Source organism: Mesocricetus auratus, unplaced genomic scaffold (genome assembly GCF_017639785.1).
Source record: "Mesocricetus auratus isolate SY011 unplaced genomic scaffold, BCM_Maur_2.0 Super-Scaffold_100003, whole genome shotgun sequence".
In the NCBI taxonomy this organism is placed as follows: Eukaryota; Metazoa; Chordata; class Mammalia; order Rodentia; family Cricetidae; genus Mesocricetus; species Mesocricetus auratus.
This window is the reverse complement of record NW_024429188.1, coordinates 107,165,699-107,309,877: the sequence shown is the minus strand read 5'-3', so window position 1 is coordinate 107,309,877 and position 144,179 is coordinate 107,165,699. Positions and strand designations below refer to the sequence as shown.

The 144,179-nt window shown below is 38.6% G+C and overlaps 1 protein-coding gene and 1 long non-coding RNA gene across 2 annotated transcripts; one reads left to right on the top strand and one right to left on the bottom strand.

Moving 5' to 3' along the window:
* The first annotated feature begins 70,800 nt into the window (after window positions 1–70,800).
* Cdr1 (cerebellar degeneration related protein 1) lies at window positions 70,801–72,473 on the top strand. Its single transcript, XM_040743784.1, is given in 6 exon segments — window positions 70,801–70,899; window positions 70,901–71,711; window positions 71,714–71,799; window positions 71,801–72,070; window positions 72,137–72,207; window positions 72,209–72,473. Coding segments are annotated over 6 exon segments (1,602 nt in total).
* A 9,115-nt stretch (window positions 72,474–81,588) lies between these two features.
* LOC110339355 lies at window positions 81,589–139,586 on the bottom strand. Its single transcript, XR_002381475.2, has 7 exons — window positions 139,500–139,586; window positions 137,745–137,780; window positions 137,310–137,414; window positions 136,816–136,951; window positions 136,691–136,732; window positions 110,563–110,649; window positions 81,589–81,891 (listed from the first exon to the last, which is right to left on the bottom strand). It is a non-coding gene; the product is annotated as an uncharacterized LOC110339355 (long non-coding RNA).
* Between the last annotated feature and the right edge of the window lie 4,593 nt (window positions 139,587–144,179).

Here is a 144,179-nt window from a genome sequence, read left to right as displayed (position 1 = left end):
CTATCTGCATACTCCAAAGGACATGTATATATGTATGTATGTACACATCACTGTACATATGCCATATCAAGTATTCTTGAGTCTGCCATTTTCTTATGTCAAGCTTGCTTCACATGTCAATCCCAGCTCCCTCTCCCTCCCTTCCTCCCCAGCCCCCCATAAGCTCCCCCAGTCCCCCACCCAAACCCCACTCCATTCACTAGAAAGGGTGAGACCCTCCATGAGGGATCTCCAGAGTCTGCCATTTCGTCCAGGGCAGGGCCCAGGTCCTTCCCCATGTGTCCAGGCTGAGAGAGCATCCCTCACTGTGGGAGGGGCACCCAAAGTCCATTTGTATGCCAGGGAGAGCACACCACATGTGTTGGTTGTGGTGGCACAAGCCAGTAGGATTTGCTGAAGGAGGCAGAGGCAGGAGGATCACAAGTCTGTCATTTTTATTGAATTGATTGTTAAATATTTAGGATTTCCACTCAAATTACGCGGTAACATGAAACTCCACAGTCTTTTTTTATTTTAATTCATGTGTAAAGGTATTTTGCCTGCATGGACATCTGTATACCATGTGTGTGAATTCCCACGGAGGTCACATAGGATTCTCTGCAACTGGAGCTACACACACTTGCAAGCTGCTGTTTTGGTACCAGAAACTGAAACAGCATCTCTGCAAGAGCATTTTCTCCCGCCCCTCCCCTTAGTCTCCAAGTTTAGTGTGACTGTATGACTTACTTTGAACAATTAAAATATGAATTTATAGGGTAAAATGCAAATCACTGTACTGTTTTCCATTGGTGAAGAAATAAATAAAACATGGACTAAGATGAAGAATTTTATCAGCTGGGAACACTGAAGGACTCAGAGAAGCTTCTAGATAATCTGTGCTGTACCTATAAATAGCACTAAGTCACTGAACTTTAGAAGGTTTTGTTAGTGTATAACAACCTAGTTTATCTAAATGATACATTCTTCAGGGTTTAAACTTTGAATAAATATTATTCCATTTGTTATTCAGCAATTCTGTGCTAGACAGTTTAGAGATTTTTACAATGCTTATCAATATACATGTAATTCATTTCATAAATGAATATGCCTAATTTATTTATCTATTTTCTCATTGATTGAACACTTAGGATACATTACAGCTTTTTGCTATTATGAATATGGTGAAATGAACATTCTGTTACAGGTCTTCTATACCAGTGCACAAAAATTTTCCTAGGGAATACACTCAGGGAGGAACAGTGAATGAGATGCTTAGCTTTTTCAAAGGAAGTAGTATATCAGGAGGAGACTTTGATCATTGTGAACTATACTTTCCACCAGAAAGATTTTCAGAACTCTTTGCCCCTCAGGAGTGTTAATCTTCCTTTTCTCAGAACACTAAGACATGATATTTAGAGAAATGTATTTTAAAATTGATCTGACCTTGAGGAGACCAAAATTATCCTTAAAAAACACCTTAGATAGCAATGGTTACAAAATAATGTCAACTACCTCCTTAAATTATCACCCAGAGGGTCTTAGAGATAGCTCAGTGCTTAAGAGCACTTGTTACTCTTGCAGAGGACCTGGGTTCAATTCCCAACACACACCTAGTGGTTCAGAACCACCCATAACCCCAGTTCCAAGGGATTCAGTGCTCTCTTCTGAACTCCAAGGGAACAAGACAAGTATGTGGTGTTTATACGTATACCCATGAAAGCAAAATACCTGTTGTGATATATATTCTTGACTATATCTAGAATGAACTATAATCCGTAAATGGAAGGCACACTTGTGATCCAGACCTTAAGGCAAGAAGATCAAGGCTGGAAGGCACATCTTAAATATGAGCCATACTTCCTGCTGGAAGCACAGTGAAAGAAGGAAGGGGGTGTGTTCATTCTTCACCTGTGTTTTTCTTGCCTTGTCTTTATATGCATTCCTTCATTGGCATTGGGGCCTACTTCTTTGGGATTCCAGCATACACAGATAAACTGAAACACCCAGCCTCGTGGGACCGAGAAACAGGATTCTTGTCTTTTTATTCACAGCCATTGTTGAACTGTCATTATGTGTGTGGGGGTGTGTGTGTGGGTGTTTGTGTGTGGAGAGAGAAAGAGACAGAGAGGGACAGAGAGGGACAGAGAGAGACAGAGACAGAGAGAGAAGGGGGGAGAGAGATTCATTCTGTAAGTTCTCTGACTCTAGAGAACCCTGACTAATATATTTATACATATAACAACACATAACATTTGATAAAAATATAAAATAACGTGTGTTTCTTCCCCTCAAAATTCTCCCAGGAAAAAGAACAAATTGAAATGAATAAAGTAATTTAATCTGGAATACTTTCATGAACAATTTCCTTCTGTATTATATGATGATAAGGCTGCATGATCAGGCACTAACTCCCTGATTCAAGTATAGGAACAATTGGTGAATAAATATGAAGCTGCCAACCATAGGTCATAAGAAGAGTGCATGAAAATTATTTTTCTGCATTATATTATTTTCTCCACATTTTCAGTTTAAATTGCTAATACCAAACAATCATCACATAAATGAGAAGTAGAATAATGAGGATGAGTCCCCTCCCTCAAAGGACCTGAGAAACAGAAGGACATTTTGGAAATATTCACTAGAAAAGGAAAATCCATGCTGGGTGTGGTAGCATAAGCCTTTAATGCCAGCCCTTAGAAGGCAAAGGCAGGTCGATTTCTAGAAGTTCAAAGCCAGCCTTGTCTACACAGTGAATTCCAGAACAGTGAAGGCTATACAATGAGACCCTGTCTCAAATGAAAAGAAGGGAGGAACACATCGGTGGTGGCATTTGAGAGGCAGAGGCAGAGGCAGAGGCAGAGGCAGAGGCAGAGGCAGAGGCAGAGGCAGAGGCAGAGGCAGAGGCAGAGGCAGAGGCAGAGGCAGGCAGATCTCTATGAGTTTGAGGCCACCATGATCTACAGCGCAAGTTCCAGGACATCCAGGGCTATACAGAGGAGCCCTGTCTTGAAAAACTAAAAAGAAAAAGAAGGAAGGGAGGAAGAGAGGAAGGAAGGAAGGAAGGAAGGAAGGAGGTAAGGAAGGAAGGAAAATACCCCAGGATATGTCACATACATTTATTTTTAATCTACCATATGAATATGTTGTCATACAAATAACAATTAACTAAAATTAAAATATAAGGATATAGGTAAAGCCCAAACCTTTATAATACCCAAGTTACTAAAATATTGGAGCAGGAAAAACTGGAATAAAAATGAAAGAGGAAGATGCAGATTAAAAATTACTGTAATAGCCTGGTAAGATATTTTTTCTGGATATTGAAAGAATCTGGAAACCATATGGTAAAGCATTGACTTTTCTCTAAGCACTGTGATTACAGGTGTATGCAACATTTACCCTTTATAAAATACATAATGTCTTTCTTTAACATTTTTTCCTGTAATTATGTGCATCAATTTTATTTTATTTATTTTATTTAATTTTTCCTCCCTTTTGAAATTTAAATTAGAAACAATCATGTTTTACATGTCGATTCCAGTTCCCTCTCCCTCCCCTGGCCCCCACCAGCCCCCTATGCCATCCCCTTTCTGCTCTACAGGGAGGGTGAGGCTTTCCATGAGGGATCTTCAAAGTCTGTCATATCCTTTGGAGCAGGACCTAGGCCCACCCCTATGTGTCTAGGCTGAGAGAGTATCCCTCTATGTGGAAAGGGCTCCAATATTCCAATTGTACACTAAGGATAAATACTGATCCACTATCAGGGGCCAAATAGACTGCCCAGGCCTCCTAACTGTCGCCCATGTTTATGGAGTCTGGGTCAGACCTATGTTGGTTTCTCAGTTATCAATCTGGGGTCCATGAGCTCCCCTTGTTCAGGTCAGCTGATTCTGTATGTTTCTCCAGCCTGGTCTTGACCACTTTGCTCATCATTCCTCCCTCTCTGCAACTGGATTCCAGAAGTACAGATTAGTGCTTAGCTATGGGTATCTGCTTCTGCTTCCATCAGCTACTGGATGAAGGCTCTAGAATGGCATATAAGGTAGTCATCAATCTCACTATAGGGGAAGGGTATTTAAGGTAGCCTCTCAGTTATTGCTTAGATTGTTAGTTGGGGTATATCTCTGGACATTTCCTTAGTGCCAGATCTCTCTTTAAATCTATAATGGCTCCCTCTATTATGGTATCTCTTTTGTTGCTCTCTTGTATTCTTCCCCCGACTCAATCGTCCTTCTCCCTCATGTCCTCCTTTTACCTCCTCTTCTCCCCTTCTCTATCTCATAACTCCTCCCCCATGCTCCCAATTTGCTCAGGAGATCTTGTCCCTTTCCCCTTCTCTGGGGGACAATGTATGTCTCTCTTAGGAGCCTCCTGCTCCCTGGTTCTCTGGCTGTGGGGTTTGTAGGCTGGTAATCCTTTGCTCTAAGTCTAAAATCTATATATGAGTGAGTACATACCATGTTTATCTTTCTGTGACTGGGTTACCTCACTCAGGATGGTTTCTTCTACTTCCATCCATTTGGCTGTGAATTTCAAGATTCCATTGGTTTTTATTTTCACTGAGTACTACTCCATTGTATAAATGTACAACATTTTCTCCATCCACTCTTCAGTTGAGGGGCATCTAGGTTATGTGCAGGTTCTGATTCTTACAAATAATGCTGCTATGAACATAGTTGAACAGATACCCCCATTTTATGAATGTGTATCCTTTGGGTATATGCCTAAGAGTAGAATTGCTGGATCTTTTGGTAGACTGATTCCCATTTTCCTGAGGAACTGTCATACTGATTTCCAAAGTGACTGTATGAGTTTGCACTCCCACCAGCAGTGGAGGAGTGTTCCCCTTTCTCCACATCCTCTCCAGCATAAACTGTCATTGGTGTTTGTGATTTTAGTCATTCTGACAGGAGCAAGATAGTATCTCAGAGTTGTTTTGATTTTCTTTTCCCTGATGGCTAAAGATGTTGAGCACTTTCTTATGTGTCTTTCAGCCATTTTACATTCCGCTATTGAGAATTCTCTATTTAATTCTGTACTCCCATTTTTATTCCTAGATTTGGCCTTTCCATGATGTCCCATATTTCCTGGATATTTTTTGTTAGGGATTTGTTTTGTTTTTTATGAGACAGGGTTTCTCTGTATTGTTTTCGAGGCTGTCAGTCTAGCCCAGCCTCGAACTCACAGAGATCTGCCTGCCTCTGCGTCCCGAGTGCTGGGATTAAAGGCGTGCACCACCACCGCCTGGCCTTGTTAGGGATTTGTTAAATTTAAGGCCGGGCGTTTTCTTTGGTCGATGATTCTATTTCTCTTAGTGTATCTTCAGTGCCTGAGAGTCTCTCTTCCACCTCTTATATTCTGTTGTTTAAGCTTGCATCTGTAATTTCTGATCGTTTACCCAGCTTTTATATTTCCAGCATTCCTTCAGAGTGTGTATTTTTTATTTTGTCTATTTCAGCTTTCTAACCTTGCACTGTTTGAATTGTTGCCTTCACTGGTTAGGTTATTTTTTCTTGGCTTTCCTTGTTTTTTTAAGAGATTTGTTTATTTCTTGCAATTTTTGGTTTGTCTTCTCCTCCATTGCTTGAATTTTTTGTTTGTTTTTCTTCCATTTCTTTATGGGATTTTCTCATTTCCTCTTTGAGGGCCTCTATCATTTTCATGAGGTTTTTTTAAGGTCATTCTCTTTTGCTTCATCTGTGTTGGGATGTTCACGTCTTGCTGGTGTGGAGTCCCTAGTCTCTGGTGGCACCATTTTGATCATTCTGTTGTTCAATGTGTTCTTATACTGTCGTCTTCTCATCCCTTCTTCCAGTGGGTCTTGGTGGGGTCTCTCCCTCTCCTGGTGAGTACGGGACCAAGGGTCTCTTTTGGTATGTGCAAACAGGTCCAATACTCCGATGGTTCTCCTCTTCCCATGGGTGGAGGTGGGACTAGCACCATGACATATGCAGACTCTGGATGTCCTGGTCCACTGGGATGGGTTCCACTGCATATAATTCCAGGCCTCTGGAGGCTCTGAACAGGGCACTGGAGGACTGTCTTTCTTAAATATTAAATATCTTTTTCAAGACACAATGCAATTATTTACAATGAAATTTGTTATATGTCCATGCCCAAGCCATCTCTATACTTTTCTGCCTAGTTTAAGATGACGCACATCTCCCTCTGCCTTTGCTGAATCCATCTGACTCTTACCTACCTTGCCATCTCTACATGGAAGACTTGGCTTAAGACACAAAGACTGTGCATTGACTTGTGAGTTCCCCTGACCCTCGCCTACCACAGCACCACATCCACACTCTCAGGGAGCAGGACATGCACCAGCTGGGGTGGGGCAACTTTAACTGGAAAAGAGGGAATGGAAATCCAGTGGGTGAGGGAGGAAGAAGGGATAAATAACACTAAACATATCTGGAAAGTCCATAAGGAATATGTTAGTCTATGTTTACTTAAAATTACATATATCTAAATGCAAGTCTATACATTTACATATAGTTGAAATGAATTTACACAACCTGGGATGACAATGCTCCTCCACAAACCATAGATTTTCTAACAAAAACACCATTGCTGGGCATAGGAAATTTCCTTTTGAGCTATTGGTCAAGAGAGTACAAAATAATATAGATCATTTCCATTTTACCCTTGGTTGCCTCAAAAACCAGAGTAAAGACCACATACTTTGAACACAGGACTAATAGGAATCCAGTTGAAACTGACCTGGGAAACTCCTTCCTCAGGACTAGCTCTCATAGTACTAGAAGGGGCTATGAAAACTGCCAAAAGAGGAAAGCAATTAATAATGTTACCTGGGCATATACTTACAAACCTCAACAGTGCACAGAATAACAAGATAACCTAAATGGTGAAATAGTGGCCCTTATATCCTGGGGATAGCCAACAGTCATCTAAATGGACCTAAAGACTGCTCAATATGCCAGAATTCACGCCTGGTACTGTAAGCTGGAGACTTCATCGACCCTAGAAGAGAAACTATTACTATCACTTTCCTAAGCCAATATAATTTCTAACTGTATTCGAAACACAGGTAAGAGTAGCTTTCCCCCTTCATCAAGGAAGTTTCTTTTTGCAACAGATGGAGACCATTATAGACATTTTAAACTCATCAAAATACAGAGAAGAACTGACCATGGGGTAGGTGCTCGGCACTGGTTGATACATCTATGGCATAACGCTTGCCTAGGGAACGTTGCAGAAGATGGGCAGACTGATTGTAAGAGCAAGAAGACCAGGGCTGCTGTTAGAGTGTGTTTTCTAGACATGACAGGGGAGCCGACCCATAAAATCTTAACAATATGGTTGCCTAAATATGGTTGCCATGCTACCATGGATAGAGGAAGTCTCACAGGGTTCTATCCCTTGATGATAACAGGTATTTAACAACTGCTGTGGTAGGAGGAACCTGCCTTTTCTAGAGATGCACCAGGTGATAGGTTTTTCCCATTCTATGTGGTCAGCCCTAAAAACATACACATAATGAGCAGCACTAAAAGGACAAAGCTGGTTCAATGATATGTAAAACGATAATTGAAGTATTCAAGGCCATGGATTTGAGAGAGACTAGGGTGAAGGCAAGGGTGTAAAGATTTCATTAGACCCAAGATAAATGATAAAATGGGTGTTTATTGGGGGAACACTCATGTAGCAAAATACAAAGAACTGTGGAGCGCTTCTCTGCCCTTCCTACCAGACCGGCTGACCCAAGAGACAAAACCTGTGCAAATGAAACCGTGCCTTATGCCTTATGCTTCCAGAGGGGTGTGGCCACCTTTACAGGCAAGACTGCTACACCAGGGATAGGGCATGAGTTAGAGGAAGAGTTAGAGGGAAGAGGTAAACAATGTAACTATAGTTCTCTTACATAAAATCCTCAATAAAACAAACACTTATAAAAGAAAAGTTTGTTAATGATGGGAGTGAAGACATTATTTCATTTACCTCCACATTAGTAGCAGTCCTAGCTCCTGGTTTCACTGTTTCTCCTTATGTTCATCCCTTCAGACTGAGGCCACTGTGACCAGGAATGGCAGAGAAGCTTCTCTTCTCACATTCACATGCTCTGTTTTCCTCCCTCCCTCCCTCCCTCCCTCCCTCCCTCCCTCCCTCCCTCCCTCCCTCCCTCCCTCCCTCCCTCCCTCCCTCCTTCCCTTCCTTCCCTCCCTCCCTCCGTTTCTCTCTCCTTTCTTTCTTCCGTTATTCCTTTCTTGGACTTTCTGAATCCGAGAATAAGCAAAGAAAGTTTAGGAAAAAGAACAACCTGCCAAAGAAGTTAGGGAAACTCACATCACAGGATAAGAGTGCCTATCCAACCTCTAAGTTCCTACTACTTACCCAGTGTGTGTGTGTGTGTGTGTGTGTGTGTGCACGCACACACACACACACACACACACACACACACACACACACACACACCCCTTTACCTCATCTAAAGGATTCTACATTCCCAACATTTTGGTTTTTAAAATTATTTTATTTTTTGTCTATGTATCCTGTGTATGCCTGGTGCCTTTAGAGGTTAGAATAGGGGCATCAGATCTCCTGGAACTGGAGTTTCAGATGGTTGTTACACATCATGTAGGTACTGGGACTTGAACTTATGTCCTCTGCAAGAACAGCAAGTGCTCTTAACCACTCAGCTATCTCTCCAGTTCCTTGGTTTTGATTTTATTTTTTTTGTTTTGAGACACTGTCACCCAAGCTGGCCCAAGTATAGGCAAAGCCAAGCTACCTTCAAACTCAACAGTCCTCCTGCCTTGGTCTAATGAATGCCAGAAACACAGATGTCAGCCACCACACCCACATCCCACTGTGTCTTTCACAGACAAGTGCCTACAGGTTGAAGATGGAGAAGTTTCCAAAGATGCAAACTATACTGCCCAAGGTTCCATGGCCAGAATTTTAAAAGTTGATTCCAGACCCATGTAAGACTTCTATGTATGGTTAGAAAACCTAGCTCTGTAATAGAACAGAATAGAAACAGGTTCAAATCCTACCATGCCACCCACCAAGACTTTGGTGAGAAGTAAATGAAAAAATCTTAAAACATTGTGCTGAAAGTAGATGAGACAATACAAGTAAATGCTTTAGTGTACACACTGTCTCCATATTATGCCCAAAACAAATACAAGCTATCTTACTTTATTAAGACCACGGTAACATAATTTCATTGCTTCTGTAGACCAGCTTCGTCTAGACTCTCTTCTGAAATAAGCTCACATTTTGAAGTTTTCTGGTCACTCTAACCATATGAAATACCATTCATTAACCTTAAGTGCCCCGTGCCAGGCCTGTCACTTTCCAGTTGACACATGGGATACTTGCTCCTCTTTTAGCCACGACTCATCTACTGCAGTTCTATTCCTTCATCTGTAGCCTCTTGAGTACACCGAGACACCCTATGATTTTTAAAGTCAAGTAAATAATTGCTCAGTTTCCTCTCAAGCTTTGAGGAAATGTCAAAATCATTATAGGAAATGATGAGAACTGTGCTAGGGCCTTGCTAGTGGTCCACCGCATCCCCATCACCCTCACTCCTAATCACACCTTGCTAGTGGTCCACCGCATCCCCATCACCCTCACTCCTAATCACACCTTGCTAGTGGTCCACCGCATCCCCATCACCCTCACTCCTAATCACACCTTGCTAGTGGTCCACCGCATCCCCATCACCCTCACTCCTAATCACACCTTGCTAGTGGTCCACCGCATCCCCATCACCCTCACTCCTAATCACACCTTGCTAGTGGTCCACCGCATCCCCATCACCCTCACTCCTAATCACACCTTGCTAGTGGTCCACCGCATCCCCATCACCCTCACTCCTAATCAGACCTTGGGTGATTTAAGGAGCATATTCTCAGCACAATTCAGATTTTCATCATAACATCTAGAGCACATTGTTTTGCCCCACTTATTTACTTTTATTTGGAGTTAATTTAGATCATTCAGTCAGTACTAATTAGGGCCACAGGAATATGGAAAGGAAAAATACCTATAATTAAGAAAAAACTGTTTCATATAACCTTACCAATTTCCCCAAAATACTACGCAGACTAACTAAAAATGTTACATTTCAGGATTAAAAAGCATCCAACCATCTCACCTTTGATTAAGATTCTAGCTCCTGAGCTAGGAGTGTAGGCCAATGATAGAATGCATGCTTGGTTTGTGCAACACTATGGGTTCAATTCCCAGCATGCAAAACAAGAAAAACTGGTTTCCAGTTCCCAGTGACATATGTAAAAACTGAATGACAGAAAGAAAGAAATAAACAAGCCAAAAGGGACTCTGGACAATTCAGGTTCTGACAAATTGAAAATCGGCTGTATTGAAATAATTCCTAAGCCATGCACCAGTCTGGGCATGTGCCATGTACTAACTACCCGTGCTGTTATAATAAAAGAGAAAATACAGTTTTCAAAATCGCAGGTGCAGGCAGCTGTAGAGAATCAATAATGCCACTTCAAGAGGAATTATATGGTTTTTTAATGTCAGATTACTTCTGTAATGAGAATTGGATGAGCATCCCAGAATGTACACATCTATGGTAGTGCCCAATTTAAAAAAAAATATGCTGTAGTGAAAAGAGCCTTGAGAGGAAGGAATCTGAAGACTCTTGTGATAAATATAACTCCATTGGTCAAGTCACCTTCAGAAAGTCACTGTGCCTTTCAAAATGTCAGTCCTCTGGCATGTCAAAATGGACAGAACACAAATGCAAGCATCCCTTTTGAAAACTATGAAAAACAACACAAAAGTGAGTGATAATGTAAACTAATGAACTTTAAGAAGATGAAGAAAAAAATGTTCTCAGTTTATCTGTGTCCCTAAGGTAGGGAGATAAGACTGTGGGTGGTTGCAGACTTAAAATTTCAAAGAAAACAATCCCAGAAGTCTTTATAGAGGAGACACTCCTGAAACCTCCGATTTCAGTAGGCTGAACTGTTATGAAAACAATTCTTTTCCAACTATGCCAGAGTTAAGCACACACAGCGGTCCCACTAGACTTTAATGTGCTCTCATTTCCATTCCGATTCATTCCTACCCCACCTCAGAATCACTGCACTATGGTTCCTACTTAATAAGGGAGGTGTTTCTTTCTTGGGCACGGCAAAAATACATCAAATCATGTTTCTTTCTTGGGTACGGCAAAAATACATCAAATCACCTAATCAGAGCCCAGCTCCGGTGTCTGTCTCCATCACACATTCACCCTTACCCAACAACTATGCTTGGCTCCGCTTTTCCTCTAAGCTTGGACATGTGCAGTTTGTAGCAGTAAAAGCAGCATTATTTCATTGACAAAAATACTAACATAGAAACAAATGAGTACTTGTGGTAGAACTTTTCTGAGAAATTATTTATGATATATTAAGTTAATGAAACCAAATGACCTTTATTTTTTTCAAATAGCCTTCAATTCTGCAACATCTCTTTGCAGGTTGATGATAATAAAGAATGTTAGCAGCACTGCAATAATACCAATGATCCCACATTCCCCAACTAAATCATTACACACAGAGTGGTTCCCTTCCCAGTGCAACACCAAAGGCTATTGCTTTGCTTCTAAGGGCTATGCCAGAGACATTTCACTAAAGAGATTACGCATGCATCTCTTGGATACTACAGGGACATTCTCACAATGCATCATTCCTAGGCTTCAGCAGACCAGTCTCCAGCTCTTCTACCACCCACCGAAATTTGATGAGGTTTGGGATAAAGACCATGAGATAGGGCCTTAATTTCAGAAATCTGCAGAACCCTTGGAACCTCCTAAGAGCAAAGTTGTTGGGGATAAATTTAATTTTAGAAAAGCATTTTAAACTATATTAAACTACAGTAAAAAATGCTCACTCAAATGTGTCATGCTTAAGTACAACAGAAGCCAGAACACTGTTTTTCTATTTTTCCCCTATGGAGAACAGAACAGATTTGGGAGCAAACCTTAAAATAAAGCTGCTCATGCAGATCTGGCATGCTTTAAGTTTCTTGGAAATGTACCCTTGATTAGAGAAATTACAATCTTTACTCTTTTGATTTCAGATCTGTGTGGATCCATTCATATGGTATTGTGCAAGTGAAAAGAGAATCATAGAACACATAACTGAATGCACCAAATACAAGGCAAGGCACAGGTGCGTTACTCCATCTTCCTCTCAATTCTGCATGGAGTCAGTTGTGCAAGTGGGAGCACCAACATAACAGAGCATATTGTAGCGGGCTCAGGAGTTAACAGATGATGTTAGAGATTCAAACTTAAACGCGTGCTCTCCTAATCTTTTTGAAAGCTTCAGTGCCAGTGGTTAATAATCTGCAGATTAGTGGTTGTCTATTTAATAAGGTTACTATTTACAACAACTTCACTCTTTAGAAGCCATTTGGATTTTCTCAGCACTAGGAATTCAAACTAAAATAATATACTGGGGGGGTGTGAATAGATGACTCAGAAGTTAAGAGCCTTGACTGCTCTTCCAGGGGACCTGAGTTTAAGTCTCAGGATCCACAAGGTAGCACACAAGGGACTCTAACTCCAGTTCCGGAGTATCTGATGCTCTCTTCTGACGTCAGCGGACCTGCGTGCACATGGTACACAGACATGTACGCAATCAAAGCACTCATACACATGAAATAAAAATTAATCTTAAAAATACTTTAAAAATTGTATAAAATGGTTTAAAAAACTGGAAGTTATCCAACAGCTTGGCATACAACAGAAGCCAAGCAACTTTCACTTATATCCAGAGAATCGCTATGGAGTTTCTATGTCCACCAAACTACTTTCATTGGTCTCACTGTTTGGCATTGTACTAGATCCTTGGACACTGCAAATATAGTATTTATAACATTTTTACATGGAATACTTCATGGATTTTCATGTTATCTTTGATCGGGTGCAATATTATCTTCTATCAGTCCAATTTTAATATATTTGCTGTCAAAGCAAGCACTATTTATTGTATTGTATTTTTCTGTATAAACTTTGTTTAAAAACAAAGGATTCTGTTATAGGAAGAACAGGAGCAAGGGAGGGAGGAGACACAGAAGGAGGAGAAAAGAGGAGGAAGGACATAGAAAACGAGTGAAGTAGGGGAAGCACATAGATTTTACAATCTGAGCAAATTGTCAGAGTGTAAGAGTATAACAGTGACAAAACAGGCAACAGAAACAAAGGGTGTTACCTCTTTTGATTGTATTATGAACAGGCTGCAGGTCCTTCAGCACCACAACACTTTTTCTTCAAAGCCTTGAGTATCTACTCCATAACACTCATGCTTTTAGCAAAGGTCTACTATACAATCATCTCGGAGCTGAGTTGAAAGAAAATGATATGGGGGTACAGAGAGAGGAGGAGAGGAGAGGAGGAGGAGGAGGAGAAGGAGGAGGAGGAGAGAGAGAGAGACAGAGACAGAGAGAAACAGAGACAGAGACAGAGAGACATAGAGACAGAGAGACAGATTGACTGACTATAATAACCAGGTTAAATTACTCTGTTACTAATCCCACCTCTCCCTCAAGACTATTGTGAGAGTAAAGGCTAAAGTAAGGTGAAAATTACCAACTACACATGCTCCCAAGTTGAGTCATTGTGTCCCCAATATGTCTTATCTCCTCATTATGATTGGAAGCTAGAGACTGTCCAAGTTTCATTTCTGTTGCTGTGATAAGATATTCTGACAAAAAGCAACTTAGGAAAGAAAGGGCTTACCTTAACTGACAGTTCTGGCTTACAATCCATCATGGCATGGAGGTCACAGTGGCAGGGACTTGAAGTAGCTAGTCACATCACAACCACATTGAGGGGTAGAGAGAAAAAAGCACACATACACCTTATCTAGTCCTCTCACATGCCATGAGGCCTTCAGGCTCCTTCTCAACCTCTACATTTCTACATAAATGTTCCCTCCTAATTAAGGATTTCCCCTGCCTGCAATATAAGCATTTTCTTTGACTCTGTAAAATCTCTCTCTTGGGCTACAACTTCTAAGTCGCATTTAATTTCTTTTCCTTCTTTCTTTGACCTTTACCTAGGTTGCCTTGGGTTTGCTGTGCACGTGTCTGACTGAGTCATTAGCCAGAAACGCTGTGGCTGGGATTACCCCAGGCTGGGAAGTCTGAATTTCTTTAGCTTTGAACCAGAAATTTAGCCACATTTCATGCACCATTCCACCTGCTTCTCCAGATTAAAACCTAGAGAAAGGAATGCCAGTTTATGTCACCATTTCTTCTAAGTGTCAGCCTTACACATTCTCTGCACACTGCATAGTGATCATTCTTGTCAGTTATTAGCTGTGATAAAATATGGGATCCTTTGGGAACCACTGAGCCATACTAGACAGGGAACTCCTGGTATAACTGCTCATGTAGCTCTTCTCCCAGAATCCTGGAAGGGTTCATCAGATGAGCCCTTAAGAGAAGCTAAGGAGCTCTGGCTGTCTGTATTATGCTTCTGTTTCATCTTCTGTTGCTACATCCAGATTCATTCTCATTGGCTTTGTTGTTCCTTAATGTTGTCAGGCATTTTCTCTTGTGGTTTCGCTGCACACAGCAGATAACCTGATGTTCAGATGTCCCACTCTCTTACTGCTTAAAATGTTGCCTCAGATGTCACCTTTGTGTTTATGGATGCATGTTTGTGTATGTTAATATATGTGTCCCTGTGCATGTAGAGGCCACAGGACAGCCTTGGGCATGACTTTGTCAGTTCTCAGGCATTGATTTTTGTTGTTGTTTCTTTCCTTTTTTTTTTTGAGATAGTGCCTTTCAGTGAACTGGAACTTGCCACCTTTGCTAACATGGCTTGTCAGAATGCCCCAGGGATCTCCCTGTCTCCATTTCCACAACATTGAAAATATAAATGTGCCCCACCATCACCACACCCCGCTTTTTCATTGTTGTTGTTTAGAGAAAGCTTCATTATGTTGCTCTGGCTGTCCGGTAGCCTAGGCTGACCTTGAACTCGTCGAAGACTGCCCACCTTCCAAATGTGGGATTAAAGGCATGTGCCAGCTCCCCACCTTTTTTTATACACAGAAAATTATCCCAGATTCTTGTCATACAAGAAAAATACTTGACTGAGTGAGCGAGCTATCTTTACCATGCCAAAATGGTGCCTTTTATTTCTAATTTTTCATATCAACTTCTATATCTGTGATCCCCTTCCCCTAGTTTACTCTTACTCCATTTGTACTACTTATCACCTTCTTACTTTCTATATATGACTTATTTAGTCTGCTTATTGCTCATTATCTTTCTTCCCTCATTGGGGTATATAGTCCATGGAGGCAGAAAGCTGTGTTTTTAATTTTTTTCCTGCATCCCTATCATCCACATTATCATCTGCAAGTGAGTAAGCAGACAAAGAAACAAAAAAGATATTGTTGCTCATTCCCTACATAAGAAGACATCATATTGTTCAAGGAAATAGTCATTGTATCATTTCAGGAACACTCCGACAATTCCAACTGTTCTTACTTTATAGATGAATTTGCCTTTTAGAAAATATCCAAAATTTTGTTCTTGTGGGACTCCTAACAGTGGGAGTAGGGGCTGTCTCTGACTGTTTTGAGTGCTTTGAGAACCCTATTCCTCATAGTGGGTTGCCTTGTCCTGTCTCAATACGAGGGATGTGCCTAGTCTTATTGAAAGGTGATATGCCATATTTGGTTGCTATGTCCAGGAAACCTGGCCTTTTCTCAAAGGAAACAGAGGAGGAATGGATCTGGGTGAGAGAGGAGGTGAAGGGGAGGGACTAAGAAGAGAGGAAGGAGGAAAAACTTCAGTCAAGATGTAATGTATGAGAGAGGAATAAATAAAAACAGAAAGAAGAAAGTACCCAGGGTCTTCCAGAAGCAAAACGTAGGCCAAAGGTAAGTTGTATATTATAATTTTAGATTTTAAGGAGAAAATATAAAACAACATCTAATTCTTTGGCTCATCAGCACATGAAGAAGCAGCACTACGGAGTTCCACAAACACTGAGATGCATCTGCTCGGTGGTTTGAAAGGTGCATGGTTTTCTAATGGAAGCACTTTCAAGTGAAAGGCTCTGCTTTTAAAAGCACCTTCATTTTATATTCATCCCCTGCAACCCCGCTGAAGAGAAGTCTCCACTGAATTCAGATAAGCTAGGAAAATTCTGCTCTTGATTCTTAGCAGATGTGTGCCGTATAGATTTCCCCTCAGTATGCCATGGGAATGTAGAAAGCTATTGACTCTTGGGGTTGCCGGAAAAAGAAACTGGCTCTCAAGAATTTTGGTCTCACTGACACTGGTGGTTAATGGGAGGTTTGCCACACAGCTCAGTAACAGGAAACAAAGCTTACTTGGTTTCAAGGAATTGTTGGATTTGTCTGTTTGGGAATGTAGTCTAAATACTGTTGTTCTTTATTAAGCTACATTATGATAAAAAGGAAAAGAAGTTACATTATGATAATGTCAATAAAGAACATTTTAGGCATAGAGAAGTATGGATTGATTTTTTGTCTACACTGTCTCTTGGTGATGATTTGCAATATAATTGCATTTCGTATTTCTTTATTGGTCACTCTTATCAAATGGAATAGTAACGTATTGATTTGACACTGTAGGTGCCCAATAAGCAGTTGAGTGTGTTACAGAAAGATCTATACTCATGTAATTAATGGTTTACTTTACTTTCTGCCATGCTGGTACTTACTCATATTTTTTGAGTCCTAGTGGTAGAATAAATAGTCAAAAATGCTTATCCGTCTGTCTTTACTGGAGTATATTAATAAACAGGAAAACAAGTAATAATATAACTAATTGCAATTAGTTTTCCTCATTATATAGAGTCATTACATCAGAAAAGCTTCAAGTTCTACCTCAAACAATCGTGAATAGCTATGTGGAGCACTGTGCTGAGATGTTTGTAGCCACATCTAGGTCAAAGGGGAAGCATGTTATAATTGATTAGCATGTAATAAGAAACTAGACTATGTGCCAACCTTGGCTAGGAAATGGCCATTGAGAAGGGAGAACTGTGTTTCTTTAGCCTGAGTGTTCTTTTTAATGCAATTTGAATAACTACACTCTTTGCCCAAAGCAGTACATGATTCCCAACACAGGGACAGAAGCTGGGAACAAAAAGAAGCCTGGAACTGGAGGTTATAGTCACTGTAGATGGAACTCTTTTTCTACTTGGAATCTAAATTTTTTATATATGAGAAACAAAAGAACCATAACCCACCCATAACCAAGGCAAAATAGCTTGAGGTGTTAATGAAACGCATTATTAATAATAAAACTTACATTAGTATACATAAGCACATTATTTATAAGACTTTATACAAACAACATTTTGTTTTGTTATTTATCAGTCCTATTGGTATGCGGCAATGCATAAGTGGCAATTTTCCATCCTCAGAGGTCTGAGCTCTTAATTGTCCTCCGTGTTCAATGTGCTTCGGTATCCAGCTGTGAGCAACCATAGCCTACTTTATATCTTATTTTGTCTCCTTTCTCAGTGAGTCCTAGGTGTCAAACTTCACTTCCAGTCACTGAAGACTTCAGGGAGTTGCATGAGCAGAGTTGGTTCCTCCTACCGTTATAGCATAAACAAACTCAGAAAATTCCTTATGGCCAGCTGACTACAGGGACAAATTTTAAAATAATGTAAAAATTTAATAAGATCTGCAGCAAAGTGGCAGGATACAAGATTAACTAAAAGAAAAATCAGTAGCCCTACTATATACAGAAGATAGATGGGCTGAAAAAGAAATCAGAAAAACATCACCCTTTATAATAGTCACAAGCAACATAAAATACCTTGAGGTAATGTTAACCAAACACATGAAAGACCTGTATAGCAAGAACTTTGAGTTCTTAAAGAAGGAAATTAAAGGCGATACCAGAATATGGAAAGATCTCCCATGATCTTTGATAGGTAGGGTCAACATAGTAAAAATGCCAATCTACAGATTCAATGCAATCCCCATCAAAATCCCAGCACAATTCTTCACAGACCTTGAAAGAACAATGCTCAACTTTATATGAAAAAACAAAAGACCCAGGAGAGCCACAACAGCCCTGTAAAATAAAGGAACTTCTAGAGGTATCACCATCCCTGACTTGAAGCTCTATTATAGAGCTATATTCCTAAAAACAGCTTGGTATTGGAACAAAAATATACAGGTAGACCAATGGAATCGAATTGAAAACTGATATGGACCCACACACCTACAAACATCTGATTTTTAACAAAGAAGCTAAAATTATACAATGGAAACAAAGAAAGCATTTTCAACAAATGGTGCTGGCATAACTGGATGTGGACATGTAGAGGATGGCAGATAGATCCATGTCTATCGCCAAGCACAAAACTTAAGTTCAAATGGATCAAAGACCTCAACATAAATCCAGCCACACTGAACCTCTTAGAAGAGAAAGTGGGTGGTAATCTCGAACAAATTGGAACAGGAGACCACTTCCTGAACATAAGACCAGTAGCACAGACACTGAGATCGACAATAAATAAATGGGACCTCCTGAAACTGAGAAGCTTCTGTAAGGCAAAGGAAACAGTCAACAAGACAAAAAGGCAGCCCACAGATTTGGAAAAGATATTCACTAACCCCACATCTGACAGAGGGCTGTTCTCCAAAATATAAAAAGAACTGAAGAAGATAGTCACCAAAACACCAAATAATACAGTTAAAAGTGGGGTACAGAACTAAATAGAGAATTCTCAATAAAGGAATGTAAAATGGCTGAAAGACACATAAGAAAGTGCTCAACATCTTTAACCATCAGGGAAATGAAAATCAAAACAATTCTGAGATACTATCTTGCTCCTGTCAGAATGGCAAAAATCAAAAACACCAAGGACAGTTTATGCTGGAGAGGATGTGGAGAGAGGGGAACACTCCTCCCCTGCTGGTGGGACTGCAAACTCATACAGCCACTTTGGAAATCAGTTATGACAGTTTCTCAGGAAAACGGGAATCAGTCTACCACAAGATCCAGAAATTCCACTCTTAGGCATACACCCAAAAGAGGCAAATTCATACAATGAGGGTATCTGTTCCACTATGTTCATAGCAGCATTATTTGTAATAGCCAGAAACTGAAAGCAACCTGATGCCTCTCAACTAAAGAATGGATGGAGAAAATGTTGTACATTTATACAATGGAATACTACTCAGCAGAAAAGAAAACAATGGAATCTTGAAAATTTCAGGCAAATGGATGGAAGTAGAAGAAATCATCCTGAGGTAACCCAGTCACAGAAAGGCAAACATGGTATGTACTCACTCATATATAGATTTTAGACATAGAGCAAAGGATTACCAGCCTGCAATTCACACCCCCAGAGAAGCTAGGAAACAAGGAAGACCCTAATAGAGACATGCATGGTTCCCTGGAGAAGGGGAAAGGGACAAGATCTCCTGACCAAATTGGGAGCATGGGAGGAGGGGAGAGGGAAGGAGGAGAAAGAGAAGGGGGAAGAGGAGGGGAGAGGAGGACATGAGAGAGCAGGAAGATCGAGTCAGGGGAAGAATAGAGGAGAGCAAGATAAAAGATACCATAATAGAGGGAGTCATTATAGGTTTAAAGAGAGATCTGACACTAGGGAAATGTCCAGAGATCCACAAGGTTGACCCCAACTAACAATCTAAGCAATAGTCAAGAAGTTCCCTTAAATGCCCTTCTCAGATAATGAAATTGATGACTGCCTTATATGCCATCCTAGAGCCTTCATCCAGTAGCTGATGGAAGCAGAAGCAAACACCCACAGCTAAACACTGAGCTGAACTCTGGAATCCAGGTGCAGATAGGGAGGAGTGATGAGCAAAGGGGTCAAGACCAGACTGAAGAAATCCAGAGAGACAGCTGATCCGAACAAGGGGGAGCTCATGGACCCCAGGCTGATAGCTGGGAAACCATAGGATTGTTCCAGATCCCCAGAACAAGGATGTCAGTTTGGAGGTCTGGTGAATCTATGGAACCTCTGGTAGTGAATCAGTTTTTATCCCTAGTATATGAATGGACTTTGGGAGCCCACTCCTCATAGAGGAATACTCTTTCAGCCTAGAAACATGGGGGAGGGCATAGTCGCTGCTCCAAAGGATATGACCGACTTTGAAGATCACACATGGAAGGCCTAACCCTCCCTAGGGAGCAGAAAGGGATGAGATAGGGGGTCGCTGGGGGGCAGGGGAGGATTTGAGGGAGAAGGACCTGGAATTGACATGTAAAACAAGCTTGTTTCTAATTTAAATTTAAAAAAGGAAAAAAAGAATTTCATAAAACCTTTCTTGACCATACTCACACCCCCCTTTTCCCTCTTCTTATACCCCCACCAATTTGTGTCCTTTTTATTTAGAAGAAGCTATCTCACAGCAGATGTCTCCTATCTCTTACAATCTTCCTGCCCCACTTTTCTTGATCTTCCCTGAGCCTCAGGTGTGAAATTTTGAAGCCTAGCTATGGATCATGATACAATACATAAGTGTCTGCTACTGTATCCTAAATTCATTTGGATCCTCCCCTTCCCTGGTACCATTCTGATGTTAAATGCATGTTACTTTGCTTCTCCTGAACTTCAGCTTCTGGGCTGTTGTTCTCAAAGGTTACTTGATTCATTTTCTTCTACCTCTGCTTCTGCTTCTCATCCTTTCTCATTTTATTCATTGCATATCATCACAATCCTATTGTCCTGGCCTGTCCTAGTCAACTAATATCAAATGTAAAAGATTCCTTAGCCCGTGTTGGTTCCCCAAAACTATATGTACCAGGACTGATTAAATGAATATTGCAATAATTTCATGGTTTCCCTTTCACTCTTTGCTCACCACTTATCACTTTAGATGAAGTTTCAGGTTATCACATACTGAATACCCATAGTGATCTGTTGTCAGTGAGCAGTTTACCTTCAAAAGTAACTATGGAAGCTCAAAATAACTTACATATTAAATCTCTGAATGTATCCTTGTCCTTCTTTTGAAATAGAAAAGTAAACGTTTTTGATATTATGGATATATATTCTAATTAATCAGTCAGAATTGTATCATATTGTATAGGAATAGCAGTACTTTTTACATAGAAAAAGGAGGGGTGGTGGTTTATAAATAATAATTATATTCTCATTTTCAGTAATTAGAAAAATGGTTTGAATGGAACAGATGAATGGTTTTCCACGGCTGAATAAAAATCAAAATAATTAGCATAGTATAATAAAAGTTTGCTTTAGAGACAAGCTATTTTTAGGACTCTATCCTTGCAAATGTCCTAAGGGTTTCTAGACAAAATAAAAAATAAATAAATAAAAGATGAAAGAAAGCTGCCACAAACAGCTCCAAGTGCTTTTTCTGAATAACAATGAAAGATGCTTGGACTTGGAAAAACAAAGTAAAAAATATATCAAAATGTCACTCAAGCAATTGTCTACACACACACACACACACACACACACACACACGTACTTAGCAAGTGCCATAAACTGCCAAGGCCATGTCTTGAAGATCAGGGACTCCCAAAGTTAGGAACATCATTAGGAAGTCCTGGCTAATTGAAAATGATAGAGATTTCTTTACAAGAACATGAGAAGAAAAAGTAAAATCTCTTGTCACAGTAAGGATAGAGTTCTTTAATTTTCCATCTCCTGAAGGCAAAAGTCAATTGACTAGAAATCGAACACCTAAGTTTAAAGATGTATTATTTACCTATTGCTTCTAACTAGCTTAGTATCATTAAACAGAGTAACAAGGCACAAAATTCAGACTAAATTAGTCACATAAACAGTATTCTCTAGATATTGACTTAAATAAATGCATATCACTCTCCAAATAAGAGCACAACCATAAATCAAGTGGATTTTTAAAAATATTAGTAACCAATAAAAAATCAGGATGATTAATGTGAAAACAGCAACTCTAATGCTGGAATTATTTTGAACTAATTGTGTAGTCAAAATTTCTTTTATGAAAGGCACCCATGGCAAAGAGATTCGTAAATAAAAATTACAATACTACTGTTGTGGGAAGTTCTGGATTATGTAGACACAGCTGAAATGGATGATCAGGAAGTTCATCACCAAATATCTCTACATGTGTTCCTTCTTTGCATTTGCATTTTCCTTTTAACCCATTTTTCTTCTCTTCCTTTTTTCTTTGACACTACAGGGTATATAGTGCCTTGCACCCATTTTGCAGACCAGACTAACCTCAAATTTATAGACATCTTTCTGCTTCTGCTTTCCAAGTGCTGGGATTAAAGGTGTGTGTCACCATGCGCAACTCCTCTATGTATTTTCAATTGAGTATAAACAAACTGGATTCACCCTCTTTCCTATTCCTTTCCAAATCCAAAGGTGTGTGCCCCCATTGCTGCTGCCATAATATCCCTGGATATGTGGCCTTCATTGGAATATGGTTGGCTTACCAGTGGCTACAGTCTTAGAGAAACTGATTCAACCTCTCCCAACAGTAACAATTATCAAAAGCTCCTCAGTTAAAGTTTAAAATTCAAATTTGAACTACTAACCATGCATTTAATTAGGTAGATCTAATAAGCCCCAAAGCCAGAAAAGAGTAGAAATTAATCTATAAGCACCAAATAAATATACATTAATAATGATATTTTGTTGTAAGGGTACATTTTGTTATAGTGATCCTTTGTGTATGTATTTATAGTATAAGGTATTTGGAACACACAGTAAAAATGAGAGATTTTCCTGTATTTGGAAATGTTTAATTATCAGTAAACTACTAAAAGTAATAAGTATATTTTGTTGTTTATATGTAAGTTTTAACTACACATCAAAATGTGACTTATGACTACTATAACTTTGATTAATTAGATTTATATGCATTGTTATAGGTCTTAAATATTTTTATTTGTTAATTTTGCAAGATTGGCCCATCAAGCATTTGAAGTATTTGTGAGAATGAAATTTATTCCATAGCTAAATGTGTCCAACATAAAACTACCAGGAAATACATTACATTAATCAAAGAAGTGAAAGAGTTTTATAAATCAAATAATAGAATTTTAAGTTGAATGTAAAGATTTAAAGTAAAATTGGAAGCACTAGAAAGATGTCTCTGTGTGTAATGTGCTTGCTACACAAACACAATGACCTGAGATTAGATCACCAATACCCAGTCAAAAATCAGACACATCAACACATGTCTGTAACCCTGGTGATGGAGTAGGGCATTAGAGACGGGCAGGTTCATGGCAAATGGCAGGTGGATAGCAGACCAGTCAGTCTAGCTGAAATAGTAAGTCCCAGGTTCAGTGACAAATACTGTTTCAGAAGAATTTGTAAGGTTGAGAGCAAGAGAGGAAGATACTCACCCAGTCTCTGACCCCTGCATAGGCACAGGAAAAGATACCCACATACTTAAGTGTATATACCACACACATACATATGCGCATGCGCGCACACACACACACACACAGAGTACATTATCATGTCATGTTGGGTTTTAATTTGCGAATATTAATATGATTGTAGAGCTGAAGCTGTAGCTCAGTTGGTAGAATACTTGCCTAGCATGCTTGAAGCCCTGAGTTCCACTCTATACAGCATAAACTGTTGTGGTAATGCACACCTCTAATCTCATCACTCAAGAGGTGGCGCCAAGAGACTCAGAAGTTCAAACTCATCAGTTACACAGTAGGTTTGAGGCCAGTCTGGAATACATTAGACTCTGCCTGAAAAATAAATAAATAAAGGGCTTAAGACTTCTTCTTTATGCATAAGACATCACTCTGTATACATGCATGGAACACAGAAATCAAGGTAAAACTAAGCTAAAAGTTTGCTCCCTGATTATCAGCTTTCCTATTACTGGAAGATACTGAACAATATACTCAGGGGGAAATGCCATTAAGGTCTTATTCAGCTGTGATCCACGTGAGCTATAGTACCAATCTTTCAGGCAAGATGTATTCACTGTTGCAATAGTGGCATACCTGTTTGCTGAGTAACCAACTACTTTCTGATTGAATTTAAGGTCTGTTCCATGAGAAGAAATATATGCCTGGAATTGTAAACCCATTCAGAGACCTATGGCTGGGGAAGTCACAAGCCCAAGTAGGGAACTTACTACTGATGTTTCGGTAAAACTGCTTCTTAAATATTTAGTTTTCTACCCATAAACTAGTACTGGTTTCAGCCCTGGTCAAAGAAGCTTCTTTATGCTCCTGGCAGCAACCCATTCAGAGTCTCATAAGCTGCCAAAGTTCTGACAGTAAATGACTGTTGTGTGCTCAACTTTAACTGGGATGTCTATATCAGCCCCCGCCATGGTAGAGCATAGCGTGTAAGGAGGGGTAGAAAGACTATAAGAGTCAGTGTATGAGGAAAGTGCTGTGAAGGTCAGGACTTAACATAGTCATCTTAATCATGAGCACACAGCCATTGTGGTTACCTGCACAAGGCCTGCACACATACACAAAAATACAAGAAAGTAATAGTGACTAGTTGGGAGGAAGGGGGTCAGCCGGAGTGGAACAAACACAAGAAGGATAATGTGGTGAAATAGTCCCAACATGTATGTGTGAAATTATCAAAATTAAAGGTGGTTGCAAACAACTCCACACAGCTATATTCTGATGCCACTCACTTTCATTCTCCACGGCCCTTCTTTCAGGCCTCATTAGATTGTTCCTACCACCCAGGTATTTGAAGCAAGTTGCTGTTTTTGCTTTGAGACTACACGTGCTCCTCTCTGTCCCACATAACTATTAAATTATTTTCTTCTTTTCAAAGCTACCTCTTTAGGACTTCATAATTTTGTCAAAACTCTCAGTATATAGTCCCACAAAATAGGAACAAGAAGCTAGTGGTTAATGCTATTATTATTGCTACTATTGTTCATGGGCAGGGGAATCTTCAAATCGTGTTCTGCTTCCATTTTGATCAATAAGTATTTGGTCATTTTTTCTTGCATTTTGTAAGAAGCAGTCAGAGAAGCCAAACTGCACTTTCACTACTTTTCTAGAAAACAGCTTTAGCTAGTTATCCAATTTTCACTTTTTCTTTGAAGCTGATTTTAATTCGATTTGCTTGTACTGAATTCTTTTCCTCCTCGTTCTTCCTCCCTACCTCCCTCTGTCCTCCTCCTCATCCTGCTCCACAGAATCATGGGAAACCAGTGACTACAACACTTAAAAACAATGTTCTCTCTTCCTGAGACCATTAGCTGTGGAAAGCTTCTCAGGAATCGCTAGGGACTCACGAGCCTCTGTCTACCTTGTGTTGAAGGGCCCAACCTTGTGCTGATAACCACTGCTACTGTGAGTTCATGAGTGCAATAGTTGCGTTCTATTCAGAAGATAGTATTTAATAGCACTACTCCTCACCCTCTGGCTCTTTTCTTCTTCCTGTGCCTTCTTTTGTTTTCTTCCTGCACCTGTGTATTTTTTAAGAACGTCAAGGCTTTTCTACAGATCATTTATTTTCATTCTGAGCTCTCAACACAATTGCTTTTCATAATTCATGGAAATGTCAGATTTCCCTATCCAACTCCTCTAAATTCTTCTAGCTTCTACCCATTTTAAAGCTCTAAAGCTACCTTCATCTCATCAAATATGCATGCAGCAGTCTAATACATTCCTTATTGGTCATACCAAATCATACTTCTTTATATAGACTTCTCCAGATTCCTATAGTCACATCTTTCATTTAATACCTTCCCAGCTTTCCTATGCCCAACTGTCTCTACTACTCCGCTCTCGATGCAGTTCTTCATAAATTACCTGCTACTCTCTCCTGATCGGTGTGTCTAGAACAGGTATCTGTGTAGCAATTCAGACTCCACTATGGAATTAGAAGCTCTGTAGATGAGTGCTGAAAACTCTGCATGTTTACATCTTTATAGCTGATTATTTGGTTTAATAGCATCCCAGAACATTTCCCTAGACTGAAACACCTCATTCTTCTGTGAATTGTTTCCCTGTCTCCATTCGTGTTGCTTCGGCTGCAATAAACACTCAATAAAAGTGTTAAATTTGAATTTAATGTGGCCACAGGGGGATTGTAGAACAGAAGACATAGCTGCAAATCCCAGGGATTTTATAACACTTTCTACAACTTACTTTTCTGTTGGTTTTATTATAAAGGCAAGGACATGTACTCAGTGGCATTAAATATATCAAAATCTGTCATTCTTTCTTCTCTCACACTTATGATACACTACTGAGATTTTGAACACACACATTATAAAATGCATAGCTTCCATTGACATCTACTACACTAGAAAAAGTCTCTAGCAATTCTTAATCACCATGAGAATAATGTTCTTGTTCTTCATTCCTGCAGCTTTTAATATCTGTACACTGTATTTAATCATCTGGAGCCCCTAATTTACTGACATTTAAATGATCTCAAATTATATTTCCTGGAGCACTGTTCCAAATAAGGAACTTTTAAAAGATAACACAGGGTCTTATTAGTTACAAATTATATTGTTGGCTGCCATGTACAGCTTCTACACTTTCCTGAAAAAGAATTATCCTATTTAAAGAATTTTATTTTAATTTTACCAGTGTCTGTATAATTATGTCACCATCAGAATTTTTAAATGTCTTCAGTAAAGTGTACCACAACAAATAAGAAGCTCCTTTCTCATTTCAGTGCTGCTCAGATTCAATACTGTAAACATGAACAATATTTTTATATTCCCATTGTATTTCTATTGCATGTCACTGTGTTTTATCCTTGATACATCCCAGTAAGAATAATAGAGCTACAGTTATTCAAAATGTCCCTACTGAAACTAACAGAGCTACTGTTGTACAGTTTTATAGATGATGCAAATAATTTGCAAGTAAGTCTAAGTCATGTGACTTGTTCAAAGCACACTAAACGCTGTAATGCCATACAGTGTTGCCATATTACTATATCAAAGGTTTGCAAAAGGTTTAGCTGGCTACAATTTTGACACATACTCCTATGATCCAACTACCCACACTTCCCCCACCAACATATGATATTATTGATCATATGCTTATTGGCTGGTAGTTTCAGTGTAATTGCCCTCATAAGCTCATGGGAAATGGCACTGTTAGGTGGTCTGGCTTTGTTGGAATAGATATGACCTTGTTGGAAGAAGTATGTCACTGTGGGGTAGGCTTTAAGGTCTCATATATGTTCAAGCCACACCCAGTGTCTCACTTCCTGTTGCCTACAGGTCAAGATGTAGGTCTCTCAGCTCCTTCTCCTGCACCATGTCTGCCTGCATGCCACCCTGACCCACCATGATGATAATGGGCTAATCTCTGAAACTGTAATCTAATCAAATTAAACATTGTGCTTTATAGAAGTTTCTGTGGTCATGGTGTCTTTTCACAGCAACAGAAATCCTAACTAGGATACTGACCGTGTGCTGACAAACTGATCATTCCAATTTTCAGTAAGTACTTTTCTGAGACAGTAAACTGCCATTGTCTATGTAGCCCCTATTTCACACACAGGCCAGACTAGTCTTCTTACTGGAAAAGGGTGGTAGAGTACAACTTCTTCTGTCAACCAAGTACAAAGTCAACTGTTTATCCGTATTTCTACAAAGGCAGTATACATAGGTCCTGACCTACATGGTGGAGTGCCTCTAAATGCATATTGCCTAGTTATTTAAGAAGTTCAATAAAGACATTAGTTAAGGAAAGGACATTAAAGTGAAGGGGGACTATTAGACACGTGGAAGAGAAGTGGGGAGATAATAAGAAAGAGTAATGGATAGGCTAGAGAAAAGGCTCAATGGTTAAGAACACTGGCTGGTCCTCCAAAGGCTTTGAGCAGCCACATGATGGATGGCTCACAACCATCTGTAATGAGATCTGGTACCCTTCTTCTGTCTTGAAGGTATATATGAAGGCAGAACACTGTATACATGCTGTATACATAATAAATGAAAAATCTTTTAAAAATTACAGCAACAACAACAACAAGAAAGGGCGGTGATGACACGCGCCTTTAATCCCAGCACTCAGGAGGCAGAGAGAAGGCAGGAGGATTGCGGGCTGTTACACAAAGAAACCCTGTCCTGAAAAAACAAGAAAGGAAGGAAGGAAGGAAGGAAGGAAGGAAGTGAAGGGTAATAGATGGAGTGACTATGATAGAAGTATAATGTATGCATGTATAGAAATGATAAAATGAAAGCCATTACTTTATACAATTATCATAAACCAATACAAATTTACTTTAGATTACATGGTCCCTCAAAATTTGGGGATTTGAGAGTTCATTAAGTTTCTAGATATTGATTATGAAAAATACCCACTATTCTACTCTTCGTTATTCTAAGTATTACTGATTCATATTAGAGAGGTGGTGTCAAAGCTCAGTCATGGAGCTTTATGGAAACTACCAGGAGGTTTTTTAATAGCTTGACTTCTACAGAAGTTAGATAACAGAATCAAAAAGGAACCATTCAATGCAATACTAACCCTGTACTGGGAATGTGAAGTATTACCAATATCCCTCCAATCATTACACATGAAGGCCTCTAGCAATACCAGGAGTATCATTAATATGTTCCAGAGGAGGAAGCCAAGAGCTGACAAGAATACAGAGAAGATAGAATCAGCCCCTTGATGGACTTCTTGATTTGTTGCCCTACTCTTCATTCTGGAATGGCAAACTTAGAGCCCCATCCTCTAAGTGTTCTTAGTTGACAACACTCAACTCCCATCTACTATTAGTCATTTTCCATTGTTATACTGAATTACCTGTGACAGTTTATAAACAGAGATGTATTTTGGCTTCCATTTCTTCTTTTTTTTTGAAGAATTAAAACTTTATTCAGTTGCATCAACCTGTGTGCAATTTGTCTCAGCTTCTTTTTTCTATTTTTATTTTAATTTTAAATAGCTTGTTTTACATGTCAATCCCAGTTCCCTCTCCCTCCCCTCCTCCCGCAGCCCCCCCAACCCCCCCATCCTCCCACCCTATTGCCAATTCCTTCCACATAGGGGATATCTAGAGTCTGTCATTTCACTCAGGGCAGGGTCCAGGCACTCCCCTAAGAGTCCAGGCTGAGAGAGCATCCCTCTTTGTGTTATGGACACAAGATGTCTGTTTGTATTCGAGGGATAAACACTGATCCACTGGTCTTCCCTGAATTGGAGTTTTTCAGTCACATATCATCTCCAGGCCAGGGTGCTCTGTAAGAGGAGATAACTACCCTATAGGTGAAAAAAGGCTACCTGACCCAACATTATCCCTTTTGAAGACATGCGATGTTTATCCAATGACTCACAAATGCAGAATATGAAGGTCCCACTCCTGAATTCAACTGTGAATCTCTCCAAATAGCCATCAATCCAGAGCTGTCCAAATATTGGTCAAGATAAGCAACTCACCTCACCTCTCCCAGATTAATTGTGCTTCTTTTTCTTTTCTTCCTATGAACATAATCCACGTTTGCTAATCCTCATCCCAAATTCTGCTTCTCCAAATTACAGTCTGCAGTATTTTCACCTTCTTTGTTAGAAACCTCTATGTGGGAGGGTAGGTAGTTCCACAACTGAAGTGGAGGGGGGGGGGATAAAAGCTTTACATTAAAATAAACCTAAAATTTGATTTTTAAATGACTAGTAATTTTAATACACTACTCACAGATTTTTCATTTAACATGCAAGCAACTGACAAAGCTAAGGAGTCTGCCTGAAATTCTATCCATGAGCAGAAAGGGAGCTTTTACGGAATGAGCTGGCAAGCCACTATTGTGAAAAATTAAAGTGTTTTCCTGATTTCACCTCACTGTGTCCAGCCTGGTCAATAAACTAGTTCCACAGGTCACACTGCAGTTTTCATGACATGTGAAGTTCATTCTTCTCTGACATTCAATTTTAAAGATGATTGCTGTTGCCTTCAATTCATCTCCGTAGGAAGTCATGCAGTGATTTCCGTGATGCTGCCAGAACTGAAGACAAGTTTGTCACTCATTTGGATGAACCTTCAGAGGGAATCCTCCGTTGGTTCATTTGTTTCTCCTCAATGGTGGCAGCAAATTTTTCATTTCTGAAATATTTTAAAATGACTCAACCATATCTGCTGAATTGCCTAATGAGTCTCGGTCGAATATGAATTTGAAAGTAAATAATAATGTGTTCTGTTCAACGTGCATTTTAAAGTGAAGTTTAAGAAAAATATTCTCATTTGGTTAGATAACTGTCTCTACAAGCAAGAAGGATTTAGAACACATTTTGAGTAATGGCAGGGTACTTAGGATGAGATGGATATTCTCATTTGAATATACAAGTTACAAGCTTTGAAAGTAAATAATAATGTATGTTTTCTAAGCACTATCTATCTTGAATTATAAATTGCACTAGCATTCAATAGATAAGTCAAGGGAGCTATCAAGATGAAAGGTGATCCTCTGTTGCAGCGTACTGACAATCATGCCAGAGAAGAACTGCAAAGACATTGGAGCAGAAAAACAGCCTCATGCTGGCTTATATCTGTCAGTCTCTGGTCATTATCGAGTTGCCAAAAATAGACATTTTAAAATTTGTCTATTTGTGCTACTAGAATCCAACAAAATGTTAATCTTGTCTCCACATCCAACATGTGTCCCTGTATCACAAAATATGGGGGACAAAAAACCTTTGTAAGGTATGACGGATGTTTGTTTCAGAATGCCACAAATGAAATTTGGCTATAGAAACATTTTTACATATGGAACCGAAAGTAGAACTCAAGCCCCCACCCCGCCCCCTGCACTCCTCACAAACACCTAATCAGAAGCCTTCGGAATTGTGAACCAGACGAAGTTTAGAAAACAAAATGACGTGAAGCTGATTGCTTTCATTCTTATCTCCCTTGGAGGACCTGCAATACCTAAGCACAATTCATCTTACTACTGCTCTTCAACATCGGCACAATACACAGAGAAGTGAACAGATAAGAGTATATACAATCATGCATCTATCTCCTGGGTACACAGAGTTTTCAACAGGGTAGAATTGAGAGCTGAAGTTAAGATTATGCAGCAACTAGGAAAATATAAGCATGGGGAAAATGTTAAATTCTTCAATCTTAATATGAATCTTGGTATTTAACAAATCAAACATTGAAATCTGGAGGGTCTATGCAAGCTCTCAAGACAGAAAAGCAATCAGTCATCCTATTCAGCTGTGAGGCCTCCAAATCACAACAATGACCAGTACAGCAAGACATCTCCTATGGTGCAATAGGGACATTTATATCTTGGGGGTAATTAACAGCCATCTAATTAGACCCAAGACCTGCTTAATAGGGAATTTATGCCTGGTACTATAAATCAAGTCAATTACCTGTGGCTAGTGAGGTCATGAACCCTAGAAGTGAACCTATTATTGCTACATTCTTAAACCAGTATAATTTCTAAGTGCCTTCTAAACACTTATCCTTATACCCACAGAGCAGTGTAGCTTTCACCTGTTTTCAAAGAATCTTCTTTTTTGCAGCTGATGAAGTGCATTACAGAAAAACACAACTGGTCAAAATGCTGAGAAAAACTGATCATTGAGTACTTATCCCAGTTATTACCGTTACAGCACAACCCCCTACATCTAAGGCTCAGGGGCTATTGTAGAAGAAGGCAGAAAGATTATAAGAGCCAGATTGCCAGGATAGCCACCAAAATACTATTTCTTTTATATAGAACATGAAGCTACCTACACCCATGAAATCTCAACAATATGACTGCCTAAACCAAACCTGAACAATGACATATCAATGTGGATGGAGCAATCTCAAAATGCCCACCCCAAGTTGAAGAGCTATAGGTAATTAATGACTTTGAAAGAGGGAGAATTAAGACTTCCTAAGGGATAAGTCCCCTAGTTAGTTATCCAATATCAATGGTCAGCCTAAAACACATATACATAGGCAACATTAAATAGATCCAGTAGGAGAAAAATGGGGGTTACATTGGAGGAGTTGTGGGAGGGGGTGGAGATGATGTAAATACAATATTCAAGTATGAAAGTCTCAAAAATTCAATTGAAAAGAACTGGCCCAATTCCATTTATCTTTACCTAGAAAATAATAAGGCTTTTAAAAACAACTACACTGAACCCAGCACTGAGTTTAACATCATAGAAATAGAGAAATGAATGAGACATGGACTGCTTTAGTTAGTGTTCTATTGCTGTGAAGAGATGTTTATATGCAACTCTTACAAAGGAAAACACTTAATTCATGGCAGCATGCAGGCAGATGTGGTTCTGGAGAGGTAGCTGAGAGCTCTACATCTGGATCTGCAGGCAGCAGGAAGACAGAGCCACTGGGCCCATCTTGGGCCTTTGAACCTTCAAAGCCCACTCTCAGTCCCTCAGTGACACTTCCTCCAACAAGGCCTCCTAATTCAACAAGGCCACACCTCCTAATCCTTCTCAAATACTGTCACTCTTGGATGACAAAGCATCCAAATATATGAGCCTATAGGGGCTAATCTTATTCAAACTGTCACATGGACCATGGTTTTAAAACATTTACAGAGGAAAGTAGATATCAGTACAAAACACTATGCCATGTGCTCTAATGCCCCTGTAATAGTAGCAGCTACAAGTGTAATTACTAAAGAATTGATATGGTAATGCTGGAGATACAGCATTGACATAATCACTTAACAGCCATGATATCTCACAATTCTCATTCTACAACACTCCTATAGATGAACCACTCCTGGCTTCCTAGAGTGTTTCTGCTTCATCAGATGACTGGTATTTTTCAAAGCAAAGAATGACATGTTTTAAATCTTCGTTCTGAGTGTAAAAAGACCTCAGAGATGATCTCATATTAACTAGATATAGAACATGAAACAGAAACCAAAATGGAAACAACTAGTTTTCAATAAGGAAATAATGGGAAAGACACTTGTTTCTAAGAAAAATGTGACACTTTACTTCAACCCAGCTAGTCTCCTTGGGATTCCAAAAAGCAGGCAAAGTGTCAGAATACACTATTACCTCTTACTATTTCTGTCTCAAATAAATGAATTCAGTATTTCAATTATATTCTTCCCTGTAGGGAAGCATGGCTGATATATTATTTATTTAAAAGGAATTAAAATTAAAATGTTATAAATTTTCTTAATTTCATCTTATATTGTATCAATGAATTTATTTTAAATTGCAGAAAGTGAAGCACATGTAGGTCTCAACCATTTACCTTCATAAACATTAACTTTTGAGCAAGATGATCTTTGGGAGTGTGCTCTAAATAATAATTTCACTTTATTGCACCATCCTGAAAGAAATTTACACTTTTAATCACAGAGACATTCCTGACATTCTGAATCGTTATTATGACTGGATATTTCAACAGGAAACTATGGAAGAATATTCCAAACAATACTATAGGTAGCATTACATGAAACCCGAGTGAATGATTCTCTCTCTCTCTCTCTCTCTCTCTCTCTCTCTCTCTCTCTCTCTCTCTCTCTCTCTCGTGTGTGTGTGTGTGTGTGTGTGTGTGTGCCTTTATTGGTTAACGTGGAAGAAGTAGTTGGGAACATTTTATCATATGCTGTTGGAAAAGAATGACTACTTACATATGCTATACTCCCATCCAGAGATGACCTGTAGCTTTCCTGGGTGCTAGCCAATAGAGCGTATGACACTTTAGCTCTTGACTCTCAAAGGGAAGAAAGAGCATGCTAACATGGAGAAGAGGACCTTTTTGTTGCCTTTAGGATCCACCTGTTTTTTTTTTTTAATCATTTTTTATTTTAATTTTAAATAGCTTGTTTCACATGTCAATCCCAGTTCCCTCTCCCTCCCCTCCTCCCGCACTCCCCTTCCACCCTCCCTCCCACCCTATTGCCAAATCCCTCCACATAGGGGATGTCTAGAGTCTATCATTTCACTCTTGGTAGGGTCAAGGCACTCCCCTAAGAGTCCAGGCTGAGAGAGCATCTCTCTTTGTGCCATAGGCACATGAAGACAGATTGTATACCAGGGATAGACACTGATCCACAGCTCAGAGCCCCATAGGTTGCCCAGGCCTTCTCACTGACACTCACATTTGGGGGGTCCAGATCAGTCCCATTCTGGCCTCCCCACTGTCGGTCTGGGGTCCAAGAGCACTCCCCTGTTCAGATCAGCCGTCTCTGCTGGTTTTGCCAGCCCATTCCTTGCCAATTTGCTCATCACTCCTCTCTCTCTGTCACTGGGTTCCTTGGGTTCAGTTCAGTGCTTAGTTGTGTGTTTGCCTCTGCTTCCATCAGTCCCAGGATGAAGGCTCCCGGATAGTTATAGACATCAAGTTCATTATCAGGAATGGGCATTCGAGGTGGTCCTTCCACTATTGCTTAGCTTGCCAATTGATGTTATACCTTTAGATCACTCGAGGTCACTCTGGTGCCTGATCTGTCTTCGATCCTATGATTCCCTCTTCCCCCTATTTTACCCCCACCCCCTCAACTTCCTGTTCCCCCATGACCAACTCCCTTCCTCTTTACCCCCTCTACTCTTCCCAGGTCCCACTACCCCCCTCGCCCTGTTCCCCATCCATTCAGAGGATCTTGTCTCCATCCTCTTCTCTTGGGTACTATGCATATATGCATATCTTTTAGGTTCTTTCCTGTTTCCCAGACTCTCTATCTGTGGAAGTGCAGACTGGCACTATCCTGATCCATATTTAAAATCCATATATGAGTGAGTACATACCATGTTTGTCTTTTTGCGACTGGGTTACCTCACTCAGGATGGTTTCTTCCAGTGCTATCCATTTCCCTGCGAATTTCAAGATTCCATTGTTTTTTTCTGCTGAGTAATACTCCATTGTGTAAATGTACCACATTTTCTCTATCCACTCTTCAGTTGAGGGGCATCTAGGTTGCTTCCAGGTTCTGGCTATTACAAACAATGCTGCTATGAACATAGTGGAGCAGATGCCCTTGTTGTATGAACCTGCCTCATTTGGATAAATGCCTAAGAGTGGAATTGCTGGGTCTAGTGGTAGATTAATTCCCATTTTCCTGAGGAATCTCCATACTGATTTCCAAAGAGGCTGTATGAGTCGGCATTCCCACCAGCAATGGAGGAGTGATCCTCTCTCTCCACATCCTCTCCAGCATAAATTGTCTTCGGTGTTTTTGATTCTAGCCATTCTGACAGGAGTAAGATGGTATCTCAGAGTTGTTTTGATTTGCATTTCCCTGATGGCTAAGGATGTTGAGCACTTTCTTAAGTGTCTCTTGGCCATTTTAGCCTCCTCTACTGAGAATTCTCTATTTAGCTCTGTACCCCACCTTTCAAGTGGATCCTTTGGTGTTTTGGAGACTTGTTTCTTGAGTTCTTTGTAAATTTTGGAGATTAGCCCTCTGTCAGATGTAGGGTTAGTGAATATCTTTTCCCATTCTGTGGCCTGCCTTTTTGTCTTTTTGATTGTGTCCTTTGCCTTACAAAAGCTTTTTAGTTTCAGAAGGTCCCATTTGTTAATTGTTGATCTCAGTGCCTGTGCCACTGGTGTTATGTTTAGGAAGTGGTCTCCTGTACCAACTCGTTGAAGAGTATCTCCCACTTTCTCTTCTAAAAGTTTCAGTGTGGCTGGATGTATGTTGAGATCTTTGATCCATTTGGACTTAAGTTTTGTACAAGGCGATAAACATGGATCTATCTGCAGTCTTCTGCATACCATTACCCAGTTATGCCAGCACCATTTGTTGAAGATGCTTTCTTTTTTCCACTGTACAGTTTTAGCTTCTTTGTCAAAAATCAGGTGTTCATAGGTGTGTGGGTTAAAATTAGGGCTTTCGATTCGGTTCCATTGGTCTACCTGCCTATTTTTGTGCCAATACCAAGCTGTTTTCAGGACTATAGCTCTATAATAGAGCTTGAAATCAGGTATGGTGATGCCTCCTGAAGTTCCTTTATTGTATAGGGATGTTTTGGCTATCCTGGGCCTTTTGTTTTTCCATATAAAGTTGATTAATGATCTTTCCAGGTCCTTGAAGAATTGTGATGGAATTTTGATAGGGATTGCATTGAATCTATAGACTGCTTTTGGCAAGATTGCCATTTTTATTATGTTGATCCTACCAATCCAAGAGCATGGGAGATCTTTCCATTTTCTGGTATCTTCTTTGATTTCTTTCTTCAAAGACACAAAGTTTTTGATATACAGGTCTTTCACTTCCTTGGTTAACATTATCCCCAGATATTTGATGCTGTTTTTGGCTATTGTAAAAGGTGATGTTTCTCTGATTTCTTTCTCAGTCACTTCATCATCTGTATATAATAGGGCCACTGATTTTTTTGAGTTTACCTTGTATCCTGCCACTTTGCTGAAGCTGTTTATCAGCTCTAGGAGTAACCTTGCGGAGTTTTTGGGTCACATATGTAAACTATCATATCATCTGCAAATAATGAAAGCTTGACTTCTTCTTTTCCTATTTGTATCCCCTTTATCTCCTTTTGTTGTCTTATTGCTGTAGCTAGAACTTCAAGTACAATATTGAAGAGATATGGAGAGAGTGGACAGCCTTGTCTTGTTCCTGATTTTAGAGGAATTGCTTTGAGTTTCTCTCCATTTAGTTTGATGTTAGCTGTTGGTTTACTGTATATTGCTTTTATTATGTTCAGGTACGTTCCTGTTATCCCTGATCTCTCTAGGACCTTTATCATGAAGGGGTGCTGGATTTTGTCAAAGGCTTTTTCAGCATCTAGTGAGATAATCATGTGGTTTTTCTTTCGCAGATTGTTAATATGGTGGATTACATTGATAGATTTTCTAATGTTGAACCATCCCTGCATTCCTGGAATGAAGCCTACTTGATCATGGTGGATGATTTTTCTGATGTGTTCTTGAATCCGGTTTGCAAGTATTTTATTGAGTATTTTTGCATCAATGTTCATGAGGGAAATTGGTCTATAGTTCTCTTTCTTAGTTGTGTCTTTGTGTGGCTTGGGTATCAAGGTAATTGTAGCCTCGTAGAAAGAGTTTGGCAGTGAGCCTCCTGCTTCTATAGTGTGGAATACTTTGACGAGTATTGGAATGAGCTCTTCTTTGAATTTCTGGTAGAATTCTGCACTGAAGCCATCTGGGCCTGGGCTTTTTTTGTTTGGGAGACTTTTGATGACTGCTTCTATTTCATTAGGGGTTATAGGTCTGTTTAGATTATTTATCTGTTCTTGATTTAGTTTTGGCAAGTGATATCTATCCAGGAAATTGTCCATTTCCTTTAAATTTTCAAATTTTGTGGAGTACAGATTTTCAAAGTATGCCCTGATGATTCTCTTGATTTCCTCAGAGTCCGTTGTTATGTCCCCTTTCTCATCCCTGATTTTGTTAATTAGCATGTTCTCTCTCTGTCTTTTGGTTAGTTTGGACAGAGGTTTGTCTATTTTGTTGATTTTCTCAAAGAACCAACTCTTTGTTTCATTGATTCTTCTCAATGTTTTCCTGGTTTCTACTTGATTGATTTCAGCCCTCAATTTGATTATTTCCTGGCGTCTGCTCCTCCTGGGGGAGTTTGCTTCTTTTTGTTCTAGAACATTCAGCTGTGCTATTAATTCTCTAGTATGACTGTTCTCCAGTTTTTTCATGTGGGCACTTAGTGCTATAAACTTTCCTCTCAGCACTGCTTTCAAAGTGTCCCATAAGTTTGTGTATGTTGTGTCTTCATTCTCATTGAAATCGAGGAAGTCTTTAATTTCTTTTTTTATTTGTTCCTTTACCCAGGGATGGTGCAATTGTGCATTGTTCAATCTCCATGAGTTTGTAGGGTTTCTGCGATTTGTGTTATTGTTGAATTCTAATGTTAATGCATGGTGGTCTGATAAGATGCAGGGGGTTATTCCAATTTTTTTGTATCTGTGGAGATTTGCTATGTTTCCTATTATGTGGTCAATTTTAGAGAAGGTTCCATGTGGTGCCGAGAAGAAGGTATATCCCTTTGTATTTGGGTGGAATGTTCTATAGATGTCTGTTAAACCCAGTTGGGTCATAACTTCTATTAATTCTTTTGTTTCTTTGTTAAGTTTCTGTCTGGAGGTACTGTCTAACGGTGAGAGCGGAGTGTTGAAGTCTCCTACTATTAGTGTGTGAGATTTTATGTGCATTTTGAGCTTTAGTAATGTTTCTTTCACGAATGTAGGTGCCTTTGTATTTGGGGCGTAGATATTTAAAATCGAGACTTCGTCTTGATGTATTTTTCCTTTGATGAATATGAAGTGCCCTTCTTCATCTCTTTTGATTGATTTTAATTTGAAGTCTAATTTGTTAGATATTAGGATTGCTACGCCCGCTTGTTTCTTGGGGCCGTTTGATTGGAAGATCTTTTCCCAGCCCTTTACTCTGAGATAACGTCTGTCTTTGGTGTTGAGATGTGTTTCTTGTATGCAGCAGAAGGAAGGGTTCTGTCTTCGTATCCATTCTGCTAGTCTGTGGCTTTTTATAGGTAAGTTGAGGCCATTGACATTGAGGGATATTAATGACCATTGATTGGTGATCCTTGTTTGCGCTTGATTTATTGTTAGTGAAGTTATTTTGTGTAGTTTCTCCTCCCTTTTTCTTTTAGTGTTTTGTAAAGTATGATTCTATATTGCCTGTGTCTTTGTGAATGTAGTTATCTTCCTTGGCTCTAGGTTTTCCTTCTAGCATTTTCTGTAGAGCTGGATTCATGGATACGTATTGTTTAAATCTGGCTTTGTCATGGAATATTTTGTTTTCTCCATCTATGGTAATTGAGAGCTTTGCTGGATATAGTAGTCTGGGCTGGCATCCTTGTTCCCTTAGCGTTTGTAGGACATCTGACCAGGATCTTCTGGCTTTCATCGTTTCCATTGAGAAGTCAGGTGTAATTCGGATAGGTCTGCCTTTGTATGTTACTTGGCCTTTTTCTTTAGCTGCTCTTAATATTTTCTCTTTGCTCTGTAGGTTTGATGTTTTGATTATTATATGGCGAGGTGACTTCTTCTTCTGGTCAAGCCTATTTGGTGTTCTGTAAGATTCTTGTACTTTCATAGGCATATCTTTCTTTAGGTTAGGGAAGTTTTCTTCTATGATTTTGTTGAATATGTTTTCTGTACCTTTAAGTTGAAGTTCTTCACCTTCTTCTATACCTATTATTCTCAGGTTTGGCTTCTTCACGGTGTCCCATATTTCCTGGATATTTTGTGTTAAGGATTTGTTGGTTTTGAGATTTTCTTTGGTTGACGATGCTATGTCCTCTAATGAGTCTTCAACACCTGAGATTCTCTCTTCTATCTCTTGTATTCTATTGGTGATGCTTGCATCTGTGATTCCAGACCGTTTACCGAGCTTTTCTATTTCCAGCATCCCTTCATTCTGTGTTTTCTTTATCGTTTCTATTTCAGCTTTCAATCCTTCAACTGTTTGAGCTGTTTCCTTAATTTTCTTGGTTGTTTTTTCTTGGTGCTCTTTAGATTCTTTGAGAGATTTGTTTATTTCTTGAATTTTTCCCCCATTTCATGGATTTTTTTGTTTGTTTTTTCTTCTATTTCTTTAAGGGATTTCCTCGTTTCTTCCTTGAGGCTCTCCATCATCTTCATGAAATAATTTTTAAGGTCTGTCTCCTCTTCTTCATCTATGTAGTGCTTTTCAGGTCTTGCTGGTGTTGGATCCCTGGATTCTGGTGGGGTCGTGTTGGTGTTTCTATTGCTGAGTGATCTCTTATTCTGTCTTCTTCCCATCTCTTCTTCCAGTGGGTGCTGGTGGGGGCTTTCTGTCTCCACTGGTCTCCTTCTTTACTGCAGCTGAAGCTGAAGCTGGCCTCGCTGGGGTTGGGGTCTTGGAGGGGCTGATCTCTTTCCTGAAGCTGGGCTCGCTGGGTTGGGGTCTTGGAGGAGCTGATCTCTTTCCTGTGTGGGCGGCTCTTCTGGAAGCCGGGAGCGGCCCCGAAGATGGAGGGGGATGGGTGGTGGGCGGGTGGTCCCAGCCAGAGACCCAATCTCACCTGAAGCTGGACTCGCTGGGTTGGGGTCTTGGGGAGCTGATCTCTTTCCTGTGTGGGCGGCTCTTCTGGAAGCCGGGAGCGGCCCCGAAGATGGAGGGGGATGGGTGATGGGCGGGTGGTCCCAGCCGGGGACCCAATCTCACCTCCCACCTGTGTTTTGAAGCATGTGCCTGCACTTAATGCTTGTTTATGCCTTTAGGAAACAAGACAGAAGGTAAAGACAGATAGGTTACTGTCTATACAGCCACCAGTGCTCAGCTTCATGAACAAGAAAAGACCCGATCTCAAACTCATTTTAAACTGGCTCCAGAAAGGTATGTCTTTAGGCATGATTCCCACTGGGCCACCCTTTCTCCTTCCACACAAGTGGCCTTACCCTCTTAGTGTCTGAATTGAGTCATTGCTAAGTAAGTGCACTGTTCCTTTCCAATCAGCTGATGTGGGCAAGGGATTGGATGGGCCATGAGTAAACGAAATTAACAGGAGCACTGTAAAAATAGAGTGAAGGGTACTCCTTGCAAACTGAACTTAATGAATCTTTTATGTGAAATCACTACACAAGTTGAGAGTTTTATTTTTTGAGTTTCTGCGTGGGTAGAGATGTAAAGAAGGAACCTTCTCACACAATTCCAGATCTCAGCTGGGAGACTGCCAGCTGAGAATCCTCCTAGGCAGCAAAGCTGGCTAACTGCTTCCAACACTGTCACAAAAGCTACTTAGAAGCTTGTTTCTAAGCAGTATCATATTTAAGCAATTCATAGTCTACCCAACTCTAAGGAAGTTTGGCTTAACCAGAAATGATAAAGGAGTGTCATTCCTTGCAGAATTTCATAGACCATCTGTTGAACATAGCTGCTATTTAGCCGTGCACAGCTCCTTTACAAAATCATTTCATAGCACCATCAGGCCATCCTCATCCTACTCAAAGTATCAGAACACGCTATCTCTAATTCACAGTCTCTGTATAGCCCTGTATTGGCAAGCTATCTTTTCATTCTAGCCAGGTTGCAACATCACGGGTATGACCATTATGACTTATTATGTTTACAATATCGCCTCACACAATGGCTGATAGTATTTGGGGGATTATAATATAGTTGCTTATTTCTCCCTTCATTTTCCTCCATCTAAACCCTTCACATCTTGGTTCTCTTAACTGTACTATACAAAGACTTGTGAAGCTCACAGTAACAAATTCTATCTTGGTAGCAAACTTTATATGCAGAGACTCTCCTATTAGCAACAGAAAGGGGAACAAGAAAAACCCATGCATTTTTTATGTAACATGCAAAACAAAACACATGTTTGCCATTCATGAATCTATTTTGTATTAAAGTATGTCTTTATGTAACAAAGAAGCTTTTTGAGAAAGCAATTCTAAGACATTGGTGTACAAAACCAAATTAGGCTGAACAAAATAATCAGTATGGTTCACCTATTTTACGGAGTCCTACCTTCTAACAGAAAAATAACTCAATAGTAATGTAATAGGCTTAGTTGTAAGTGAAGTAACTTATCTAATTGATAAATACAAAATGAAGAAGCTCAGATCTGACATCCTTCCCCTGGCTTCCACTTTCTCTCTTCTCTTACAGTGTACAGGGAAGCTATCCTGGCCTGGTGCTGATGTGACTGAGTAGGTGAATCTGGCTTCTCTAGGAATACTATATTAGTAAAGCACAGTTCAAGAAACAGAACCAAGACCACACCCATTTTCTAAAGAAGCCTCCTATGGTAATAAAGATGAATTTGATATTTTTTTACCTCATATGCCATGCATTATTTCTCTTCCTTTTTCCTGAAATAAACAGGGAAGAAGGCTGGACCTTAGCAACCTTAGTAAACAGCTTTGAATGTGGTCCCAAGACTGTTTTATGTGCCCAGTTAATTAACAGAATTATTGGTCACTGAAATGTTAGGGGAAAGCTACTGAGAAGCCTCTGGAAAAGACTTCTTTATCCTTAAAGACAGACCATTCTCAAGCTTTGTGTGGTATCTTGTGAAACTACTCTGCTTACAGTCAAGATGAGGGACTAGCAGGAGCCTGAGGATGCTCAAATGGGTAGATATAAAATAGTGAAATATTAGTCGGCATTCCTAAAACACTACCATAATCAATGCCACAGCCACCAATCTCCTGAATTTTCTGCAGTGTGCAGTAAGAAACCTCTGTAAGTTTTAAGTCAGTTTGAATTGGGCCTTCTGTTACTTCAACTGTAAATTTCCAAAATCCAGGGAACACACCGTTACTCTTTATACTTTCATGAGGAGAAATGAGAGCAAACATGCATACACATAGATTACATAATTTTAGGCACTGAAGCACACATACTGTGAAGAGGTCAAAAAGAAGGAAGAAAAGGCTGCTTTAGTTCCTGTACTTGGGGAAGGAATTCACCGAGGAGGAAGGGCTGCTTGACTTGAAATCCACAATAAGGAACCATCCAGGTAAGAAAACAAAGAACGAATTATCCAAATGGGGATAACAAATAAAAAGACCCAATGGGAGAATTATATTCACGTGTTCAAAAAGAGAAACCAATGGGGCAAAAGCGGAGTGAAGGTTGGGGAGAGCAGAACATAATGTCAGCAAAGTAGGTAGAGGCCAGATCACAGAAAGTCTTGCCAGACTTAAGAAAAAGAATGGATGCCCCCTTTCTTATAATGAGAACAGTTCCAAAGGCTTTACACATTAGAGTGGTGTGTGATTGAAAATATCCTAAAGCATTGTGATGGCAAACTTCATATGCATCCATGATCAGCAAAGGGCTGCTCAGATATCTGCTGACAGATCGTCTCTGGGTGTCTCCGCCGGGGTAGTTCCTAAAGAGAATGGTGTTTGAGTTGGAAGACTGGGTAAATAAGATTGAGGATCATCATTCAGTTCTTTGAGAGCCAGAATATAGCAAAAAGGTGGAAGACGGGTGAATATTCTTTCTTCTTGAACTGGAAGATTTGTCCTCCTTTGTCCTTGGACATTAGAGCTCTCATTTCTCAAATCTGTGGACTTGAATTCAAAGCTACTGTGAGCTCATCAGCTTGCCTTGTTCTGGAGCATTTTAGCTACTGGCTTTCCTGGCTCTCTGATTTATAAAATGACAGCTTTTGGGACTTGCTGGCATCTATAATCATGTAAGCCAGTTTTCATAAATCTCTGGATTGACTGATTTTCTGATTGATGTGTGTGTGTGTGTGTGTGTGTGTGTGTGTGTGTGTGTGCACGTGCGCGCAGGCACATGAGGGGTATACTTAGTTCCATTTTTCTGGAGAATACCATGACTACTCTAGTGTAGCACTTGCCATAGCTTTAGCCAAGACTACTATGAAAAATTCCCTATTTAGTTCCTAGGTTATATCTTCACTGAAGCCATTTCCAAGTACCTCGTCTCAAGCAAATATTCACTCCTATTCACTCCTTTATAAGTCAGGGCATCACCGTTCCATCTGATATTTATGTTTCTCAATTTATAAGCATTTTCTGCCTCCAAAAGGATGATATATCCTTAATATTTAAATACCTATATTGCATACTTCATATATACCTACCTGTATGAAAGAAATAATCTGTATTTGTTTCTGATCATGTCAGTGGACATACTATAAGGAAAATAATGTATGTTTATATGTTAATAATACCAATGACCTAATTTCTTTTGGTGTATTTCATAGTCAAGTAATAGCCACATTTGGCTATATTTAATTATACCAGAATTAACAGACATGTGATTTCACATACAAATGAATATACTAGAAGCAAACAACAGAATGTGGATTCTGTGTATGAACTGTGAAAATGTTTTATTAAAGCAAACTGTACAAGTTGTCATGGAAATTGTTCTAATTCAAGACTCTCTGCAGGGTACACCAATATTTTATTTCTGAACTTATCACATCTCCTGAAATCCAAGACATGCTGCCTCATAGCAACTACCGATTTTGTTAGACAAGGTAATAGATTTGCTCTGGATCTTCCTAATGATTAGAGAAGGAAAAAGCACAAACAGTACGCTATCTCTATTTCTTTACAGTTAGAATAGGAGTGCACAAATAGGCAGTGTGTGCATATTGTGTCCAAGAAGGAAAAATGTAATATATGGGGTGGTGCAATCTCTCATCCTCCATCTTCTGTGTACTTCTCTTGCACACAGCATTCTTTAAATTGCCTATAAGTAGCTGGAGGAGAATATTAAAGGAAGATTATATATTAAAGCTCAGAGGATAAACATGGAACTCCACCCCTACACATGCCCATATAGTGAATAAAAAGGAAAATACTAAGTACCCAAAAGGAAGAAAATGAAAGTCTTTATGATCTTTTATAGCTAAGAGATGCCATCATGACCAATAGGTCCCTTTCTTACTGTTGGGGAGTCTAAATTGGAAAGATACCAAAGTTGAGAGAGAAGAAAAGCACATTGTTGTTGACATACTCATCAAGACACACGAAAATTATTTAAAATGCAAGCACAAGAAATTTGCCATTCTAAGCCATGATCTAATCTGAGCACCTTTGAAAATCGAATTCTGTTTTAAAAAAAAAGCCCTTCCTGTAAACTAGATGCTGACTGAGTCTGAATAGGTCTGAGGGAATCTTACAATCCTGAATTTCAGTCTCTAGTACATCAAAGCAACATACCAAATTTCTTTATAAATGTCAAATTTCAGAATCCTTTAATCTCCATCCTGGTAAGTAAATAGCATAAGATAATGGTGGAAGCAAGGATTCTGTGGCCAGACTCCTGCTACAGAATCCAAATTCTTTCACTTATTAGTTATGTGTCCTTAGGCAAATTACCTGGTATCCCTGCACCTAAGTGTTGTATCTTTAAAATGAGAATGTTGGGGCAAAGATGACTCAGTGGAAAAATCACTTACCCCCAAATTGTGATGACTAGAATTAAGCTTCCCAAACCCGTGTAAAAGTCAAACATGCACGGTCGCTGCTATAGTCCCATTACTCAAGAGGCAGAGATAGAGGATCTCTGGAACAAGCTCACTAGACAATCCAGGTTCACTGAGGAGGCCTTCCCCTCAATGAATACAGTGGAGAAGTATTGAGAAAGATATCTGATGCCAATTTGGAACACACACACACACACACACACACACACATTACAATATATGCACTTAGTGGTGTGTATATGTATATATAGATAAACACATATTTAATTAATGTCTTTGTCATTTTATATCAGTGTGACAAAATATCTGAACCTTTAGGAGAACATTTTAGGCTCAATTCACAACAATGTTTTGTGTACAAGATCTTTGTGTGTGTGTGTGAGAGAGAGAGTGTGTATGCGCACATGAGCGTGTGGTATTTATAACTTTTTTTAGAGAATTGCCCATAGCATAGCATTCTGAATGACTATGAGGAAAGTTGTGGACTTTCCTGGCTGTATAAAAAATGGCAGTCTCTGACTCAGGTTTTAAATTCCTTTATAACCCATCAGGTAAACAAGTTTGCCCAGCAGTAGACCTGGGTCCACATATGAGAAACCCTTAAAGACCTGTGGTCTATCTACAAATGTTACAAATGAGGAGACTGAGGATCATGGTAGATGAGGGATTTCCAATCTCTCTCTCCCTCTCTCATTTGCTTGCTTGCTCTCATTAAGTCACAAGATTAATATCCATTATATATTCAAATGTCCTGTCTTTAGTAGTCAAATAAGCTACAAATATTGAAAAAACAACCCTAAGGCAATTTTATTTCTTGCACTAACACTGTAAAATATCTTTCTATAATGACTTACTCAAATGATAGTTTAATTGTAATTGTGATTTCCCATATAAGAAAGCCTGCCTCTTTGTAGCTTTATACTTTAGATATTAAATTATTATGAATTTATCCAGCACACAAATTAACATGAAAACCAGCTTTGAGGCAATGAAGTGTAAAACTAGAAATTGCTTCTTAATTCATTTGTCAATTAAAGAAAAATAAAGATAAGTGAAGACCATGGACTTGCCATTTTTAAACATATTTCTGAAAATGAGGGTTGTAGACTTATATGCTATTCTCCATACAGTCTCAGAGCCATTTTAAACATATTTCTGAAAATGAGGGTTGTAGACCTATATGCTATTCTCCATGCAGTTACAGAGTCCTTAGAACATATATCTACTGAAAGGAGAGGAAGGTAATACGTGTAGGTATTTCTTTCAAAACTACCACTTTGTCGAGTCACATTGAATTTTTATACTTATCATAGATGAGAAAAGGTAAGTTAATATTTTTAAAGATGAAATATTTGAGAGATAATTCATCAATTCAAGCCTATTTTGGAATTCCATCTAATAATAAGCTTATCTGCTTTCAGTAAAGCAACCACCAGTGCTTCCCAGAAAACCACAACTGAGCAAATAATACATTTCCTCCTATGACTTTAGTTAATCTCAGTACTTGACACTAGAGTGATGAATAATTGTAATTCAACAAGTAGCAACGGGGCAGTATTAATAAGTATTAGCATTCTGAAGAATTAACCAGAAAAATCAGTTAATGCATTACAACACATTATGTAAATCTTAGACTCAGTATATCGGAACTAAAATCCCCTCAGGCTATGGAGTCAAAGACCCATAGCTCAAAAGCAAAGAAATAGTAGCTAAGAATCCTGAGTTAAGTCTTAGAGATGAGTCTTTTGGATCCCTGATGGCTGCTTGTTTACATTTGAACTTCATTAAAAATATTTCCACAAAAATTTGTTAATTCCAAAGTTTTCTCTGAAGCAAATCATAATCTAGAGCAGGTTTCACTGAGAAAATGCTCCATCTATGAATATTAACATTTGTGGTTATTAATTCATACTAGCTATTCAGCCAACAAGAAATGTAATCTGGGAGAGCTTCTATATTACAGGAATTTTAGAATATTTATAAACACATGCTTTTATATATCTTCTTAAATTTATCTTAAACTATAGCTATATAGTCATTCTCACTGTCTTCTAAAGGTAAATTATGCCAATTAATTTTTCTGGGAAAACTAAGGCACTAGTTAGGCAAACCAAGACAATATCTTCAAAAATGTAACTGTATAGAATAAAAAGGACATTGACCTTTTCAGTGACTCCAGTGATTACCACATTATATATTTCTAAACTTTCCAGAGCAGGTAATACAATCATACCATGACCATTCAAATCGTTACTCTCCTGAATTTAGCAGCAACTCTGGCAGGATGGTTTCCTGGAAGGCCACCTCAGCCTTCTGTAATCCTTCGTTAAGATGGTGCGTGGCACTCGGTAAACTAAGACCACGCACCTCACCTACATCATCAGGGTCTTATCAAGTAAACCTGCAACTTATTGCTATTTCTCTGTTTCACTTGCCTGTTTGCTCAAATAGACTGACTCATTTGTCCATTCAGCAGATTGTAGCTAAGTGGAATGGTGTAGAGGACTTTTTTCTGTTTGTTCTATTAGAGGAAAACTGTAAACCTGCTTAGGCAGGATGTACAGTTGGCTTCTAAACAATACAAGTCCCCACCACTCAAATGGGCTGTCATCATGCCCTGATTGTTTGGGTATCCTGAGGGATAAGCAAACTGGAGAACTCATACTATAGTGATCTTCCTTTGGCTACTCATGCAATACATTGCCACACCAATGCCTTATGATAAAAATATGCCTTACTTTCTAAGAGACTGGAATATTTTCTGGACCTCACAGCCAGCCTTAATTAATAATACACTCTGAGGTTGCTTAAAACTTAAGACTGTTATCCTACTTTGTACTCAGCCTGTTTGTTTAATCTGTTTTTAAGAGAACAACATAACAACCAAACTCACTTGCTTTGTATTTCTCACATGATCGATTTTTACAACCTAAGCTAATGTATAGCTGGAATCTTCCACCACTCCCAACCCAAGAGTAATGTATGTGTGACTGCATGTATGTTATGACAATCATTTGCTAGAAACATTAAATAGTCTGAAAGTAGCCTTATAATGAATATCCACCATAAGCCGCTAAAAGCAGCATTCAGGAACTACTTGATAGAATTTGTTATCTGGGTCAGCAGGGGTCAGGTGGAGTCAGTGTCTCACCCCTTAAAAATTCTGTTAAATATTTCTATAAAGTACCTCAGATTCCCTCCTCATATAATGCTTTCTCTGCTGTTCAATAAAGGTGGGGGCAAAGCCCCTTCTTAGGGCCACACATGCATAGAGACACCGGGACTGACATTAATAAGATAGCATTCAGGTGTCCACAAATTCAGATGCATTATCAGTGGTTTAGAGTTTATCACTAATGCATCCAAACTGAAGAATATAGTCTGAATCTCTCTAGGCTAACAGATTAGGGTTTCTTTATTTTGTTACTGTCCAAATCTTTCAGGCTACTTGTGATTAAAAACATAGTAGTAAACATGTCAGGCTCCAGAACTAAGTGATCTGAGTTTATAACCCATCTGCCATGGTTTAAACTCTTCCCTCCAAAGCACGTGTTCAGAGTCAACTGCACTGTGTCCACACTGAGGGGTGATGAAAACCTGAGGACTCTTATCAAAGGGAGAGATCTGGTTCCTGTCTTGTCCTTTTGCTCTTCTGTTACTAGTGAGCTGTCTGAGATCCCTTGTCTCCACCAAGACACAAATTACAGGTAGCCAAGAAGTTCTTCAAAGGCTTGTGGTGGGCAGCTTTGGTATCACAGCATTTGGTATAAATGATCAGAGAAAGCAGGCAATCTGGAGCAGCCTCAGATGGAAATGTAGTGTTACTGTATTAGAGCACTTGGGTCAGCCTCAAAGTGAGACCCCCTAGATCTACACTTGTTTTAGTTATAGTCACCTAGGTGTAGACCAGCTATTGTTATCTAGGCAGAGTTCTTAGCAGTAATCAGTGTCATGGATCCTAGGCATAGGTTGTCTGAGACCCTTATCTCTGAAGAAATGACAGCCCCTGTTGCTATTCCAGAAACCAAGACATGTTGGTTTTTCTTCTCTAGTTCTTTATATCTTCTATCCTTCTATGCTAGGAGACCACCAGAGGGCACCTCCTTGTTCCTACCTGGAACTGAATACAGAGTCATCTACAGTTCACTGGGACCTACGATAAGAAAACAATATTATAAACTGAAACACTTGTAGCTGAGGCTTCAACTTCAGGAGTTGAAGTAACCAGTTGTATTCATTGTGTAGTTTGTTCAAAGAACCTGTGGAGTCTTCAAAAGACACAGTGTTGTCATAAGGGTAGTTTTACTGACCAGCTGGCCAACAGTCTTTTTACTTAACTAGGTCAGCAAAGGAGAATCTAATGGCTGCCAATTATGAAGTCATATTGCCCCATCCCCCAATATTTCTGCTTATTTCCAAAAAGATGAACATCAGATGGAATATTTAAAATGACATCTTAAAGGACTTGTCATCTACATTAACATCAAATTTTAGCAGTTCTTTAATAACGCTTACCTCCCTACCCATTGGCCCAGGTAGTGGTGGGAGCGCTTCTTCCGTCTCACTTTCACCTTTCACTTTCTGATGACTCAGCAAGAAAGCCCTTGCCTGATGCCAGCAACTTGATCTGGGGCATCTTGGTTTCCAGAACTGTGAGACAATACATTTTTATTGATTATAAACCACTTTTCACAAGATATTCCATTATATCACAAAATAAAACTGATTAAGACACTCTCTAACTTACAAACTGTGTGACTTGGGGCAAGGTACATATAAACTTTCTAAATATTGATTTCTTCATACGATCCAATATTGACTAAGCTTCTATGATGAACAGTACAGGGAGCTTGCTGGATCAAATAGCAGTTCAATCAATGCCATGAGATGAACTCCACATATTTTTAACTATTATACATTAGAAACAATAGATACAGAACTTTTTTTGATTTTTCAAGAAAGGGTTTCTATGTGTAGCTTTGTAGACAAGGCTGGCCTCGAGCTCACAGAGATTTGCCTGCCTCTGCCTCTTGAGTGCTGGGATTAAAGGTGTGCACCACCACTTCCTGGCTACAGAACTTTTTAAAACATAGACTCTTTCACTGTCAAACTGCCTGGGGAAAGTACTGAATTGAAGGACATAGTTCAAAGAGTCATATGCTTTCCATGATTAATCTGTAGTCAGAATGTAAATACATCTTATGTTGTCTCTATTTAATCTGCAATATTATAGCCAAACTAGAGCTGTTTTCCTATCTCAGAAACATATCCACCATCCTATATTTAAAGGTAAACATTATATTAAAATGGTATATGATTCTAGAAATGAACTAACTCTCCCTTATTTAAAGGGAAAACCCAACAATGTAAGATACCAATACTGCCACAATAAATCATAAATTACAAAATATAGTTTGCAAGATTTTTGTTTTCTGCTTAGGAAATATACTCTCATTAAAATGGATAATATATAAAAGATTTTCAAAAACTATTCTAGCTTAGTTTCTGTTGCTGTGATAAAATACCATGAACAAGAGTAACTTGAAGGGCAAAGGGTTTTTGGCTTCTGTGTTCCATAGTCAATCATTGAGGGAAGCCAATGCAAAAACTGAAGTCAGGCAGACAGAGAAGCAGAGGCCATAGAGGAACCCTGCTTACTGGTTCGCTTCCCATGGCTTGCTCAGCTTGCATGTTAATTCAACACAGGACCTTGTTCTCAGAGGTAGCAATACCCACAGTGGGCTGAGCCCTCTTATATCAATCATTAATCAAGAAAATGCCACACAGACTTGCTACAAACAATGTAATGGAGACAATTCTTCAATTGAGCTGCTTCTTCCAAGATGACTCTAGCTTGTGTCAAGTTGATTTTTTAAAGGAAAAATAAAAAATATTACAAAACTAACTATATAACCAAGACTACCCTTAAGATTTGAGACTTCATCCCAGCACATACGAGACAGAGACAGGCGATATCATATGTGCTCTATATCCTACACAATTTTCCAAAATAATTGCAAATGGGCTTTGAATTATTCCAAATCATTGATACTGCTGTATAAGTATTTATCATTATCAAATGAAAATAGTAAGACTGACTTTTCAACAAACTTGTGCAGCATGTTTGAATAGCTGATCTCAAAATAGAGGTGCCATCGTGTATGTGAGACTTGCCTGTGGTTCAAATAGGAAACACTTGGAAAAGTCCCCTCCAAAGCAGCTGCAGCTGAGATCAAACAGGACTTCTCTACAGATGCCAATCAGGAGAGTACCATTATAGCCATTAATAAGCCATGAAGAAAAACAACAGGAGCCCCCTTTTCAAAATCACAAGCTAAGACTCTCCAGATTGTGAAAGTACTGCTTCTCCATTTAATTTCTTTCTGTAATAGATAGCTTTTGGTTGTGTAATAACAGTGTAAATAATATTTAGGCCATTGGCAATTGACTTCAGCAAAGTAGGATGTGTAACCTAAAAAATAATCGCCAATCATCTGAGCAAGATGAAAAGTAACACAAAACTGAACAGAGGAACTAACCCCAAGAGATAAACGCAGAATACAGAGCCACTTTTAGAAGATAAACCCTCAGAAAGACTCAAGAGAATTCTGTTTCCATAAAAGAATATAATGGGTTACCATGAGAAAACATGTAGCTGCAAAAGAAACAGTTTATAGACAGCATAATATATAATACAATTATAAATACACTTGGAGATAGCCTCCAAAACAATACAGAGAAACCCTGTCTCGTAAAAACAAAAAAAATACACTTGTCATGTTATAAAAATAAGTTTCCTCCAAAGAATATCTGAGTAGCAAAAGAAACATAGCTGGTGACCTGAATAAGGGAGATCTTGGCCCCCAGACTGATGACTGAGAGGCCAGCATGGGACTGATCCAGACCCCCTGAATGTGGGTGTCAATGAGGAGGCCTAGGCAATCTATGGGGCCTTGGGTAGTAGATCAGTATTTATCCCTGGCATACAAATGGACTTTGGGTGCCCATCCCACAATGAGTGATACTCTCTCAGCCTGGACACATGGGGGAGGACCTAGGCCCTGCCCTGGATGAAATGATAGACTCTGGAGATCCCCCGTGGAGGGCATCACCCTCCATGGTGAACAGAGTGGATATTGGGTGGGGGTCTGTGGGAGGTTGGGGGGAGCAGGGGAGAAGGGGAGAGAGAGGGATCTGGGATTGACATGTGAAGCAAGCTTGTTTCTAATTTAAATAAAAATTAAAAAAGAAACACAGCTAGTAATCAAGAGAAGTTTAGAGGGTCACATTAAAGTATAACTTTAGAATGTTTTGCAATAAGTGAGAAGACAATTCCAAAAGAACTATTGGTGAAGCATAGTGAATTATGAGCAGTCAGTATATGTTTAATACAAACTCTACATGATGGAAATAAAAAAGGAGAGCTAAGAAAACATAGCTGAAGAAGTAACATAAAATGCACTCCCTTGCTTAAAGACTATTGAAACAAAATGTTGAAAAATAATGCATTACATAGGTTTCTTACAAGAAAGGCCACAATTACTTCCCTGCATTAACCAGCCCATAGAAAGTAGAATCCATTTCACTACCATTGGTATTGAGAATATGCTAAAACTAAAATGGTACTAGTCCAAGTGTGTAAAAATTTTCACACTTCTGTGGTTACACAAAAACCCTGTGTCTTACTTAAACAAACCCGGGTTGGTATGGTGGATTCGAAGCCATGGAGAGCAAGAGAAACCATTACATTTGAGCCCTTCCTAGCAACCAGAAGATCTACCAGGTGATGATCAACACATGAATGGTTATAAGTTGAGTCAAAATAGTCATCTTGCTGAACTCACAGATTTGAGGAAGCCATGGAAACTACCTACATGGATATACAATGGAAAAGAATATTTTATGCAAAAGGATCAACATCTGTAAACATCTTGAGGAGGTAAGAGTCTTCAGTTTCTAAGGCAAGTAAGGTCAGTTTGGAAAGAGAGAGAATTGGGGATGGAATGTGGAAGAATACAGTAATGGACTATAAAATGACTACTCATTCTTCCTCTTTTTTGTAGTTAACTTCGTAATCATATTCCAGAGTTCTCATCAAGTATGCTCTATTCTACACTCCATGTCCCCAGGTTGCTGACAAGAATTGCTTTGACCAACTGATACCAGAAAATGTGTTGAGTTAGCTGAGTATGATCATGTACGAAGGCAAGCAGATCTCTGTAACTTGTAGGCCAGCTAGGGCTATATACTAAATCTGTCTCAAAACAATGAGCTACAGGCAGAATCTTGAAAAATATTTGCAAATCAAAGTTTACTCTCTTATTTGTCATGAACATGCTATGTCAGGAATATAGACAGGTGTGTGTCTTTCCACAATACAAGAATTTATTGAGTAACAATAAATTCAACAGGCTTAGCAGTTTCAATGTCAGTATTTGGAAAAAGTTATCCCAAATTGGTAGCCTGACTAAGACAAATGAAATCATTTATTGCTATTTTAGTTATTAATGTTAACTTTCATATCAGACAGCACACAGCAGATATATCTATATACATATTGCATTAGTAACTTTTCTATTGCTATAATGAGACATAATGACTAAGATAACTTACAGATTCTATAATATAGAAGGAAGACTTTACTTGAAGTTTACAGTTGCCAATGGATAGGAGTCCATGATCATAATGGTGAGAATCATGGCAGGCGTGATGCTGGCGTAATGCAGAGCTCATATCCTGATCCGCAAACAGGAAGTAGAGTAGGCATTATGGGTGTCAAAAGGCTTCTGAATCCTCAAAGGTCACCCCGTAACACATCCCTTCCAACAAGGCCACACTCGCTAATTCTTCTCAAATAGTTCCATCAACTGGAGAGCCAAGTATTCAAACGTATGTGCCTATGGGTCATTATCATCCAAATATATATGTGCATGCTGTATGTATATATGTATGTATGTATGCATGTATGTATGTATCCTTAAAGCAAGACCATAACCCAGCAAATCCTGTAGCAACACGTCAAGTGTAAAGGGGCTTAGAAGGCTCTGCCCCTCCTGCTTTTCGTTCGGAAACACACATCTCTCTTTTGAGCTGGATTCACTCCCCGTATGCAGCTCGTCTTGGTAATTACCTCATTGCTTCATCATCTCCAGCATCTTGTAGCCTCCATTGCAAGCAAGGTTTCACCTTCACAGCTTTACATAATGGCCTCTGAGGGCCACCTGGCCTCTTAAGTTTGTTGCTCAGGGACTCCCTTGCCACATGCTACCTGTCTACAACAGTTCTCTGAAACCACAGATGAAGAAGCCACAACCCTTTCATTCTTGTATGGGTCCTTTCCCTAAAGTCAGCACTACAAGGATTATACTGCTAGCTTGAAATAGACTGTTATCCCTTTGAACCACATTAGCAGCAGCTTTTTTGCTGTTACCTAGGAGCAGAGTTTCCTTGGGCCTTTTTTTCTGCACAGGTTGGGGCACTTAGCTGTTATGTGAGGACATAGACCATCACTAGCAATTCAGAGATTCTGCTTGAAAATATTCTCTTAAATCAAAATGTATAGATTAATACTATATAGTTGTATTAGTTGTCAGGGCTTCCATAACAAAATTCTGCCAATGATATATCTAAAGCAATAACATTTTACTTACCCACAGTTACAGAGGGTAGATGTCTGAGCCTCATGTTAGAAGGTTTGGTTTCTTCTAAGATTTCTTTCCTTGGCTCCCCTGACATCTTCCTTCTTTTTCTGTTCTTTTAAGCAGGCTCTTGATTTGCAGGTAAGACCGGCCTAAAGCTTTCATCTTGACTCCCACCTCATCTTCCTAATTGTAATTACAGGTGTGTATCATTGCACCTTACTTATAACGTCACTTTTTGCTGGGTCCTCCATGTGCATTGTGTCCAAAATATGGCCTTTTGAGTGTGCACACTCTCAGTGTCCCTCTGTGCATCCTTATTGTTCTTTCAAGGGTACCAGTCCCATTGGGTATCAATGACCTCATTTAAACTTAATTACATCTTTAAAGTCCTTATTTTCAAATAACACAACATTCAGGGACTATACTTACGGTCTTTGAATTGGCGAGATAAAATTTATCTTATAACACATTCTTCCTGAATGATGATATGATGCTTGTGAATAAAAGGAAGATAATTTGGAACACTTGAGCATCTCATGTCTTACGCAAGTGTAATCCTACAAGGAGTCTACAGCCAATGGATGAATATGTGGCCCTGATTAGATTGCCTACCTTTAGTCTACTAAGGCTCTGTCTTCTAAAATTAATCATAGCCATAATCAGTTCTAACATGACTTTAATTTGTCCTACAAAAGTTCATGTTGCTGGAAGCTCTCTTGGTCCCCAGTGTGGTGGTTTTGAAGTGGTACGGCCTTTATACAGTGGGTCCTAATGAAAGATAATTACGTCATTGAGGGCTCTCCTTCCATGAAGGAATTGATGTGCTCCTGGAATGGCATAAATCTTTCAGAATCTAGTTAGTTTCCATGAGAATAGGTTATTATAAAAGAGTTAAGTCAGATCCCTGCCTGGTTTCTTGTGTCTTCTTCTGCCATGTGATCTCTCCTTTTGCTTGCACCCCTCTATAATGTCATGCATGATACTGCAGAAAATGCCCAGAAAGTCCTCAACAGAGACAAGCAAATACTGTCAGCATGTCATTGGACCTCTGAAACTGTGAATTAAATAAACCTCTTTTCTCTATAGTGTCCAGTTTCGGTAACTTTGATATAGTGACAGAAAACTGACTAGTATATCTAATCCTACTGTGTATGTGTACACAGGTGCTTTGTATGTGGTCTATTTCCACCATTATTATACCTAAAATTGCTATTAGATCTGGATATGGACTACTGAAGCGCATTAGATTTGGGGATAAATTAGGAAAATTAAAGAACTATTGGTGATCTGAGATAAAATGTGCAGAAAATGTGTAATCTATGGCATGAGACTGTTTCATAATTCTGGCATTTTCTTTGGAGGAAGAGACTATGCAATCATGGATTTAATCAACTGTTCCCTTAAGTGAAATCAGTTGGTCCTAAATAACAAAATGTGCATAAGATTGGGTAGAGAGAAAGGGAGAAAGTGTTACAAAAATATTGTAACTGAAAGGGAAAATCAAAATTTGTGTTTCGAGAAGAACAGTGAATGTGACGCTTCCACACACAAAACAGCTGTTTTGCAGCAATAATCTAAAATAGACATGGAGTACAGCGATCTGTAGAAATATATCATAAATGACCATTACTTTTTTATTCAAAGAATACAGAATAAGATGTTTTCTGTGAAATAAAAATGATTTCTATATGCAAAATAATTATCTTGAAACAATTCAGATAAAGCTTCAGATGGACAACTGCCATGTCCCAGGCATGTTTTTTTTTAACAATAAGGCCACTCTGATAACACAGTTGGAAAGATACCCAGGAAGTTTTCTGACTTTCACTCCCTGGCTAGAGATTTTTAGGGGAGGTTTCCCCTTTACTTTTGTGTCTTGTTAAAATGTTGACCTTAAGTGTTGGCATCTGTGGCAACTGAGACAAAACCAGAATACATAGGTGACAGTACCATGCTGAAAAGCATTCTGTCTTTCTTTAAATAAAAATGCTTTTTTTTAAAGGAACCTGAAAGTTAAAAGTAAAAGTAGTTTTCTGAGTTCGGGAAATTTCCCAACAGGTATTGTGAATTGGATTTTACAAAAGGTATTTGTGGCTAAAAGGCAATGAAAAATAAAAGAGGTCAGCCAATAGCAGATGAATTGTGCTCGAAGCTTCCTCTCTCACAGGTCTAATGGTGCATATAGAGAACAGTAGGCAGAGAGAAATTTGGACTAAAATAAGAAACTTTACAGAAAAATCAAGTGCTGGACAGACAGTTACCAAGTAAAGCCACACTGGAAGGCAGATTGAAATTGGGGCCAAACCCTGACCTGCTCCAGGGGACTGGTAACAGTTAAGGGAGTCACTCTAAATGGAAAGTTAAGAACAAATTGCTGACCTTGTCCATGTTCTAGCACAAAGACTGGAGCCTGACAAGCCTGTCTGGATTTTCAGTCAAATCCAACACAATAGTACTTTCTGAATTTTCTTGACTGCCTTGCTGGCCCCTGTTAATGTACATGCCTTGAAATCTGACTTTGCAGGTCCTCCCATCACAAAGTGATGTTTGATTCTTCAACCTTGAATAAGAATTGGCCCTGTAAAATGTTTCAGTAACTTGTACGTGGAGAAGTGATGGTGTTCTAGCTCCATCTGTAGGCATTCTGAGAACTTGCCTATTGTTAAATCCTCTTTGGGAAGTCATGAGGATAAGCCTGGGTCAGTAGAAAACATGTGGGTCAAACCTCAGTTGTCCCAGATGAGACCAACTAAGGTCAACCTAGAGCCAGTTAACTCTCTCTCTCTCTCTCTCTCTCTCTCTCTCTCTCTCTCTCTCTCTCTCTCTCTCTCTCTCTCTCTTTCTCTCTCTCTCTCCCTCTCTCTCTCTCTCTCTCTGTCTCTGTGTCTCTCTCCCTCCCTCCCTCTCTCCCCAATATGTGTAATTGTGTGCCTCTCTCTCTGTGTGTGTGAGTGTGTGTGTGTCTCTGTCTCTCTCTGTTTGTGTGTGTGTGAGTGTGTGTCTCTCTCTGTGAGTGTGTGTATGAGTGTGTGTGTGTGTTACAGATATGTACAGCAACCCTTCCTTGATTCATAGGTTAGAGGCAGCAGCCCAGTCAGCTAAGATCACAAAATGTTCCCCACCAATTTCCATACCTGCATGCAGCAATGAATGGCCATTTAATGACAGCAAGTTCTAAGATGGTTTCATAATAGTTTATAACTGCTTCTGAGTTTGCTGATTATGTGGGGTGCTGCCAAACAAAAACCTGAATTATGTGACAATCCACTGTTGCATAGCATAGTTTAATTCCGAAACTCCTTTGTAAAACTTTGTGTGGATGATGTATATAAAAGTGTATTGTTTAAGTTTCCCTCTGCTATACTTCTAAATTCCCATCTCCCTTTATAACCAATGTTTGTTTTATAAAGTTGGATACTCTAGTGCTAAGTGCATTTAGTGAATTTAGAATTGCTATATCTTCCAGTTGAATTTATTCATTGAAAATTATGTAAAAACTTTGTCTCTTTTTAGAGTTTTCATCTGGAAATCTGTCTAAGAATAACTACTTCTGTTCAGTTCTGATTTGTTTGTATAAAAATCATTTTGTATCCATTCCTCTTTCTCTCCATGTGTATCTTTATTGCCAGAGTTAGATTTTGCAGGCCATAATGAATTAACCATTTCATCCACAGTAAAAATGACTGAACTGAGTGGAGAACATTATGCTAAGTGATCTAATTCAAACAAAAATGCGGCTATCATGTTTCTTTCTTGTAGGTAGAAGTTAAGAGCTAACCAAGTCTTTGTCGGTGTAGAAAGAGATGACTAAAGTTTTCAGAATATACAAGTGAATGGAGACTGCCTTTTTTCCAAGAGTTTTATTTTTATTTTTCTCAATATATGTTTTTATTTAAATTATAAATGTGAATGTTTCACATGTCATTACCAGCTCTCTCTCCCACCCCTCCTCCCTTGTCCCTCCACCAATCCCCCAGCCCCCCCACCCAATTCCCCACATCATTCCCCAGGGAGGGTGAGACCATCCTTGGGGGGATCTCTAAAGTCTATCATTTCATCCTGGGCAGAACTTAGGCCCTTCCCCATGTGTCCAGGCTGAGAGAGCATCCCTCTGTTTGGAATGGGCTCCCAAAGCTCATTAATAAACCATGGTGAACACTGATCTACTACCCAAGGCCCCAGTGATTTCTGTGGCCTCCTCCCTGGCACTACATTCATGGAGTCTGGATCAGTCTCCTGTTGGCCTCTCAGGCATCAGTCTGGGATTCAAGAACTCCCCCCTTATCCAGTCAGCTGTCTTTGTGGGTTTCATCATCATGGTCTTGACCCCTTTGCTCATCACTCCTCCATCTCTGTCACTAGGTTCCAGGAGTTCAGTTCAGTGTTTAGCTGTGGGTATCTGGGAGACTGGTTTTGATTGGTAAACAATGCATGCATGTATTTAAATATCATACTGAATTCCATTAACATGTACATTTAATACATACTAATCAAAGGTAAAAAATTACATAAAACAGTATCTTCCGGGTGTGAGAGCAGGTAGTGACTATAAAATTAATAGCAAAGTCTAAAGTGTTATTATGGACATAGCAGCCTGTAGTGAACTGTACTAAAATGACTGGAAGAACTGTTGTTTGGGGACAGTTTAGAAGGTGGAATTTTTTTCTGATGAAATTCTCAGTTTGTCTCAGGAGATCTCCATGCAACACTTTGCAAATTTCACTTGGACGCTCCTGGCTGTGTAAGATAAAACAAGTTAAACAAGAGAGAAAGAAACAACTGGCCAGTTTACAAGCAAAATTTAGAGATGATATAAAAGATCAGAAACTTAGTAGGTTGAAAAATAAGGGGCTGGAGCGATGGCTCATCAGTTAAGAGCAGTGACTGCTCTTGCAAAATGCCATGTTTGAGCCTTAGTACCCACATGGTAGCTCACAGTGGTCTGTAACGTGAGTTACAGAGGATCTGACATCCTCTTCTGCCCTCCTTGGGCTCCTGGCACGCATGTGGTGTGCATACATAAGTGCAGACAAAGCCCTCTAACTATAAGACATTTTGGTAATGCCTCCAAAGGAATTAAGGTAGTAGGTAGACAAAAGACTTTTCAAGAAACAATGGTGCTGGCCGAAAGTCAACTGAAACGGCACCCATAAACATAATGGTAACTTCAAAGCTTTAAAATTGTTGTGACTGAAGCTTTTATTCAGTAAAGATTCATATTCATAAAGCTCATGAAAATTTTGAGTCATTCTATTAGCAAAAGTGACACCTAGACTTAGACTAAGGAGGAGTAAGAAATTGAAAATGAAAAATACATCTGGGTTCTCAACTTTCTATGAACAGAATGCAGGCTGAGAGACATGCTTTAGAAATGGCCAAAGACAATGGAAAAATATCTTTGAAGTTCTCAGACAGAAGAGCCAAGGTCCAAGAACAACAATGGACAGTGGTACCTCTTACAGTGATTAGAATTATACTGTAATCAAGGGACCTATTAGTCCCTCAATATCTTCATTCTGAATTATTTTACTATGTAAATTTTTTTCATTTTACATACCAACCCCAATTCCTCCTCTCTCTTCTCCCACTCCCCACATCCCCCCTTCCTACCTCCCACCCACACTTCAGAGGTGTAAGGTCTCCCTTGGGGAGTCAACAAAGTCTGGCATACCAAGTTGAGGCAGGACCAAGCCCCACCCCTCACCTCCCCAGGTTGAGTAAGGTATCCTACTATAGGGAATGGGCTCCAAAAACTCAGTTCATGCACCCAAGGTAAGTCCTGGTCCCACTTCCAGAGCCCTCACTAACAGATGAAGCCACATAACTGTGACCACATTCTGAGGGCCTAGTTCAGTCCCATGCAGGTTCCCCAGATGTCAGTCCATAGTCTGTGAGCTCTCACCAGCTCGGGTCATCTGTGTCTGTGGTTTTCACTATCATGATCTTGACCACGCCCCTTATTCATATGATCCCTCCTCCTTCTCTTCAGCTGAACCACAGGAGCACAGCCCAGTGCTTGGCTGTGGGTCACTGTGTCTACTTCCATCAGTTACTGGATGTGGGTTCTATGATGACAGTTCGGGGAGCCACTAATCTGATTAAAGGGGAAGGCCCGTTCACACACCCTCTCCACTATTGCTAGGAGTCTTAGTTCTGGTCATCTTTGTGGATTCCTGAGAATTTCTCTAGTAGCAGGTTTCTCCCTAACCCCATAATGGCTCCCACTACCAAGGTATCTTTCATTGCTCTCTTCCTCCATCCCTCCCCCAATCTGGCCTTCTCAGTCTCTTATGTTCCCATCCTCCACCCCCTCCGTTCTACCCCCTCCCAGTTTACCCAGGAGTTTTATCTATTTTCCCTTCCTGGGTCCCTCCATGTGTGTCCCTCGTAGGGTCCCTCTTTTTACCTAGCTTCTCTGGGAATGTGTATTGTAGCCTAGTTATCTTTTTGGTGGCAGTGCAAACTTGTACAGTCACTTTGGAAAATCAGTATGGTAGTTTCTCAGAAAATTGCAAATCAATCTACCTCAACACCCAGCAATACGTCTCTTGGGCACATACGCGAAGGATACACAATCATACCACAAGCACATTTACTTAGCTATGTTCATAGCAGCATTGTAATAACCAGAACCTGTAAACAACCTAAATGTCCCTCAACAACAACAAAAAAGAATAAACAAAATGTGGTACATTTACACAATGAACTATTACTCGGCAGTAAAAAACAATGACATCCTGAAATTCGCAGGTAAATGGATAGAACTAGAAAAAACCATTCTAAGTGAGGTAACCCAAACCCAGAAAACCATTTTGAATTAATGACCACTGACTGTTGTTTGACTTTCATTTTTTTCTGAATGTTAGAGATTTATTGTGGTCATCTTCTCCCATCTTATTCTTGTATGTCCACCACTGTTCCCTTCCCAAGAACTGCATCTAGTCTTCATATGGTGGACATACAAGAATAAGATGGGAGAAGACGACCACAATAAATCTCTAACATTCAGAAAAAAGAATGAAAGTCAAACAAGCCTAGGCTAGCATGAATGAGAAATAAGGAGCCCTGATTATCTTTCAAGCAAGTTCCCAAAGTTTGGAGGTTTATATCTCATCAAAATTTCTCTTGGTGCCTAAGATCCTGAGGGTGTATAGTTATAAGTGTTCAGGAGAGTAAAGCTTGGAGCTATACCTACCACTCACGCGTTGTAGGAAATGTTACAGCAGGAAGTACAAGCCTAAGCATGCTGGAGAGTTTGTTCTATAAGAGTAAGGGCAAGATAAAATTGATTCATGGTATTTGTCAGAAAAATGTGTTTTTGTTTTCAAGGCCTTGAGTTCTTGGCTTCATTCCATGAGAAGACCGATAACATGGACTGAAATCAAATCAGAGGCTCCAGAGAGACTGTGAGCTTAGAGAGGCTGACAGAAACTTTGGAAAATAGTTAAGGTCTAGAATTAAATGCCAGCATTATCTAGTCCCCTCCAGTGGAAGTGGGGAATGGAGTGTCTTCTACTGTGGGGCATTCACAGAGCAGAGAAACTGAGAAATTGAGGAAAGAAGTCAGTGGAATCACAGGGAGTCAGCACAATTCCTCAGAGGGGAATAAAACCTTTGCTTTAGGGGAAAGGACTACTTTAGTCTCTTTTTTCAATACACATCAAATGCTTGAGTGTTTCAAGATCAAAAATGATGCTTCTTCCAACCATTTTGTGATTAAAATATTCCAACTCCCCTGAAAACTTAAAAGTCCACTTTCAGAAAACGAGTAAAAGGATAAAAACACCCCCCCAAGTGTTGGCAAGAACACACACACACACACACACACACACACACACACACACACACACACACCAGCCTGAGAAAAAGCAGAGAACAATTGAATTGAGTAAAACAATCAACAAGTGTTGATGTTTGAGGTGGGAAGAAACCAAGACTAGCATGGATGTTTCATAGGCAAGGCTAGAACAAACATAGGTATATGAAGAGGGTTCCAGAGGACCTGGACGCTCAGATTTCATTAGGAAGTTAACTGTTATTCTAAGGTTTTTAACATTACCCTTGTGCAGATGAATCTGGCAGTAATAAACAGAATAGACAGGAGTGGTGATGGTCTGAGAAGGACTGATGAGATGTCTTAGTGGGTAAAGGCATTTGGCTCCAGGCCTAATGACCTTAAACCCAAGACTCAAGTTCACGTTGTATAAGGAAAAAAGTCCCCCCAAGTTGTCCTCTGATCTCCACACATGTGCTTGTGTTATATGTACCACCCTGGGCAATAAACAATTGTAAGAATAAAATTTGTGTGATGAGAGCCCATAAAGGAATGAAAAAGAACCAACACTGGATACATTTAAAATGAGATATTTTCTCCATTTTTATTATAAAAATTTCTGCTTGAGAGTTACAATATAAAATTATATAAATAAATAGATATACATATATCAATATAAAAGTGATACTTCAAACTTTCAAATAATTATAGAGAAAAATACCAGTGCTAAATGGTCAGTCATAAAAACTAACATACAAGTAACATTATACAAACTAAACAGGAAGTATTTAGGAATATCTATGTAAATATGTGTACATATATGCAGATTACAACAATCAAAGAAAAAAGAGGCCACGAATTTGAAGGGGAGGGAGAAACAGTATATGGAAGGGTTCGGAGTAAGATAAGGAAGGGAACAACTTCGTAATTTTATTATAACCTTTAAAAAAATTAAAAATGTCTCATGTACTTTGGCAAATATAGAAAGGAAAAAATAACAAAATTCCAAAAGTCAATGAGTAAATATTACCAAATGTAATTAATGTGAACTTTTAAACTATGAATCAAAAGGTAAACATTCTCAGAAGAAATAAAATCTCAAAATTTCCTTTTTTCCCCTAATAGGAACACTCTGAGGACAAGCCTTTATGATGTGATAAAGAAACACATCTTATCTAACGATGCACGCTGCCTTAGTTATCTATTAATAAAAGCTTAGCTTGTTGCATGGTAAGAATTGCACTGTGTGTTATTTCAAAAGGGGATATTAAAGCAAAGGTTGGAGTCTGAGAACAGAAAACATCATGCTACCAAAAGCAAAGCAGAAGGAAAAAACTTAAGACCATCATGGAACTACATGCACTAAAAATATTTAAATATGACAAACCAAAATGGTTAGAAATAGGAACTTCTGATAAAAAATAATGAAGTAGAAGAGCTTGTTTATGAGAAATTTTACACTTTAAATCATGCAAACAAAAATAGAAAACAGGACAGATAATTATGTGCTTGATTTAGTTTCGAATGATATAAAATTTTACCTCAGCAAGAATAATACACAAATAGTCTATGGGATGTTTATTTAAAAGTTTATTACACAAACGATACAAATAAATTATCCATATTTTATAATATATACAGCTAAGATATTTTCTCCATATGTGAGAAAGCATGAATAGAAATTAAAGAAATAAAAAAGGACCAGAAAACAAAACCCCAACTGAATCTTAGCCATGATGAAACAGGTATCTTTCTAAAATAATTCAGGGAGATGAGTATGTGATCCAGTTAGTGCTGGGCTTAATTCCAGCACCACACAGAACATGGTGGCATACAAATATAATCCCAGCACTAAGGAATTGGAGGCAGAAGGAACAGACAATCAGGTCATCCTCAGCTACATAGTCAGAGTCCAGCCTGGAACATGTAAGATCCTTCAAAAATTAAATAAACTATTATAACTTCTGGATTAAAGCTGTTGATAAAAGTTTATACATGTTATGGTGAATGGTTGCATATGAAACTACTGCATATATACAGGTCGTATATAAGCTGTGATCTTAACTCCAAAGGCAGCAATATAATGCCCGGGAAAACAGTTCTCTCATCTCTGAGCAAACTTCTCTCCCTCTCCAGTGTGTTATGCTATGGAATATGTTAGGCCTCTTTACCTTTTCCATAGCATAACACACTGGGGAAAGAGAAGAGTTTTATCTCTTAAATGAAATAGTGACAGACCAAAATACCACTACCAAGTGAGTTTTAGTTCTGGAATGATAAAGTACATCACTTAATTACAGTAGTTAATTATATTAATGAATTAAAGGGAATAACTGTACTTCATTTTGATAATTTTCAAAGACACCAGAAAAAAATTGATAGCATTCTATATATATATATTCCTGGTAGAATAAGGAATGGACAGACATTTACATAACTTGAAAAGAAGCATGCATTAAGAACAATGGTAAATACATCTGTAAAGGAAACAATAAGAAATTTGTATTAAAGTAAAAATAGAAGAGATTATCTATTCTTTATTCAACAATGTATATATGCACTATCTTAAGAGTCATAAAATCTTTACAAATGTAATAGGCAAAATCAGATACGAATTATCAGAGGGAAAAGGTAAATATCTCATTATTTAAAATGGACCTTAGAATTTAAAATAATTAACTGAAGAAATACAATATTAGAAATAGAAATAGCTAAATGTGATGACTAGATGGAAGATGTTTTAAAACATCTATGTTCTATGTAGTATTGACAATAAATTTTCAATATGCAACTGCAATACTACCAACAGTTAAGATATGGAATCAATCAACATACCCAAAAAATAAGCACACAGAGAACAGAACCAGCCTGTTCCACACAGAGGAGAGAACTATTTGAGGAGATGGAGATACTGATTACCCTAATTTGATCATTACAAGCTATATAAACTCATGAAATTATCATATGGCATGTTAAATTTAAAAATAAAATATATAGTAAAAATGTAGCATCATTCATTAGAGTAACAGCCACATATAAACAATTGTTGAAAAAGACACCATGTTTCAAGACACAACTCATTACTGTTAATGTGCCATTTTGTGTCATAACTCAAAAGTTCTGAGGCATTTTGAAGGCATATTTCAAGGAAGTCGATACAAAAATTCATCTAAAATCACAAATGCACAAAAAGGATAAAATTGGGGGGAAATGAATACCAAAGGGAAAACATAGCTGTCATAGTTCAAAATACCAGGTTTCAGCAAGTAAAGCAATGAGGTGCTAACCACAGTAGTAGCCAAATACTATCCACAGAATACAAAAAAAAAAAAACGCAACGAAATATTTCATGATAGGAAATTCCAGATCAATGTTTACATAACATTTGGGAATCTGGCTATCTTTTATGAGAAGGGAGCAGTTTCTTCTCAATAAACACAGACACACAAAAGAAAATCAATTCTAGAGAGTATAAAGCATCATGCAAAAAATATAGAAATAGGAAACTAATCTTATGGTATAAGAGCCTACTGAAATGAGACAAAACCAAGAAACTGGAAAAGAATGATTGTCTATTTTATATAATCAAATTTGCCTTTCTGGAACGTAGAACCCCAAATAAATTTACCAAATGATAGACATTTTCAATCATACCAAAAAAGAGGAAATCAGCTCTACTATCTAGAAATATCCCAAAATTAATTTTCACAAAGACAAATGACACAACAAAATTGTAGGATATGAAAAAATGGCCAACATAAGAAAAATGAATAGATATATGAAAAGACTTCCTTAGTTATTACAGGAATATTATTTCAAGATATTATTTCCATGAAAAAATATTGACAGAAACTAAAATGAATAATAGTGGCCAGCAGTATAGACAGGCAATTCAAATCAAACACTTTGATGTAGAACTTTTATTTCTAAGCTACTAGTTTACAAAAATACTTATAAAAGTGGACAAGATAAATTCAACACGATACTCTTCATAGCATTTCCTATAATTACAATAAAATGCTATAAGCCTAAATCAACACATACCACGTGGAAAGAATAGAGTAAGAGTACAATATATACTATATAATGCACTATGGCTGTTTAACACATGAATTTCAAGCCAGCAGAATGGCTCAGCAGGTAAAGGTTCCTACTGCCAGGCCTGATGACCTGAGCTTCATTCCCGTGTGATCTAAGGAGAAAACAGACTTTAGTGTTTTCCACTGACCTCTCAATGCACACACACAAAAAGAACCTAATAATAACTAATGCAATGCAAAATGACTTTCTAATGAACATGAAGTTTTATAATATTAAATCTACTTATATAATATATAACATATATAATAATTCTATTTTGTGAAACACTCAATAGATGGGCATTAATAGACACTCAACAATAGATGGGCATTAATAGCCAAATCACTAAGAAGAGTCAAATAATCATAGCTACCTCTATGCAGTAGTATTAGGAAAAGAATGTTTTCAATTTTTACTCTCTATATAGCTGCTCTTGTTTAGCATTTATCATAAGTATGTATTTGTGTGTGAGGGTGCACATATATGATCATGTGAGTATGTGCACATGAGCACACAGATATATGTGCATTGTGAACACTTGCATGGAAGATTTCATGCATCTTCCATGATCAGGCTCCATGTTACTTGTTAAGACACGGTCTCTTAATGAATTTGGAACGTATCAAACCTGGTACACTGGCTAGTGAGCCCCAAGGATCTGTCTGTCAACAATTGTTTTGCAGATAGACACTGTCATTTTTATGTGCGTGCTGGGCTTCGAAGCTCAGGACATCATGCTTGTGTGGCATGTACTTTACCAAATGGCCCACTATATTTTAATAAAAATAAATATAAGCTCAACCTGGCCTCCTTTTGTAACTTTTTCTGCTAAAATTTTAGGACGTATATTCTAGTTCCTTTTCTGAAGATATGAACGTCATTTCCCATCCACAAGTCATGAATATTATAATATATATATGTATATATATATAAAATGTGAGTGTTCCTCTTACTGATACTACCTTGGGAACATATTTCCATTTCAGTAAATGTTCTTCCAGATATAAACTGGATCTTCTGGAAAGTAACTATCATATACTTATAATTTTTTCTTAAACATCTCCAATTGTTGGCATCTGGGTTGCTTGTATTTTTTTCTGTGATAAAACACAATGAAGTTAACAACCTTTGACTTGGTAACTTATTTTAGTTATTTGTTCTAAATAATATGTAAACAACTTTTCACATAGTATACACTGCACTACAGTGTAATATGATACAGTTTGGGTATTACACAACCTGCACTGTACTGAGTGCTTATCAAAATTTGTTTTAATAGCAGGAACATGTTGGAAGGAATATAATGCCTACTAAGGGGAGTTCAAATAAATATATCTTATATTAAAGTCATAACATAAATACACAATTTACTCTTGTAGAAACTTACAATTTATCACGTGAAAAAATAGGTTACATAGTGGATTCATTCCATTTTTTAAAAATGCTGAAAATTCTGAAAGAATATGTCAGTCTTTATAATGATTTTCTTTGAGAATTGAGATAATTTGAGAATATACTTTTTCACTTTGTATTTTTAAGTTTTGTAGTAAAACAGTTACATGTACATTTTCAAAAGACAAATAATAAACTTTGTATATGACTATTTAGATGTTTTTCTTCAACATAAGATATATTTTGCATGGAAAGAACTATGGAGAAAAACAGCAAAAGTATAAAAAAGTCCCACACATCATTCTTACTCTATGATAACCAGTTCACATTCTCTAATGGCCATTTGTCTTTGACTGTATATTTAAAAATAGCTGCAGCCACATTTTATATCATCAAAATGATTTTGAAACTAAAATTACACAATGAACAAACCATAAATATTTAATGATAAATAGTATATATAAATAACACATTTACTTACTAATTCCTTTAAAGCTGGAGTTAGTGACTGGGGAGATAACCCAGCCAGTAAGGTATATGCTTTACAAACATGAGGAGTTATATTTTTAAAGGCTACATGTAATGGTGTGTCCTTGTAATTCCAGCACTGGGGTAAGGAGCAGAGACATATGGACACCTGAGGGCAATTGGCCTAACTGGAAAACTCTAGACTAATAAGAGACCTTGAATCAAGACAAACAACAACAACAAAAACTCAACAAATTAACAAGGCAGATGGGTTCTGAAGAGTGACACTAAAGCCATATTTGATTTCTATATGCACACACAGTGCACATGTGCACTCATAAACAACAGTGTAGCTGCACATATATACATACACACAAAATCTAGAGTGAGTTTTTCCATTTTCATTATAGCCGGTAAGGATGAACAACATCATTATGTATGAATTATCTATACTTTCTTTTCTAAGTCCAATGCTTAACCACTTGGCCATCACAGCCTTATAAAACTTATCTACCTTTCCTTGAGACAAGATCTCTTTAAGTAGGCCAAGTTGGACTTGAACTCTCAAACTGCCTGATTTAATCCATAGGACGCTGAGATCATAGACACCACACTCAGTTTGCGTTATCCACATTGAAAATAATTTGGATAAATGTTTTGAATAAAATGTGTATAATTACGTATTTTCAATGTTGCTGATTAAGACATAATGGAATAGTAAAGGAAAAAAGAAACTCAAACACCATGTCAAACCCATACCTATTACTCTAATTAGGTAAAAGTGAAAAAAGCACCTCTGTTATCTAAATCATAAGCTTACTGTAACAACTGAAAAAGAAACTAGATCCTTCAGCATCAGCGTAAGTTTGACTTCTGTGGGAATGCTCTTCTTGACTTATATGTAGCATCCTATACTTACTTTTTACCACAACTGAAAACTAATTAATATCTGTACTTTGCATGTAACCCCCAAATAATTTTAAGCTCCATTAAAAATGCCTGGCACAAATTTGGCGCTCAATAAATATTTATTGAATGAATGGATGGATGGGTAAATGAAGTGATAGCACTTTGTCAACTCTAATTCAAAAGGTATTGATATTTCAGTTGCGATTGTTGTTGTTACTTTTTATTATCACACAGATGACTGGAAATCTTCAGATATTACTTGCCTAACTATAAGTGCATTATATGGCTTCTGTGTTTTTCATATCATCCAGAGGCATGAGTAGCAGTATTGCTAGAAGTGCCTGAGAAGAACTGAGACTTAGAGAAAGGAAAAAAAACTACAGCTCTCTAGCTCAGCATTCTGGGATTGAAATTGTAGTTACCATTAGGTGAATACAAGGCAGTGGTCGGGAACCCAGGAAGTCAGTGATATCTCAAGGAGCAGGAAGATCCTGGAGGTCAAAAACAAGCTAATAGTAAGTGATTTGGATAGTATGGTTAAGACTAGAAAATGATGAGTGACAGGTATTAAAGTGGAAGGAAAAGTTAAATTTCCAAGCATTAGATTCCAATCATGAAGCTATGATAATGATACTAAAGTAAGGTGTATTTGAACTCAGTATCCTTCTTGTCAAAGATGGTATGAGGAAATATTTGCACGTACTTTCAACATATATAAGCAAGGGGATGGTATAGTAGCTGGTTTTAGGATGACTCTATTGATACAAACAAGGTTCTGCCAGTGACAGGTTAAAGTATGACTGTTTGTACATGAGATTTTATAATAGTCTACATACAATATGCGAACCATAAAATCTTAGTTCCCTTCACTGTCATCTTGATTTTCATCATTAGATACAAAAATTATAGTGGTAGAATCATGGATTCTGGAAATAGGTCAGTTGGGTTCAATTCTAGCTCTTTTATTTACTAGTTGTGTCCTTTCGCAATTTCTTCACCACTATTATACCTGACTCCTCATCTGTAAAGCAGAGATAATAATAATTCCTATCTCAATGGGTTGTGAAGATTAAATGAGTTGATGCATGTAAGGACCTTTGAACAGTGCCTGGACACAGCAAATGCTATGTATTATTGTTATTATTATTATTATTATCACATAGGAATAAATATTATTCAAAATAGACAGATGTATGCTGTTATATTCACCTATATTATAAAATTATAGTCTTTAAAGGATGAAATTTCCTCATTAAAAATTTTCACTTGTTCTTGAACATGGTTGATTGTCAAAACCAAAACCATTACCAAAGTTGTAAAATCACTGTATCAATTCTATAAAGCCTCTTTCTTAATACAATCCTTCAAAGTTATAAAGAACATACATTTCCCAATATCAAGAAATCACAGACAGTATTACTGTTGGCCTCCAAAACTTGATCTGTAAGAGGCAGTATGCTTTTAAATATTTTGAGACTAGCTCTACTAAAAACAGGAATAGTTAATTTGAGAGGTTAGTCTAAAAATAGCTGCACCCAGAAAGACTTGGATGGAAAAGAGTAGATTTGAAAAATCCCCAAGCTAGGGAAATATTACGAAAAAATAAACTAAGAAACAACTTTCAATACCTGGATACGGCAGACACTGGAAAACTGAATATCAGATAACCGATACACTGGAGATACTGGAAGGTGCAGATATTGAGCCTGTTGATGGAAGACCTGAAGATGTTGGAAGACACAGATGCTGGAGGATGTGGAGATGCTGGAAGCCCTGGAGATGCTGGAAGACCTGGAGGTGTAGGAAGACATGTACTCCTTGGAAGACACGAATTTTTTGGGAAGATGCAGATTTTTCAGGAAGACGTGGATTTCCGGGAAGACGTGGATTTCCGGGAAGACGCGGATTTCCGGGAAGACGCGGATTTCCGGGAAGACGCGGATTTCCGGGAAGACGCGGATTTCCGGGAAGACGCGGATTTCCGGGAAGACGCGGATTTCCGGGAAGACGCGGATTTCCGGGAAGACGCGGATTTCCGGGAAGACGCGGATTTCCGGGAAGACCTGGATTTCCGGGAAGACGCGGATTTCCGGGAAGACGCGGATTTCCGGGAAGACGCAGATTTCCGGGAAGACCTGGATTTCCGGGAAGACGCGGATTTCCGGGAAGACGCGGATTTCTGGGAAGACCTGGATTTCTGGGAAGACGTGGATTTCCGGGAAGACGCGGATTTCCGGGAAGACGTGGATTTCTGGGAAGACGCGGATTTCCGGGAAGACGCGGATTTCCGGGAAGACGCGGATTTCCGGGAAGACGCGGATTTCCGGGAAGACCTGGATTTCCGGGAAGACGCGGATTTCCGGGAAGACGCGGATTTCCGGGAAGACCTGGATTTCCGGGAAGACCTGGATTTCCGGGAAGACCTGGATTTCCGGGAAGACGTGGATTTCCGGGAAGACGTGGATTTCCGGGAAGACGTGGATTTCCGGGAAGACGTGGATTTCCGGGAAGACGTGGATTTCCGGGAAGACGTGGATTTCCGGGAAGACGTGGATTCTTGGGAAGACGTGGATTTCCGGGAAGACCTGGATTTCCGGGAAGACCTGGATTTCCGGGAAGACGTGGATTTCCGGGAAGACGTGGATTCTCGGGAAGACCTGGATTTTGGGAAGACGTGGATTCTCGGGAAGACCTGGATTCTTGGGAAGACCTGGATTTTTGGGAAGACCTGGATTTTTGGGAAGACCTGGATTTTTTGGGAAGACGTAGATTTTTGGGAAGACATGGATTATCCGGAAGACATGGATTATCTGGAAGACATGGATTATCTGGAAGACTTGGACTTCCTGGAAGCTATGGATTTAATGGAAGACATGGATTTTTCTGGAAGATGTGGATGGATGGAAGACCAGAAGCTCAATGGAAGACATTGATATTGGGAAGACATGAATTTTCAGGAAGACCCAAATTATCCGGAAGATCAGGATTGTATGGAAGACATGGATATGTGGAAGACTTGAGAAGTTTCTGGAAGACATCAATCTTCAGGAAGATGTACATCTTCAGGAAGACATAACCTTTGTTGGAAGACCTGGAGGTTATTGGAAGACATAGATCTATTGGAAGACCTGGATTTAGTGGAAGACTTGGGTTTCTGGAAGACTTGAATTGGTGGAAGACATAGATTAGCTGGAAGACATGGATTGACTGGAAGACACTGATTTTTCTGGAAGACGTGGATTCTTCTGGAAGACATGGATTCTTCTGGAAGACGTGGATTCTTCTGGAAGACGTGGATTTTCCTGGAAGACGTGGATTTTCCTGGAAGATCTGGATTATATGGAAGACGGGATTTGCTGGAAGACATGGAGATTGTCTGGAAGACATGTATTTTCTGGAAGATCAGGATTGTCTGGAAGACCTTGACATTGTTGGAAGACTTGCAGTTGCTGGAAGACCTGAAGATGTTGGAAGATCTTGATACTGGCACCACTGGAAACCCTAGATATTGGAAACATCATAAGCATAGGATTTTTGGAAATACTGAATATTTGGATATTTGATTATGAAAGCCATATTCTAGAAGTTTGGGATAATCAAGGCATTACAAATCTTGTATTTTGAGCCCCTACCTAATCAGTAGTTTTATGGAGAACAAAAGACCTGGACATTTACAAATCACAAAATAAAAAACCCCACCTATACAGAGATAATAAAAAACCCTCAATATTGCCATAGTCCTATCAGAAACCAATTCATAAGAAATATGTTTAAATGATACTGGTAACCCTAGATGTTAAGAGCTCTAGATGCTTAAATATCTAATTATTTATAGGTTCAGAGTAATAGAACACCTGAGTGTTAGAAAGAGAGAGTTCCTGTCAGGGAAGACCTGGCAATAAAAAGACGTTATTGGAGTTGAGAGAATCTAAGAGCTGGATGACAAGAGAAAAGGGCAATGGAATGCTATATTCTGGGCATGATAAAGTCATTGCTGTCATTAACTCACAATAGATGGAGTTACCATTACTGAGCCTGCTATAAGATGGGGCTTGTCAATCACAGATGAGGAAAGGACTGATGGGGTTCTGCCCTTCCTCGGGGAACTACTGGCTACTTACTGATACTAGGAGAAGGGGAGTCACTGTCTTCAGATGTGACTTTGGTGAGCCTCCCATACTTCAAAGGATAGTTCCATACCCATGGGCACATGGATATCCCTTGTTAAACTCCGTGGGTCACAAAACAAAAAATACATGAATGCAACAAGCAGATTTCTAATGAGGATGAATATTGGCAGTGATAAGGAGGAGATTAAAAAGGATAGGGATTAGAGAAATCATAATGCATTATATATACATACATGAAATAGTCAAATAATAAATTTGATTTTTAAAAGGACACTGTAAAATCAAGATTTAGAAGACATTAATAGATGATGTTGATGATAATAATAATAATAATAATAACAACCTGATAGCTGAACAATATACTACAATATATGGGAAAAGCTACACTTAGGTGATATGAAATAAATGGACTCTAGAAGTCCTACAAATAGGAAATATTGAATAATTGGGACCACAGAAAATCTGAAATGTATTAGTCTGGACTGTGAAAGACAAGGATTGACTTTAAGTAGTGATAAAAATATTGGAAGACTTTAAGACTTTTAATTACTCTAATATACTGGAAAGACTAGAAAACACAAACATTGGAGATACTTCAGGCCAGAGACCAGAAAATAAGGATATTGCAATACGAAGAAAATCGAGTTATTGAAAGTATTGTCATTTGTGGAACTTAGAAGAACTGAGTTATATATACTGTAAGATAGAAAGGCCTGATCTTAGAAACTAGAAGTTCGTGTTAAAAAATATTGGTAATATTGAGAGCATTTCATATTATGATGTAGATGATATATTCAAAGATAATCAAACCATAGCACAGACTTTTATGACCACTTCATCTCTTCTACTAAAAAGCAAAATAAGGGCAAGGGCATTTTAAGTAGATGACAATGAGGAAGGAAGAAGTTCAAGTAAAAAGAAAAGGTTAGAATGTGTTAGAACCTATCTTCACATTCTCAATTAACTGACCTTTTTAGCATTCATGGGTGACAGAATGAATGCCAGTAGGATGTAAATTATCAAAGAACTTGAAAAATTACTTGTTTTAAATCAGGGTTCAGCAAATATGTTCTTGTAAAGGATTAGGTTGTTAAAATTTAGTGGTCTCTATTCAAACTACTCAATTACACTCTTAGTGTGAACACATATTAGGAAAACTATAGCTAGAATGACATTCCACTAAAACAATTTTTTTTCCAAAAAAATTTTGGGTGGGTGGATTTGTGCTAAAGGCTCTAGTTTTCTAAGCCCTGCTCTGGAAATCTAGAGTATAGTAAACTTAAGAACATCCAAGGTTAGCAAGAGTACAGATGCAACATTTTTAAGCCTAGTGGTACAAAAGATGCTGTGTAACATGCTGAAAATCCGGAGTAGAGGCTGACAATTATTTAGGTGCCCTTATAGTCAGAGCTAAAATTAAATTGCCAAAACCCAAAGTCCCAGTCAAGGAAGATAATGGTCAGAAGCTAGAGGATTACATAAACACACAGGGGTGGGGAGGAGGAAGGGAGGAAGTCCACCCCTGTAGATCAAACATACATGGAGACAAGAAAAATGAAGGATGCTATAATTTGGTAGGGTCATCTTATGAATAAAATTATATGTAAAGTCCTGATCTCACTCACTAGAACTTTACATCCATTAGATGAAAGCTGAGGTATAGCCTCAAGTCCCTTATTACTTGTATAAGGCTTAGGAGGACAGGAATTGGCTCATGTATTACATACTGAGAACTCAAGAAGTCAAAACTAATAAGGAGTACTGGGAATGGCCTATGACTTAAAAATCAAACAGCTATCAAAGAGACAATGGACATTCATTGTGGGTCTTCTTACAAGGAAATATGTGAATCAGAAACAAAGATGATGACAGTCATGCAGAGAGGTGCTAAGGAGCAAAGACTACTGGGCACATACAGTCACAAATGCAGTGCCTAGTATACCAAATATTCCAAGTTGAAAGAAAAGAGTTTTGATGGAAGTCCACTGCAATAATACTATTAGGCAGTAGTCTGAAATTGAATTGATGCAATGAAAGATGTATGACTTAAAAAACAGTCTTGATGAATACCCTACTTTCTGACTACCACTCCTTAAAAATTCCTGAATGCCATGATAAATGTATGAAATACCAATAAGTTCAGAAGCCAGTTGCGAAGAATCTCTCTTGCCTAGTAAGAAACTTTTGCCTTGCAGTTATTTGAAAGGAAACTAAGCTGAAAATATAGTGGTCAAGAAGGCATTCTATACAGATTTATTATCATTCCCTACATCAGAGTAGCTCATTTATCTTTAAGGTGGAACAAAGCAGATGGATTTTCAAGAGTACAGGAATACATTTATGTCAAATCACCAGGTAAATCAACATCATGCAATAGTAATCACATTATAAACACAGTATAAAAGAATTACTGCAGGAACAATGGAACTGTTTCAGGTGTCCCTTACCAGCAAAGAAGAAAAAATGCTAAAATTCCTTTCTTACTCTTTCTTTTAAAACCATCATTTATGCCATATTTGGAAGGAAATCAATATTGAAATTTTGCCAAGTATAAATCATCATGTTCTAATACACAATACTTATTTATAGTATTATAATAATAATAATAGCAATGATTTATTGAGCGCTTACTATGTGCCAGGCACTGTACTAAGCATCTTGTGTGATCTTCATTTGCCTCCTAATAATACAGGCATTTCCACCCCATTTTGCAGATTAGAAAATGAAGTCTACAATAGTTAACAAACATGGCCACAGCCACACAGCTAGTAATTGACATGAGATAATTTGGAAACACATCTGTCTAATTCTAAGGCCTAGACTGTGTGCTGACTTCTCATACCCTCAAAACCAAAGGCTTACTTGCCAGGACTAAGTACCACCAATCCGAACGCAGAGCGTGCCCAACTCATAAAAGACAAAAAAAAGTGAATGTGCAAACCCTCACTTGAAGTCACTTGTATTTCTCATTAGGATACATATCCAATCACTGCCAAGTAGTCAAGTACTAACTCTGGATGATGACAGGCAATGCAAGGCAAAAATCCATTGTCTCAGATATGCTAGATGTATAGTAAGTTTTTCCATATGTGTAACTTATGCTAAGGAAATATTCTATTATCCCTTTGTCTAACTTTATATTCCATCAAAATATGTATTTTCTGTTCACAACACAATTAATTTACAACACAGACATCAAAGAAAGACCACTGAAAAGTAAGAATCCTATGTAATGTTCAGTGATCAATATATTTCATGTCAAAGGCACTGTTCACAGATTGATGAAAACAGATATTGCTGAAGTATTTTACTAATGTTCATGTGGTGGCAGACATATGACCTAAATGTGCAAGTTAAACACGTTTCTCCCATGTTTCCAACGTAGGGTCATAAACAAAAGGATCTTTTAAAATCAATTGGCAGCTTTCTAATCCATTTTATTTCTGTTCCTTTTTCCTGTGATTAAATATGCCTATCAAGAAGGAAATTTCTATCTGTGTGCTTCTTCATATTGATATCAAGAACTTGCCCAAACTGTTCAATGACCAAAACTGGATAAAACCAACTAAAATAAATGTCAAGGCTGGGGAGATGGTTCAGTGGAGAATAATGCTTGCTCTGCAAGTATGAGAACCTAAATTTGAACCACCAAAACCACATTTACCAAAATAAGCTGTGACTCCAAAGTTGAGAGATGAAGTATAAACAAGAGGGTTAGGTCTTTCTGTCTGCCAGCATAGCTTCAGATTCAGTAAGGGACCCGACTCAAGGGGATAGGCTGGAGAGTGTTGGAGCAAGACATCCAATATCCTTTTGTGGCCACCATGTTCACACGGTGTATAAAGCAATGTACACATACACATATAACACACATACCATACAGCAACATACATATTCATTAACATACCCCAAAAGAGAATTAAACAGACATAAAAATTTTAACTTTTTCAGAATTTAAAGAAAAATAAGGATATGTACTTGACTGTTGTCATTAAATTCTACTTCTATCACGTTGGCCTATACCAAGTTATTATACCTTCCTATAAATTTGGCTGACTTTTGAACTGAAGCAGATTAAAGTTTTCTAATATTAAGCACACTACAATCTATCATGTCTCCTCACTCATGGTACTTCTGAAAACTTAATTGGATATTGTCTTAAGAATTAGCTGTATCTCAGCATTTTAATTCAAATGACTGGAGTCCTAAATCAATGTTTTCAATCATTGAAAATCTAGATCAGTGGTTCTCACAACCTGTGGCATGTGACCCCTTTGGCAAACCTTTATCTCAAAAATATTTAAATAACATTCATAACAGTAGGAAAATCACACTTATGAAGTAGAAATGAAAATAATTTTATATCGGGGGTCATCACAACATGAGGAACTGTATTAAAGGATCACAGCATTAGGAAGGGTGAGAACCACTGTGTAGACCATCAACATGAGGAATTGTATTAAATGGTCATAGAATTAGGAAGGTTGGCAACTACCAGTCTAGATAGTCCTACTCAATTAAAATAATGGTCAATTTTTCACTTTATTACACTGAGTTCTTAGTTGGTGTAATTTGATTTAAAATTTGATTTCTCTAAGTCTGATAAAGTTAACAACAATGATAGGCAAGGTGGGTAATATCAATTCATGGGGAAATTATCAGATTCTAATACACACATACACATACACACACATGCACATACACCCTCCCCCATGGAAGGTCTTTTCTCATTAAGAAGTTGACTATGTTTGCTTTTTATTATATGTCACTTATACCTAACTTTCTTTTCTGGGAGTCTAAAATATATAAAGCTTGACTCACAAGCACATTTTTACAAGGCTGGAGAGTGAACCCAGAGTCTCTCACTTGCCAAGCAATGGTACTACCACTGAACTACATCCACAGTCCAAATGACCACAATTCTCAAATAATATGAATACAATTTAACACTACCACCTTCCCTGACCTTTATGTAAGGGCTAAGGTAATCACAAAGTCAGACAACAAGGTTGATGAAATTTTCTCTAAATGTGATAGACTTACAAGGACCTCGAAGACCAAGATACTATACTCTCATTTGGAAGCTATAACAAGTATGGAGTAACTTGAGTAAGACTGTCCATTGAACAAGCAGCAGAAAAAGGACTGAATCGATCATGTTTGCCTTGTTCCCTGTGCCCACTGCTATTTCTATTCTATTTTTTCTATCTTTATTTCATTTCTCCTCAAAGCAGCACTTTAAATCTAGGGCTGTAGATAGAACCACTTGAGTTGTTTTCCAAATATATAGGTGCTGGTCCTACTGCCAGGAACACATTCCAGACATTCCTAATTTTCATAGCTCTAGTCCCTGATTCCAAAACACAGTCAATGCTAAAGTATCCCTGTTGGTTAGAGCAATGTCCAGCACTGTGACATTACTAGGTAGGTCCACAGTATCTAACAACAGGTTTTAAACCTACATGCGCTTCTAAGCTTGTTGAGAATGTGGGACATCTCATCTCATTCACAACTGTGTGAGCAAAGGCCTTTAACACTGTGACTCAAAGGTAACATTTTGTTCATTACTGAACATATTTCTTGTATTCCGAGTTGCCTTTGTGCATTTTTGGCTATATTAAGTTCTTTCCTGGCAGCTTCATGCCATGATTTCTTTTTCTTCCTCTATTCAGACATTTTCACATCATCATCGTATACAGTCAGTGTGGGGGGCTCATAGCCAGACTTCCTGTCTGTTCCCAGAAAAATTATCCAACTGAGTTCAGAATAGACCTCAGGTGAGTGAGTGAGTATGTGTGTAAGTAGTTAAAAGACCAGGCAGGCTCATCATATGCCTGTGACAAACAGTATCTGAGACTCTTACCTCTAGCTTTGTGATTTGTCCCCTTTGTGAAATCTGCATAGCAACTTCCAAAGATTCAAGATCCACTTTAACAACCCTTTAATCAAATAATGAGATTACGAAGGTGAATTAAACTCTCAAACTAGAAATGAATTCTGCAGTACCTTCTGGGACCAAAAAGCATCAGCATTTCTTTTCTGGAGGATGCTCAATGTCTCAAAACACTAGAGGCAGTACAAGCGTGAGAAAAGGAAGGAACTATGGAAATGAACTCTATTAAGAAGTATACTAAGTCTTCCTCCTTGATTAGGTACCCATACAAATCTAGGAATTTATGATAAATGCACTGCCTCTTGGGATCAGCCAATCCTTATCTTGCAAACTGACACACAACAAATGAACTTATGCCAAACTAATCCCTCTGGCAAAATATCAAGTTAGACATAATCGAAACTTAAAGCAAATTTCAGGATAAAGAGGATAATGCACAGATATCAGGCCCCTCCCACTTTCCTAGGTTCTAGAATGTGTTCCAGAAACCCTCACACTATGCATGTCCGAGGAATTTAACACCATTGTGGTAGAGGGTAAGAGACAGAAAGGAGCAGTGTAAAAGTCCACAACAAACAGGGTTGTTGACAGAAATAAAACACCAAAGTGCATGTCAGTGATATTTTACAAACTTTACATTAGCAGTTGTAACTACTTTGCAATTAACTGTCTGTTTTTCTCTGACCTCATGGTGAGCATAACAATGCACTTATGACAATGTGGCTCATGACAACAGTGGTAAGGACAGAACAGAAAAATCAGAGTCTGCTGCGGAGTATTCTTGGTCTTCTTTCTTCTGCCAGCACATGGATCACCAAGCATATCATGAGAACCACCAGAGGAGGGTATTGAATCCCAACTTTCAACTGCTGGTGTGTGGCACTGTTTAGAGGACTAGGAGGATGGTCCACATTCCTTTTCCCCTGTTAAACAGAGAGAAAAGACTTACTGACCTTGGTTGGTACAGACTCATAGGGCTGTGTGTTCTCACATAAGGCTCTCTGAAGATCCATATGTACTCTACTGAAGGATTTCTTCCTGCCTAATGATTTGATATGCAGAATGCACATCTTAATATCCTTTGAGTTTTTGGATGCCAACCTAAGGTGACTGGCTTTTAGTCATCATTTGATGTAATCCTACCTGTAAAATATTTCTTCAAGTATATTCTCAGGATGAGAGTCAAGGGATCAGTAACATCACTTAACTCCATCTCTTCAAATCCTCCATGACCCAAACGTTTTGCCCAATGGGACATTTTCAGTTTCTTCTATGACTGGAAGAAAACACTCAGAACCAGTAACAACCTCAGTCTAAAATTTCTGCCACATCCCACTAGGGGTTGAGAATGTTATTCTTCTCATTGTTCTCCTACACTTGTAGGACAAGAAGAAAATCCTCTGGGTTACTTTCACAGAGCTGAGTAAAGCACCTTATGAACATTGTGAGCACTCCAAAGCCCAATGTGGGGATGAAGGAGAAGAGCTGGTCTCAGGAAAATGGAGATGATTCGCACACAAGGACCAGCATTCACTATCATACCTTTTCCAGTGGTGACATTTTCCCAAATCAGCTATAATTTCACGTAGGTATCATTTTCATGGAAATATTGATTTCTAACCTCAGTAGCGAACACACTGAAGAGCAATTCACAAAGAGTTTCTCAGTTACCCTTAGTTTATAGTTTTCATTCATGTAGATGTAGTGTCTGGTACTCTCTTTTAAAAGAGCAAATATTTTGGATTTTAAAGTGGCCAGAATTTATCAGGCACATTATCAGAGACATTGGGACAAAGCATACGTTCAACAATGCCTTTTCCGCGCATGCACTGATAGAACGGGACCACTTCGTGTGCACTGTCCAGGCAAACTGCCATCTCATATGTCCTCCCGCTTGTCACTTTCAGGGTACTTGGCAACAACCTCATGACCTGCTTTCTCTGCCTGCCACTTTTTTCCATGCAGCCCATAATGTTTCTTAAGCTTATCTGACTACCCATTCCTTGCCATGAATACTCTAAAGTTTTATCTAGATACAGAGGTAAATTTGAATTCAGGGATTCATCAACAGTTTTTGCAAATAGAAAGAGGCCTCTTCAACCTCTGGTTCAGAAGTTACAAATACAAGTAAATTCCTATTTTCCCTATTTCAACATTTCCTGTTCTGCGTGATTTTTCCAGTGATTCCAGTCTGTCCCTCATCGCACTGGCTCTTACTGCACTCATTTTTCTTCACTTCACAAATCAGAGACTCAGAAATAAACATTGCCATACGGAGATTTTACTTTCACCATTATCAAACATCTCAATTCATTTAGTTTGCTGTCAGCATCACCTTTCTTGCCTTAGTCAGCCTTGGTGCATTTCCATCACCCATCTTCTTGGGGATTTTGCTTGGAGGTCCCTCTTATCCTGACTTAGACAAATTTACAATGATTGAAAGTTTCATTATCACTGAGTAATAAATATTAATTTGTAATACTTAATAAGCAAACAATAAAATTGACAACACAGGTCAAAAGGGCTAAGCCGTTTTTTATATGATAACACAGGTGCATGCGCAATGACTGCAGACAGAACAGGCCGAAGCACAGAGAGCTGAAGCAAGTAACACAAATGGTGAAATTTTTTTGCACGTGCACAATCAGGCAACTCAGCAGTGATAATTTGAACTTGGGTATTGTTCTAAAGATCCCAAAGAACAGCAGACAATGTCAACCAAAATGTTGTATCAGAATGACTTGCAGTTGTGAAGGGACCGCAGAACTCAGGAGCCAAGGTCAGGCTACCAGTTTGAGGTGAGAATCACAAATATCAACATCTAGGAGAAAGCAGACACAGAAACAGGGGAAATCACAATTTGGATAGTCTGAATGAAGAGATTATAAGGTAATGAGGATGATGGACATTTAGAATGATAATAATACATCCCAGATCACTTTCGCAAAGGTTGTATCAACTGCACACTCAGTAGCACAAGTGCGCTTTTCTCCAGTGGGCTGAAAAACCTGACACATACTAACCTTTGCGATTTGTACGAAACAGATGAATATTATTCCTTTAATCGCCTGTCCACATGTAATCATCTGTCCATATGCCAAGAATCGCCTGTTATGTAGAGCTCTGCCTAAGTGATATAGATGCATATTTTATCACCCCCAAATTTATTTTTCTTTGAGGAAAGATTACTATTGACCAGAAATTCCTCTTCTTGTAGGCTAGTTTTAAACTGGTGAGATCTAAGATGACTGCCTAAATGACCACCAGATAGCTAAGAACTTCATTAATCACCACAAATGAATATTTGGACTAGGAATGTAGGTCAGCTAGAGAAGAAAGTGAGTGCCTATCTTGCAGAGTTCTGTATTTAATATCCAACACCGCATAAAAAATAGACATAGTGGTGGGTGCCTGTAATCTGAGCATGCAGAGAATGAAGCAGGATTGGAAGTTCAAGATTATCCTAGACTACATAGGAAGTCCAAGGTCATTTTAGGCTGTATGTGACTGAGACACTGTCTCAAAAAAAGATGTAAAAGAAAGAGATGGATGGAGGGGAAGAGGGAGGGGGACAGAGAGGGGAAGTATCCCATATTCATGCTAATGATATTCTCCCATCCCATGTCATAACTGTTGACAGCAACTATGATGGTTTGAATGGAGGAGTGATGAGCAAAGGGGTCAAGACCGTGTTGGTGGAACCCACAAAGACAGCTGACTGGACAAGGGGGAGCTCTTGAACCCCAGACTGATGGCTGAGAGACCAACAGGGGGCTGATCCAGACTCCATGAATATAGTGTCAGTGAGGAAGCCACAGAAATCTCTGGGGCCTTGGATAGTAGATTAGTGTTCAACATGGCATACAAATGAACTTTGGGAGCCCATTCCGAATGGAGGGATGCTCTCTCAGCCTGGACACACCGGGAAGGGCCTATGTCCTGCCCTGGATGAAATGACAGACTCTGGAGATCCCCCCAAGGAGGGCCTCACACTCCCTGGGGAATGATATGGGGATTGGGTGGGGGGCTAGAAACGGGATGGTGGAGGGACAAGGGAGGAAGGGTGGGAGAGGGAGCTGGGATTGACATTTGAAGCGTGCATGTTTCTAATTTAAATAAAAACATAAAAAAGAAAGGCATAAAAAGAATTCATGGAAAACATGTCATTCCAAGAACAGATACATATATTTCTCCCCTTTACATAACCCTCATTTCTTTGTGATGTGCCAGGAGTGTAAATGAACACACATGGAGGCTAGAGGTTGCAACCTGGTGTCTTTCTGTACTATGTTCTACCTTATTTTAGCTAGGACTCATCACCCTCAATTGCTACTCATTCACCTTGTTTTAGAGACATGATCTTCTACACTGGTATCATTCTCAATCTATTGCTTGAGACAGAGTTTCTCAATCAACCTGGAATTTTGCAGATTCATCTAGACTTGCTGGCCACCAAACCCCAGGATTCCTGCCTTCACCTCCCCAGTCTTGGTGTTACAGGCATGTGTTATGAAATTCCTGTGGTTGGTACGTGGCAATTCACTGCGCTATTACATTTCCTTGTAGGTTTGAAAATTCTCATTAAAATGTGTTGTAGTGAGATATCTCCCACACCCATACCTGTAGCACTGACCATGCCCATCTTTAGACTAAAAGGGGAATTGTAGTGAGATATCCACCACGCCCATAACATATATTAGTGGCTTATCAGGTTAAATGCAAAATGCAAGATTATAATCAAAGAATTAATCATCGGAGGGAAATCACTATTAAATCAGTAATTGAATGGCTAATGCTAAAAGAATAAGTAGGCTGAACTGACAGGATAGCTCAATGATAGAATACTCATTCATTTAGCTTATATAAGTACCTGAGTTCTAACCCCAACACTACACACACACACACACACACACACACACACACACACACACACACACACAATCAAAGGTAAAAGAGTCAGTGTCCGGGCCTTAACCAGAAACCAGGTTATTTGACCATGGGAAGAGTTAAGCTTCATGACAGTAATAATTGTTTTACATGTCATATGGCAGAGACTTATAAGAGAACATAAGCAGAGTATGCAGAATGAATGACTAATGGATGTTAAACTCTATCACTAGGTAAAACTCCATTCAACCTGTTTTCAAATGATAAAATACACTTTTGTAAATCAAAAGATTCACTTCCCATTGGAGTTTCATCTTTGTCCTGGCAAAGAAAACATAAGTATTGTTAAGAAGCTGGAGCTGTCAGCATGAAGACTAAGTGCTTTGAAATAAACTTCACATGTTACCATATTTCTGCTCTAAAAGCTCCACTACAAAGAGCCTCGAAGTTGTTAGGATGCTAAGAACGAGCTGTGTAATCAAGTACACTTGTTCTCAAGGCATTTTCCCCAAGCACATTTAAATCTCCAAGGCTGAAAGCTTAAGGCTTTCTTATGAGAACAGGGACCCTGGCGCCCTCAGGAAGGGGAGAGCTGGACTTGGCTGCTTTCTTCTGCCAGGAGTTAGAGCTCAGGAGGGTGAGGGAATAACAGGATTTTTTCCCTAGACACTTCAAGAAAGAACAAGGAGTACTTTTTAAATGCCACACCCTGTGAGGATTTGCATGGACAAATAGGACTAAGTTAATTGCAGCCTGGCTCAGTACTGAAAGGACATGGGCTTTTAGGGGATTTGCTTTTCTATAACTACTCAGCTCTCACTTAAAGCCCTGCAGACATTTAATTAGTGGCTTTAAGAACTATAGGCCCTCCCTCGTGAATCATTTAACATTTTAAACTACAATACCCAGAAATGCTAACTGACAATGAGGCTTCCGCAGGAATCTTACTTTCCTCGAAATTAATGATGTATCCACAGAGTGTGCATTACTAATAATAAAGATACCGTTCAGCTGAGATTTGGAACCAGTACCACCCTTCTAAAACAGGGTTCAAATCTCCTACTTCTTCATTTTAAAATGCCGCTCTGAGACCCTATGTCCTACTGAGCCTTTCCGACACTCCCTATATGGTGGTTCCTGCCAGTTTTAAGACTCAACATTCAGTCTTCCTTTTTCCTTTTGTCAACATTTCAGCCAGCAAAACGATTTCAGCCACCAAACTGCCCTTAACCTTCAGCACTCATTTCAAGCACTAATGGCAGCCAGGAAACTGAACTAAAACAGAAAGCATCGGGAGAGCATAAAGAGGCAGAATCTCATAAACACTGCACACAGAGGAGCAGCAGCAGACTGCATGACTCAGCTCTGCCTGGCTTTCCAAACCTACCGGCATGCCATCTTACTTCCTGTTCATTATGCCCTCTTTCACAGCAAGTAAATGGCACTGTAGGATTGGCCAATGACACTTTCACTTCCCTGGCTGCCTTCTATGAAATACTCAGGTTCATCTATAACCATTTACCTCAAATTTGCTTTTCCTCAAGGTGGTTACCAATACAATTTGATAACTTTTGGTTCTATTTTCCCCACTCACAATATAAGCTACAGGAGCACTGCGTGGTTTTGCACTCCTCCATTCTTGTATCTAGAAGGGTATCTGAAATTTAGACGGTATACCCGTTCTTACTATTTAACTGTTTATTCTGGAAAGGAGCAATAAAAGCCAAGCAACAGTTCCCATTGTCACACTAAACTACTCCACAGAAGCCTGTCTCTACCACCCAGCAGGCCTCATGCAAACAGGCAAAGCAAGAGGGACAACTAGACACCAGTCATGACGGAGGAGCAGCAGCAGCAGCGGGGACATCGAGGCTAGGTGTAAACATGTCCCATAGCAATGTTTATGCCCTCCTCTTCTTGTCGCTGCTCTAGAGACAACACTTTCTCTGCCGAGGCCCTTGACCACATGGCACATATCCACTGCCCAACGAATATCAATCCCAAACTTAGCAGGTATTGACATCATACAACACCACTAGCTGTCCCTAAACTAGCTAGTGGGGGGTGGAGGGTCCCAGAGAAACACTGTCTGTGAAATTATGTCTGGATTGAGCTTTTGAGTTAAGCAGAGAGAAAGCATTCGAGAGAAAAACAAAGATGAAGTAAAGTATGTCAGAAGTACGGACACACTGCCTTCCAAAGGAAGCCTACATTGGCCTGTCAGGATGCTACAGCATGTCCGTCTTTCTTCTGCAATGCCATTGCCTCAAAGAGCAGGTGGCCATCCGGATGGGTAGGGCAGGGAGGAAGAGTTTGAGCTCAGTATTAGAAGAGCTCGCTGAGTAACAAGAGCTCTGCTACATGCACAAGGCTGCCTCCGACAGTTGTCAGAGCCCCACAGCGAAGCTGCCAGATGTCACAGGTGCACGCTAGCAGATCCCCCTTTAAATCCTGGCACAGCGGCACACATACGTAAAGCCAGCACTCAGGAGGCAAAGGCCCAAGGATAGTGAGTCTGGGTGAAGTGTGCATTGCGTGGACTATACAAGCAGTCCAGGCTAGGCAGCAAGACCCTGCCTCATCAAACTAAATAGAAGTGACAGATGTCCCCTGTGCTTCCAACCATCTGTCCTCAGACATTTCCTTTCGTAGTATTCTGTGTGAAAGCAGTCACCAGGTAAAGTCCCTACCATCACACAGTACCATTTTACTATTTCCCCAATGAGTTTTTCTGTCTAAGCCAACACCATAAGCCAGCAGCTTACTATTCTACCAGCGCCTACTTGTATTAATGTCCTCTCACTTAGAAATCTCAAACCTACAGGACATTAGAAAGCCCTGCTCCGCATCTTCTATCTTGCAGCAGTGGGCACCGCACTGTGTCTGCAAAGTGGGTTCTCTAGACTGGTGTGGTGGCTCCTGTCTGTGTTCTCAGAGTTCTGGGCAGGAGGTGGGCACAGGAAGATTGTAAGAGAGTGACAGCCTGTCTCAAACAAGCACTCTTTTTTTTAAGTTCACTAGCCCCTAATCAACATTTGCAACTTTGCTTAGGCTGGAATTTGACATTTTATACAGCCACATCACCCCCAGAGGTTAGGTTATCTAGTCAGGGTCACACAATCATTATGTGATATTATAGCTCCTTGAATATTACCATTACCTCAGTGCCAGAGATAACCTAAGGCTTCTGGAAAGGAGCAATAAAAGCCAAGCAACAGTTCCTATTGGCAAGGGCTCTGCCATCAAGCTACACTCTCAGCCCTAAAGCCAGTGTTGAAATCTATGAAATCAGGAACCAAACTCCACAGTTGAGTACAGGTATCCATGAAGCTAATGTCCTTCACATCTTTTCTTCTGATTTTTTTTTCCTTTTGGAGGAGAAGAATGTTGAGACAGGGTTCTAGGTAGTTCAAACTGCCATTCCCTCCCAAGTACTGGAATTACAGGCCTGTGAGCCAGCACACCCAACAAGATCTTCTAATTCTCAACTGCTATAAGACCATTCTAATACAATGAGCTCTCGATTACATTTAAAAGGAAAGTTTGGGTCTGGAGATACGGCCCAGTGGTTGGAAGCACATACTGTTCTTGCAGAGGACCCGGTTCCATGTCAGCTTCCACGTCAGGAAGGTCATAACTGCCTACAGCGCTACCTCTAGGGCGATCTGATGCCTCTGGCTTTGGGGCACACCTGCACTCACATGCATTCACCATGCACAGATACATAAATAAAAATAAATCTTTACAAATAATGAAAACAAAACTAAAAAATGAGCCTGAACTGTTAGAAAACATTTACATGATGAGCAGTCACATATCCTTATAGTCTCAGCACTAGGGAGGAAGATTAAGGAATTCAGAGTTAAAAGTCATCTTCACCTACACAGTAAGATTGAGATCAGTCTGGGAATATATGAGACCTGGTGTCAAAACAAAAACAACTACAACAACAACAAAAAGAAAAGATGTATACTACCAATGTTACAACAACAAAAGAAGTCATACCAAAATAAGAACATGTAGAAAGATGCCCTTGTTCCAATACAGTCTGAGTGTCTCATCCATGGGTTTCATGAAAACAGTAATAGGTCATTTAGTATTGAACTAACATTCCACTAAATTTTCACATGTTAGCTAAACATAATAACCAGATTTCAAGGTAATCCTATTCAGAATGCCCAATATTCCATGATTTTATTTATAGGATTGTATTATAAATGTTTCACATTTTCAGTTCTTAAGTCACAGTGCATTTAATATTATCCTTCCTTGGGGGGGGGGCTGTGTGGCATCCTATGTTGTAAATTATAAGAATAACATGACTATTTACAATCTTGTCTTTATTCCTTCAAATAAATTAATAAGAATTCATGTATTAACTTTCAAGTGTAAATGTCACCTTTATAGACAAAACTCCTGTTTATATTTAAAAGGACTTGGAGTTATGATGATGATACCCATTCCCACACTGCTTGCTTGTTCTTGCTATTTCCCAAGTTGATAATTAAGACAGGTAAGAAACATTTTCTCTTTCCTTCTATAGTTCAACAGATCATTAACAAAACAGACATCTATAAGTTGTCAATAATAATTTACTTTTAAATTAAAATGTCATGCAAAGTCGTTCATTCAACTGAAGAATTCCCTTTTTTTAAAAAAAAAAATAAGCTTTTATGGTGTAACAGTGCCCTCTGCTGGCTGGCCACAGAGCTGAAGCGCCAAACTTGGACCCATAAAAGAAACTGTGATGTACCTGGAGCCCTAGAAATGCCCACAGCAAATCCTCACCAATTTACTTCCTAAGTAGAATTTTTAATTAAAAGCTCTGCCAGCGAAGGAAGACAAGGTCTGGGCAAGTGATCCAGAAAATTCTTTTCCTTTTGGAGGGCTGGCCATACTCAAAGCTTCCAAAGCTTTTAAAAGATAAATACACATTGATTTCCACATCATTTCCATTTTCACTTCCTAATTCCACTGCTTTTTGTTGGCTACCCAAGACAAAAGGAATTGGCAACCCATAGGCCACCTTAAATCCACCATGTCATAGCCCAGTCATGGTCTACTTACCAATCATGGCTCCCTTCATGACAAACACACAAGACTTGCATAAAATGGCTGCCTGGGATAATAAGAACTGAAAGCCTCCTTTTCATAGCACCTAGCATAATGCCACACCATGAACTGGAGGAGTTAAATGTAGTAGGATGGGCAAGATGCAGTGTAAATGAATATAATATATATCAGAAGTTACTTGAATTGCAAATTTGGATTGTGTTAACATGTCACCAGATCCTTGACTTTATGGTGGACTACAAAAGGATGCTATGCATCCTAAACAGAGGCATGCTGCTTTTCTCACAAATTCTACTTATTCTCTGCTACCTGTGCTTCCTTTAAAGCAGTGGTTCTCACCCCTCCTAACGCTGTGACTCTTTAATACATTTCCTCATGTTGATGGTCTACACAGTGGTTCTCACCCTTCCTAATGCTGTGACCCTTTAATACATTTCCTCATGTTGATGGTCTACACAGTGGTTCTCACCCTTCCTAATGCTGTGACCTTTAATACAGTTCCTCATGTTGATGGTCTACACAGTGGTTCTCACCTTCCTAATGCTGTGACCCTTTAAGTACAGTTCCTCATGTTATGCTGACCCCCAACTATAAAATTATTTCATTGCAATTCTTGACTAATTTTGCTATTATGAATCTAGTGTAAATATCTGCTATGCACCCCCTATGAAAAGGTCAATTGACCCCAAAGGGGTGGAGACCACTGCTGTAAAACTGCATTCTATTCAAATGCAGAATGCTTCCCTAAGCCCTGATTAAGGGAGCATAATTTTCCCCCTCGCACCCAATTCTGTGAGATGTGGGAAGTGGCAAAGCTGAGTTTTGATTGCACAAGCTCCTGCAATCTCCACACTGTCCCCTGCTCACCCCCCACAAGGCAAAGCAGTCTCTGAGGCACAAAATGAGGATGCATCAGTCCCTGCTTTTCAGCCTTTAGCTGTTGAGGGAAACACGGCATGAAAAAAAAAAACCAGACTCCTAGCCAAGGAAGGCAGATCTACCTAGGTCCAGGACACAGCACATGGGTTAGGGCTCCCTGCGGAGTTGTGTCACAAAACCCAACATTACAGTATGGCAACTGACACCAGGTCGTAAGATGCAGGGTCAGACTCTGTCCATAATACCTCATGTAATTTGGGGCACTGATTTTGAATTTTAAAGAAACGGAATGGGGAAATCCATATCTCAATTATTAATACCTTTCTGACTCCTTACACCTGAAGGTAAGTTCCTCACTATATCTGCCCCAGTTCGGGCTCTCCAGAGATTCAAATGAAGCCATAAGGTTGAAGAGTTTGCAACTACAGAACCGGTAGACGTCTGTAGGCAGCAACTGAAGCCAGGTTCAGCGGCCAGCTGTGGGTAGGGAAGGAAGCTGAAAACGCAGCTCCCTCGCTGGAAGCCCACATCTCCCCCCGCCCCCCCCCCGGGTTCATGATCTGCACCAAGCCTCAAAGGAAACCACTGGTTAAAGAGACCTGTCTAAGAGATATCTGCTTACCTAGTCAGGCTGGTATTCCAGTGAACTCGTTTAAGCGCCCTGGGAAAGAGCTGCTGCCCCCAGGAAGGGTGTGTTTCATACTTGCGCAGCACCCTTCACTGCTACCTTCATCAGCTCTGGGCTTCTGGAAACAACTATCCTCAGGCTTGGCCTTGTCCTCAACCCTACCCCTGCCGGCCCTCCTGCCTGTCTGCTGTATCCCAGCCCAGCTGACCTCCCTCTGTGCTAGGCAGGCAGGAGCTGTTCAACTCCTGCTGCGGTGCAGGGGATCTACCCACTGTCACTATCCAGTTTCATCAAGTCCATCACCACCACCTTCGCCCCCAGGAAAGTCCCATTCTGGATTAACTTTATCAGGGTAGATGAGATAGACAACCCCCAACGGGGTTTGTTGGTTATTCAATGATGGTAACAGGCTATAGGGTGGATGACATGAAATTGTACAGCTGGAGGGAATATATCAGGTTAAAATAGGATTAAGCATACAATGCCTTTAGTGAAATCACGTGGTGGCTTAAATAGGGGTTAATATTCAATGCCAGTGGTGAATCCTAATAGATGCACATATAAAAAAAACATGCTAACTCAGGTCTGATCAATCACTGCCTATGCATACTTGTAACCTCCATCAAGAGGTATGAAGAAGAGCTTAGAGAAAGGCAAGGATTCTAAGAGAACGTGGCTTGAGCCTGCTGCCCTACATAACACTTGTTTGAGGGATCTGGACTTGCTGTCCTCACCCAATCTCCTTGTAAGACCTCCAGTTTTCATGAGTTCTTTGCAAGGGATAAAGCCAAAATGCATGCCACAGGCCATTTTGAGTTTATTACACAGGATTTAATAAGGATTGTCCAGCCGAGCATAACAACCCATAATACTCATTCCTAGAAAGTAGACCTGAAACACAAATACTTATGACACACATGTTAAAGTGCACCTATAGTGCCAGGGGATACAGTTCAACCGAGACTTGCATATACAAGTCCGAGGCACTGTGTGCCATCTCCAATAGAAAAAAAACTGACCTGAAAGTAATCATGGCATGAATGATGCACATTTCCTCCACATTCTCAAAACATATTTTGCTTCAGGAGTCTGCCTTCAGACCGTCTGATATTTGAAGGTTTTAATAACTGAGGATTAAGCAAAGCCCATAAGCACAAGAACAAATGTCAGATTTAGCAAAGAAAAATTTAGGTCACCCAGTTAAAACCGCATCTCAGATAAACAGCCAATACTCTAAAAAATTACAGCAGTTCTCCCTAATCTGCAAGGTTTTAGTTACCCACAAGAGCCATGGGTTTGACCTTATTAAATGGAAAATTCCAGAAATAAGCAAGCCACAAATGTCTAAAATTTATACTGTTTTTAATAACACGGTGAAACCCCAAGCCTTCCTGCTCCAACCCAGCCAAAGCATGGAAGAGTCATTCCATTACTAGACTGACTGTTTCAGTATAATAGTGCTGGGATGCAAAAACAATCCAAATCCAAAGAAACAAAACCCACTTCAGACATGCCAAAGGAAAGGCATAAAAGGACCTTTCAAGTGAAAGCTAAAGTTCTATTTGCTGAAGTTGCAAATATTTGCAGTAGGAATAAATCCACTAAATAAAATTGTGAAATCAAATGGAAATGTGCAAAATATTCTATACAACTCAAAAATTATTTGCAAAACAGAAATCTTTGCTAGTTTTGCTGTTATACCATGGCCTGTAAGAAATACAAACACCATGTATGGTAAGTGCTTGGATAAGGTAGAGACAATCATTTTCTGTAAGTATGGAGGGGGGAATCCTAGCACTTACTGGGGTCCCTGCTGTTTGTGAGTTTATATATCCAGTGGAGGAACTCTTAGAATGTGTCTCCTAGGGTGAGGAGGTACTAATGTATAAGAATATTATATGCAAGCTCTTAAACTATTTTTTCTCATTTAACAGAAATTACAAATTAATTGGGTGTAGTTTCTTCTATCAACGCAATGAACTGCAAATATTATTTCAATTTATTTTCTGTAGACGTACACTAGGCAATAATAGAGATAGGCAAAAATGCCAAGTGGACATTTAGTAATTTGTATGTGTAAAACACATCATGCAGTGACGTCTTTATTATGAAAGCTGGAGATATACACAAATATTAATGGAAGGGTCTGATAAATTGATAGCTAAAATCTGAGTCTAGCGTTAATCTACAAGTCTGAAAAATACTACCCTTTAATCAAACTGCCTTGGACATATTTTTTATCTTTTTCAAATAATAATTTTATATATGTAAAATGGCCATTTTTTAAAAAAGTATTTTGTGACTAGTGAAAATTACGTAAAATTTAAAGTTTGGTGTCAACAAATAAAAAGTGGTAACTCAACCATGCCCATATTCTTATTGCCTCTGATTGCGGGTTGGAGTTGGCAGGAGGCTATGGCGACAAAGCTGAACTGTTTACAAAGAGACTACGTGATGTGAAAAGTCACAAATACTTGCTATTTGGTCTTTAACAGTAATCTGTCAAGCCCAGATATTGATAAAGCCATTTCCTGTGAAATAGTACTACAAATAACCCTTAAACATGTGTGTCAACTTTAATTCTGTGTGGGCTACATCCTTCCTTATTTGCAGAAAGTATTTGCCCAACTCTCAGTCGCAATGTGATGAAAAAGATATGCTCTCACAGATACAGAATTGCGGCCAACTGCCACCAGTTGATCTGTGTTTAACATTGCCAGATGTGTTTGCTTTTGCCTTCCCATGACTTCACTCTTTGTCCTTCGCTCTGCTCACAAATCAGAATATTGCTGTTGTCTTTAGATCCCATACCCAGTCTGCATTTTATTAAGTGACTCACCTGCCATCTAGTGGAGAGATGAGAGTATGTTTTCTTTATTCTGATAAACCAGAGGCGCTAGATAGAAATTGTAGGTCCTTCAACCATGTTGCCAGTAACAGTGGCACCTTATGCTTGAGCAGCACTTTGTGTAATGGAAAAAGCATTTCCCAAAGCGAAGTGCTTCACTGGCTACGCCCTCAGCACATTGCTGTAATCCAAGCAAATCATCCCCATATTTGCAAAGGACACTGAGTCTAGACTGGTCAAGGTCATAAGGTCAGGCTCTAAACCAAGTGCCACGACTTTATCTCCCTTCTGAGATTAGAGTCTCCTTTCTTCACCTTTGATTCTGTTATGTACGATTCTGAGTCTTATTTGCCACAAATACATCTGTTCTAGGAACTCTCCAGGCACAGTCATTCTTAGGTAAACATGAACACTGAAACATCCCCTCCTGAGGGGCCTAAAGTCAGAAGAGGCAAGCACTCTTTTTTCTACCTAAGGATTTAATTAATGTTCATCAAAACAGGATTGCTTTCGATCAATTTTCTGATGGAAGACATATAACTTGGGCAAACGATACTCAATGCTCAGGCCTTGGGGGGCTTTCTGACTACAGACTGAACACCCGCCACCTATTGTTTTTAAATTCTTTTTAAGACCTAGAGTAAGAATTTTTTTCAGAACAGTATGATTCTGTACCTTGTACATCTACCAATAAAACCCTAACAAAGCAACAAAAAAGCAAGGTTTATACAGAGCTATGAATATATAAGACAAAAAGGACAAACAGAAATCCATTTTCATTGCTTAGTGTCCCAGAAACTTCCAGGGGCTTGTAATGAATCAACAAAGGGACCCCAGAGCATGCTGTGCTAAAGGCTCATTTGAGAAAGAGGACTTATAGGCTCTTGGATTGCTTCCTATGGTGCCTCTCTGTATCAGAACAGCACCCATGTGTCTAGGTATGACCAAGACCCAGATTCAACTGCCCAAAGGTGCCTTTGTAATGTCATCCATTTGCTGGCTCCACAGTTTGGCATACAATGTGCACCACAGAGGAGGACAGTGGTATGTGGGTGTGTCCAAACTGCACAGAGGGACAGATCAACAGCAGGCAGCAAGTTATCAGATCATTGCAGATCATTGTTCCCGGTTGTTCCTATTTCTTCTACACAAGTTCCCTGAATGAATGCTTGTGAATCATTTCTGTTTCAATTTGGGGACAGGAGAGATGACTCTGTAAGTAAAAGTGCTTATTATGCCAACATAACTTGAGTTGGAACCTCAAAAATCACATTTAAAAATAATAACTAAATAGATACAATTGATGCAGTGCCATGCCCCTGAAATCCTATCACCTCTATGACAAGATGGGAGGTGAAAATAGAATTTTCCAGAAGCTTATGGGCCAGCTACCCTGGAGTCTGTAGCAGCAGAAAAAACAGAAACCCCACCTAAAAACAAGGTTAGCAGGACAGAAGTGACTCCTGAAAAGTTGTTCATGAAACACACACGTGTGTATGTGCACACATCCACACCGGTGGGGGGTACACATATACACAGGAACCCATACAAACTAAAATACAAGAAAACCTTCCGTACCAACTTGAGAGTCAGCGTAGGCATCAGTATGGAATAGTTTAATCCTGGACCTTGTGCATTTCTTTAAACACAGATGAACATTATTGTTCACAAAGGGTACTGACACAATGTGTGTATTGGGTGAAAAATGTCCCTGGAACTCTGTAGCTTGGAACTAACCCTGGCCGCCCTGCACCCATGTTTTGTCTGCAAACACTCTAGATGAGCCGTTTCTTGATGTTGAGGCTTACCTATTTATGTGGCTATTGTATGTTCAACTTTGGTATACCACATCAATTGTACAGAGGGTAGGATTGTTCATAGTCTCCAAGGCTCATTCTTTCTTTTATCAGGCATATCAGACCATCACAAGTATATCTCTATGGGTTCACAACATGGGGATTTCTTTAAATTTGTGGCATTTATATCAAGACTAGTCCTGTTACTAACAGTAACTGAATGTACTTACAAAATAGTCTCACTGGGCAGCATTCTAAGGGATTTGTATTTGTGAACAAAGCTAGTTCTCACAGCTCATTATCCATGGGCTACAATATTATTGTCACCCTCTCTCCCACATTTGACACAGAGCCTGAGACTCTCAAGTTCTCACAGCTAGTATATGGTGAAACAGCATATGAACTGAGGTAATCTAACACTGGAACAGTGACTTTTAATTATTTTTGCCTCAAACACAGCACCAGCAGAAAAAGAAAAGAGACATCATTCCACACAGTCTAGTCTATTCAGTGATGTCCAGTGACTGACCCATCTTGGCATTTGTACTTTCTGTATCACATATTTCTCAGCCTGCATCAAGGTTAAGTAAACTCCATTCTAGCTTCTCCGTAGCACACATGAGTAATACAGAAAGTTTCCATTATGAGTTCCTTCTGTTGTATTTCACTCTGTTGAACTTCTATTCAATTTCTAAGGCCCATCTCCAACTTGATCTCTTGTCGAGTAAGCCTGTACCTGATATCTCAGCTAGAAATAGATACTTTCCCACATGGCTCTCCATGTGGATTTCTCATAGGGCACTTAACATACTTTATCTGTTATGGTAACTCCCTATGTACACTGGAGTCTCTAAACTCTGCTCCATCAATGACACTTTTCTGGATTTCCCAAAAAACAGTACCCCAAGACTCTGCAACACTTATCAGTTACACGCAATACTTAAAGTTAGCAGTGCGGGGCTATTCCTTTCCTTATAAAGTGAATGTCCTTGACGTGATTTTGTCTTTGTATCTCCAGCCTGGCATAGTCTTCCTCATACATGCTTAGAGAATGAGTGAGTTAGTCAGTTAATGAATGAACAAATAAACAAACAAGTAAAGTCTTTCCTGAATGACTCCAACTAGAAGTAATCTTTCTTTCTCTGAAAGCCAACAACAATGTACTCCTCCTCCTTATGTTTTTAACCATGCCTTAATTATCTATAGACAAGTCTTAGAGCTCTTGTCAAACAATTAGCTCCACAGTCCCATTACCCTGCCAGTATTCAAGGCACACAACTGAGTTCTATAAACGAATGTGGTCTCTTAATGGTGGGCTAAGAGGATCGCTGTATGAAAGAAGGGATGTGGGCTCCAGGGTCTGCCACTCTCTCCTATACTGATAAGCATTTAGCACTGTCACTTGTGATGTGACAGGCAGTTCACATTTTGCTTTGCTTTACTTACAGTAGAAATCAGGAGGACAAACATCAACTTCTAATTGATTAGGACAGTGGTAATCTATAACAAAAATTATTTCCATGCAATAAGTTAGTCTCAATCAGCAGCTATATGTATTCTAGAAAATAAACTATGTTAATTTGCTAATATGATTGTACCCCAACTGTAGCATTCTTTTCACATCAGGTTTGAATGATTAAAGCTAATTACTTAATTATTTACCACCTGGTTTGATAGAAAAAAGGAATAAATTAAAAAGGTTTGTGTCACAATAGAATGACAAAAAGATTTAAAGTATGAAAGTTACATGGACCTACCAATTAATTATGGATTCTTCCCATATCAACTGGGAAATTAAGATAAAATTTCTCAGGAAGACGTAATCTTCAACACTGAGGATGTTACAGAACACAAGTCTAAAGTTTGCAGGAAACAAAAGGACATTTCTATGTCTACTCCATGCCAAATAATGTCCATGACATGGTGCATTCCTCTAATACAGCATGCAAACTAATGTTAAATAGCTAAAAGCATTTGCTTTAGAATTTGAGTCTACCTTTTCTGTGTCTGCCCTTTATTCTATCCATTAAAAAATCTGTTGCAAGTGTACTATATCTACACCTCCTCATCAGTACTATTTGACTTTATCCTTCCTTCCCCACAAACAACATTCTAGATGCTGTCTGGGCCAGTTCTTTGCATAGCAAATATTCATTCAATACAGCATACATCCAGCTAGTATCTCTGCCATTCAACTGCTCTACTGTTAATAATCATTGTGGATTTCACTTCACTTCACTCTTTAAACTTGTTAAGCCATACAAATTAGTCTTTGGATGGTTTTCATGTCCCCACAAATGCACAGTTTTAATAGCCTGGTGGAAAAAAAGCAGTAGTGACAATCCAAATTGGAGTACATTCCACCAGATCAATAACTCACTTGGTGGCCTGCTGCCAAGTCCCAAATCACCATCAGAAAATATGGAGCTCAGTTCTTCTCTTGTTCTCAGTGATTAATTGGCCTTGTCGTCACATTGTCAGAAATGCTATTCCTTGGCAACGGTGATAATCCCTTCCAAAGAATCAGCTATGACAGTGAGTGTGCAACCAGCATGTGTGGAGGCAAGGAATCACTGCAAACATCTGAAGACATTTGCAGACTCGGAGAGACTGTTAGACTGCACGAAACAGTTAAGCAAAAAGAGTATTCACTATCAGTTTTAAAACCACTAAGCGCTTGTCAAAATGGCACAGTTAAATTCTTTTAGATTAAGTGAGAACGAAGGAACAATAATTAGGCATGCAATTATCCTTAAAAATGTTTTTTAAATTTGTAATTAGAGTTAATTGCTATAAAATGCCATGTTGATTTGGAAAGCTGTTAACTAAAATAGAAAATAAAGCAATGACATTGTGGATGTACATTTCCTTTGGTAGCCAGGCACGTGGGTTAGAGGAAAGCCCCACTTGATTTGGTGACCCAGCTCACCACAGCACCTGCTGGGCCAGCTGTGCATCCGGCCACCCATACTTTTGTTGCACCTGTTTTTCCTTTGCACACTGTCCCTACACATGTGAGAGCTCCTATTATTCCCAGCACCCTCCATTTCATAGAGCTCCTATGATGGAGATGCCTAAAGAAAACTATTCATGGGATTAAAAATCAATGAAATGAAGCCGTGGAGGTGATCCGGCTCTCTAATTGGAATTCCATTGACACATGCCAGGGTGAATCACTCTACACTTGACCTAACTTCAAAGCATGTCACTTTTACTCACCATAGCCATAACTGTCTAAATACTAGAGCTCTCCAATTTATTGTCTCCAGAACTGCACTGAAATGCAGTGTAGGTTAATGCCTATTGTATGAGAAATGACTTTTTCAGAATATCAATCCTGAGTATAAAGGGATGATATTATGATTTTGAAGCTTTGCATTACAGACAAATAAAAATAAGTTCAGTCATGGTACATGTGATAATTCTTGCGTTGATATCATTACTCTCTTTTAGCTGTACTTTAAAGGAAATATTAGCTTCTCATTCATATTTTATTTGGCAGGAGAGTTATATAACCCATTTAGAGAATAATTTTATGTACTCAAATGGATATGCATCATTAATATATGATAAATTGCCAATTTAGCATATATTTGTTCATTTAATGGACATTTATGAGTATAAATTATATTTAGTATAATTATATATACTTATCATTTTTTCAGGTTTGAGTAAAATCTAATCCTCTACAATATCTCTAACAAAAATATGAAGTGTGAGCAGTGTTAAGGACTCAGTGAAAATTGATATAATTTCTCTAGCCCTATTTCTCCTCATTTATATGAAAATGTCAAGGAACTGGATATATAAAGCATCTAATTATTTGACAAAAATTAGGCACTATTGTCAGTACTTCACTGCAGAGTGTGAGAAACACAACTCATGAATCTCTCACAAACATAATATGCAATCTATACTACTAATGACTCCTATTTACAAGGAGATGTTAACAAAGTTATTTGCCCAATGTTCTTTCCAAAACAATTTAGACCTTTTAGTCAATTTTTCTCTCAAGGAACTCAAATTGAACAAATCATTACCACTTCTGTCAGTGGCACTACCTTCAGACATTTATAGTCACTGCTATTCACACATTTTCTTCAAAGACATATAGAGACAAAGTTGTAGGATGACTAGAATTCCCAAGAAATGATTTTTTAACGTCTGACTTTTTGACAGCCTAGAGTTTTTAGTTACTTTTAATATTAATTCTAAATTCATCACCAGGACTCCAACCTTAGTTATCCACACAGGTTGGGCAAACACCACAGCTCAGAGAACTGTCAGGAGACCACAGCAGGTAACCCTGCCTTTACCAGAGGCCTAGGGTAAGGCCTAATCTCAAGAAATTGAAAGCTAGTGAGTATGATGGCATGACAGATCTCAGAGGAGGGTGGCCTACGGTCTGTGGTGACAGAACTGACCGCTGCTTGCTTAACTTTTTACATCAGTCCAGTTCCAAATAAACTGTACTTTCTGTCTTCACTGCTTTAACTCTCTTATGGATCCAAAAGCTCTCCACTGAAACAAAAGAAAATCAATCAGGAAAAATTGATAAAATTAGTCCCCTTAGCCATGAAGACAGTAACAATCTGGAGCCCCTTTCTCCTTCCTGAGAACATATTAAGAAATGCCATCTCTCTGCCTGACCATCCAGATGAAATACTGGAAGCTGATCTTCAGACACTCAAACAGCAGCTAAGAAGGAATTAGTTCAAGCTTCTGTCTACTATCTGCTTGTTTTTCTTTTGTTTTTTAATCAAAAGCTACAGAGAAGCCTCTTTTGTTCTTGAGACGTGGCTAAGACGCGACTAGTCCATCCATTCAGCAACTCTGAACAGACTTGGGCTTAGACACACCTCTGACATTCATGTGACAGAGAATCTTTTCTTTAAAAATGACACCATCAGAGTCTTATGAAAAAATTTAGGACCTTTTAAAATTCAACAGAAGAATGGATAAAGAAAATATGGTATGTATGCACATTGGACTTGCATTTAGCCATAAAGAAAAATAAGCCAGGGGTGATGGCACACACCTTTATTCCCAGCACTCAGGAGGCAAAGGCAGATGATCTCTGCATTTGGGGCCAACCTGGTCTACAGAGTGAGTTCCAGGATAGCCAGAGCTATTACACTGAGAAACCTATTTTGAAAAGCCAGAAAAAAAGAAAGGAAAGAAGAAAAAGAAAAGTAGAATTGTGCAGACTCAGAAAGACATTTGTGTAATCTAGATCTAAATTTATAGTATGTACATACAGGGCATTTTTACCTATCCAGCACATCTTCTATACTGATTCAGCACATCTTCTATACTGGAGGCCAAGTCCTTTTGACTACCCCGCTAAAATGACACTGTCTTCAGAAATAAAGATAAAAATGTCTCCAAGAATTGCAGATCACCAATAACATTTTGCCAAACATCTTTATCTTCTTCCAAGGTGGCTGAGGCCCTAGGGTTGGAGACTTGTCCCAGACTAGATTGATTATTAGTGACAACACAAAGACTGGAATCCCAGCCTGGCCTTGCTATCCTGAAAGGGACTGGTTGTTGAAAAGGTGTTATCTGTCCTAACTTTCTCTTTTCCTGATTAGCAAAACTTCTTTTTCCCAATGATGAATAAAGCAAAGAAATTGACCTTCTCTATAATTTTTAAAAAATGTCAGTAGCAATTCACATTTGAATCATTTAGTCAAATTTATCAGAGCATCTTTTCATTTTATGTTGAAATAATTTTCACCTTGTTGGTATGTGCAGATTATTTGGCACCTCTCAGCCATCAATTTCATCACACAAAGAATGAGATAGTTAAAGGGCCAAATTAACTCAGGGGGTTTCTAGTTGAATGGACTGAATGATTTCTGGAACAATCCACACATCTGGTAGGAACAATTAGATGCCTCATTAACAGTCTTATATTAAACAAAGGAGTATCTGGGGTGTTACAGACCACTGGTTGGTTATACAAGCTCTTTAGTCTATCATCTGTTTTCAGTGGAAAGAGTCAGTAAAGGTCACTTAAATACAAACAGCCACCTGCCTGATACTCAGGAATGCACAGTAACTACCGACATGTGGTTTCCTAACATGCAGTTCTATATGCTAGAGAGAGCTTTGGGTCAATGTGTTTGAGGCCTTTTTGTTTCCTCAATTATTCCCCTCAATAGTTTGCTGGTGTTGACCTGGAGATTATTCTGTTCCACTCAATATTGGTTTATCTGTTTCTTGTCATTGCCACACTACATAACTGAGCAAACAGTTGACATATAGACACCTAGCAAGCGTGCGTGCGCACACAAACACACACACACAATTTTATGCATTCATCAATGGACAAGCCTCCCATGCACAAGTCAGTGTGCTATGGCTGTCCAAGAAAGAACAACTTCTACTGTCAAATGACGTGGATACTTATGGAAGAGAACATACATATCATTGAAAGAAAAATCAGGCTTTTAGTGTCCAAAGGCATAATTTACCTAATATTACAGGAAGCCACATATCTTGTTACAGATTTCTATCTGTATAATTAATGACTAGAACACTACAGTTTGAATTGTGGCAGAAATGGACATACATGTTACAGAGGAAAACGAACAGCTCTGTTGCACTTGAATATTTAGGATCAGGGTTTAGGGGTCTGGTCTGGTTTGGCTTTGAGAAAAGACCACATTCTGTACCCCAACATCACTTGGAACTCATTCTGAACCTACAACCTATCTTCAAACTTAAAGCAATTCTCCTGACTCAGTCTTGTGAGTGCCGAGATTATAGGCATGAACCATCAAATCTAGCTAAGAATTTAATATCCATAAAACATTTTTGTCATTTTTCTACTTCAATTTCAGAGGGGTTAGAAAAATCTCCAATTACCCAGCACAGTGATGCATTTGCCTTATTAAACTATACACTACCCAGTATGATTTGGTGTGAATTTCTGCAAAAGTGGAAAACTTCCTTCTGAATCTGTGATATACTTTAAATATTGAAGTATTTGACCCAGCAAAAACAAGGGGCAACTCTGAACTACCCATATACCATATAAGGAAGGTAACAAGCAAATGTCTGCACCAGCAGTTGGGCAAACAAGCCCAAGATTACTGACATCAGAGACAGGGACGTCATTTCCTGTAATAAACTCTTGGAGGCTTCAAACGCTCCCTCTCTTCCTCTTGACCTTGGAACTGATGACCTTTGGAGGTGCTGGGGCTGCTCACCATAGTGAGCTACAAACAGAAGGAATTGCTAGAGATGTGGTTTCTTGCTTAGTGTGGACCAGATGACTGGGAACTATTTGTGGTGAGTCTTGATGGACAGGGCACATTTGGAACAGCTGAAGTGAAGGACAAGAGCACACTGGACAAAAACAGCAGTGAGTGAAGTGAGAGTGAGGGGACACACTAGGGAGCAGAGAGGGGCCTGAGCAACAGAAAGCCATACTTCCAGATCAGGGTCCTGGCAGGCCCAGAGAGGAACTGGTGAGAGTTCTCCTTTGAAGGGTTTTTAAGTAACCATCATAAAGGGTCTCAGGAAGGGAGATAAGAGAGGGTGAAGGAACCTCAAGTTCTTTCCTCAAGTTCGCCAATGCTATTTCAACTCCCTTTTGTCTTAACACCCAAGCCACAGCCCTGGCTCCCGATGTGAGCAGATATGTAGACAACTTTCTGAGCTCCCACAGACAAGCAGATCATGGGTTCTGCAAGCAAAGACACTCTCAAAGTTCTTAACCACTACAAGCTTTGTAAGCGTCACAAACACATTTCAGGGAAAAATCTGAAAAGCCAAAAAATGTCAACAGTATTAATCAAAAGTTAGTAAGTCTGGGGTTAATCTTCTTTTAGGAAGTTCTTAATACCTGTGCTAAATACACAACTAATATTGTTTACTCTGAAATTCTACCTCAGTCCTGGAATGACACTGAAGCGCCTTCCAAATAAATTCTTACTGGCAAAACCAGGAGAGGTTGCCAGGTCTCAGACCACTGAATAAATACTCTCCAATCAAGTCATTTTAAGATTATTTTTAAATTGAAGAAAACATTAAAGATATTGTCTACAACATGACATTTTGAAAATGTTATTCCCTGTGGAATGACTATCATACCAATTTAAATGACATAGTAGTCAATTGTGGAAAAAACACTTAAAACTGTAGTATCTTAGCAATTTTCTAATATACAATAGATTATTAACTGTAATAGTGCAAGAGATCTCCAGGGCTTATACTTCCTAGCTAAAAAGTTTTACCCTTTGACCTTCTGCTCTGACCCCAGTCCTGGTAAATAACACTCTATTCCATAGGCCCATAAATTCAATATTTTGTGTGAGATTATGTAATTTTTGTCTGTAACTTAATGCTAGATCCTCTATGCTGTTACAAATGATAGGATTTACCTCAGTTTTAAAGAAAGATAGTATTCCACTGTGTGTAGGGGGAGTTTTTTATTCAATCATTGGACAATAAAGACAATTTTAGTGTGCGTGTGTGTGTGTGTGTGTGTGTGTGTGTGTGTGTGTGTGTGTGTGTGTGTGTGTGTGTATGCAAGTTGTCCCCTGACCTACCACCATGTGATTTCCAGGGCTAAACTTAGCTCATCCCCACGGAGTCATCTTGCATTGCCTGCCCTAGGAAACTGTTCTCAAAGTAGCAAAACTTAAAATATTCTTCTAATAGTTACAGATACCATCTCTTTGCTTCCCATCACTCATTGCACTTGCCTTATTCTTCCTATAATTTCTAGAATTCCAGTCTTCACTAGCCTTAAGCTGGACATCACGCGCTTCCTTCATCTTTGGTAACTGGACCATTCACCGAGCCTCAAATTGCTCCTCTCTTGAGGAATCAATATCAAACTCATTACACCAACACCTGTGTGCTCTCAGACCATTCTATTTAGCACTGCAGGCAAGGCTGTGATGCCTCTTCCTCTATCCTTCAGTATTTCAGAGACTGGGCTGATTTGCTTAGTTCAAACTGGGGGAAAGGTGTATCATGAAAACTTTCCCAGCTCCATGTTATCTAGGAGATTAAAGAGTGATTTTAGAAAAGGTTTCTGTTCTGTTAACAGAGGCTAATAGGAATGTTATAGCCCAACAAATGCTTCAGTTTGAAGTGTAGGGTTATCATGAAAACACAGTTTCAGAACTGAAAAGAAAACACCGTTTTATACTCAAGGAAAGCCCCCCCCCCATGAATTAGGATGGACTCCAACTCAAAGGAATTACCAGTATTTCATAATATAAAGGTAAAATTACTATAGATTAGAAGCATAGCATTTCAAATTTTAGAATGTTGCTTTATATGGGCTTTCTCACTTATACTCACAATAGCCCTGTGGAGCAGGCAGAGCCAATATTCTTACTTTTTCTGTTTTATAGATTAGGAACTGGTAAGTGAGATAAAGACCAATCAACTAGTCATACTGGAGTGGAATCAACATTTTCTGTTTTGCCTTCCTGATTGATATATACACTGATATTCCTGATATATATGCACTGATATTCCTGATAGATATATTATGCACTGATATTCCTGACAGATATATGCACTGATACTGAACAGCACTGTGTATAGAATGCTGACCTAGCAATCAGAAGTCAGGTGTTTTGTTTTCTGAATAAAGTTATAGACATTATGTTGAAGAATAGGTTGATTGAGTTAGAGGGAAAAGAATTTGAATACAAACAGAAAGAGTGCTGTTCCACTCCCAGATAAAGTATTTATTGATGCCATTAAAATGAAGCTGAACAAAATATTAGCTGACTCTCACTTCAACATATCTAAACAGGAAGCACACTTACCTGAATACAATAAAATTTAAGCTCATAATATTAATAACATTTCATTAAAACCAAAATAAATTGTTTTCTTCTAAGAAAGTAGTTTAAAAACAACTAAGACAGAATATAAAGTATTATCTGTAAAAGAGTGTGATGCCTCCTTAACTACACATAAGGCAAGGCTATCCATAGCAAACCCTGCTCCATATCAGATTGTCTGAGAGGAGATCCTTGTCCTAAGCAGAGACAGGATGTCACCTATCAGGTTGGAGCATTAAGGGCTTGACCAGGGGACTTTTGTTAATTAATTCTACTACTTTAATAAGAAGAATGCTCTTAGTGACACTGGCTGGGAATAGCCATCCTGTGCCACAACCAGTCAAGACAGAACAAACATCAGATCTATTTTCTCTTACTTTCCATGCTCACAAGGCCTCAACATAAAAAGAAAGGCCAGGGTTCGATGCATGCCAACATAATTATCAGTCCAAATGCTCCAAATTCTCAAAGAGTAAAAAGTTCTACTCAAGAACTTTATCAAGATGACGTTTTGATCACACTTATTGTATTTCCTATATGGAAACGCCTACATATGTATTATGGAAAATCTTGAAAATACAGCAAAATGTGTTTTTGTTTTCTTGTTAAGAAGATTTTGGTTTTGCAGTAGAAATTTATATGCATGCCCTGTCTTTTTGCCTTAAGATTTATTTTTATTTCTATCCATGCATGTGTGTACACATACCCTGGCATGCACAATCATGCACGCACATGCTCCAGGATATGCAGGTGTCATGCTGGCTGGGAGAGGGCATCAGCTCCCCAGGAGCTTCAGTTAGATAGTCGTGAGACACCCTCTGTAGGTGATGGAAAGGAAACTCAGGTCCTCTCAAAGAATAGTAACTGCTAACTACTAAGCTATCTCTCCATCTCCTATATTCTCTGTCTTTACAGGACACCAAAGAAATGGCAAATGAAAGGAATTACACTGGAAATTGCCTGAAACTGGTTTTGAAGTGGGGCAGATGTGTGTAAGACAAATGTATTTACAATATAGATACTATAAGGGATATCAGGTCCCCAAAGAGGGGGAGACTAAGCAATAAGTGAATACTAGAAATTGTCTGAGACAGAAGGGTAGAACATTCATTATGAACATGACACAATGCAAGGGAAACATTGCTGTAGCTCTCAGCAACTACACGATTCTTTCAGTAGAACAGCGTCAATAATAAATGGCCTCCATACATATATTTGTAGATAGTACTCCCATCATCAAATTGAACCCTTGCATAGACTGTTGATTATACAATTCTAAGTGAATAGCCATTGTGACAAATCCACCAGGAATGTGATCAGACTCAAAAAGTCATTTCGCATACTGGATCCTGCACTCATCCAACTGGATGCAACATGAGTACGCCAAACACAGCTCTACATTGTACAACAGACTGTTATTGAGTTGTTCTATACACAATATATCATGTTTTAGCTCATTATACTAAACAAACTGAGGATCTAGAGGAAACGGAAAAGGAAGATGTTGATCAAAGGTTAGAAAGCTTCAAGATAAACAGGATGAAGAAGTCTTAGTGATGTGATATACTACATAGAGGTCACAATTAGTACCAACATGCTGTATTATAAAATTGCTTTTAAAAGATTTAAACTGTTTTTAACTACAAAATTATATGAGGTAAGACATGATAAACAAGCTTAATGTAATAATTTCACAACGTAAAGATATACCAAATGTATATATATATATATGTATGTTTATATGTATAGATATATGTATCTTCAATGACTATTTTTCAAAAGATTAAAATCTAGAAACAAAACATAACACTATTGTGATTAATCAGGGAGGTGTTTCCCTGTTTGCCAGCCTGCAGTGTTCACTCTTAGCCTTGTGGTGATGGAGGCATGAAGGATGAAAAGGAGGCTTCATGGTCACTCCCACTTCACTGATGTATGTAGACAGACGCTATAGTTCCCCAGTTACATTTGCATTTTCTTCTCCATGTGCTCTCAGCCATCCCACAAAAAACTTAAGTGACAAATGAGGGGTATGTAGTAGAAAAACAGATACTAAAGTTCTCAACAAAACCACCACAGCAGATATCTTCTTTATTTACCATTTGGTCCTTTCCATGTCATCAAAATCTAATTTTCTATGGGGGGTTAATTTATTTGCATTTAAAAGAGGCTCATGTTTCAACAAATGAGCAAGCAGTACAGAGAAAAAAAAAGTAGTCTGAGTCTATTTGATCAGTAGCAGGAAAGACTTCTCCTTTCCTGTCTTTTGGCACATTAGATTTAATACACAAATCTAAGAGAAAATCTCAAGTGCGTGAAATACTTATCCTTACTGTGCTTACAGGAAATGAACTTATTTAATATTTAGACCATTATCTCTCACTGGAGCCCCACACATATGCCTTATATTAATCAAGCTAAATACCTTATATATTAAAATAAATGTGGTATGATTGGTAGCTTTTAAATCTTCAAGAAATATTGTTTTCAGAAGTTCTATTAGATATTTTAAATCATAACACACCTTTTCTCCCAACAGGCTTTCCTAGAGCACAGTTTCCGTGGGAGAGTCTTCTGAATGCAGCTATACTCACCACAAAAGACATCAGGGCTTCCCTATTGATAGAAAGTTTTACAAAGATGAAGTTCATTTTCTGAGCCTAGTCAGACTCGAGGAGCAGAGAGGGAGCCCATTGACCCTTTGGTCAGCAATACAGAAGGTACAATGAGAAATGAAGTAAACAATCACTGTCTCCATCAGAAACATAAAACACGGCCAAGGTGACCTGAAAATCATCCTTTCAATGGCATTTAGTTGTGGTGAGATATTCTTTATGATTTATTAAAGCTTGCCTGAGGATTCAGAAAGCAACAATATATACATTTAGTGGCTTCTGTTGAAGTGCTATTCTTACCTCTCTAGTGAATGTTATTGCAAAAGCCCTACATGATCACTTTGCCCTGACAAATGATGCTATTTTTTGAATGTTTCTATGCATATGAAATAAGACTATAACTGCTAACTGGTGGCATTCTACAGTGACACTGGGCCAAGATACAGATGACTGGGACTTTCTCTCTCTCTCTCTCTCTCTCTCTCTCTCTCTCTCTCTCTCTCTCTCTCTCTCTCTCTCTCTCTCTGTGTGTGTGTGTGTGTGTGTGTCTGTGAGAGAGAGAGAGAGAGAGAGAGAGAGAGAGAGAGAAGAGAGAGAGTTTGTGTGTGTAAAATCCTGATGGCTGTGACTATATTATGACTTGTACTAAAGATAGCTCCCCCAAGTAAGTGTTATAAAGCTCCTTGAGCAGATAAGAAAATATCACATGACAATTTTCTACAAGTAGACTTATTCTTAGCATTACATCTTTATTAGACTGGAAACATTTCATGTATGGTTTAATATAACAGTCACTTCTATGTGTTTGGAAGTTTGAGATGTTAATATGAAACCACTGAGAAGCCTTCTCAGTTTCATATTGGGAAAATTACGAGGCACTAATAAAAGATTATTCTTCAAATATTCGTCATCTTGCTGGGATTTGTTTTGTTTTGTTTTGTGTTACTTTTACCTATTTACAACTAAAAATTTCCCAAAAAGGAATCACAAATACCAGAATAAGATACTGGTAACATCAGAATAGCAGCATACTTTATGTGACTAGTCTGTGAACCTAATTTTCCATACTTAACAGTTTGAAAGGTTAGAAGTTCTAGATCAATATGTGTGCTATTACAGAATCACATATGTTTAAATTAAATTTTCATGTTATAACACTTAAAAAGATTAAAAATCAAATGAAATCAATTTTCATTGTATTTATTTAGCGCAACATAGCAGAATTATCACCATGCTCAGCTTGTATATTTTCATGCTAGCTATGCTTCAAGTGTTAATTTATGTTTTTATATCTCCTATGCTGGCTGAGGTCAGCCTAATCAATGTATGTATTTACCAACCAAATAAAATATTCCATTCCAGAACATCTGATTAAACATGATCAATCATAGAACCATTTTCAGTTATTCAAACATGGCAGCTAGTTCCATTCTCGTAAACCAATTATTTCATAAAGCAAGGTAACATGTTTCTCTAGACTAAGCATGTTGGGAGACAGTCCAGAACAGTGGTCTCCAAACTTAGCTACTGATAAATGAATTCTTCTTAAGAACACATCACTGGGGATAGTATCAGAATCTACTTTCAGATGTTCAATTTTCAGATCTATTCTCTCCCCAAAATGACCCACATTAGAACAATTTCACCCAAAATACTAAAATTAAGCATTATTTTTCCCAGCTATCAACAATACTAATCTCTAATTTGTTTTCAATAGAAAACAATAAACCTAATGAGCAGCAGTTTCTATCACTAGTGATTTCTTTTAACTGATGTTCTTCAGTACTAAAAAGTGATTATACTGGCAAAATGTATGCACAGAAAACTTTTTTCAGTTACATTAGTTTAAAACTTCTCGGAATATATTGTTCAATATTGTTTCCAGTTAAAATCAACTCTCATTTCATCTTAAAATTACCTCATTATCTACATTACAAGATGCTAGTTTTAAACATAAAATATAGATTAAAAGTTTAATTCTATAGTGCAATAAAGTACCTATGTATACCAACAATTCCCATAAATTCAACATCAATGTTCTAAAATCAATTGCATATGTACTTACCAAAGGCAGCTACACAAAGGGTCAGATTCACTAATTCATCTGTCACAATGTCAGTTATATATTACACTGCATACCAGAAGTAATTTATTATTTCAAGTGGATAAGACACATCACTATTATTTTCATCTAATATTTCCCTTGTTTTCTATCAGGAAATATGCCTTAATTAATTTTTCATCGGTATACATTGTACACAATAGGACACATAGATGCATACACTGTGTTTTGATCAAATTTTCTCATTATCCGCTCACCTCCCTCACTTCCGTTGACCCTCTTCTCCAGTAGTCCTCTTTCTACATTCGTATCTTAAAACATCACTGTATAGCTGATGTTTGCCTGAAACTTAATATACTCCTGCCTCTATCTTCCAAGTACTGCAAGTACAGGTGGACAAAAAAATGGGTTTTGAAAATAGGTCGCTGTGTGCTTTTTTACTTGTGACTTGAATATGCATTCTATTCAGATTTACTTACACGAACAAATCTCCCTGAGTTCTCACGTTGGTAAAAATGAAAAGTAAGGGCTAGGGATGTAGCAGGGCACCTTCCTAGTCTATGCAAATCCTTGGGCTCAATCCCCAGTGGATTGGAAGAAAAACGGGGCAGCAGAAATAAGAGTCGTCCTCAGAGCTGTGAATTTTTCAAAGTGCTGTTAAGTGACACATTATTAGCAGGTGTGAAGACCACTGGTAGACAATAGTCTCAGAAAGAAAGGAAATGGGGCTAGGTTTTTGTGAAAAGTGAATTTTATTTGATTACTATTTGCATTTCGGTGTATAGGAAAAGCCGCTGTAATGGCATGTGTGTTAACTTATGTACACAACTTTTCAAGGTGTTAAGTGGTGGAGAAAATCATGGTTATGCGCAAATACTGTACTTACTCAATGTGGTCACTAGGTGGCAAATGCACACCGTCCACGAAGCCTTCCTCCACCTTGCACTTTGGGCTGCCTCAATTTCCCCAGGTCCTGTAGAAAGGAAAATACTACTTATGGATGGAACAATAAAGATTCAACTATGTGGATTAACTGTTAAACACACACACACGCACACACACAAAAGCAGCAGTAACAGGAGTCATACCTCTGGAGTCTCTGCTGAAGATAGCAGTCAATTCTTACCATCTCTGAGAATTTCAGAACTTACCTTGTTCATGAGTGTAGTCTAATTTTGTTAATAAATTAATCTTTATTGGTATGTTCACAAATACTACAAAATTGATCTTTATTGATACATTTACAAATACAAAATATGTCTGATACAATGCAAATTAACTATGAAAATCTAATCCTATGTAGCTAAACAGTTTGTATCTAACAACAAAAACAATGGCAGTGCCAACTACATGTATGATATTCCAAGCACAATGGTAAGCATTCCATTGTACAAACTCTCTAAGAAGTCTGAAAGGTAAGTGCTGTGGTTACTGCTGTGTCACAGGTGGGAAGGTGAAATGGCCACACATCACATATAAGTGCCAGAACTTGGATGAAGGTGTAGGATTCATTTTGTACTAAATATGAATACCTAACATTTTTAAAGTATTAACGTATGACATTTTGGTGGTGGGTACATATGCATATCTATGTATGTATTATCCTTTATTTGCCTACACATTTATATTTCTATGCATCCATGTGAATTATATCTGTGGTTCTATACATACAAAAGTGTATGTGCACAATCATGTGTCCTAAACATGTCAGAGACTTATCTGGTAATTGTTGCTCTCTTGAACAGGCTAAAAATGAAGGCTAAAGAACATTAAAATCTATGAGTTTGTTTTAAAATATTTGTCTGTCTATTTTTAAGTGATCAGAGGTCTGTGTTTCCACAATATAAATACACTTGACTGTGTGTATGCAGTCCTGCGTCGATTTGTAGCATGAAATCTCATATGCATCTATACACCCATTTTGACATATGTGTTATCTATGTATGCATCTATTTGATATTTGCATAGAATATGCACATTGTTAAAAGCTTAGGAGACAACATGTAGAACATTATGATAGAGTATGTGCAGCAACACAGGTATGCATTAACATGTAAGGAATGTAACATGTGTGCAATTACAAACCTGTACATATTTGCAAATGTATTTTTATGTTTAAGATGTGGTATACCTAGGCATTCTTATGTGAGAATGTATGACATGTGTGCATACGTGCATTTGCAATTATGTCTATGTAAACAAATGCATTTATAGAGCACTGCATGCACAAGTTTGTAGATTCTCAGTTCATCTCCATCCAAGTGGGTACAAAGCCTGTAAAACTGCACTTGCATTCCCTATATTTAACTCTGTATTCATCTATGCATACAATGTACAGTTTGTGTCTGTGTGGACATACTTTGCTGACTACCTATGTTTATCTATGTGAGCCTCTGAATCTGCATCTATGTATACACAGGATATGTATGCATACGTGTACTTTTACTTTCTTGCCAGTAATTCTCAGTCAAGAGAATTATCTAATAACTTCAGGGTTTATTTAAATATTTATCTACATTGTGTACATGTATGTCCATGTGAGTATCTGCATATCTTTTTAAGCATGTTGCATATTAACGCTAATGTGTTTACATGCATATTGATGAATTTATGTGCTCACTAAATCTATGCATATATATGTCAATGTTTATAGCTCTAGGTAGGCATATGAGATGTGAGAATAGAGTATGTATTAGAATTATAGATGCCTATAAAATGTATATCTTGGTCTGTGAATTTGTTTTGTGCATGCCTCTATGGTATAAATGTCCATAAATGTATGTATTATATATATGACTATCCATGACGTGCCCAAGTGTGTATCTCTGAAGCCATGATGTACATTTTTGAAGTGGATGCACATATTTCTATGTCTGTGAACAGAAGCCTAATAGACATATCTACTTCTGAGTGTATCTGTGTAACTATGTTTATATGGGTATACATGCTTATGGAGTACTGGGTTTGTAAACTGGAACATTGTATTCTGCAAGTTCATGAGATTATACACCTCTACCTCTGTACACATTTCTATGCCATCTCTGGGATGCTAGGAATCTCTTTCTGGACATCCACGCACCTTAGCACACTCTTATTAATCTGGATGAGTTGCTGTAAAAATATAAATATGCTTGTCTACATACATTTTTGAGAGCATTCTTGTGTTTGTATCTGTTTATTTATGTAGTTAAATGTTTCTGTAGATGTGTATATCAATATATAAATCCTTGATGAATATGACTATCTGAAAGTATATAAATATATGTGTTACTATGCATGTAGAAGCCTCTTCATGAATCCATCTTGTTTTGCAGGTGTGTGAAGATAGCTGCTTGTGTATCTCTGTATGTATACCCATTTGTCTTGATTTGTGTGTATTTATATGTGTGCATGCATAGTTACATGTTCAAATGATGAGCAGAACATTTTTGCTTATGTAGGCATGAGCATGTTCATGTGGTTGTTTGGATTACAATTATACCTCTGTGTGTCTGTGTATGTATATGATTCGAAGCATATGAATACCAATATATAACGAACTAAACGTGGTTAGATTTTCAGTATAATATGAATCTGAGTATGTCAAATGTGGGGTAAGTTGCTGTATGATATCACATGGATGGTGTGGATTATGTCTCCCTATGAATAACTTTTTTTCACATCATGGTATGTGCATAGTGCACGAGTCTAAGACAACCATGGAGCTAGATTGCACATACAGAGGTAAATTTCTGGGCTGATCAGCGCATCTTTATGTGCTAATACAAGGCTAGATGTGATCGGGCAAGTTTGATAAATTGAAGTGAGTCTGGGTGTGGTAGAGAAAAGGCAGTCTCTCTGTACTTTAGAGTAACAAATATTCATGTTGTATGATATCATTCTGATAGAAATGTAGTTCTCCATGTTATGAACCAGAATGGGGTGGCTTAAAGAGTTACTAAGTTGGAGACCCTCTAAAGGAATTTCTTGTGGTGCTAGTCTATGCCTAATAGGGTATGTGTGTGAAGTTATGGACTGCATTAAAGGAGGCAAGGGCAGCCTGCTGAAGTAAAACCATAGTTTTCAAGCTAACTCCATGAATTTTATGAGTATTGTGCATGAGTATAATTTTCTAGATGTGTTCAAGTGCATTGCAAGTTGTGTTCATTGACATGTCCTCATGTTTCAGGGTAGATCCGGATGTTGGAGTCTAGTACTCCAAAGATGCTATGTCAGAGAAAGCCAAGCTTTGCACTTTAGACTGTCTTACTTATGTAAAATCAATCAGGATGAAGTACCTGAAGAGTGGGGTTCATCCTGCACATATCATGTGATTGTGGTCTATTCCAGTGCTGTGCATCATGGGGGCAAGTCTACAATAGACATGCTAACTCTAGATGTGGTATGAGGTCTACTAGGATTCTAAAGACTTTGGCTAAGTAAGTGTAAGCTTGGGATGTGGTGGAACCTGTGCTATGCATTTTAAGTTCAGTCTAATTTAAGACACAATTCTGCATGTCGTGAAGCATGCCATCATGTAACCGAGTCTATCATGAATTTTGGACATTTAACCGTTTGATGATTGAGTTTGTCTGTTTATATGTTTGCCCATTATGGTGTGGGTGTCTTATTGCTTGCATACTAGTTTCCTTAAGTACTGTTTCCAAGCATGTGCTGTGTATTACACATCATGTATTGATGTGGCATGATGCGAGGCTATGGGAAAATTCTGCATATTTGAGTCTGAATGTTGTAGAATTCAATCGAATACAGGCTTAGTCTATATGTTGTAATTTGGTCCTAGGTGTTTCAGAGTGAGTTTAAATATAGGAGATAGCAATTGTGGGACTGTAAGGAGCATCCATTAACTTTAAAAGTACTTTGTACATTGCAAATGCATCTTTTTCTTTAGAAAGATTGCCAGGGTAGTGTTGGAGTCAACATGCACACTATAGATGCTGCCCAGAGGATGGGTCTAGAGTTTTTTGTGAGGTAAAACCTTGCTGTAAAAAGGAATATCTAGTGAGGGGTTATTTGTAAAGTGTGGTATAGGTATTGATTCTATGGACCAAGTCTGAGTCGTACAGCAATTCTATGTAGAAACATTTTCTTTATGAAGCATTTATATTGTAGAGTTATTACATGCATATGTTGAGGTAAGAGAGGTTACATGCATTTTGAGGTTAACTCTGTACATGGGAACTCAATTTTAGCAGAAAGTTTTTCTGTCATAGGCTATGTCTAGCTATCATACCCTACAGCTATATATTATGGAGCTAGTCTATACATTGTGAGATATGTCTACAGCTATATATTATGGAGCTAGTCTATACATTGTGAGATATGTCTACAGCTATATATTATGGAGCTAGTCTATACATTGTGAGATATGTCTCTTGTATGCCAAGACAATTTGTAGATGATGCTGTATAGTTTGGGGCTACTTTTCCCAAAGTAGGACAGTTGTATGCTGGGATTGTCTGTTACAGAAGAGATTTTTTTATATTGTATAACTCACCTGACACATAGGTAAAGTTTTGGTGTTAAGGGAGGAGTTTGGATAGACATCATATGTTCACTGTGGGTCTTATAAGGTGTTTGTGTAGTAATCTGGGTCAACACTGTCTTTTAAGAGAAATTATCTGTAAAGATAACATTGAGTGCACTCTAGGGCAAATCTCCATATTTGGTTAACTTTAGCATTGTGAGATAGAACTTTTTATTTTTAATTTATTTTTGAGAATTTTATACATCCATACATACAATGCAATATGATCATACGTACCCCTTATTTCTCCCCTCCAACTCCCCCAAGTTTGCTCCCAGTATGATTCCCTCCAAACTTCTTGTCTTCTTCTAGGTAGTGTTGTATGTTATGATAGAACTATATGGGATATTCCAGTAGTATCACATAATAAAGCGTGTGTGGTATATTAAGTCAGTTTTGTTACTGGGTGGTTAGTATAGTAGTTAGGAAAGAGTCCATGCATTATAGCACTCATATGTTCAGGCAATATAGGATGTTGCATAGTGTTGCTTGGTGCTGTGGTCAGTATCTATGTGTCTGCAGCTCTAATGGTGTTACATTAGGAGGTAGGTATGTGCTTTGTGGCAAGTTTCTGCAGTGAAGGATTATATTGTGTAGAGGAGTGAAATACGGTACTTAGCAGAATCAATTTGGAACTTAGGTAAACTCTATGTTGTGAGGCAAGATTGGGGTTTTGTTTTTACTTCTTTTGATGCTGTTTTCTGACTTGGCTTGAAGTACTGGGATGGATCTAAGAGACTTGAGTATGTAAAGCACTAAAAGTGCTAGACCACTGAGCTATGATCCCATCTAGCAAGACTGTTTTGTGTGACATATCTTAGAACTGCTGGCCAAAAGGTAGGAGAGGAAAGAGATGCAAATCTGTATGTTTGAAGACAGGAACGCTATGTTTTAAGAAATGTTTCTAAGTTGCTATGATACACTGTATAGTTCTAAGGAACCTGCATTTTATGATATATATGTATGTATTGTAAAACTACACAGAAATCTTAGGAGATGCTGCACACTATGGATTGCATGTTTTGATGCAGTTTGGAGTACTGAGACACATTTCTGCATGTTGTAGGGCAATTCTATAGCATTGCAATACTCTGCATTGATTGCCTAAATATTTGTGCTATAAGCTATGACTAGGTGTTATGAAATAAATGTTACTTCTGAACCGGTACTAAAAGAAGGAAAATCCATGTTATACTGTGTTTATATTGGGTTAAGTTTATGTATTTCTAACTAAGTACAGGTGTTCAGTATAAATTTGGGAGTCATATGATAACAGCATTTAGGGCGTAACTCTTTGTTCTATGTAATAGATATATGATTTGCTATTTGTGAATGTACATTACAGTGAGTCTGTGGGGCTAATCCATGCTGTGTAGAGTGAATATATGTTGCAAGTGTATCCATGTGTAATGATATCGCTATTGGCATATCTGTATGTTCTGAGGTCGTGGTGAGTGATTTCAAATAAATGTATGTGATCAAAGGCAAGTGTGTATGTTATACAGAAACTCTGGGTGTGGTCAGGCTTATCTGTGTCTTGTCTTTCACTGTCTGGTGTCTAGAACCCCTCCACTTCATGAGACAAGTTTTATTGTATAAAGGATGTGAGTTGTGGAGTATACTCCATGTTGTAGCACATATCTTGGAGGAGTCTATTTTGATTCATTTCTGTATGTGATGAAGCAAGCAGTGTTGCTGAATGAATCTGGGTGTCACTATATAGGTCTGGATGTTGTGAGGCAATACTGGGTCTCAAGGATGATGAGACTTGTATATATTGCTCACTATTTGTGTTTTAAAGGTAGGCACTGATGTAGTAAAGGTAAGGGCTTGTTTGGAGGGCATACCATCATACGAGATCCATGTCGGAGTGTTGCTAGTTTAAACTTTTTCAAACCATTTATTTATGTTTGGGGAGGGGCATACATATCACACATGTCATTGTATATGTCGGGTATTAGAGGGCAATTTGTCTCCTTTTACCATGTAGGTTCCAGAGACCAAACTAAGGCCAAGAGGCACTGCAGTGACTTTGCCCACTGATCTCTCTCAACAGCTGTGCTAGTTTTGTCTTTATGACTTAGGGTTCATGCTTAAAGTCTGGATGACATGAGAAAATCCACAGAATTTGCAACAAGCCTACCAATAAGCCTTCCGATAATGAGGCATGTCTGGTAGTGTAGGATTTGTTTGTATGCTTTAGTATTTATGAATTATGGTAGTCATCTAGATGTTATATTGGTTCAAATATATTTTAAAGTCAATATATGTTATGGCGATATATATTTTTGAGGTATATAAATGTGTGATTGATATGTCAATATATTATAGGACAGGCATGGATCTTGATGTGTGAGTTTTTGTAACATGGAGATTAGAATCTACCTTCATACTGTAATATTTTTCTACTTGGTTTCAACACTTTCGGTTTATTATAGGAGAAACTTTTGTATTAAAGTGACAAAGTTTTCATTGTCTGTTTAAGTGTGTGTGGAATGATGTTTGCTGAATGTAGACATTTTATCTTATGGGACTAGGTTGCATACCTAATTGAAAGACTAGAATGAGTAATTTAAGTCTGGTTGTGTGGGCAGTATGAGTCTCACTGGGTTAGATTCTATTTTCAAGTATCTTAGTTGGTAGGGGTTAACTTTCTGTCATGAGCAAATATGCATGTCAACCGGTAAATGAAGATCATTGTTGTATGAGTTTAAGTCTTATGGAGGGAATGGTAATATTGTACCATGTATGTATATGAAAATTATTGAAGGATGTTATGGTATGTTGTCCAAGATTTCTATGCAATCAAGAGAAAATGCTTGTGTAGTAAAAGCAAGACTTTAACAGTGCTGCGGTGTAGGTGGGGATAGTATACTGTAAAAAATGAAATTGCTTAACTGTGCTGTGAGATTAAACCGAACAGGCTAGGACCCAGGTGTTGTGTGGTAAGACAACATATGTAACCAATTGGGATGATACATATATTAAGAGCTTTGTCTCTTAACTTCAGACTTCTGCCACAAAACACGTTTGAATAATGTAGGGGGAAAGGGGTATTATACGTAGCTCGTCTGGGGCTGCAGGGTAGACCTGTTTCTTGCTGTCATCATCATCGTCATTATACAACTTCCTCATGCTTAATCCTTTCCATGTGTGCTATTACTTAATAGCTGTCAGCATGTCTGTGTTCTGTGAAGCTATTATTTTTATTACAGAGGCAATCTGTATATTGTGGAACTAATTTGGCAATCTGAGAGCTCACATGCCCTTTTGGATTGTTATGAAAGGAGTCAAGATATGATGGGCATTTTATGCCACTGTCCTGTATCTCTTTCTGTGCTTTGCACAGCTTCTATGTTCTGTGAGGCAGGATTGATATTCTAAGAGCAAAACATGGGGTTGTGGTCAGTGTGCAGGTTCTTAGTAGCATTTTAGCTGTGATCAATTACCACATATGTAGGACAAGTCTAGGTTGCTAGGCAAGTCTAGCTGGAAGCATTTGAATAATCTGATGTTTCTGGCTGTACAGGGCACTCAGGGACTTATAGAGCTTATTTGAATCTCATGTACTGATCTGAATGTCTCAGGTGACATTTGGTTAATACTCTCAGTAAGAACTAGATGCAGAGGTCATGTCTATGCATCATAATGCTTTATGGGAATTTTCTGAAGTACTTTTGCTATTTTTTGACTTATTGTTTAAGTGGTTTGGTTTTGTTTCTCTTCAGACAGGCTATCACATATCCCAGGCTGCTTTTGAAGTTTCTGTATAACTAGGGATGACCTTGAACATCTGATCCTCCTGAGCACTACAATTACAGGTACACATCACCATAGCTGGTTTTATGAACCCAGCACCTCTTGCATTCTATGTACTAAGCTACGTTGCCTCCCATTGCCAGCTACATCATCAAGAGCCTGTGTTTTAGGACTAGTGGTTGTGTGGAGATCGTGTATATTATGGGACAAATCCAGGAAATTTGAGGAAAAGACTGGGTTTCATGAAATGAGTTTCATTGTCATGGGATGATTGTATTTGCATAGGGGGCATGTGTAACTGTGTTAGAGCAACCTTTAATATGGTAAAGCACACTTGTCATTGTAGAAAGTGTCCATGCATTGTCGAGACTTCCCATGTGGTTAAAAGTGTTTGCATTGTGAAGAAGATATTTTCAGAGACCAGCCATTAGTTTGGGGAACAATTAAAGGCTATTCCTATATACTCCTGTTTGGGTTTTCTGGGCAGAGCCCAGTGAGTCAGGCGATAGTGGGCAATGCTGTGTATAACAGGGTCAGGCTCTGTCTCACACGAGTCTGGATGTTATGAGTTTAAGCGTTGTGTGCTTTGCCCAGTTTCTTTATGTGTTGTTAGAGATTTTCTGGCTGAAGTAGAGTATGTGTGTGCCTTGTTGATTCTTTGTTTATTCTTTGTTGTTTCTTCTGATGCTGGCCTAGATTTTGTAGAGATAAGGGAGCATTTTTGGAGACAGTCTATGTGCTGATAGCAAAATCTCTGTGTGTGCATATATTGCAATGGATATCTCTGTGTTGTGGATTTTATCCATTGAATGGCTGGCTAATCTGGTACTTGGGGTGTGAGTCTGTGAGGATTTGGTCATTCCAGCACATTTTCCCCTGTATTTGTGCACTGTATTGTCATCTTCTGTGTTACATCTATGTAATGCAGAGCATATTTGTACTCTGTGTCTTTTGTAGAGTGTGCTTCTTTGACAAAAATTCCAGTAAAAAAGAAGTAACTGCCAATCTGTCATGTGAGTGAGATACTATTGATTACAAAGCACTTACTCCATGTTGGATGGTACTTGTCAATTTACACGATAAAAGGAATGCTTGCATTAGATGAAGTAGGTCTGTGTATGGGCTGTATATCCATGCATTGTGAGTTATTTAATGTATGCTGAACAATATGCTGGCATTCATGGTGCATTCTACTGCATAGCAAGCCAGTATTTTGCTAGAACAGTGTATTTGGATACTTGGTAAAATCTGTGTGCTGTAGCATAGGCCCTAATGTTCTGACTTATGAAGCTAAGACTTCATTGTAGCAAGGTTTATGTTCGTGATGACATGTGCATTTTGGAGAAATCTATGTTTTGTGGACTTTTTCAAGGATTTTAAGCTGAGTTATTTCGGTTGCATAGCTAAATATGGTATACTGGTTTGTAAGTATATATATCGTGGAGGATAGGAAAGAGCATTTGGTGAAAATTAGTCTTTCTATGGGTGAATTTCTGTATTTGAGCACTGTATTATGTGTACCATACTGTGGATCCAAGTGTCACGTGGTGAATACAGATGCTGTGTAGACACTGGGTTAGGTGCATCCAGACCTGGGATAAGTAAGGACAATACAGATTTAGTGGTCAAATACGGGTTGTGATTCCATCGTGTGCCTCCTGGAGGACAGTGTATGTGCAGGACTTTGGTTTCATTGCTTTAGGTTGAATCACATTACTGTCTAGTTTAGTGCTTTATAATTACAACTGCAGTATCCTCAGACATGTATAACAGCAATGCTTTATTGGTGCTGCTGTAAAGACTATGTAAGTATTAGCTAATTTGTTCATCCTAACAGCATATAGCATAGGATTGTATAGCATAGAACTCATTCTGGATTTGTAGGTGATGAAAGGCACATGAGAGTCAAAAATCTTACTTATGTCATAAAATTAATATTAATGTTTAACCAATTCCAGCCTAGGCAGTTGGAGCTCTGAGCTCAAGCTTTGTCCCAGAGAGTTGGTTTAACTGAGGGGCAGCAAGCTTCATGCTCTCTGTTATGAGATTATGCTAGTTCAGGCTTGTCTTTGCTTTGGGCCTCATTGGGAAAAGTGGGTTGGGTTTGTGTTCTGCAAGCATGGCTTTGCTTTTTATGAGTCTAGATGCTTAATTGAAAGCCTGAATATTGTACGATGACCTTGTGTGAATACTGTCCTGTGATACAGATATATTTAAAAACATCTGTGCTTAGGGGCACAGCTCTCCATGATGGGACTTAAGCAGGCCTTTAAAGCTATCATAGGGGTAGTAAAGAGCACTTGCCACTCTTGTAGAGGACAGAGGTTAATTTCCCAGCCCCAGAAGGAAAGCTCACAAATGTCTGTAGCTCAGGTTCACAGGGACCTTACACCCTGGTCGGCCCTCTGGGATTCCAGGCACATATATTGTACAGACACCCACACAGGGAGAGTACCCATATGCATACGATTTCAGTTTTTAAAACGATAATCTTTGCGGTGTGGGGTATGTGATCCTACGTGTGGGGAGGTTTTAAGATGAATCAGATTTATGTGTAAGTAATGAGATATGAAGCAGTGTTGTTTCTGTATCAAACGCAAGAGTAAATGTGTTATAGAGATGGACTCTGCATAAAAATGTGCTGCTCTGAACTAAGGAGTGTGAATCTGGGAACACATGCGTGAGTAGCAGGGAAACCCACATGCTTTGGGACAGATTTCTGGGTGTTACGGGATGATTGTCAGACAGTACATAATTATAAGTTCTGGTATGTATTGCATATCATGGATCTTGGCTATATGGGGTAAAAGTGGGTATTGTTCATCCAGGGTATTGTTAGGTGAATGTGTATAGATGAAGTAAGCATACGCATTATGAACCACATTTCGTAATTCAGCTATCAATGTCTTTGTTGTGAGTAGCAACTAGTTTAGTGTGCTGTCTGTGATCTGTAGGATATAAGGTATTATGGAGTGTTGTCTGCATGTAGTGTGGTACTTCTGTATGTTCCAGGGCTAATGTCTGTACATGGGAAAATCCATATTGTTAGATGATTCTAGACACTTAAAATAAGCACCTTTGCTTCAGTAAAAATTGCAGGGTAGAAGGAAGTAGGTGATGGTAACTTAATTGAACAAATCTAACGGCTTCTAGGTAACAGACTATATACTATATTAAGCTTAATTTTTTATTCAATATAATCCTGCAAAGTAGTTACCACTGTTTTACAAAGTAGTCAACTTTGTTTTACAGATGTGTAAGGAATGAAGAAATATACTTACCTGTTGTGAAACAATAGGAAAGGATGGGATCTGGAGATAAGCCCAGGAAACCCTGGTCTACAGGCCTTGCTCTTAAGGGATACCAAGCTGTACCTCTGGTGTAGGCCAGAAGTGTAGCTTAATGATATGGTAAAGCATGTTGTCGTCTACAATGGAAATGTTTGTGAAGTGTAAGTAGAGTTAATACATGTATTACATATGTATCTTATATATGATAGTACATATATAACATAATATATATTTATATGTATATGTATCTGCTTATGTATATAACTTTTAGTTATTATGATTGAGTATATTATAGGGTATGTCTGTAACCTGAATGGCTTGTTTATACATTTAAAGTAAGTCTCACTATTTGAAATGATTTATGAGTTATGAGAAAAGTATGTATACTAATAGATTCTGTGCATTCTGGTAGAGTTCTATCCTATGCTGGGCATGTCATGTTTTGTAGACAACAGTGAAACAGTCTGAGCTTTGTGGAAAACTTAGTCACTTAAACACTGGCCTCATGTGTGTTTGGGGGCATGTGTCTAGACTGTAGAACCACTGTAAGAAGTGTTGTTTTGGTGAGATGAAATGTATAGAAAATACAGTGCTGTTACAGAATTCTTAGCATCGTGGCAATGTAGTGTGGTCTTCTGAGATGCTTGTCCACATAGTTTACACCTATAGTTATAGTTTACACCTGTGTTGTGTGATGAGCATGGATACTCTGGACCACCACTGTGATGGGGGTAAGGAGGAGGCTCGAGTACCTTAGAAAGTAATTCTGCTAATCTGAAAGGAAATTTTCATCCCGTGTAGCGAATGAGTGCCTCTGAGGCAGGTGTTTGCACTGCAGCTTCGCATTACATGTTTATCATGAGATGAACTTGGACATTGTAATATAACTCTTACTAATTAAAATCCTGTTTAACAAGGTATGATCTATATGTGCTTCAGTTATAGTTTTGTATTGCCATATGATGAAGGACTGAGCGTGGCTCACAGCTATTGGGAATGTCTCTATACCATAAGTTTTTGTTTCATGAGGAGTGTGTGTAGTGCGAGATAAGCCTGTGTCATGGATTTGTTTGTATGCTTTAGTATTCATGAATTCTGGTAGTCATCGAGATGCTATATTGGGCCAAACATATTTTTAAAGTCAATATAAATGTTATGGTGATATATATTTTTGAGGTATATAAATGTGTTTGGTATGCCAATATATTATAAGACAGGCATGGATCTTGATAAGTTTTTGTAACATGGAGTATTAGATTCTAGCTTCATACTGTAATATTTTTCTACTTGGTTTCAACACTTTCTGTTTATTATAGGACAAACTTTTGTATTAAAGTGACAAAGTTTTCATTGTCTGTTTAAGTGTGTTTGGAATAATGTTTGCTGAATGTAGATATTTTATATTATATGACGAGTTTGCATACCTGATTGAAAGACTAGAATGAGTAAGCAAAGACTGGTTTGTGTGGGCAGTATGTGTCTCACTGGGTTAGACTATGCGCAAGGTATCTCAGTTGGTAGGGGTTAACTTTGTGTCATGAGCAAATATGCATGTCAACCGGTAAATGAAGATCATTGTTGTATGAGTTTAAGTCTTAAGGAGGGAATGATAATATTGTACCATGTATGATTATGAAAATTTTTGAAGGATTTATTGATATGCTGTCCAGGATTTCTATGCAATCAAGAGAAAATGCTTGTGTAGTAAAAAGCAAGACGTTTACAGAGCTGAGGTTAGGTGGGGATAGTATACTGTAAAAAATGAAATTGCTTAATTATGCTGTGAGATTCAACTGAACAGGCTAGGCCCCAGGTGTTGTGTGGTAAGACAACATAAGTAACAAATTGGGATGATACACATATTAAGAGCTTTGTCTCTTCAGACTTCTGCTGCAAATCACGTTTGAATAATGTAGGGTGAAGGGGTATTCTACGTAGCTCGTCTGGGGCTGCAGGGTAGACCTGTTTCTTGTTGTCATCATCATCATAATTATGTAACTTCCTCATGCTGAATCCTCTGCATGTGTGCTATTTCTTAATAGCCATCAGTATGCCTGTGTTCTGTGAAGCTATTATTTTTATTAGAGAGGCATCTGTATATTGTGGAAATAATTTGGCAATCTGGGAGCTCACATGCCCTTTTGGGTTATTATGAAAGGAGTCAAGATATTATGGGCATTTTATACCAGTGTCCTGTATCTCTTTCTGTGCTTTGCACAGCTTCTATGTTCTGTGAGCCATGATTGATATTTATTTTAAAAGCAAAACAAGGGCTTGTGGTCAGTGTGCAGGTTCTTAGTAGCATTATACCTGTGAGCAATTACCACATATGTAGGACAAGTCTAGGTTGCTAGGCAAGTCTAGTTGGTTGGAAGCATTTGAATAATCTGATGCTTCTGGCTTTGCAGGGCACTCTGGGACTTAGAGATAAGATTTGAATCAAATGTACTGACCTGAATGTCTCAAAGTGACACTTGGTTACTAAACTCAGTGAGACAGAGATGCAGAGGTCATGTCTGTGCATCATAATGCTTTATGGGAATTTTCTGAAGTACGTTTGTTACTGTGTCACTTATTGTTTAATTAGTATGGTTTGGTTTGACTTTAGACAGGCTATCACACATCCCAGGCTGGTTTTGAAGTTTCTGTGTAACTAGGGATGACCTTGAACATCTGATCCTCCTGAGCACTACAATTACAGGTACACATCACCATAGCTGGTTTTAAGAACCCAGCACCTCTTGCATTCTATGTACTAAGCTACGTTGCCTCCCATTGCCAGCTACATCATCAAGAGCCTGTGTTTTAGGACTAGTGGTTGTGTGCAGATCGTGTATATTATGGGACAAATCCAGGAAATCTGAGGATAAAAACTGCGTTTCATGAAATGAGTGTCATTCTCATGGGATGATTGTATTTGCATAGGGGGCATGTGTAACTGTGTTAGAGCAACCTTTAATATGGTAAAGCACACTTGTCATTGTAGAAAGTGTCTATGCATTGTCGAGACTTCCCATGTGGTTAAAAGTGTTTGCATTGTGAAGAAGATATTTTCAGAGACCAGCCATTAGTTTGGGGAACAATTAAAGGCTATTCCTATATACTCCTGTTTGGGTTTTCTGGGCAGAGCCCAGTGAGTCAGGCGATAGTGGGCAATGCTGTGTATAACAGGGTCAGGCTCTGTCTCACACGAGTCTGGATGTTATGAGTTTAAGCGTTGTGTGTTTTGCCCAGTTTCTTTATGTGTTGTTAGAAATTATCTGACTGAAGTAGAGTATGTGGGTGCCTTGTTAATTCTTTGTCTATTTTTTATTGTTTCTTCTGATGCTGGCCTAGATTTTGTAGAGATAAGGGAGCATTTTTTGAAGACAGTTTTTCTGCTGATTGCAAAGTCACTGTGTTTGCCTATATTGCAATGGATATCTCTGTGTTGTGGATTTTATCCATTGAATGGCTGGTTAATCTGGTAATTGGGGTGTGGGTCTGTGAGGATTTGGTCATTCCAGCACATTTTTCCCTGTATTTGTGCACTGTATTGTCATCTTCTGTGTTACATCTATGTAATGCAGAGCATATTTGTACACTGTGTCTTTTGTAGAGTGTGCTTCTTTGACAAAGTTCCAGTAAAAAAGAAGTAACTGTCAATCTGTAAGGTGAGTGAGATACTATTGGTTACAAAGCACTTACTCCATGTTGGGTGGTACATGTTAATTTACACAATTGAAGGAATGTTTGCATGAGGTGAAGTAGGTCTGTGTATGGGGTGACTATCCACCCATTGTGAGTTATTTAATGTATGCTGGACAATATGTGGGCGTTCATGGTGCATCCTACTGCATAGCAAGCCAGTATTTTGCTAGAAAAGTGTATTTGGATACTTGGTAAAATCTGTGTGCTGTAGAGTAGGCCCTAATGTTCTGACATATGAAGCTAAGACTTCATTGTAGAAAGGTTTATGTTTGTGATGAAGTCTGTATTTTGGAGAAATCTATGATTTGTGGACTTTTTCAAGGATTTTAAGCTGAGTTATTTGGGTTGCAGAGCTAAATATGGTATATTGGGTTGGAAGTATATATGTATATTGTGGAGGATAGGAAAGAGCATTTGGTGAAAATTAGTCTTTATATGGGTGAATTTCTCCATTTGAGCACTGTATTATGTGTTTCATACTATGGATCCAAGTGTCACGTGGTGAATACAGATGCTGTGTAGACACTGCGTTAGGTGCATCCAGACCTGGGATAAGTATGGACAATAAAGATGAAGTGGTCAAATACGGGTTGTGATTCCATCGTGTGCCTCCTGGAGGACAGTGTATGTGCAGGAGTCTGGTTTTATTGCTTTAGGTTGAATCACATTACTGTCTAGTTTAGTGCTTTATAATAACAACTGCAGTATCCTCAGACATGAATAACAGCAATGCTTTATTGGTGCTGCTGTAAAGACTATGTAAGTATTAGCTAATTTGTTCATCCTAACAGCATATAGCATAGGATTGTATAGCATAGAACTCATTCTGAATTTGTAGGTGATGAAAGGCACATGAGAGTCAAAAATCTTTCTTATGTCATAAAATTAATATTAATGTTTAACCAATTCCAGCCTAGGCAGTTGGAGCTCTGAGTTCAAGCTTTGTCCCAGAGAGTTGGTTTAACTGAGGGGCACCAAGCTTCATGCTCTCTGTTATGAGATTATGCTAGTTCAGGCTTGTCTTTGCTTTGGGCCTCATTGGGAAAAGTGGGTTGGGTTTGTGTTCTGCAAGCATGGCTTTGCTTTTTATGAGTCTAGATGCTTAATTGAAAGCCTGAAGATTGTACAATGACCTTGTATGAATACTGCCCTGTGATACAGATATATTTAAAAACATCTGTGCTTAGGGGCACAGCTCTCCATTACGGGACTTAAGCAGGCCTTTAAAGCTATCATAGGGGTAGTAAAGAGCACTTGCCACTCTTGTTGAGGACAGAGGTTAATTTCCCAGCCCCAGCAGGAAAGCTCACAAATATCTGTAGCTCAGGTTCACAGGGACCTTACACCCTGGTCTGCCCTCTGGGATTCCAGGCACATATATTGTGCAGACACCCACACAGGGAGAGTACCCATATGCATACGATTTCAGCTTTTAAAACGATAATCTGTGCGGTGTGGTGTATGTGATCCTACGTGTGGGGAGGTTTTAACATGAATCAGATTTATGTGTAAGTAATGAGATATGAAGCAGAGTTGTTTGTGTATCAAACACAAGAGTAAATGTGTTATAGAGATGGACTCTGCATAAAAATGTGCTGCTCTTAACTTAGGAGTGTGAATCTGGGAACACATGCGTGAGTAGCAGGGAAACACACATGCTTTGGGACAGATTTCTGGGTGTAATGGGATGACTGTCAGACAGTACATAATTATAAGTTCTGGTATGTATTGCATATCATGGATCTTGGCTATATGGGGCAAAACTGTGCATTGTTCATCCAGGGTATTGTTAGGTGAATGTGTACAGATGAAGTAAGCATGTGCATTATGAACCACAATTCTTAATTCAGTTGTCAATGTCTTTGTTGTGAGTGGCATCTAGTTTAGTGTGTTATCTGTGATCTGTAGGGTATAAGGTATTATGGAGTGTTGTCTGCATGTAGTGTGGTACTTCTGTATGTTCCAGGACTAATCTCTGTACGTGGGAAATCCATATTGTTAGATGATTCTAGACACTTAAAATAAGCACCTTTGCTTCAGTAAAAATTACAGTGTAGAAGGAAGAAGTTGATTTTAATGTAAATGAACAAATCTAACCGTCTAGGTAACAGACTATTTACTATGTTAAATATAGCTTAACTTTCTTATTCAAGATAATCATGAAAGTAGCTACCATTGTTTTAGAAAGTAGTCACCTTTGCTTTACAGATGCGAAAAGAACAAAGAAATATATTTATCAGTTGTGATACAATTAGAAAAGAATGGGATCTGGAGATAAGCACAGGAAACCTGGGTCCAGAGGCCTTGCTCTTAAGGGATACCAAGCTGTACCTCTGCTGTAGGCCAGAAGTGTAGCTTAATGATATGGTAAAGCATGTCTGTCGTCTACAGTGGAAATCTTTGTGAGATGTAAGTGGAGTTAATACATGTATTATATATGTATCTTATATATGATAGTACATATACAATATGATATATATTTATAAATGTTATATATATTCATAAGTATATAACTTTTAGGTATTATGAGTGAGTGTATTATAGGGTATGTCTGTGACCTGAAAGGCTTGTTTATACATTTAGAGTGTCCCTATTTCAAATTATTTGTGAGTTATGAGAAAGGTATGTATACTAATAGATTCTGTGCATTCTCGTAGAGCTCTATTATATGCTGGGCATGTCATGCTTTGTAGACAACAGTGAAACAGTCTGAGCTTTGTGGAAAACATAGTCACTTAAACACTGGCCTCATGTGTGTTTGGAGGCATGTGTCTAGACTGTAGAACCACTGTAAGAAGTGTTGTTTTGGTGAGATGAAATGTATAGAAAATACATTGCTGTTACAGAATTCTTAGCATCGTGGCAATGTAGTGCGGTCTTCTGAGATGCGTGTCCACATAGTTTACACCTATAGTTATAGTTTACACCTGTGTTGTGTGATGAGCATGGATACTCTGGACCACCACTGTGATGGGGGTAAGGAGGAGGCTCGAGTACCTTAGAAAGTAATTCTGCTAATCTGAAAGGAAATTTTCATCCCGTGTAGCGAATGAGTGCCTCTGAGGCAGGTGTTTGCACTGCAGCTTTACATTATATGTTTATCATGAGATGAGCTTGGACATTGTAATACAACTTACTAAATTAAAATCCTGTTTAACAAGGTATGATCTATATGTGCTTCAGTTATAGTTTTGTATTGCCATATGATGAAGGACTGAGCGTGGCTCACAGCTATTGGGAATGTCTCTATACCATAAGTTTTTGTTTCATGAGGAGTGTGTGTAGTGTGAGATAAGCCTGTGTCATGGATTTGTTTGTATGCTTTAGTATTCATGAATTCTGGTAGTCATCGAGATGCTATATTGGGTCAAACATATTTTTAAAGTCAATATAAATGTTATGGTGATATATATTTTGAGGTACATAAATGTGTGATTGGTATGTCAATATATTATAGGACAGGCACGGATCTTGATGTGTAAGTTTTTGTAACATGGAGTATTAGATTCTACCTTCATACTGTAATTTTCTTCTACTTGGTTTCAACACTTTCTGTTTATTATAGGGCAAACTTTTATATTAAAGTGACAAAGTTTTCATTGTCTGTTTAAGTGTGTTTGGAATAATGTTTGCTGAATGTAGACATTTTATCTTATGGGGCTAGTTTGCATACCTAATTGAAAGACTAGAATGAGTAAGCAAAGACTGGTTTGTGGGGTCAATATGAGTCTCACTGGGTTAGATTCTATTTTCAAGGTATCTTAGTTGGTAGGGGTTAACTTTGTGTCATGAGCAAATATGAATATCAAAGGGTAAATGAAGATCATTGTGGATGTGTTTAAGTCTTATGGAGGGAATGATAATGTTGCACCATGTATGTATATGAAAATTATTGAAGGGTTATTTGATGTGTTGTCCAAGATTTCTATGCAATCAAGAGAAAATGCTTGTGTAGTAAAAGGAAGATTTTTACAGAGCTGAGGTGTAGGTGGGGATAGTATACTGTAAAAAATGAAATTGATAATTGTGCTGTGAGATTCATCTAAACAGGTTAGGCCCCAGGTGTGGTGTGGTAAGACAACGTATATAACAAAATGGGATTTTACACATATTAAGAGCTTTGTCTCTTAACTTCAGACTTCTGCTGCAAAACGCATTTGAATAATGTAGGGGGAAAAGGATATACACGTAGCAAATCTGGGGCTGCAGGGTATACCTGTTTCTTGCTGTCATCATCATCATCATATGTAACTTTCTCATGCTGAATCCTTTGCATGTGTGCTATTACTTAATAGCTGTCAGTATGTCTGTGTTCTGTGAAGCTATTATTTTTATTACAGAGGCAATCTGTATATTGTGGAACTAATTTGGCAATCTGAGAGCTCACATGCCCTTTTGGATTGTTATGAAAGGCGTCAAGATATGATGGGCATTTTATGCCAGTGTCCTGTATCTCTTTCTGTGCTTTGCACAGCTTCTATGTTCTGTGAGGCAGGATTGATATTCTAAAAGCAAAACATGGGGTTGTGGTCAATGTGCAGGTTCTTAGTAGCATTTTAGCTGTGATCAATTACCACATATGTAGGACAAGTCTAGGTTGCTAGGCAAGTCTAGCTGGAAGCATTTGAATAATCTGATGTTTCTGGCTGTACAGGGCACTCAGGGACTTATAGAGCTTATTTGAATCTCATGTACTGATCTGAATGACTCAGGTGACATTTGGTTAGTACTCTCAGTAAGACCTAGATGCAGAGGTCATGTCTATGCATCATAATGCTTTATGGGAATTTTCTGAAGTACTTTTGCTATTTTTTGACTTATTGTTTAAGTGGTTTGGTTTTGTTTCTCTTCAGACAGGCTATCACATATCCCAGGCTGCTTTTGAAGTTTCTGTATAACTAGGGATGACCTTGAACATCTGATCCTCCTGAGCACTACAATTACAGGTACACATCACCATAGCTGGTTTTATGAACCCAGCACCTCTTGCATTCTATGTACTAAGCTACGTTGCCTCCCATTGCCAGCTACATCATCAAGAGCCTGTGTTTTAGGACTAGTGGTTGTGTGCAGATCGTGTATATTATGGGACAAATCCAGGAAATTTGAGGAAAAGACTGGGTTTCATGAAATGAGTTTCATTGTCATGGGATGATTGTATTTGCATAGGGGGCATGTGTAACTGTGTTAGAGCAACCTTTAATATGGTAAAGCACACTTGTCATTGTAGAAAGTGTCCATGCATTGTCGAGACTTCCCATGTGGTTAAAAGTGTTTGCATTGTGAAGAAGATATTTTCAGAGACCAGCCATTAGTTTGGGGAACAATTAAAGGCTATTCCTATATACTCCTGTTTGGGTTTTCTGGGCAGAGCCCAGTGAGTCAGGCGATAGTGGGCAATGCTGTGTATAACAGGGTCAGGCTCTGTCTCACACGAGTCTGGATGTTATGAGTTTAAGCGTTGTGTGCTTTGCCCAGTTTCTTTATGTGTTGTTAGAGATTTTCTGGCTGAAGTAGAGTATGTGTGTGCCTTGTTGATTCTTTGTTTATTCTTTGTTGTTTCTTCTGATGCTGGCCTAGATTTTGTAGAGATAAGGGAGCATTTTTGGAGACAGTCTATGTGCTGATAGCAAAATCTCTGTGTGTGCATATATTGCAATGGATATCTCTGTGTTGTGGATTTTATCCATTGAATGGCTGGCTAATCTGGTACTTGGGGTGTGAGTCTGTGAGGATTTGGTCATTCCAGCACATTTTCCCCTGTATTTGTGCACTGTATTGTCATCTTCTGTGTTACATCTATGTAATGCAGAGCATATTTGTACTCTGTGTCTTTTGTAGAGTGTGCTTCTTTGACAAAAATTCCAGTAAAAAAGAAGTAACTGCCAATCTGTCATGTGAGTGAGATACTATTGATTACAAAGCACTTACTCCATGTTGGGTGGTACTTGTCAATTTACACGATAAAAGGAATGCTTGCATTAGATGAAGTAGGTCTGTGTATGGGCTGTATATCCATGCATTGTGAGTTATTTAATGTATGCTGAACAATATGCTGGCATTCATGGTGCATTCTACTGCATAGCAAGCCAGTATTTTGCTAGAACAGTGTATTTGGATACTTGGTAAAATCTGTGTGCTGTAGCATAGGCCCTAATGTTCTGACTTATGAAGCTAAGACTTCATTGTAGCAAGGTTTATGTTCGTGATGACGTGTGCATTTTGGAGAAATCTATGTTTTGTGGACTTTTTCAAGGATTTTAAGCTGAGTTATTTCGGTTGCATAGCTAAATATGGTATACTGGGTTGTAAGTATATAACCCAGTGGAGGATAGGAAAGAGCATTTGGTGAAAATTAGTCTTTATATGGGTGAATTTCTGTATTTGAGCACTGTATTATGTGTACCATACTGTGGATCGAAGTGTCACGTGGTGAATACAGATGCTGTGTAGACACTGGGTTAGGTGCATCCAGACCTGGGATAAGTATGGACAATATAGATGTAGTGGTCAAATACGGGTTGTGACTCGATTGTGTGCTTCCTGGAGGACAGTGTATGTGCAGGACTTTGGTTTCATTGCTTTAGGTTGAATCACATTACTGTCTAGTTTAGTGCTTTATAATAACAACTGCAGTATCCTCAGACATGAATAACAGCAATGCTTTATTGGTGCTGCTGTAAAGACTATGTAAGTATTAGCTAATTTGTTCATCCTAACAGCATATAGCATAGGATTGTATAGCATAGAACTCATTCTGAATTTGTAGGTGATAAAACGCACATGAGAGTCAAAAATCTTACTTATGTCATAAAATTAATATTAATGTTTAACCAATTCCAGCCTAGGCAGTTGGAGCTCTGAGCTCAAGCTTTGTCCCAGAGAGTTGGTTTAACTGAGGGGCACCAATTTCATGCTCTCTGTTTTGAGATTATGCTAGTTCAGGCTTGTCTTTGCTTTGGGCCTCATTGGGAAAAGTGGGTTGGGTTTGTGTTCTGCAAGCATGGCTTTGCTTTTTATGAGTCTAGATGCTTAATGGAAAGCCTGAAGATTATACAATGACCTTGTGTGAATACTGTCTTCTGATACAGATATATTTAAAAACATCTGTGCTTAGGGGCACAGCTCTCCATTACGGGACTTAAGCAGGCCTTAAAGCTATCATAGGGGTAGTTAAGAACACTTGCCACTCTTGTAGAGGACAGAGGTTAATTTCCCAGCCCCAGAAGGAAAGCTCACAAATGTCTGTAGCTCAGGTTCACAGGGACCTTACACCCTGGTCTGCCCTCTGGGATTCCAGGCACATATATTGTTCAGACACCCACACAGGGAGAGTACCCATATGCATACGATTTCAGCTTTTAAAACGATAATCTTTGCGGTGTGGTGTATGTGATCCTACGTGTGGGGAGGTTTTAAGATGAATCAGATTTATGTGTAAGTAATGAGATATGAAGCAGTGTTGTTTCTGTATCAAACACAAGAGCAAATGTGTTATAGAGATGGACTCTGCATAAAAATGTGCTGTTCTGAACTTAGAATTGTGAATCTAGGAACACATGCGTGAGTAGCAGGGAAACCCACATGCTTTGGAACAGATTTCTGGGTGTTACGGGATGATTGTCAGACAGTACATAATTATAAGTTCTGGTATGTATTGCATATCATGGATCTTAGCTATATGGGGTAAAAGTGGGTATTGTTCATCCAAGGTATTGTGAGGTGAATGTGTACAGATGAAGTAATCATATGCATTATGAACCACATTTCTTATTTTAGTTGTCAATGTCATTGTTGTGAGTGGCATCTAGTTTAATGTGCTGTCTGTGATCTGTAGGGTATAAGGTATTATGGAGTGTTGTCTGCATGTAGTGTGGTACTTCTGTATGTTCCAGGGCTAATGTCTGTACATGGGAAAATCCATATTGTTAGATGATTCTAGACACTTAAAATAAGCACCTTTGCTTCAGTAAAAATTGCAGGGTAGAAGGAAGTAGGTGATGGTAATGTAAATGGACAAATCTAAAGTTATAGTTAACAGACAATTTACTATATGAAACTTAACTTTTTTATTCAAGATAATCCTGCAAAGTAGTTACCATTGTTTTAGAAAGTAGTCACCTTTGTTTTACAGATGTGTAAGGAATGAAAAAATATACTTACCTGTTGTGATACAATAGGAAAGGATGGGATCTAGAGGTAAGCCCAGGAAATCCTGGTCCAGAGGCCTTGCTCTTAAGGGATACCAAGCTGTACCTCTGCTGTAGGCCAGAAGTGTAGCTTAATGATATGGTGAAGCATGTCTGTCATCTACCATGGAAATCTTTGTGAAGTGTAAGTAGAATTAATACATGTATTACATATGTATCTTATGTATGATTGTACATATATAACATGATATATATTTATATGTATATGTATCTGCTTATGTATATAACTTTTAGTTATTATGATTGAGTATATTATAGGGTATATCTGTGACCTGAATGGCTTTTGTATACACTTAGAGTGTCACTATTTGAAATTATTTGTGAGTTATGAGACTAGTATGTATACTAATAGATTCTGTGCATTCTCGTTTGCAGGGCATGTCATGGTTTGTAGACAACAGTGAAACAGTCTGTGAGCTTTGTGGTATATCTTAGTCACTTAAACACTGGCCTCATGTGTGTTTGGGGGCATGTGTCTAGACTGTAGAACCACTGTAAGAAGTGTTGTTTTGGTGAGAAGAAATGTATAGAAAATACATTGCTGTTACAGAATTCTTAGCATCGTGGCAATGTAGTGCGGTCTTCTGAGATGCGTGTCCACATAGTTTACACCTATAGTTATAGTTTACACCTGTGTTGTGTGATGAGCATGGATACTCTGGACCACCACTGTGATGGGGGTAAGGAGGAGGCTCGAGTACCTTAGAAAGTAATTCTGCTAATCTGAAAGGAAATTTTCATCCCGTGTAGTGAATGAGTGCCTCTGAGGCAGGTGTTTGCACTGCAGCTTCGCATTATATGTTTATCATGAGATGAGCTTGGACATTATAATATAACTTACTAAATTAAAATCCTGTTTAGCAAGATATGATCTATATTTGCTTTGGTTATACTTCTGTATTGCTATATGGTGAAGGTTGAGCATGCCTCAGAGCTATTGGGAATGTCTCTATACCATAAGTTTTTGTTTCATGAGGAGTGTGTGTAGTGCGAGATAAGCCTGTGTCCTGTTGGAATTGTCTTTGATATATGATATTTGTCAACTTGTCAGTGGGAGACTTTGTGTTTTGGATGGGCATTTGTGTCATGGCAAGGGATTTGAGCTGTGCTGTATGCCTATGTTCAAGGAAAAACTATGTACGCTCTGGAGTTATACTGTGCTCTGGTGAAGATTTCTATGAAGTAAAAGAGTCAGTATGTTGTGGGCGAGGCTGCATGGTCTTGCAGGTGTTGGTGTGAGGTGAGGGAGGTCTGTTTCACATGAACTTCATCAGTCAGGAGTGCAACTGGTGGAGCACACACCAGACGACTGTCCTGTGGGGAGAGGCTGGTCTTGAGGAGAACTTCATTGCTCTGAGGAGAATCTGTGTGCTCTGGGAAGAGTGTGTGGTGTAAATGAAGACTGCACACTTTGTGCGTTCTTGACAGGGTCTGTGTGTTGTGAAGGTGAGCCACAGTCTTGATTTTCTGTGGTACAGGCATTGTCTCCATGGTGAGGCAAGTATCATCATGCAGGGCTGATCAATGTCCTTTAGTTTGGCCTCTGTGTTGAAGAGAATCTGTTTTTATCTAAACGTGTCCAGTGGTATGGAAGGTATGTAGTAAGGGGCAGAGCTTTTTGCTGTGGTGTATATTAATGAGCCTCAGGAGCAGTGTACCACTCTGCTCTAGGTCATCTGTGTACTATGTAAGAAGTTTCCACACTCTGTGGGGGAAACATGTGCCTCTCATTTGGCCAGTATGGGCATGAGGACAAGGCAGTTGCATAGTGCAGGCACAATTCCAGGCAATTGCCCTTTAACATCTACCAATAACAATAAAGACTACTTTTTAATAGTTAATACGTACCAATTTTCCTAAATGTGCTTTTATTATTCCCATTTTACAGCTGAGGAAGCTGAGGCACAGGAAGACTAAGGAATTATACTATGATCATGCAACCATCAAGAAAAGAGATTAAGGTTTGAAACAAGGCCAGCCGTTTCCTGTGGCCACAAAAGGCTATTTGAAACCTTAATCAATGTAAAAATATCATGGTCGCTGGTGAAACTATTGACTGTCGTTCTACTTGTTGGCCAAAGTTGAGACAATCTCCAAGTCTCAACTTGGATTTCTTAAAAATACAATGCTCTGTGTACAGTAACAGTCGCAATTTAGGGAGAGAAAAGCTGACGTCATGTCTGTGGAATAAGTCTCTCAGCCTCTGCAGGGCTCCAACATCCCTCCCAAGTCCCCACAGCTGCATTCTGCCACTGCAGATGAGGCAATGCGCATGCTCTAGTGAGGGCCTGTTGCCAAGGAAACCAACCTCAGTCATAAACAAACCACAGTCTAATGTCTCAAGTCAGGAAATGACTGGAGCTGTGTCTATGAGCCGAAAGAGGCAAAGAAAGCAGCCCACTACTTACCCTCCTTTTCCTTCCAGGATGAGGAAAGGCCAGTGCTTCAAGGCCGCTGCGTGCAAGGAGAGTAAGTCGTGCAACAGAGAACAGCGGGGGATTTTTAACTGGCGAATACTTCTCTTACTATTTAACTTACCTCCTACTGAAAGCCGTCATGCTTCATGTCTTGATCCTTCCACTTGCAGTCAAAAGAAATGAATCTTATCAATACTTTCCCATCTTGACAAGATAATGACAGTGGTAGCAAGTATCGAGACTCACCTCCATCCTGTAAACTCTGAGGTCGCATTACTGCCAGCAAGATAATTGAGAACATTTCTTCATCTCATACATTTCTTACATTTACCTCTAGAAAAGTCCAGGAACTGAATCCACACAGCTTTTAATCTCGAAATACCTGAGGAACAGAAAAACCTTAGGACAAGCATTAACCCCTCAAGTACTTCTTAAACTCAAAATTGGAATGTCAGGAGCATCCAAAAATAACATCTGGAACTGTATTCTGTATCATTGAATTCCCCAACTTCTAATTTGTAAAAAATAAGATGTCTACTATTTAACATATATATATATACAAACACACACATTTTGGAAATAACTATTTGAAAATAACTGTTCTAAACTATATACAGTTAGGATTCTTGAAAAGCAAAAGTATAAACAAAATGCTTTAGCAGGCTGCTGAATATGACAAGACGGCAAAAGTACTTTTATGAAATGTAACCATCTTATATAGTAGAGAGAAAATGGCTGACCTGTGGAAAGCTACACCCTATCTAATGGGAGATCAGCTGTTGACACTTCACATCGGTGGAAGAAGGCTGTATTACTCAATACGTAATGCTGAAGCAATTGGTGACCTATTTGGAAAAACACACACAATTAGATCTTATATCAGACATTTAAAATAAATGCTTTACAGATTGCAGAGTTAATTATAAAAAATGAATTAATTAAATGTCTAGAGAAAATACAGATGAATGTTTATATGGAGGAATACCTTAAAAAGAAAGAAAACACAAAAATAAACTGATAGATGTAGGTATTTTAAAATATAAAGCAGTAAAGTATACCCAAAATCACCATCATACGTGACAAAACTAAATAGGTTGATAAATACTTTAAAATGTTTTTTATCACAAATTAAGCAAGATGTCTTGACAGGGAAGAAACCGGAGACTGATTCATACCATTTGGTCCACGAACTCCATGTCTGAATTTTTTCCCTAGGGGAAAAAGAACAGAAGGGCACACAAAGATTTATATGGAAAGATATTTCTTAAAATATAGCAAAAATCATAATTATACATACATTATTTGGAGTTTTCTAATACTCACATGTGATAAAAATTATGCATTCCCTAAACGCATTCCTGTGAGATATTTTAAAATGAGAAATTGTTTCTAAAATATATTTAATGAATAAAGCAGAATAAAGACTTCATATCTGATCTTTATTTTGTATTAAATATATATTTTATGCATATATTTGCATATATGCAAAGAAAAATGACTGACAGCAATATGCTACGGTTATGGCATTGTACATAATACTTACAGTCACCTTTAAATTTTTCCAAATTCTGCATAACACTATTTTTGTAATAAAAGGAGAACCAAAACTATAATGAAATATTTTAATAAACATAGGAAAGCTCTGAGAGTGCAGAGAAGTCAGTCTAGGAACAAAGACAATAAAAAGCAAAGATTAAATAAATAGCGATGGACGATTATACTAGATTAATTCATTATCCATCACAGCGTGATCCCAGCATTATTTGCATGTTAGGATGTATAGAATTTCTTATACAAGATGGAGTCCTGGAAATTTTTCTTCACTACATCAGAGAATGGTCACATGTCCCTGGATGCGTCAGTCAGTCTTTGCCGCAGTGCTCTGCTGATGCCCCCTCCCTCTATCTTCGTCATGCAGCTCCCTTTCCCTGCAAGTATGCCCCCAGCAGACATGTTCAATTTGTGGAATGGCTTATCTTTGAAGAGTTTCGAATAAGCTTTATCATTCTCATACTCCTCTCTGATTTTGATTTTGTCATCTATCTCCAAAGGCAATCTGCCTTCCCCCTTTTTTCTTCCTTTCGGGTCAAAACCAATCTGAATCCCAACAAAATTTGGAAATACATAACTTCACCTCTTTTTCTATTTTTCTGCAGTAACAAGTCTAAAAGAGCACACAGAATTTCAGGGATATTGAGAAGCAAACAGAAATGCTGTATCCATAGGAATCTCATTCTCACATTCCTTTAAAAAAAAAGCAACGAGAACATTCTATCTTTACTGTACAGCATGACACGCAAAAAGCAAATGGATTTTACAAATGAAGACACAGTCACAATATTTGTTATTTCTTATTCATGATTTTCACCCTACAACCAAATTTTCATCTTCCCCATTCAATACACATTCATCTCTTCTACAAAGCAAACAGTCTTAATATTGTTACAGTCTGCCCTCTTCATTTCCTTTCCTGCGCAGACATGTCCCCGCACCATCTTCTTAATTAAAAACAAGTAGAGTACAGAATCCTATCCTCCACTGCAAAATACTTCCTCAAGAAAACAAACCAAATCCAAGAACAGCTTGAAAAATGAATGAAAAGTATCATTTCATTATGTCTAATTCAAACATCATAAAGCTAAGGTATCATTTTAATATCTTCAATAAATCTTATTTGAGGGGCACCTTATGAAATTTGCAATTTATGTGCGTTCTGTGTTTCCTTCTATCGAGTCATTCATCATTTAAAAAGAGAGCCTTAAACTAGGAAAGTGACCGTGCAATCTTTAGAATATAACCCATTTTCTTGGTGCTATGGACTAGACAAATTCCTGCACAGTTCTATGCTATTTTGTTCTATCAAATGCGTCACTTGCTGTAGAAAGCAGAGCCTTAGCAACTATTTTATGAGAGCTTTCTCGGCTACTTACCAGTTGCTTTGCGTGCTCTCTGTCTTTCCATCAGCTCTGAGGCTGTCGCACTGAAGGAGTGGGAGGGGAAAGCAGCAGGGCCTCTTGAAAATAAACTGCTGTGAAGAAGGGATTAGCCAAATGGTAAGAAATGAAACACCTTAAGATTCTCCTCTCAAATCCTCATAAAACATCAGACCACACTAAACACTGCATGCTAAAATTCATATACACACCAAAGGATGGGGTTTAATGGTTCAACTTCGGATAAAGAACATACTTAAATTACCTTAATTTCCAGTGGAACCCCCACAACATCCTGGGCTTTTGGCTCTCCCGTCTCCTAGCAACATTCTCGCATTAATACACTTTTCCCGCAGTAGTCCTATTAGACGTCAGAGAACACTGACAAGGTCTAGTTTCTTCTGAGAACCACTACTATTCTCTTGCTCAATACACATTCCCCTAGGCGAGTAATATGAAAAGTGAGTGAAGAATTCAGTAAAAAGGCATTTACAGGGAGAAAAAAATAGAATGCAAATTGCATTCCCCCGTAAAAAGCAGATCAACTGATCCTGGCTCAAGACTATTTGGGAAGAGAAACTTCAAAAATGAATAGAATACAGACCTCTTTCCTTCTAGAACTTTCTAGTCTAACAATCCATGTACAGTATAAGGCGGATATTTTATTTAAATTTTCTAGAATTTAGGTAGCATTAGTAAATAAATTTGTCATAAGATTTCTGCCCAAATAATTAATTACCAATAGGTGGAGGAAGAAAAGGTATATTTAATCTTAACATTAAAAATAACAAAATTGTACATCTTAATAACATGCTACTTACCTTTATAATGTACATTTAGCTTTTCACTTTTGTTTTCAAAAATCTGTACATTTAAGAATGACACCCTAATTCTGCTGTACTCAGAGACTGGAGCCTAGTATAATTGTTATCAGGGAGGTTTCATCCAGAACTGATGGGAGCAGATACAGAGACCCCCATTAGGGGAATCCTGCAGAAGAAAGGGAGGAAGGAGTGGGAACCAGATAGGTCAAGGACACAAGAAAACTCACAGAATAAACTAACCTGGGCTGATAAGAGCTCACAGAGACTGAACCTACAACCAGGGAACCTGCATGGGACTGACCTAGGCACTATGTTTCAGTTGTATAGCTTGGCCTTCTTGAGGGACTCCTACCAATAGGAGCAGGGGCTGTTTGTGACTCTTGATGCATTTTGGGACCCTGCTCCTCATACTGGATTACCTTGTCCAGCCTTAATATGAGGAGGAGTTGCTTAGTCTTACTGCAACTTGACATGCCATGTTTTGTTATATCCATGGGGGGCTGCCCCTTTCTGAATAGAAATGGAGGAATGGGTTGGTGGGTGAGGCAAAGGGGAGGGAGTGGGAAGGGACTGGGAGGAGAGGAGTGAAATATGAGAGAAGAATTTTAAAATAGCATGAAATATCATTATTAAAATTGAAGAGGCATTACCTATGGGACCATTTTCCTCCTACAGGGTTGCCTTGTTCAGTCTTGATTTGATGTCATGTACCTGGCCTTAGTATAACATATTATTGCATCTTGTTATGTCATGTCTGGTTGATGTCTTTTAGGAGTCTGCTCTTTTCTGAAGGGGAGATGGAGGGGGTATAGAACTGTGGGAGAGAGGAAGTGACGAGGCACTGGAGGGGGGAGGAAGGGGAAAACTGGTCTGGATGTAATGAGAGAAGAATTTTTAAAAACTGAAACACAATAATTGAAGAGGCAACCCCTTGTCTGTAAAAAAATGAATGCCTATCTGAAATATTGAACATGCTGTTTCTTATTTTTTCCAGGTAGGGAATACCTGACAATCCAGTTTATAATTTTATACTAAAAGAAACAAATCAGTTCTGTTACCTGTTAACACACACCTCAGAGTTTTTCAAGTACCATGTGATAAAGTATGTGGTGTATTACCATGATATGAAGTATATATCATCACCATGGCACAAATGAAGAAATTAAGAAACATAACAAGGACACTGACCTTCCTAACCTAAACTCCATGCTCTTAATTACAACAGCATTGTGTCTAAAACAGAAGCATTCTTTGGAATCAACTGAAGTGCTATTTTTAAGATAGAGACCTACTCCAAAATACTCTCCATCAGTAGGCTCGGAAGAAGACCAGATACCTTCATGTTATACGCATACCACCAAGTAGTTCTGTCCCCAAACACAAATACAGTATTTCTTATTGGTAATGTTATTAAAACAAGCAAATTGTAAAACTGTACTATAGCGCAAATACACATGCATACATATGGTATGTGCATTTTATGGGTGGAGCAAACAAATGCTTTTTGAAAGCAGAATTCTCATGTTTGGTAAAAGGCTGCAAAAATATAGAACATGGAAAAGTGAAGAGAATTCTGAAGGGATCTGTGAACATAGGTTAGGATTGAAGTGACTAATGACGATCACCAGAAATTCTAAAACATCTCAGCCCATCTGCCCACAGAGAGCAGGAACTGGCATTACAATAGCTCTGAATTTGACCCACATATAAGAACCTACTTTTCAGACACTGGGTTCTAAATACCATTCCTTACCCAAACAAACCAGTTTATTGGAGAAATAGTTGATTCTATATCTGGTACAGGAAAAGTACAGGGTATGTTTGTATGTCAAAGTAAGGGACTATTCAAAGTGTGATGGACACATTGCAGTAAGGTACAAGACATAGGGTTAAGGCACTTTACTGACCAAATTCAGGTTCAGTGGGGCAGGAAGAAGGATAAGTTCTCACTATGCAACGCAAACTGGAATCAAACCCACCAGCCTCTTGCCTCTACCTCCTGACAGCTAGGGTAACTACATGCTGCAACTCTGGGCAATTTATTTCAGTTTTATCATAAAGCATAATGATGATGGTAATAAATCATAAGACATTAAATAAAAGAATTCTTGAGTTCATAGTGATTTATAAAACCTGCAGAAGGACAGGTAAGTCACTTCTTTATAGAATAATAATAACGAATGACAGAATTAGTATACAGCTCCACTAAGAAACACCAATGTAATGGTTGGCTTAGACAAGCATCATTAGCACGTAACACAGTGCTGGGGGAAGTGTTAGAGAAAACTCAAATTACAGAATACCACAGATGGTCTGACTAAATACAAATCAGGGAGACATTATCAATGGAGAAATATGGCATGCATCAAGTTATTTCATTAAACTTCATGACACCAATAATCATAAAAAGATGAAGTGGACCTCCCAATGGAGAGGAATTGGAAGCATACATCCCCTATATGTGTCCTTGCCAAATTATTTAAGTCTACATGTAACTAAACATGAAAGAGCAGTCAAAAAATGCACATTGTTGAACATTCTAGAAGACAACTAATGTGACCCTTTCAAAATAACATTGTTGGATGTTGAAGAGGGAGGGTAGGAATGCTGTTATAGATTAAAGACACATGGTAAGTGAATATGATTTGTGAATTTAGAAAATCAAATCACTAACAGATATTATGGAGACAGTGAAAGACAGATTGTATGCAGATAATGTTAGATTAATGTAAAAACTAACATATGATGATAGACTTGTTCTTATATGACACGTAATGAATCCTGAGAGAAAAGAAACTCTAATATTTATAGATTACTCCGGGATGTTTTAGAGTTGTTAAATCTAAGTCAAGTAAGTATATGAGGATATACAACATTTCTGTGACATTGAAGTATCTTAAAAGAAAACAATTATTAAAGGGCAAATCTTAGAGACAGAGAAGAAAATGATTTCATCAAGTAACTGAAATAGCGATGAAGAAGACCCGCCCACACAGGAAAGACATCAGCCCCTCCAAAACCCCAACCCCAGCTAGTCCAGCTTCAGGTGAGATTGGGTCTCCAGCGGGGACCGCCCGCCCATTACCCATCCCCCGCGAACTTCCGGGCCACTCCCGGTATCCAGAAGACCCACCCACACAGGAAAGACATCAGCCCCTCCAAGACCCCAATCCCAGTGAGTCCAGCCTCAGCTGCAGGAAGGAAGGAGACCAGTGGAGACGGAAAGACCCCACCAGCACCCACTGGAAGAAGAGATGGGAAGAAGACAGAATATGAGATCAATCAGCAATAGAAACACCAACATGACCCCACCAGAATCCAGGGATCCAACACCAGCAAGACCCGAAAAGCACTACATAGACGAAGAAGAGGAGACAGACCTTAAAAATTATTTCATGAAGATGATGGAGACCCTCAAAGAAGAAACGAGGAAATCCCTTAAAGAAATAGAAGAAAAAACAAACAAAAAAATCCATGAAATGGGGGAAAAATTCAAGAAATAAACAAATCTCTCAAAGAATCTAAAGAGCACCAAGAAAAAACAACCAAAAAAATTAAGGAAATAGCTCAAACAGTTGAAGGATTGAAAGCTGAAATAGAAACGATAAAGAAAACACAGAATGAAGGGATGCTGGAAATAGAAAAGCTCGGTAAATGATCTGGAACTACAGATGCAAGTATCACCAATAGAATACAAGAGATAGAAGAGAGAATCTCAGGTGTTGAAGACTCATTAGAGGATATAGAGTTGTCAACCAAAGAAAATCTCAAAACCAACAAATCCTTAACATAAAATATCCAGGAAATATGGAACACCGTGAAGAAGCCAAACCTGAGAATAATAGGCATAGAA